The 112,145-nt window shown below is 45.8% G+C and overlaps 1 protein-coding gene, 1 long non-coding RNA gene and 1 pseudogene across 8 annotated transcripts; all 3 read right to left on the bottom strand.

The window, feature by feature from the left end:
- Positions 1–16,737: 16,737 nt before the first annotated feature.
- Positions 16,738–88,758, bottom strand: Slc38a1 (solute carrier family 38, member 1). Of its 7 annotated transcripts, none has more exons than XM_030248259.1 (17): positions 88,664–88,758; positions 87,811–87,954; positions 69,276–69,489; positions 61,462–61,537; positions 55,176–55,291; positions 37,827–37,900; positions 35,740–35,832; positions 35,380–35,461; positions 34,248–34,330; positions 32,412–32,470; positions 32,182–32,292; positions 30,870–30,949; positions 29,664–29,764; positions 24,635–24,753; positions 24,041–24,182; positions 23,850–23,947; positions 16,738–22,132 (listed from the first exon to the last, which is right to left on the bottom strand). In XM_030248259.1, exons 3-17 carry the CDS (start codon positions 69,395–69,397, stop codon positions 22,031–22,033), a joined length of 1,458 nt encoding a protein of 485 aa, XP_030104119.1. In that variant the 5' UTR covers positions 69,398–69,489; positions 87,811–87,954; positions 88,664–88,758; the 3' UTR covers positions 16,738–22,030. The 7 variants fall into 7 exon arrangements, with proteins under 7 accessions (XP_030104119.1, XP_030104117.1, XP_030104118.1 ...); XM_030248257.1 differs by lacking the exon at positions 88,664–88,758 and adding an exon at positions 88,509–88,609; XM_030248258.1 differs by lacking the exon at positions 88,664–88,758 and adding an exon at positions 88,283–88,375.
- Gm32457 lies at positions 25,289–27,084 on the bottom strand. Its single transcript, XR_384396.2, has 2 exons — positions 26,973–27,084; positions 25,289–25,856 (listed from the first exon to the last, which is right to left on the bottom strand). It is a non-coding gene; the product is annotated as a predicted gene, 32457 (long non-coding RNA).
- Positions 88,759–94,154: 5,396 nt separating the features above from the next.
- On the bottom strand, positions 94,155–94,595 carry Gm46503 (annotated as a pseudogene).
- Between the last annotated feature and the right edge of the window lie 17,550 nt (positions 94,596–112,145).

Consider the following 112,145-nt stretch of genomic DNA (forward strand, 5'->3'; position numbering starts at 1 on the left):
GGAAGTGGTCCAATGTAGTCAACCTGCCACCAGGTTGCTGGCTGGTCACCTCGAGGAATGGTGCCATATCTGGGGCTCAGTGTTGGTTTCTGCTGTTGGCAGATCTGGCAATCAGCAGCAGCTGTAGCCAGGTCAGCTTTGGTGAGTGGAAGCCCATGTTGCTGAGCCCAAGCATAACCTCCATCTCGACCACCATGGCCACTTTGTTCATGTGCCCATTGAGCAATGACAGGGATGGCTGGGGAGAGAGGCTGATTGTCCACAGAACGGGTCATCTTATCCACTTGATTATTGAACTCCTCCTCAGCTGAAGTCACCTTTTGGTGAGCATTTACATGGGACACAAATATCTTCACATCCTTTGCCCATTTGGAGAGATCTATCCACATACTTCTTCCCCAGATGTCTTTCTCACCAATTTTCCAATTGTGATCTTTCCAAGTCCCTGACCATCCAGCCAATCCATTGGCTACAGCCCATGAGTCAGTGTATAATCGTACATCTGGCCATTTCTTCTTGCAAACAAACTGTAATACCATGTGTACTGCCCGAAGTTCTGCCCACTGTGAAGATTTCCCTTCACCTGTGTCTTTCAAGGTTGTCCCAGAAAGGGGTTGTAATGCTGCAGCTGTCCACTTCTGGGTGGTGCCTGCATAACGTGCAGAGCCATCAGTAAACCAGGCTCTAGTCTTCTCCTCTTCGGTCAGTTGATCATAGGGAACACCCCATGAGGCTATAGGTGCATGCTTGGCAGCAGATGGCATTGTAACAGGAATAGAAACCATAGGCATTTGAGCAACTTCTTCATGTAACTTGCTTGTGCCTTCAGGACCTGCTCTGGCCCGATCACGTATATACCACTTCCATTTGATAATAGACTGCTGCTGTGCACGTCCCACTTTATGACTTGCAGGGTCTGATAGTACCCAGCTCATGATGGGTAGTTCAGGTCGCATAGTGACTTGGTGTCCTATTGTCAGACGTTCAGTTTCCACTAAGGCCCAATAGCAGGCCAAGAGCTGTTTTTCAAAGGGAGAATAGTTGTCTGCAGATGATGGTAGAGCTTTGCTCCAAAATCCCAAAGGCCTTTTCTGTGATTCACCTATAGGGGCCTGCCAGAGGCTCCAAACAGCATCTCTATCAGCCACAGACACCTCAAGTACCATCGGATCTGCTGGGTCATATGGTCCAAGTGGTAGAGCAGCCTGCACAGCAGCCTGGACCTGTTGAAGGGCCTTCTCCTGTTCCAGGCCCCACACAAAGCTAGCAGCTTTCCGAGTCACTTGGTAAATAGGCCTAAGTAACACACCCAAGTGAGGGATGTGTTGTCTCCAGAATCCAAATAGACCCACTAAACGTTGTGCTTCTTTCTTGGTTGTAGGAGGGGCCAGGTGCAATAACTTATCTTTCACCTTAGAAGGAATATCTCTGCATGCCCCACACCACTGGACTCCTAAGAATTTCACTGAGGTAGATGGTCCTTGAATTTTGGTTGGATTTATTTCCCATCCTCTGATACGCATATGTGTTACCAATGAGTCCAAAGTGGTTGCTACTTCCTGCTCACTTGGTCCAATCAGCATAATGTCATCAATATAGTGCACCAATGTGATATTTTGTGGAAGATCCAAACGATCAAGATCCCTTCTAACTAAATTATGACACAGGGCAGGAGAGTTAATATATCCTTGAGGCAAAACTGTGAAGGTATACTGTTGGCCTTGCCAACTGAAAGCAAATTGCTTCTGGTGGTCCTTATGGACAGGTACTGAGAAGAAGGCATTTGCCAGATCAATAGCCGCATACCAGGTGCCAGGAGATGTGTTAATTTGCTCAAGTAACGAAACTACATCTGGTACAGCAGCTGCAATTGGAGTTACTACTTGATTTAGTTTTCGATAATCAACTGTCATTCTCCATGATCCATCTGTTTTCTGCACTGGCCAGATAGGAGAGTTAAACGGAGATGTGGTGGGAACCACCACCCCTGCGTCTTTCAAGTCCTTGATAGTGGCAGTAATTTCTGCAATGCCTCCAGGAATACGATACTGTTTTTGATTCACTATTTTCTTTGGCAAAGGCAACTCTAAAGGCTTCCATTTGGCCTTTCCAACCATAATAGCCCTCACTCTACAGTTCAGGGAACCAATATGAGAATTCTGCCAATTTCTGAGTATATCTATCCCAATTATACATTCTGGAACTGGGGAAATCACCACAGGATGTGTCCGGGGACCTACTGGACCTACTGTGAGTCGGACATCAGTCAAAACTCCATTAATCACCTGCCCTCCATAAGCCCCTACTTTAACTGGAGGGCCACAATGTTTCTTGGGATCCCCTGGGATCAGTGTCAACTCAGAACCAGTATCCAGCAGACCCCGAAAAGTCTGATTATTTCCTTTTCCCCAGTGTACAGTTACCCTTGTAAAAGGCCGTAGGTCCCTCTGGGGAAGAACTGGAGAAAGGGTAACAGCAAAACCTTTGAGTGTCTTATCAAGATCCTTCCTCAGCGGAACCTGGCCACCCCTTCATTCAAGGGGTTCTGGATCTGCAAACTGTCTCAAGTCTGGAAATTGATTCACTGGCCGAGATTGCTGTTTACCACGATCTAATGTAGCCTTTCTTTCATTTGGCTGTTTACCACGATCTAATGTAGCCTTTCTTTCATTTGTTTGAGAATTTTTCTGCTTATACAGATCAAACAAATATGCAGTAGGCTTCCTATGTATTTCATTCCTGGAAACACCATGATTGGTTAGCCAGTACCAAAGGTCCAACCGAGTCATGCCATTATAAATTTCACCTCTCCTGTGCTGACCATTACTGGGTATGTTATTATAAACATTCTTTTGTCTACGCTGTCCATTATAATAACTAGAATCACCTTGTCTCGGGCGATTCAATGCTGCCACCTGGCCCTTGTTACCTCGGAATCCAACTAAACCCAGTGAATTTAATTCATCTAATTGAGCAGAAGCATCTCCAATGCTAAGATCTGGCACAAGGAAAAGGGAAAGAACAAAACCCTTCAAATGTGCTGGTGCCCCTCTCACCAATTTGCGTCTTATAGAGCTGGTGAAAGGCATATCTTCTGGACCTTCCCATTGTGGACAATTATGCTTTACACAATATATCCACTCTAGCATTGCAATTTCCCTAAGTCTTAAAATCCCTTCATCAACACTAAGCCACGGAATATCAGGCATCTCCAAGTCATTTCCAGTAGGCCATCTTTTGATAAACACCTCAGCCAACCATTCAAACAAACTTTTGACACCTTTTTTAACTATGCGAGCTTCCGTATTAAACCTAGAATCTCTGCTCAGAGGACCCATGTCAATAAACTCAGCCTGCTCTAGTTTTATGTTCCTTCCACCCTTATCCCACACCCTTAAAATCCATTCCCACACATATTCACCAGGTTTCTGCTTGAATGAATTAGCAAACTCATTAAGCTCCTTAGTAGTGTAGCGAATTTCCTCATGGACTATACTTTCTACCTCCCCTCTAGGAGCCTGTTTTGCTTTGAGTCTGGTTACAGGTCTAGAAGAAACTATTGGTGGGCCGTGAGCAGACTCTGCAAAATTAATTTCCTCATGTGGGGAAGGCATTATTTCAAGAGGTGGGGCTGAGGGTACTACTTCCTCAGGTGGGGCAAACCCTTGAGAATCTGAGGATTCAAAATTCTCAGCTTCAACATGGTCTTCCCACACATCCCCGTCCCATGTTGTAGGATCCCATTCTTTGCCAATTAGAGCCCTTACTTTAACTGTCGACACACTCTGAGGCTGAGACTTGAATTTTCTCTGTAGTTCAGCCAACCTTACAATGAGAGTTTCTGTTTGATTTTCTGCAACTTGAGCTCTATTGCTACAAGAGAGAAGATTCTCCTCAAGGACACACTTAGCAACTTTTAGATCGTTTACTTGTGTCTGGAGCCTTTCGATTTTATCACACAACTCCTTCCTTTCATTCATCATTTTTTCCACAGATACTAAGAGCAGCCAGCCAGTAAAATCATTTTTCGATTTTTTCCCCATCTTGTAGAAAGCTTTGTGCACTGAATCACCTAATTCATTAAGAAAATCAAGGGCATTAGCTTCTTTAAGTTCGGAATATAGTTTCAACCATGGGTCTTCAAAATTCTCTGAGCTCCCAGGAGGGAGAGAATCTGGAGAGGTTTCAATAGTTGAAAGTGCTGGTGGATCAACAAGCCAATTCCAGAATTTTAAAAGATTCATCCTTGTACTTCTGTTACTCTAGAACCACTCCTGGTACCAACTTCTGTATTAGTCAGGGTTCTCTAGAGTCACAGAACTTATGGATAATTTCTAAATAGTAAAGGAATTTATTGATGACTTACAGTCGGCAGCCCAATTCCCAACAATGGTTCAGTCGCAGCTGTGAATGGAAGTCCAAGGATCTAGCAGTTACTCAGTCTCACGCAGCAAGCAGGCGAAGGAGCAGGAGCAAGAGCTAGACTCCCTTCTTCCAATGTCCTTATATTGTCTCCAGCAGAAGGTGTAGCCCAGATTAAAGGTGTGTTCCACCACACCTTTAATCCCAGATGAAAGGCGTAGCCCAGATTAAAGGTGTGTTCCTTAAACTCGGAGATTCAATCTTCTGGAATCCATAGCCAATATGGCTCAAGATCTTCAAACCAAGATCCAGATAAGGATCTCCAAGCCTCCAGATAAGGGTCACTGGTGAGCCTTCCAATTCCGGATTGTAGTTCATTCCAAATATTGTCAAGTTGACAACCAGGAATAGCCACTACAGTCATGATCTCGGAAGTGATGGGAATGCCTGGAACAGGTTGCTTCTATCCGGTATAATGAAATAATCTGAAACCCGTTAGTCGTCAAAGTATTGTTTGTAATTATGACAAAAACCACACAATTTCTAGGGATATACGGTAAAAGGAAGGTATGGGGCCCAGATGGTGTATCTTTATGAAGGCTATAAAATAAAAGACATATAGAGAGTCTTGTACATTTAGTATATGCATATATATTAGAAATATATATACACACACACACATAGAAAGAGAGTCTTGCCATGGCTTGGGTGGGAAGATGATAATCTAATCAATGTATTGATTCCTTGAAAATAACTTAGGTTACTGTACTTCTATTCACACTTGTGACTTATTAATTTACAAAGACCTATGCTCAGGGGTATTCTTGAAGTGATGTATATATCTGTAAATTCTATACAAATATCTCTGTCTATAGGTAAAGGGAAATTAAAATCATATCCCTGGCTTATTCAACGCTAGGTTCAGAGGGTCGTTAGAGTTAAGTCTGAAAAACTGCTTCAGTGGGATTGCTAAATGGGGAATAAAACAAATAGCCAAATTCTTACACCTCGGTGTGAATTAGTCTACGTCATTAGTATGTTTATTATTTCAATCAGCCTCAGGCCAGTTCCAAGGGAAGTGGCTAAGACTGTTCACAGTTTACAAAGCAAAACCGGGCATCATAATCCTAAGGGACCGACCTCAGGCTGTCAGGCCCAAAAGGTCTGAATCTAAATGGACTTCAAAGTTGGTGTGTGAACCCAAACTCTCAGTTCAGCATCATAGACCAGGTTGGCCCTGGATGTAGCTCTACAAAGCAGCTGGCAAATGATATTAATTTTAGGAAATGGCATTACAAAACAGAAGGTTTATCAACCATTTCCTTTTTTTAAAATTGCATTTTAGATGTGTGTGTGTTTTGTGTGTTGTGTGTGTGTTGTGTGTGCGTGTGCGTGTGTTGTGTGTGTTATGTGTGCGTGTGCGTCTGTGTGTGTGTAGTCAGAGGACACCTTGAAGAGATCAGTGTCACTCTGTGGGTCCAGCAAGCGCCGTTCTTTACCACCTGGGTCACCTTGCTTGCCCCATCACCCATTTTTTAGCACGCCTCTGTGATGTTCAACTTGTTTCGAGGAGAAGCCTATAATTTTTTAAATGCTTGTAAAGGAAAAAAAAAACCAACTATTTTAAAGTTGAGTCAGCAAGTTGCCAAGGTGGGAAGAAGGCACTGTGGGATGGCGGCGTTGCTATTGCGTTCTAGGTCAGCTTGCTTCACCCTGGGGGAGCTACGAGGACTTACCGGGACTGACGACCACCCATTCATTCAACAGAGCTTCATCAGTTGGTACTTCATCTCTGGTACTGCAGTGTACAAGGGCTCATAGTAGATGCAACCCCAGGCTTCCAATGGGCTGTGTTCCAAATAGAGGCGGAAAGACCATAGGCAAATCAGAAGCAGATGAAGGGACCTACAGGGGAGATGGGCGGGGAAAGGGCAAGGAAAACAAAGCCATATAAAGGACACAAGGACCAATGGAGGGTGGGCTTAGTGATAAGGTGACATCTGAGAATATACTTGAAGGCAGTGAGGGCAACTGTCACGAATAAGCAAGCCCTGCTAGTGACTACAGGAAGACTTTGACCCCAGAGGCCACAGCAAGTCAAAGACCTGAGGTCAGGGCGTGCTTGCTACAGCTAAGGAACCAGACACACAGTTTCCAGTAAGGGTGGAGAACTGTTACAAAGTCTCTGGGCCTTTTTTCTGAATGGCGTTGGAAGCAGCAACCGAGCCAAGTATGGTGGGTGGCCTGGTATGGCTTGCTAACTTACTTGGAGTCAGTTACTGGCCCATAATATCAGATATCTAATATCAGGCAGATAGTGTGTTCGCACGCATGCTACACTGTGCTTCTGTGGCTGCCTTCACCACTGGCACTGTTTGCAGAAGAGCGTGTGGTCAGGGACTTTTCCGAGATATCTGACGGGACTCACATGAGGTTCCTAAGAACAGCCTGGGAGCTTCATCCCAGGCCTCAGGTGAACAGACATAGTGGTTAAGTCTTGCGCGCGCTCGACTCGACCAGCAAGAACGACAAGAACGACGCTGCAACAGGATCCTTCTGCACACGTTTATTGGGAGAGCTTGATTGCAGAGGCGAAAAGACTTCGAGCCCAGAACTGGTGCTGCTTTTATAGGCCTAGGAGAGGCGTGTCTCATACCCGGATTGGTTATGCACTAAGCCTCATTTGCATGTTCCTCATCTGATTGGCTACTCTCTCTCAGTACCTCACAGAGCCTCATTATCATATCTCATTTGCATGTCTCACATCCGATTGGCTACTCTCTTAGTACCTTACAGAACCTCATTATCATATCTCATTTGCATGTCTCACATCCGATTGGTTACTCTCTTAGTGCCTTACAGAACCTCATTATCATGCCTGGGCCAGGCAGTGTTTTTGCAAAAAACTTTCCTGCATATGTACACATTGGTTGTTTGTCCAATCTTATACGTGGTGGCCAGCAGTAGTCAGTGCCACTCAGCAACGGCACATGTGGCTTCCCACAGTTAAGATGTGTTGTGCACTCCCCGTGGTTGGTCATGACACTTCCATTTAGAGAAAGGACTTTGGAAAAACAGGAGGAACCATCTTTCCTACAGAACAGTGCTCTTTTAAAAGTTACTATTCCTTGGAATTTAAACACAAGGAGGAAGATCCATCAGACTTTATTAAGGACTGCATACACACACACACCACACACACACACACACACACACACACACAAGTAAAACGCAAAAAAACAGTCAGGGAAGCAAACAAAAACCAAACAGGGATTTAGTAGTCAGGATTACCTGTAACGTCATCAGGACATTCTTGCTCTACCACTTAAGCATCTCCCAGGACACAAGCAAGCCATGGGATACTAGGGATACTAGCCATCAGGCAGATGTGGAGCCCATAAACAAATTCCTGAGGAGAAGATCCAGGCATAAGGGCATTACCAGAGCATCAACGTCATCTTTGAAAGCTGTGAATGGAGAGCGGATATTTCCTTCACGCCTTTCCAACCTATCAGAATTCCACAAGAAAAGGAAGTCAGGGTGGGAACTCAGGGCGGGAACCTGGGGGCAGGAACTGGAATGGAGCAGGGGCAATGGAGGGAACTGCTGATTGCCTTTCTCCCTGTGGCTTGCTCAGTTTGCTTTCTTATACATCAGAGGACCATTGCTTAGAGGCCGCAAGACCCACAGTGGGCAGGGACTTCCCGTATCAATCATTAACCAAGAGCCCTATGGACTTCTCTTCTGAGGTTCCTCTTTCCAGATAATTCTAGCTTGGGTCAAGTTAACAAAACAAAGCCAGCTAGGACTCCCTGCAATACCTTCTGAAAAGAAGAGGAGGCCATTTTGTGTAGGGCTCAGGAGATGTTGGTTCAAGAGAGAGGACTTCTATGGGACAGGCTCTTGGGGCTGGTTCCTCGGCTATGGTAAAATTTAAGTTAGCATTGCATTTGGCGCTCTATCTGAAAGACCATCAGTAGTCTGATAGTTTTGATACGCTGACGTCTGCCATTTGCTTACAGCCAGAACACTGTTGTTGGAGCAGTTTCCCAATTGACAGAAAGTATCCTTAGCCCAGGGGTTAGGGTCATTCATTCTTCTCCCCAGGTTTTGCTACAGTTTTTCATTTTGAGTTTAGTAGCAGAGAGGCTGAACCTTAACTATAGCCCAGAACAGGATAACCATTTCCAGAAAAGTCCTGTAGAGTAGCAATTGCGCAAAGGCCAGTCTGAGGGGGTAGTATGAAGGTCACAGGGTTCCTGCTCAGCTAGGGCTTAGCTGGTTGTTTCCTGGAGAGCAGCTGGGGGTCCTCCATTGCCTCACAGGCGCATGGACCTGCTTCTGGAGATACGATTGCTGGATTCTTCTCAGGTGGGGACACTGTGTGAGCTGTCAAGTCTCAACCCTGATGTGATGGATCCAGGAGTCTACATGCGTGACCTTAGTGACCACAGGAGTGGATAAAATGACAGGATCCTTATTGGCGCTTAGGGAAGGTGTCTCTTTGATTGTTTTGTTACAAGAACTACATCCCCAGGTGGGGTGGGGTGGCGAGGGAAGTCTCCACAGTCCTCATTTCTAGGTCTCATTTAAGTTCTGAGAGGACATGCTGGAACTTGGCTGATGGGTGATCTATGTTACCAGCTAGTTAGTTTCAAGATCATGTAACAAACCCCTTGAGAGGAAAGTCTCCCAGAGATTGCTTCACAGGGGGAGTTTTGGAGGACGAAGGACTAGACAAGAAGATTCAGTCAGTATAGTTATAGAGTTAGATAAGGGTCCCCCGGCCCCGCCCACCCCGGAGGGAGGGGAGCCAAACCACAGACAGCTGTAAGGTAGCAAGATCTAGGTAACAATTGTGGGCCAGTTTTAGCTGGTCTTGATGGTAAGTGAAAGGACTCTGGCTGACGTGAGAGTGGCCAGCATGACAGGAGTGGAGGGTGTGTTTAGCACAGCTCTGGTGGGCCTTGCCCTTCCCCCATCCCCTCTGTCTTGCTAACAAACCATTAGATTACATCCTTAAAGCTACCCACAAGGTCTATTCCCTTTTTTTAGCCACTTCCTCCTCCTGAAGCTGACTACCAAGGTCCAGCTATCAAAGTGTTGAAGTCCAGCAATCAAAAGCTCTCTTTAAGGGCTGGAGAGATGGCTCAGTGGTCAAGAGCTCTGACTGCTCTCTTCCAGAGGTCCAGAGTTCAAATCCCAGCAACCATATGGTGGCTCACAACCATCTGCAAAGGGGTCTGATGCCCTCTTCTGGTGTGTGTCTGAAGAGAGCAATCATATACGTAAAATAAATAAATACATAAATCTTTTTTTTTTTTTTTTTTGAGACATGGTTTCTCTGTATAGCCCTGGCTGTCCTGGAACTCACTTTGTAGACCAGGCTGGCCTCGAACTCAGAAATCTGCCTACCTCTGCCTCCAGAGTGCTGGGATTAAAAACATGTGCCACCATGCTGGCTCATAAATCATTTTTAAAAAGCTCCTTTGGCTCACTTAATTCATATGTCCAATTAAAATTAAACACCTCATCCTAACACTGTCTTTCCCCTTTGCCTTTATAAACCGCCATTTTCCTATGGTCCACATCTGTCTCCTCTCTATCCAGAGGCTGTCCTTTGTCTCGCTCCAGGACAAACAGTTCTGTCCCCTCTCCCTCTTTCCCTTCCCCTTCTTCCTCATCCTCTATCTCCTGCCTTTGTCCCTTCTCCCCTGTCCTTTGTCCCTCTGAAGTAAATAAGTCTTCGTTGTGTTGAGAACTTGGTCTTGGGCATCCTGAGCTGATACTTTTCCTAACAGTGAGGAAAGTTGACCACAGGGAACCTCAGACCATTTCTCTCTGTTTTGCAGAATCGATCCAGCTGAGGGGCAGTATTACAATTGAGGCTTCTCTGGAGGCAGGCTTTTCCCCCCGTCACCCATGGGGTATTGCGATTATGCCTCCTGACAAAAGAAAATCCGGGGTTTTGTTTGAGTGTCTGTCTTAGTTACGGTTTACTGCTGTGAACAGATGCCATGACCAAGGCAACTCTTATAAGGACGGCATTTAATTGGGGCTGGCTTACAGGTTCAGAGGTTCAGCCCATTATCATCAATGTGGGAACATGGCAGCATCTAGGCAGGCATGGTGCAGGAGGAGCTGAGAGTTCTACATCTTCATCTGAAGGCTGCTAGGGAAATACTGGCTTCCAGGCAGCTAGGGTGAGGGTCTTAAAGCTCACATCCACAGTGACACACCTACTCCAACTAGGCCACACCTCCTAATAGTGCCACTCCCTGGGCCAAGCATATACAAACCATCACAGTATCTGAAGGACCAAGTCTTCCCAGTGTTTGAGAAGGCAGGTGATTTGCAACTTCAGCAACCAGAAGAGGGAAGACAGAGAAAGCCTACCCCACCCCTAGTCCACACCTCCCCATGGCTCAGCTCCTGCCATCTCCTGGTTCCTCCTTTAGTCTTTCTTATGGCCATGACACCCTTCTGTGTTCTGTAGCTGTGCTTGCATCAAAGATATTTTTGATGTAGTCATTCTTCAACACACTTGCTTTGCTATGTGAGGTTTATAAAGGCTTATCTGTCACAGAGTGGGTGACTCCTCAATGAGGAGCATCCTAAAGCCATCAATGGCAGAACTGTGATTGGGAGGGGAAAATGGCCACGGTCCCAAGGACCATTAAGATAGAAGAGTCCATGGCTCAAGAAGTAGACATTCCAAGGGCACTATTGGATACCTGCACAGCAATATCCACTGACTTCCAAAGGTCCCTGTCCATAAAGACTAGGCCAGAGGCAGTTAAGGGGATATGCTAACTGGTTTTGTGTGTCAACTTGATACAACCTAGAGTTTGCACAGAGAAAGGATCTTCAGTTGAGGAAATACCTCCATGAGCTCAAGCTGTAAGGCATGTTCTCAATGAATGATCAAGGCAGGCAGGGGAGGGCCCATCCCTGGGCTGGTGGTCCTGGGTTCTAGAAGAATGCAAGCTGAGCAAGCCATGAGGAGCAAGCAAGCCAGTAAGCAGCACCCCTCCATGGCCTCTGCATCAGCTCCTGCCTCCAGGTTTCTGCCCTGCTTGAGTTCCTGTCCTGACTTCCTTTGGTGATGAGCAGCAATGTGGAAGTGTATGCTGAACAAACCCTTTCCTCCTGAACCTGCTTTTTTTGGTGATGTTGTTTTGTCACAGCAACAAAACCCTGAGACTGGGATGATGTTTGAGGTGGGAAAAGAAGCATCAGACAATGACCAGTAAAGATTCCCACTTCCCTTTCTGCACAGCTTTAAAGTAACTATGGGAGAACACTGCGGACTCACTCCCACTGAATGTACTGCCTGTTAAATGAGTTCACTAACCATAAAAGGACTGATGTCTGCCACTTTCTGCTCAGAGACTTCCTTTACTCACTCCCTATCTCCACATAGAGGCCAAACGCAGGCAGGAAAGAGAAGTGTGCCTCGGGACCAAAGAGGACTGCATCACTAGTCCATTTTAAAAGCTGTCGCACGTAAAAACATGGTACAAGTAGCTGGTTTTGCATGGCTTCAGTTGCAAGCCCAACACCATGGAAGTGCAGGAGGCACAGTCAATGGGCGCAGGCATGGGGGAGGTGTGACCTTCCCCGTGGGCCTTTCCCAGGAGCATAGTCCAGCAGGTACAGGGGAAAGAACAGCCAGCAATGGCAAGCAGAGAATCCGCTATTTGCCACCGTTCCTCCTCAAGATGTTTGGTTCGTTGGGTTCTAATCCCAGGGTTAGGTTTGGTTAGGAGTGACAATACCATTCCCCGGTTCTGCATGGAATAAGTTCAAGGAGGAAGCTTCTCCTAGGAGGGCAAGTGCACTGTTCCCTGCTCCTGGAGGGGGCGGGGCTGACTGTTCCCTGCTCCTGGAGGAGGCGGGGCTGACTGAGGCTTCCGGAAGTGCTCCTTGTGGTCGGAGAGGGGACCGGCAGATGGGCATGCTCCCTTCTGAGTGCTGCTTTGAGATGTTCAGTCGGGTATCCCAACCTTGAGTAAGGTTCTTCTCAAAGCCCAGAGGAGCTGTACCTGGGGATGCTGGTGCGCCTGTAGGGGAGCCACGAGCTTGCTGCATGGGACAGACAGAGAAACCAACATCCGGGAAAGACAGACGGTGGCGGTGGTGCAAGATGTCGAGAAAGTAAAAGTAATTTCCTCATTGGCACAGCAAACAGCTCCGAGGGGGATGGGAGTCTCCGGAGGTGTCTGGCCTTTCATGGAGCCTTGGGGTCCTCACCTTTGTTGGGATTCAGACCCGGGACAAACAGCTGAGGTGAATATTTAACATACCAAAGTAGACTTGGCTTCCAGGTTCTCCCAGCATTCCTCAGTCCCTCCCTAGCAGACCCTGAACTTTTCAGCCACAGAACTGTGTGAGGCAGCTCTATTTTGGACCAAGAAAGACTCTCCTTCTCTACAGATGAGTTGGAGATGCACACTTTGTAGAAAAGCCTTGAAGACACTAAAATAGGGGGAAGGCATGGGCACTGGCAGTTTTTCGGTGACCTTCCAGTGGAACACTACACAGCCTTGCAAATTTATTTTAAAAAGACCTATGGCAGGTGGATAAAATAATAGCCATAGCAGGCAGTGGTGGTGCACACCTTTAATCCCAGCACTTGGGAGGCAGAGGCAGGTGGATCTCTGAGTTTGAGGCCAGCCTGGTCTACAGAGTGAGTTCCAGGACAGCCAGGACTACACAGAGAAACCCTGTCTGAAAAAGCAAAAACAAAAAAAGAAAAAAAAAAAAGATAGTCATGAGCTACTAAAGTAGCCACCCAGGTATAGTCTCTTCATCACAGGCCTCTGCTCCCTGAAGCTTGCCCACGGCTGTTACAGACCACAGGCTAATAATGGGCTCCTCACAGCACGGCCTTGCCCAGAATCTCACAGAGAGGGACGGTGTGCCAAGGACCTTAAACTACTGACTACTGACACTCCGAGAGCAGACACTTGGGCACAGGCTTCTGAGCTGACCTCCCCTAGACACATCCCAGGCTGCACCAGTGCAGCAGCAAGCATGCCCGGGACTGTTTTCAATCCAGGAGCAACAGTTTTATGTACACCAAGTGACAACCCAAGGTCCAGCAGAACAGAATCCCAGAGGGCAGGATGACCTGAGAAGAAAAGCTTCCCTGAGCTGACAGGATTTTAATGCCCCATTTCATGGCTATATAAGGAAGCCATGGGTCCTTCTTCTCAAGCTGTCAGTGTACGGCAGTGCAGTAGAGTTTCCTCAACAAAACAGAATTAAACTTCTCTGTCCTCTCTGAACACTGTGACTGAGTCCCTCTACTTTGGCAAGGCAATGTTGCCCTGGCCTGCCTCGAAAGATCATGCTGGAGACTGCTGGCCATTTGACAGTAATGACAGTAATGACAGTAAGGAGCTAACGCCTGCAAAGCTCGCCCAAGAAAACTGGCCTAGAGCCAACCTTACAGGCCTGTAACCTGTGCCCTAGTTCCAAAGGCAGGTCACTAATCTTGTTTAGGCTAACAAAGGCACTTCCTCTTAGACAAGGAACGTCAGCCATAGGGACATTCAAGTAGGAAGGAATTCTCTTAAATACATAGACAGGACAGGCGAATGCAACATTTCTTAGGTTTGCTTCCTAGTCAAAAAAAAAAAAAAAAAAAAAAGAACTTTTAAAGCTACGTTCTATTGCACCAGTAGCTACTTAGCACTGCACAATTCTAGACTGAAAAGGAAGCCTTTAGGGTCACCTAACATCAAACCACACCTACCCAGATACACAGGCCGACCATACGGAGAACCGCCATTTTATTACCTCCAATAATCTACGAGACTTTGATTGTGTCAGGACTTCTGACTTTGAAAGAGGTTTAAAAAAAAGTACTGGGCAAGATTTCAGCGAACAAAGTGTGCATCCCTTCTCGATGATGCTATTCTGTATATCCTACAAGTTGCTTTTGTGCCCTACCTTTATTTATTTATGCAATTTATTTTTGTCTTTGAGCTGTTTTACAATCCTGTAACTTGTAGCAAACTGATGAGAGACAGAAACTGTTATTGCCCAGAGATAAGGAAATGAATTCTGGTTGAGACATTAATAGCCTTGACCTCCTTAAGAAGGACAGTCTTACATCAGTTGCTTCCGTGTCAGCTCTTGAATTCTTCTTTGAGCCTCCCATGGAGGCTCTGTGCTAAAATATTGAACCCAGAGCCTTGTAAATATTTAATGCTTCAAGTTCTTACAACATAGTCCAAGGCTTAGCCTCCAACTCTCCATGTAGTCTAGACAGCTCTCCCCCTGCCTCATTCTCGTGGGTACTGCCATGTCCAACACTGTAAATCATCTTTAAACTTCCTGTTCCTTAGTTATTAAATGAGTTAAAGTTGGGAATGGCGGCTCATGACCCTGATCCCAGCACTCGGGAGGCTGATGTAAGAGGATTGCTATGAGTCTGAGGTCAGCCTGGTCTACGTAGTGAATTACAGGCCAGCCTGGGCTACAGAGACCCTGTCTTAAATAAATAAATGCAAACAGCAAGACATGATTTTACATCCTGTCTCAAGTATACAGCTTGTATTTTATGTGTGTGTGTGTGTGTGTGTGTGTGTGTTGCTCAAAGTCTTTGAGTTCTCTTTAGATGTGTTGTTATAATGATCTAGGATAATGTTTCTCTAAACTATCCCTCCTTTCCCTACCGTGAATTTGAGAAAACTTTATTTTCCTCGTAAGGTTCTAAAGAACACCTTTCTGGTACCATTTGTGCTGTCCATGGTGGCCATTGTTTTTATGCCAATACCAGTTTGGTTTTAGTGCTTGTACCTTTAAGATGAATTGATAATTCGGTCATTTTGATATTATATTAAATCTAGCAAGCAGATTACAATTCAACTTGAATTAGTCTAGAATTTAAAGTAACCCGGGGTTTTGTTTTGTTTTTTTAAAAAGGTCCAGCTATTTGGGCCCCATTCATCCTCTCCAGACAATGCAAGTGGAGCATCTAAACAGGGGGCAGCAGACAGGGCCGAGGTGCAGTTTCCAAAGCCCAGTTTATTCTCCAGGGGTGGGTGGGACAGAGCATCCCTAGCCCAAGGATATGTTACACACACACACACACACACACACACACACACACACACACACACAGAGTGACAGTGGGCAGGAGTCAGAGATACCAGATTGGCTCACAGTCTATCCATGTGTAAATTTTTCCCTGCTTGGCTTGACATTTTTCATTACTCACACCTTTGCCCTTGTGACTTTGACCAATTAAGATGTTTATGGGGCGTGGTAGTGGTGGCGGTTTATGGGGTGTGGTGGCACAGGCCATTAATCCCGGCACTCAGGAGGCAGAGGCAGGTAAATCTTTGTGAGTTCCAGGGCAGCCTGGTCTAAACAGTGAATTCTAGGACAGCCACAGACATTGTCCCAAAGACACAAGCACACAGAGACAACAAAGAAGGGTAATGGTATCAGCTTTATTCCTACGGAAGCTCGGTTCAGGCACACAGCCTGGACACCCATGGTCCTACTTCTATCTAGAGATCTGCATGTACCATTGTGGCTCTGTAGGGTGGACTGTTGTTATCAGCAGGCCTGGGAGACATGGCCAGCCTCACACCTAGTCCAGGCTATCCTTGCAGTAACTATTCACAGAAAGAATTTGTGCATCTGACCCTGGCCTCTTTGCTTGCCCGACAAAACCTTAGGGTGTCAAGAGCGGATTATGGAAAGAAATGGCAAACTCAAAGGCTGGGAGATGTCTCCTCAAAGGTTCTTCAAGAATCACGAGTGTCAGGAGGATTCCCTATTCTCTGGTTGCTAAAATGTGTCCTACTGCAACAGGGCAGAGGGTGGATACACTGTGTACAACCTACTGTGATTCTGAGGAATGGACAAATGTATTCCAGATCAAATGATAACATTAAAGACAAACAAACAAAATAACCTAGGCAGGATATTTCTGTGTAGTCCAGGCTGGTCCACTTTGCATTCTCTTGTTTCAGCCTCCCATGATACTGGATGACAGGCAAGTACCACCAGGCTCAGCTAAAGTCTGGCTTCTTGAAGATAAACGTCCATGAGCTAGAATAGCTGCACGTGGACAAGGTTTCCCCCACCACTCTTTTTTTTTTTTTAAAGATTTATTTGTTTTTACTTATATGAGTACACTGTAGCTGTCTTCAGACACACCAGAAGAGTGCATGGGACCCCATTACAGATGGTTGTAAGCCACCATGTGTTTGCTGGGATTTGAACTCAGGACCTCTGGAAGAGCAGTCAGTGCTCTTAACTGCTGAGCCATCTCTCCAGCCCTCCCCGGCCACTCTTAATTGTCTGAGAAGCCTTTTAGTACTGCTTCCTGGGGAATCATACGAGACTCGGAAGTACTTTAATTCACATTTTAATGTTTGAAAACTATGTTAACACTGCATTTATAGAACATAATTTCTTACATTTTTTTTTATTTATACCACACCCTGAAGGAAAAAAAAATACCCAACTTTATGTGACGGACAGTGAACGGGCAGGTTTTGTTACCTGTGGTTCACTTTGGATGCCCACCCGAAATCACTTACAAGGTTTTTACATTAGTAAAATAGTGGTGTGCTACATGTACTGAGTCAGATGGGGATCTAAGACACACTGGACTCTAGAGACTGCACTGCGTACCGACGAGTATGATTTAAGTGTGTGGGGGAGGGGGGAAACAGACGAGACAGTCTAGGTTGGCATCAACACTAAAAGGCAGACATGCAAGACCTTCAAAGGCTTAAAAATAACACATGTTCTCCTTCAAATACGTGCTCATATTAATGTTCAGCTCTCCCTTCAAGGATCCCAAAGTTTGGGAAACAGCAATTCCATTTTGGAAAAAAAAAACAAAACCAAACCCTCCCTAACTTTGATTTTCACAAACTCTATGCAATAGCATCAACGTTAACAGTGAAAAAACGTAATGCAGAGAAAAATTCTTATTTTGGGCACGTCTGTTTCTATATGACAATGATTTTTTCCCCTAAATCATCTTTATCTGTAGCATTTAGACAACAGATAGTAGTACCAGCATAAGGAATCAGAGTAGTTTTTTCCCCAGACAGTTCTTTTTATTTCCCCCCAAACAATTAAGGTTTTAGACTCCAGATTTACATTGACAGAACTATGGGAAAGAAGGTAAAATTCTTCTACCTCCCAAACAAATCCACTAACATATCTGAGAACATGGATTTCTTATATGCAGAATACTAGTGACCTCTATTTCACCTGCAAAAATATACAGCCTCCTATGTATTTACAACATATTTACATACAAAGGAAGGATTCCTAAAGTGAGCCTCTGCTGCATAGATTCTTCAAGCCTGTGTACAGATAGGCCCGGTGCTTTGTGGTTCTTCCTCGGGAAAGTCCTAAAACACCTGCGTCCCTTGGAAAGCAGCTTTGTTCCCCACGGACCCACCCCTTCAGACTTAGCATTGCTTTCAGTCATTAACCCCAACCCCACCTGAAGCCCTAAGTCTTTTAGTATTACCAGCAATTCACTGCGTTTTAGAGGACAACTTTCTGTTTCAGAAGGAGTCTCAGACCTGCGGTCCTGAGAGAGAAACATTGTAACATTGCAAACTAAGAGTGCCTGGATGCTCCCTTGAATAGGCAGTACCATTCTCAAAGCCTCGCTGGTTCTAATCGGACTAATGGAGGCTCTGCTCTCAAGTATAAACCACACAGACGATCACACCTCCCCACGCTGCCCTAGTCCAACGATGTCGCTTCACACTGTACTCCCAAGACGGACCAGGCTCGGCTCCCCTCGAAGCTCCCTCAGCAGTACAGACCTGGTACTAGAACACTCCGCGTATCAATATTTTCTATTTTGCAGCGCCGGGACTGAATTCTACCCCACCATGGACACGGTCCCCTGAAAACTCAGCAGTGCCTTCAGGACCGCATTTACAAAAGGCATTTTTAAAAATTTACCTACATTTTCTGAAAGCCTCAATTGGAATCTTCGCAGCTGCAAGAAAATAAGACTAGTGCCTCGGGCTGGGTTCCCTAAAGTGTGAGCACCCCCAAGATCCACTCACAACTCTGCAATGCATTGGCAGCAGGAAAGAACACAGGTAGTAGGGGCTGCACACGACGCCCTCCCTTTCCTGAACCTGCACACACTGGCTGGGGTCCTTTCCTACCCTACCTGGCTCTCATTCCTCACCCCGGGAACCAATCGCCTTCCGAGGATGGGCTGACCGGAGAAAGCTTAGAGTGGTACCCAAGCTTGAAATCACAGGTCTCACCTGGAGGCTAGACCTGAGACTTGCTGAGGACAGCTCGATTTATCCACTGAGTCTGGTGAGGCTGACACTTTGCTGGTTAAGTCTGTAGATGAGGTTCATGCTGCTGCCTTGAGGGTGCACAGTTTGAGAAACACCAGCTTGAGGGCTTGAATGCTTGGCATAATTATTGTTATAGTGAGGCATCCCACCACAGACCTTAGTCCTCTGCAAGCCACCCTGACGCCCTTATGTCCCTCAGCAGGGTCCATAAGTACTCAGGAAGGAGCGAGAGCCTTTGTACTTTTCACCTGATCACCAAGCAGTGAAGCCATGGTTACCAGCACGGGAGACAATGAGAGTGCCGTGTGCTGGCCCCAAAGCTGGTACCTGGGAGAGCTATAAAGTTAAAACTGCAGGCAAGGAGGGGAGCCCTAAGAACTCCTCTTCTTTGACCACCACCTACACTCAGGGTTTTGAACTTAGCCTCTCTAGTCTTGGGGGGGGGGGCTTTGCTACAGGCCACTGTGGTGGAGCCCTGACCCCACTACCCAGCAGGTGACCCGTGGCAGAGATGCAGTGGGGGTATTCCTAGTGATTCCAACATACCCCACCTCCAGTCTCTCTGGGAACTTGGCTCTTCCACAGTCCTGTCACTCCATTACAGCTCCACATTCTTTTCCAGCTGCCTGGGGGCCTAACCCCCACATCTAATCCAATGAAGAAAAATCCATTCCGGGTTACAGAGCTTTGGAATATGGTCTCCCTGTGACCAGGCCTAGTCCAGGCCTAAAAGAGTAGGTTTTCTTACCTGCACACACTCTGCAAACTCTACTTCTAACAAGCAACACTAATCTAGGAATCTACAGTATTCTGTGTTACAAGAACCAGAGAACAGTGCTAAACCCAAAGTATGAAACTGGCCCTGGGTCAACAGTGTGGAGAGCCTGTGTGCTGAAGGGAAACTCGGTTTCCCTCGGCGAAGGCCTACTATGCTTGAGTCTACTAATTTAGCAGAAAAGTACCTGTTACATTTGACTGTGCTGTTGAGTGCTACTTAACATCTGTGATACAGGTAATGTTTTGGCTGCCAGTTATTCTGAACGAGAGCGAGAACAGTCCACTCTACAGTGAATTACCACAGAAACTATGGAATTACTCAGTGGTACCTAACAAATGACAGTAAGATCCCTTATATTCAAACAAACTCAGGTACACAAAGAGGGTTTAAAAAAAAAAAGAAACCCACATATCACAGAGATCAACAGCAATGTGCTTCCTGCAAATAAATATGCTGCAAATAATACATTAGTTTTACCAACACAAAATCCAGAGGTCCAAACAAACAAACAAAAATCGCAACACATCCCAGAGTTAGTGCGTTTTTGGATTCACTTTGCAAATGTAAAACTGAACTGTTACAGGATAAGGGGGACACCAGCAAGGGGGGGGGGTGCAGCTTGCAAACTAAACTGATGTATTTTTTAAACAGTACAAACAGAGCTACAAAGGTGGTCATTTCTTGTGACATGGGAGGCGTTAGGGCAAAGGGTAGAGGCGGCTGTGGGTTTTTACCCTTTTTCCTGTCTAGGACCTGTGGTCAGCTGCCTGAACGAGGAGGACAGAACTCTGGAGCAGTATGAGAACAAGCGAAGCAATGCAGAAAACAGATTTTCTTTCTTCCCCAGGAGCATGGTGGCAGGTACTTTGATGCCTAACCCTGTCTGCGGGGACTTCAGTGTGGTAAGGGACATCTCTGCGTGACTCTCGTGAGATTCCTGAAAAACCTCTGGGGGGTGTCAGACGGGAGGTATAGCGTCTATAGCTAAGTGTCTGGGCCTCCTCTGTTAGCTTCTACTCACCCCCAGATGAGAAATCTGTGCTCAGTGAGTATTTGGATCTGAGACTTTCAACCAGGATACAACTGGCTGCAATTCAGGCCTTTTGCAGAGAGCGGTCACCGTGCGCGCGCGCGCCTCACCTACTGTAGCTTAGCTATGGGCATCCACAGATATCCCCATCATTACGGCATGCTGAGCTGCCATCTCTGAAACAGTTTTCAGTCTCCTTGAAGTTTCCCCTCTGCTCCCCTTAGGAGGGACTGGCGAGAGGATGGGCAACTCTGCCCTCTTGCCTGGGTCACATGGGACAGGCATAATGGGACAAAAGGGAAAAAACAATCACAGGCAGGAAGGGTCCTCCTGCCGTCCCCAGCTGAGGCAAGAGGGGACACACAGTGACTTCAGCGGTCCTCTCTCGGGGCAGACTTACTTTCAGGACTGGATGGAGAGTTGATGGAGACTAGAAATGAGGCTTATTTAAGGTACAAAAATCTCCTATTTGTAGTAACCTAGATTTATAGATATAAAACAAGTCTTTCAAAGACTCCATTAAAGTAAAGTACCCAGTATAAAACAGGCTGACCTATCCCAGGCCGTCCTTAGGTACATGTTCATCTCTGTTGCAGAAAGCTGGTGGACATGACTCGATGCTGCCGGGCTTATAAACTAACAAATCATTTCCCCCTTCAACAATACGGGTGTGGGCTGAAGGTGGTCTGGCTAAGGAGTACGTCCTTAGGCATTTGGGCAGTCTCATTTGTCATCATGGGAACCAAGGGACCTCAGGCAGGTGACTCAGCCTAGAGTAACTGTGATGCCAGATGCCAAGAGGGAAACAAACCATTGTTCCTGAGATCTCCGGAGTGTTTGTTTTAATATATAATTAATATATATATACAGAGGCGCCGTGCCCAAGCCTCCCAGGGAATCGCTCCACATGGGAGCAGGATGGAGTACCAGCAGCCCTCGGACAGTCCATGTCGGGTGATCAGAGCTGCCTCAAATATTGGGCATGCTCAGATGCAGCCATGGCACGCAACCTGTCTCTCAAAAGGATTATCCCTGTGTGCTATGTTAACCAAAATAGGCAAATTATTTATGAAACCTTTTTTTTTTTCTGAAACCTTATTTTTTTTCTGTAAAGCAAAATAAATATATACAATTCAAGATTATTTTCTCTTCTTCTAAAAAGATGCAGACAGCGTGAGCGGAGCGTCAGTTAGGAAAACGATTTCAGGAGCTGGGTATCTAACAAGTGAAGACAACTGTTGATCGTGTTTCCATAGTTCTGAGAGGGAGAGAGAGAGAAGCCACAACAATGAGGAGACGGGAGGAGAACTGTGGGAAGGGCTGGACAAGATGGCGGCACGAAATCTGGAGAAGCAGAAATCCACGGTCCCAAAGTGTAGGTCCCGAGAGGACGCGGGTCCTTCTAGAAGCAGTGAGTCTCTGTGTGGCAACCCGAGAGGAACCCTGTGCGTTTCTGTTTCTGTAAACTTGCAAAAGAAGTGGCGGTGGGCTGCTGATGGGGGCTGGATGGGTGTGGGCGGATGCTGGGTGTGGCTGCGGGCTTCAGTGGCCTTCGTCGGTGCCAGAGGAGCAAGCCCAGTCGTAGATGACCAGAGGGATGCTGATCAAGGAGAACAACACCCCCAAGCCCAAGAAAAGGGCCGCCTGCAGCAAGGAGACATGGGTTATTTCCAACATGGCCAACATCACTCCACCCACCCCCAACTCTTACCCCCACACCGCGCGCGCGCGCACACGCACCAGGAAAGAATCGAAACCTCCACCCTCCTCCATAGTGTTATTTGGTATTTGAAGTTCGTTATGATCGTGGCTGAACTTTCAAGACTTTCTTCTAAAACTGGGTGCATGTCATCCCACACAAGGGGCAGACAGCACGCAGATCTGGTGCTGCTCTTGGCTTGTGGGTCATCTCGGGTGTCGGCATGCTACAAATGCCTGGGTCTCCTTAGGAGCTCCTCTCTACAAAGGTCTCAGCCTAATAAGCTGGGTGTGGTGGTGTGCGCCTTTAGTTTTGGCATTTGGCAGGCGAAGGCAGGCAGATCCCTGTGAGTGCCAGATAAGCCTGGTCTATATGGGAGTTCCAAGCCAGCCATGGTTAGAGTTACAGAGTATGTATGACCCTGTCTCAAAAAAATAAAAACAAAAACCAAAAAACCAAAAACCAGCAACTCACAAAAGCTTTGGGAGACCTAACCAGCTAGTTTTGTTAGCCATTACCCATCAATCCACATCATCACAAAGAAACCAACATCTCTGCTTGTAAAAGTGAAGTATACGTTGATCTGAACTCAGGATATTGACAGCAGGGCAAAACTAAGTGATTGGAAAGAAAGGTCGATGAGGGCCAAACGTGGATCAGTCAGTCCAGCGCCCGGGGGACATTTGCGTGCACACCCACTTCAACTTGATTACGCTTCCCACAAACTTTGAGGACTGGGGCTAGGGGAGCTCATGAGAGCCAGGGGCTTAACTGGAAACTGGAAGGGAGCCAGAACTAAGGAAACAGTGATCAATGGTGTGGCTGGTTGGTCTAACACGCCATAGTCCTGGTCAAGAAGAGCTCCTGTCCGGTGCTCTTTGGGAGACCCAGTTTTATTATAGGAGGGGCTGGATAAGCCTACAGAAGTCATGGGCAATAGGCCCTCCACTATTTGTAGCTTCGGTAGTAGTTGGGGAATGTCCTGCCCTGGGACCTGTTTCTCGTGGCTTGAAGGATGATTCTCTCAGGGAACTAAGGTTCTACTAGCATTGGTGATCCCTTCCCAAGTGCACAGTGAACCATCTGTCCTGCTTGCTCCTCTGCTCTGGCTCCAGAGACTAAGGTGACATGTGTGCCATGTGACTGCAGTACCTACATTATCTGGGAGGCAGCTGAGAAGCCTTCTCTTCAGCCAAACAAAATGGTTCTCCAGACCAGACCGAGCCACTTTATCCCCATTCCCTCACTGTCCAAGCATACCTAACCTTCAAGATGCCCGTGAACTGCAGCAGATCCACAAACAATCCCAATATAGAAAGGTGGTTCTGAATCCAGATCTGCTTGTTCCAAATCATAAAAAACCGCACTGCCTGTGACCTGGGTCGTGTTAGGGAGCCAGATGGTGAGAAATCACTTCCTATCTTGCTAAAGACAAGGCGCTGTTCTACAGAGACACAGGAGGGTAAACACTCATTCTCCTAGCCATGCCCTGGGTGAGAACACAGGCAAAGGCCCAGTCAGAGCAACACTGGAAAAGCTCCTGGGAGGATGGGTAGGGTTCTGACCTGAAGCTTTGGGTCTCCCAAGGGGAGGCGGTTTACTTGCAAATTTAGATGGGAAACTAATCAGAAAAAATTAAGAGTGGTCTGGCAAGAGACATACCCAAATTCTTTGAGTGCCTTTATCTCCGTCCTGGTTCGTGATTTTTAAATAAAGAGACGAAGGAAGAATGAAAATGAGCATATTAGCAGACGTGACTCCTGTAAATCAAGAAAACAGTTGTTCAGGGCCTTTATTGGAGAGCGTGAACCAAAGAGCTTCAGGACGCTGTAAAAGGATCGTACAAGCCATACCTACGACTCCAAAGATATCCTTCATGGAGGGGATGAAGATCACCAACAGGTTGATAATGATCAAGAGTATGATGGTCACCAAGACATGGCGGCACAGGTGGAACTTTGTCTTCTTGGCCAGCTCAAATAACGATGATCGAACCTGCAGCAAAAGCAGAGATTCCAGATGGCGGGCTGACCTCCACCCTCAGAAGAAATCCATTTATTGGTGCATGGAATTTCTCAAGTATCTTCTTAATGCTCGGCAACCCCTTACTAGTCTGAAGTTATGGGGCCTTGGCCCCAAGCCTTAAGAAATAGTAAGTTTCCCTTTGGGTTGGGTGATTTCCAGTGGAGTGGTCCCTATGGAAAGGTAGGACTGAGTATTCTTGTAAAAACAGAAGAGTAGAAGCTCAGAATGCAGACCCAGTCTCTAGAAGCCACACTAACGCAAGGATCCCACTTGCTGTCTAAGAGGGTAGAGGCTGGGACTGAGACAAGTGTTGATGGCCAGAAAAGCTACCTGTGGCAGGCTTTCTCTGAAGAGGATCCTGAAGTCAGAGAGAACACCCAAAGCCTAGGGTTTCCCCTACCACTGGAAGGCCCTTTACTTACTGTGAAAAACAGCACAGGCACGGTGAGGATGACGGCCACGATGACGGCCAGCCGCACGGTTAGGATGAGAATGTCGCCTGTGCTCTGGTACTTGTGAAGGAGATCTGACTGCACCTTTTCTGAAACGAGAGCGAGTCAGAGGGGTTTTTAAGGAGACCCTCAAATTGCCATTCACCTAAATAAGCAAGACTCTATAAGAGCCAGGAAGGTATGCTGACTGGTTTTGTGTCGTCTTGACACAAACTAGAGCCATCAGAGAGGAAGGAGCCTCCCTTGAGGAAAGGCCTCCACGAGATCCAGCTCTAAGGCATTTTCTCAATTAGTGTTCAGTGGGGGAGGGCGGGTGGGGCCATCCCTGGGCTGGTGGCCTTGGGTTCTATAAGAAAGCAGGCTGAGCAAGCCATGAGGAGCAAGCCAGTAAGCAGCACCCTCCATGGTCTCTGCATCAGCTCCTGCCTCCAGGTTCCTGCCCTGTTTGAGTTCCTGTCCTGACCTCCTTTGGTGATGAACGGCAATGTGGAAGTGTAAGCTGGATAAACAAACCCTTTCCTTCCCAACTTGCTTTTGGTCATGGTGTTTCGTCACAGCAATAGAAACCCTGACTAAGATAGAAGGCAAGGTTTTGAACAATCTGTAAATTCAAAGAAGTGTCCATAGGAGCCATGTGCTATCAGCTACGTAGGATCTGAAGTTCCCAATAGAAGACGCTGTCTAGAGTGGGAAGCTTTGTTTGTATAAACGAACACGTATGGGGCAGCATGAGGCCCTTCCTAGTGCCTTTTCGCACTGGAAGCTCATACCAAATAATGTCAGACTCCCTGCAGGAACCATGGGCCACAAAACCCTCTTTCCTTCCAACCCGCTCCTTCTTCCACCTCTACTTCTGGAGGTCAAGCAGCAGGCAAGCTAGCTCAGCCGCCATCAGAAGAGAACTCTTTCCGTTTGTGTCCAGTTCTCCCATAGATACATTAGTATCTGAACAGACTTGCTTTTCCTTCACCTCACAACTATACAATGTGTCATTTCAAAGGCGGTGGATACCCAGAGGGAAGCCTGAGAAGGGAGTGAGAGTGCTCACTCCTGTGAGTCACTACCCACCCTTACGACTCTCCTCCAGAGTTTCTCACTGCCACAGTCTCAAGGTTGTGGGCGAGAAAATCAGATTGCGATCACTGCCCCTCCTCCGCCCCCCATCATGGTGCCATTGGCTTCCGAAAAAGGACTGGAGGATATAGTAAAAAAAAAAAAAAAAACTCATTAGATCGAATTTTTCTTTACTCAAAAGGCATTAGCCACCTATAAATAGCTGGGATTCCCCCTCTAACTCTTGCGCACGCTCAACTGGCCAGGAAGAACGATGCTGCTACAGGATCCTTCTGCACACGTTTATTGAGAGAGCATTGATTGCATAGGCGAAAGAAGAATAACCACGAACAAGGAAAATGTTGCTGCTTATATACTCGTCCATGTGACATGTCAGCTCCTGATTAGCTGCTCACTCATTACCCCACTACTACGCCCTGGGATGGGCAGTAACTTGGCACGAATTTACTCTTGCACCTGCGCACATTACTTGTTTACCAGTTAGGCACAGCGGAGGCTCATGATGGCAATTGCTCACGGCTCTCCACATCTCCCCCATTTTATTTTATTAAAACGCAAGCCACTCTTTAATGGATGAAGATAGAGGTCGAATCCCTAGTGTGCAGAAATAGGGGCCATGTACAGGATTAGCTCTTAGGCTCACAGGCTTTTACCCAGAGCAACCCTGACCTGCTCCCGTGCCGTTTTTCCTAGGGGAGGGACACTTGGACACTCAACCCTCATGCAAATCGACTTGTCTTCTAGGAGTGCCCAAACCTCTGAGCGACTCCTATGCGGTGCTTAGCCCAACAATCCATAAGAGTCAACGACCTACTCACTCGTCCCTGTGCAATGAGTCTAGCCTCTAGGGGTGCAAGAGCTGAGTATGGCCTAAGGCGAGCTTTAATTGTTGAGTCTCTCTCATTTTCCACAGAACCGAGGAGCACAAGAGCAGAGAACTCAGATGTCAATTAATTCTTAAGCATGGATAGCCAAATTTCAGGGGAGGCCCCTTGTTCAATGGCTGCAAGTGCTTGAGTGATAACGACCTTGTCACGGTTTTGTTTTGTTTTGGGTTCTGAGCTTGCAGACCAACCAGAGCATGGACACAAGCCCACAGCAGCAAACAAAATTACCCCCACCCATTCCTTAAAGTAAGAAAAAGCAGAGGTAAAATTGCCAACAATGATGGATGCTATTTGAGTTCCATTAAGGCTTAAAATCTGGCGTTAGATGTAAAGAATTGAGGAAACACCCGAATTCGTCAACGGCATAGGTTTCAGGAACACGGAGCTCTTCAGTTTTCACTAGCGGGAGCACCTCCAGCCACAGGAACATCCACGTCCTCACAGCTCCACCTGCCCTGAATTGCTCTGGTCAGCCTCTCCGGGACCTGCAGCTGTTGTCAATGATCCTGAGGAAACACAAACAGACCCTCTCTCCCAAACCAATTGAGAGCGCTCCTCTCTCACCTGATTCAGTGCCTCATTGTCTCTCTGGAGTTCTACAACACTGTCAACACCGGTGGGCAATGATTTCCACACCCTTATGGCAATCTGATTCACCTGCTCAAATACCTGCACTGGATATCCTGTCTGTTGTTGTGCAAATCAACCTTGATCAAGCAGCATATCTCTATCCCATGCAAATTCAGCTTGATCAGTGAAAATAGGACATCCCAGCAAGGAGAATCTAATCTCTCTCCAAATCCCCGAACAGAAGGTCCGTAACCAGTTATATTTTTCAACATAAAACACAAAACAATAATCATACACCAAAAACAGACAATAGCCAGACAGGGAATAAAACTTGGGGTCTCAAAGAGACACAAATATCCAAAGCTAAAAATATCTCCATAGGAGCCAGAGCAGGACGTCTCCCGTTTTTCTTCTGTCCCTAGGAGAGCTCTGAAATACCTTATTTTCATTTTTTTAAATATATAATTCTTACTTATTTTTCTGCACGTGCCTTCTTTTTCCTTTCTCTCTGTTTCTGATATGCTTCCCTGGTGCTCCTGCAAAAGTCATTGCCCTTCCTTAACAGCTAGCTCACATTTCTTGTCCTGGATAAAGCATCCTTGAGGTACTCACTTATCTATGTGAGGTTCTTAGCCCCAAGGTCGATCCACAAGTTTATCTACACTTGCTTTATGATCTTATGTGTCTACCGAGCTACCCCCAGCAGATACACTCGTGTCCAGGGTGATGAAAAATTAAGGCAATAGCATAATATCAAGGCTAAGAAAGAAAGCAAGCAACACCACCCTAACAACAAGTACCGGACCTACTGCGTAAGAAAGCATACCTCTCAGAGACTCACATTAATTTCCTTTTACTTACGGGTACCCCTGTTCCCCAGCTGAAGAGTTCTGAATCCACGAAGTTGAATCCTTCTCAACAGTCTGTGTTGCGGGAACACTTCATTACCACCATTCCCCAGCTGAAGAGTTCTGAATCCACGCTGGATCCTTCTCAACAGTCTGTTTTACGGGAACACTTCATTACCATGACCCGCAGTTCTGGTTCCGGAATGAGGGATCTTCCCTGCGCCAGTGATGGTAACCGTCCTGTCCCGGGTTTTCTCGTCCCAGGTTTTCTCGTCCCAGGTCTTTTCGTCCCGGGTTTCTCGTCCCAGGTCTTCTCGTCCCGGGTTTCGGCACCAACTCTTACAAGCGTTCTACTGGCCAGGAAGAACGATGCTGCTACAGGATCCTTCTGCACACGTTTATTGGGAGAGCATTGATTGCATAGGCGAAAGAAGAATAACCACGAACAAGGAAAATGTTGCTGCTTATATACTCGTCCATGTGACATGTCAGCTCCTGATTAGCTGCTCACTCATTACCCCACTACTACGCCCTGGGATGGGCAGTAACTTGGCACGAATTTACTCTTGCACCTGCGCACATTACTTGTTTACCAGTTAGGCACAGCGGAGGCTCATGATGGCAATTGCTCACGGCTCTCCACATCAAAAGGCATTAGCCACCTATAAATAGCTGGGATTCCCCCTCTAACCATATAAACGGACCAAGGTTCTGCTCCCGTTGAAAAAAAATGTACTCATAACTTGAACAAGGTCACTCAGGCTGCAGATGCTAGCTCTCTCTTCTACCCTCCCCACTCAGCCCTGAGGTACAGGAAACCCCAGAACGGCATTTTTATAAAAACAGGAAAGGCGATGGTTACCAACTCATTTGGCAGTGCTATCCAGACGCTTCTGAAATCAATGACCTTCTCCAGGCTAAAGGAACCTGTAAACCTGTTTAAATTTTAGATTACTCCATGGTGAGGGGAAGCATTCGATAGAAAGGATAATAGAATCTATTTAAATAGCTCTCAAAACCACAAGGCCGTGGGTGAGAAGCCCCTGGCAGGAAAGGCCAGCTGCCATCCTGACAGGGCCTGCGGCACGAACAGGAAGCACTTTCTCTCTCAACTTTTGCTTCTTCCTTATGTCATCGCTTTGCTTCCCTGCGGGGCACCAAGTTCCGGCGAACAATTAGGTGCTTTATTTTTAATTAACGTTGATTGTCATGAGTGTGGGCTCCGCTCTTTCTCACTTTCAGAGTGTCTCACTTTCTCTCTCTCTTTTCTATTAATGGAGTCTGACCCAGTTTGCAGTGTCAAGTAGGAAAAGCCTTCTCTGATGTCATTTTAAATTTCCCTAAGATGGCATGCTTCTAAAATGCAATTTCTCTGAAGAACAAAGCTCCAGAGGGGGGAAAAAAGCATTTCTATTATTTTCAGTAATCATTATGCTATACAGCTTGAACGAACATGGAAGAAACCATTGTCATTTGCTATAAGGAAAAACAAAACACAAAACCAGAACAGAAAACATGGATCTTTTGTTTACTCTTTGGCTTCAATGGAAAGTTACTTCAGTGTTGCGTTTTCCCGTTGTTCTTAAGTACAGATAGGCATGGCCAGCGGAAGTAACTTACCATAAAACGTCAAGTACCCAAAGATGGCCGTCAGGAAGTACATGACAAACATAGCAAAGAAGGAGATGTTGGAAACCATCTGCATTTTCTTCTGTGACCGGCTAAAAACAAAGACAAGAGAATTTTTTAAAATTATATTGCTGACTTAAAGCGTCAGGGTCACCCTGAACCAGAGAGTAGCTTTGCTCAGGCTAATGCATCCCCTGACAGCTGACCCCCTGCAGTGATGTGGCTTAGAGTCATTCTTTAATAACAACCGGGTGCTGTGAGGCAGAGCCGGGGAGTACTCCTGAGTGCCCTTCCAGGTGCTTTTAAAAGCGGATCATATGCTCATCTGAAAGGAGGAGAGTTTTAAGAAGATATTTGTGGTTGCTTTGGTTTCCCATGGTGACCATGTACATGAAAATCCAAGTGTTCTTCTCCTAGCCCGAGAGGTGAGTGACTGGGTTCTGGTTTGGCTTAGCCTCAGGTACACCTGGGCTGTCTCCAAGCATTCAAGAGCTCTCGGCTAAAAGGGAATCGGGCTCCAGCTCCCAGGCCAGGCTTAGCCTGGGGTTGGGATGACCCTTCAAGCTGAGCTACCAAACAAAGAATGTCCAGCCTGTGTCGCTTTATACCATAGCCACAGCATTCCGTTAGGCTGTCAGATAAGAAAGGTGTCATGGGGAAAAACAGGAACACTGGGAAGGACCCGGTAAAAGGGGGTCACAAATAAAATACTGACTACTCACTAAAAAAATTACATACACACACAACGAATAAAAGAATATACTTATTAAAGTGTAGGACCATCCGGGAAGAACAAGGTGTGTGTACATAGATGTAGGCCCTTCAATTTAGCCATGTATCTGTTAACTAGGAGAGTCAAAAACACTCAAGAAGAAACCCTGCCAAGTGCTAAGGGACATCTCACAATGGGAATGGGAGCCATTGGTGCATGCATGCACACACTACACACACACACACACACACACACACACACGACTAGTTAATTAACTAAGGACACATAGCTTATTACTTTCTTAATTTATAGCCAAAGATACTACTCCCCATTCTGGAGCTTCCTTAACACAGGGCTTGCTCGAGACCGGCAGGACAGCAGTGGACATTGAAACTGAATGAGTCTCTGTTCACTGTCACACGAAACTTGCCCATAGGTCGGAGGGGGTGACAATGAACTAGGTATAAAAGTGCAGTGAGTCTTACTCTTTGAGCTCGCTGTAGATTGGCAGGACGGACGGGTGGCAGACAAACGCGAAGGCGATGGTTGGTAAAGCATACACCGTCTAGAGGAAGGAAAAAGAACACACTCAGGAGAGATACCTTTGACCACAAAGATCACGCTGCTGTCTTAGGGCTGACTTATTATCAGCCTGCTCCTCAGAATCCTGGTTTTATATGAGGATTAAGAGGACTATGGTCTTCAGATATGAGCCGCAATTCTCAGAAGGCTTATCCAGCAGAGACACAGGGCTCTTCTGATCAAGGGACGTAGGCCCGGCTCCCACGGTGAGTGTCGCATACCCCAGCACAGGGACACTATGTTGATGCTGTGCTAGTCAGGTACGTGGGTCCCCAATGCAGCTGAGATTAGAGGACAGGGCACTGCTGCTCTGACATCCTTCAAGAATTGACCTGATTTGCTTCATGCACACTTAAAAGACGGCATGCAAACCGGGAGGTGGTGGTGCACACCTTTAATCCCAGCCAGCAAGAGGGAAGCAGAGGCAGGCAGATCTCCGAGTTCAAGCCTAGCCTGGTCTACATAGTGAGACCCTGTTTTGAAACCAACAAAAAATGGTATCTAAAAAAAATAAAATAAAATTAGTAGAGAGTTCCATAACTCTCTACTTTGGCTATTATTTTTAGAGTAAAGAAAGAAAATTTTCTTGGAAGAGATCTTTTTTTTTTAAACACTCAGCTTCTAATACCAAAACCAAACCAAACCAAACCAAAACCTTAAAACTAAACAAACAAACAAAAATAAAATAAAACCTGAGGGACAGTAACTAGTAACATATCTTGTGATATAACTGTCCCAAACACCTTCCAACAGGAACCCGTGAAAGGAAAATGGGACCTTCATTTTCACAGCCATTGGAAGGCCCCCTGAGGGTTCCAACCCAAGTCTGACTGACTACAGAGGTGGCTACAGTCTTCTGCCAACCAAACCACAATAGTATGAAGGTTTCTACGTACCCAATGCAGTGTTCCCTCTACAACCTCCCTACAGCAACAGTGGGTTGAGGATGGGATTAGCCAGAGCACCCCCCCCACGCCAGCCACACAGGAGGGGAGGAAGGGGACAATCACCTGGAGGGATTGTTACGAGAATGCAAGGGTAAAGGGTGTGACTGGGCGCACGTGTGTGCAGCGGAGTAGTGGGTTTCTCAAAGGTGTAGGAATGAACAGCACACAGAGGAAGGACGAGCTGTCTTCTTTCTCAAGGAGCATGCACCTTAAACAGGTGGTCACAAGAAGCACAAGACACATTGCTGCCCTTAACAAAAATGCTTACCTTTGAGTTGAAGGTGACATACTTTGGTGTGCACGCGTCGGTCACATTAGCACTGACTGTCGAGTTCTGCTCCACACTCATGCAGGGAGTCTGAAATTTCTTGTAGATGACCTGGTATTGAGAGACGCGGGAGAGTCAACGGAGACTGTATTAAAGCCAAGACACAAACAACTGCCCCAGGGCCTCCGACAATGTCAGAACCCGCAGCGAGCGCTTCCTCCGGAACTTACCACTATTAGGAAAAACATCATGCAGCTTAGGGAAAACCCACTCGTGTAGCCAAGATACCCTAAAAAATAAAAATAGCGATTAATTTCATGACTTCATTTCTTGTAGGCATTACTTCAAGCAGAGTCTGGGATGACAATGTGCCCACGAGTCCATGTGAAAGCAAGATGCTATCACTTGATAGTGCTAGCTCACTTGGCAAAATCATAACGATCAGGATGGCAGGGCTTAGCATTTTGGTTCCAGGAATACCTGGCCTATTTCCAGGACACAGATCTTAAAATCTAGGGAAAGGGGGCCTCCGGCTTTGACCCTCAGCCTCCATGTTGGTGCACCTTAATACCAAACCCACTTACTCCTTGGTCATCCCCACAGCTCATTCTTGTGCACACACTATGGGAATCCCGAATGGTACTGATAAACTCCTCTCTTAAGGAGAGGCCAACACAAGAGCTTCTGGGGACAACAGAGCAGTGGTTCTCAACCTTCCTAATGCTGCAACCCTTTATCACAGTTCCTCATGTTGTGGTGACCCCCTCCCCCAACCATAACATTATTTCCATTGCTACTTTGTAATTGTAATTTTGCTACGGTTATGTATGAATCACATTGTAAATATATGATCTGCAGGATGTCTGATATGCTACTCTTGTGAAAGGGCCATTTGACCTCCTAAGGGGGTCATGACCCACAGGCTGAGAAGTGCTGAAATAGGGCATTTGAGGGTCTTATGCCTCTTGGAATGCCCGGGAAATGTGGTCACCTCAACCTCCATAGTGGCACACAGCCTCCCAGGACCTGCATTATTCTCAGCCCTGGGGAAGGACTGTTCCCTTACCATAACCAGAGGGGCAGACTCGCCTACAAAAACCCAGAGCAGGGGGATAAGGAGTTAAGAAAAGCCTACTGGTAAATATCATACATACCGTGCAAGCGACTGACATGTCTTAGCTAACCCAGGATAAAAACGAACAAACAAACAAACAACCCCCAAACCTTGTAACTATATTTGGAAGAAATTGAATACACAATTTGCCTGAAATTAGCCCAGATTTTAAAAATGCAACTCGGAGCCTTCAGACAGATGGGATCCTGCCTTCATTATGCACTGTATGAAATTCCCGAAGCCCCAGCATGCTTGTCTCCAAATATAAGCACAAAAACAAATGTCAAAACCAAATGGATGACTTGGAGATTGTCTGTCTTTTTAAAAAAAAAAAAAAACTTTAAAACTTTCCCTTCGACGGGGAAGTCACTGAGCCTGGCTATACTCTAAACAGAAAAGCGACTCCTAATAGTTCTGTTTAGTCTCAATTATCAGATGTGAAATCTCTAAGTATAAATGACCAGAATATTTAAAACCACAAGCCAGCAAAAGCCAGAAGACCTTGAGTTGAAGACATAGGGAGACCCTGTTCTGAATTCACAGTGAGTAGCGATGTAACTCAGTAGTGGACCATTTGGGTAGCACACATCAGGTCTTGAGTTTGATCCCCAATACCACAAGACAAATAACAAAACAGAAGACAACGCAACTTAGTGGGAGATTTTCATTTTCTGGGCTTTTCTTACAGAAGACTGTAAGCTGTGCTACTGAAAATGCTGAGTCTACTCTGGTTCCAGAGCCTCCTCTTCCCCGCTCCAGCTCAGGGAAAAGGCTTCTCAGAGGGCTGCACCACGCTCTTGATCTCATGTTGACACCAGCCCTCGTTAACAGTTCCGGTCTACGGTCTACTTCCTCCTATCCTAACGAACGCAAGCAAAGCTGTCCGTTTTCCGCTCCCGACTCGTCGGGGACTGGACAGCCCGTGACAGAGGCCAGATCTTTCTTTGCTCACCCAGGTTCTTCAAGAGACACAGCGGAAGGATTATGCCAAAGGTCACCATCACCACCAACACTCGGCCATCGACGTACCAGGCTCTGGAAGGCAGGGAAGGGCCAGGTTATGGTCTTCAACTGGAAAATGACATGGTGGATCCCACCGTGACTTTACTATTTGCCTCATTCCCATGTGACTGATGGAAGGGGCTCCCCTTCCCCACTGGCTAAATGTAGCATTCCTATGAATTATTTATGAATCATGGCTTCAAAGCCAACTACGCACGGGGCATTCTGTCAGGTTACAACTTGTCCCATCAATCATTTAAAGAGAAAATTCTTTCTGTTTTGTTTGTATGATATCAGCAAGAAAGGAGTAGCCACAGGTAGGCCACCCTCCCTCCTCGATCCTTTGAATTTGACCTTGAATACAACAGGGGGTGGGGTGGGGTGGGGGTGGAGGGGGTTGGAGAGCTACAGCTTCTACAGTTTCCCTTGAAGGGAAATGGAGACAAGGCTGACAAGGACCCTTAAACAAGAGGGCAAAACATAATGCGGTGCCAAATGCCGCTGGCAGCGCTCCCTAGGGTGAGCTACATTTTTAATGATGTAAGTTCATCATTAAACTCTCCCAAACTGCCAGGACCTTTCTTTAAGAGAGAAGGTAGGTGTTTCTCTTCTCTGCATGCAGTACTGCTGTGTTCAAACATTCCATCTGTGCTCTCTTTCACAGCACACAGATATGGGGGGGGGGGGGGTCAGGCTCTACCATTTTCAAGGTGATAGATGATTCCAGAGATACACACCTTTCTATGTCTTTATTTATATTTCCTCCACACCTCAACCCCCAAAAGAAAAACAACAAACTTAGGGAAATTTTATTTCTAAAACTTTCATAAAAAAAAATTTGGTCATCCTTTATTTAAGCCCTCGGTCCTCAACCTTCCTAATCCTGTGACCCTTTGAAACAGTGCCTCATGTGTTGACCCCCAACCATAAAATTATTTCGTTGCTACTTCATAACTGTATTTTTCTACTGGTATGAATCATAATGTAATTATCTGATAATGCGACCCCTGAGAACCAACGAAGCAATCAGTTAAGTTACGCTACACACCGAAAACGAGAAAAGAAAAAGGTCAGAAGCTTACGAAAATGCATCCTCCTCTCCCATGAGGGATTTTATGGCTGAAGGAAGTTCGTTTTTTACTATGAAGAGGTAGCTCAGCATCGCTGGAGGAGAACGAGAACAAGTTTAGAAAGGCGACACCACAGCTCTTCTTACCAGGCAGCTGCTCCCAGGCCCACCTTCTGCAAGCCCAGGTGACATCAGTTCTCACTGCCGTGTCTCACCCTGCCTCTGCTCTACTGTCCACGTGCCACAGAAGCAACAAGGACACTCGCTGTTCGGATTGCGTTAAATCGCACGTGGACGCCCAGCCACCAGCGCTAGAGAAGTCAATGATAACCGCACAGAACCAAGTCACGCAAGGGAAACCCGCTTTTCTTACCCCCAGTGTTCTGCAGAGAGGTGGCTCCGAAGATCACCAGCTTCCCCGTGGTGCCGAAGACTTGCTCTCCCAGCTTCTCATACACCATGCAGCCTGTTCGCAAATTGAGTTTGAGAGTACACGAGATGACAAGGTGCCGAGAGTCAAGGCAGCTAGGGCTACTCTTGACGTTACTCTGTGCCTGTCTCAAACTCAAACCCCGGCACTGGAGGGGTTAAGCCACTGTCATTTTGAACCTTGACTCTAAATGTCACGTGCTACCTCTGTTTCTCCTTGGTCAAGCAGGTTTCAGGAATATTACAAGTAAAGATTAAGTCATACTGGGAGGCTTGCGGGGAGCTCCCACGGTAGCTAATCTTATTCATGGATCTGGTATATGGTATTAAAGACCTGAATGGATTAGGCTAACAGAATTATCTTCTGCTAGAAGTGGGAAGCCCACCTATACTTTAACCCCAGCTCTCCTTCACCACAGGAGGATAGTAATGCCTTTATCAGGGAAGGTTCTTGCTTTCGCTGGCCATGGTTAACGCAGACAGTAGCAACGGGCTCAAGTGCTGAGAAAACGCCACAGTGGAGAGCTTGCCCTCCAATAGGAAAGCTGCATCATATCACTTCCTCCTGGGCTCAGGAAATGTCAGGAAGAAAGGCTGGGAAGAGTGAAGAGCCAGAGGATGGGAGAGGTGCGGCAAGGTGTTGTCTCCTGTTCACAGCACAAAAGCTGATGAGCTCATGGGCCCATGAACATTTCAGGCTGGACAGTGGAGGACCCACGACGTCCCATGCTTCCCTGAGGGACTACTGGCAATGAATGGGTGTTGGGGGACAGGTCATTTCTTGAGTGGTGTAGCCACTAACAGCCCTTGCTCCAGTAAACAATCTCCCACTATGCATGAAACGAATTAAGTGGGCCACATACACAAAAGGGAGCTGGAGAGATGGCTCAGCGGTTAAGAGCACTGACTGCTCTTCCAGAGGTCCTGAGTTCAAATCCCAGCAACCACATGAAGGCTCACAACCATACGTAATGAGATGTGATGTCCTCTTCTGGTATGTCTGAAGACAGCTACAATGTACTTACATTTAACAATAAATAAATTAAAAAAATAAATAAATAAAAGAGGAGGACCTGGTGAGGAAGGAAGGTTCCAGTGGGAAGGGGAGGGGCAGAGAGGGGGAAAATGGTGCCCCCACAACTACTAAAATTCATTATATCAATGCACGAAATGGTCAAACACTTCTGCAAAATGTAACAGAAATATCTTTGTGATATCCCTTTAATCCCTCCTGCTTTAAAAGTAACAGCAAACTTAGAACACAGTCACTTACTAGTCACCACACAAGAATTTTCATCAAGTGTAAATATAGTTCAAAGACACAAAACTGACCAGAGAAAGGGGCAGATAAATCTGCCTGAAGAGAATTTTGGCTGTTGCAAAATTCTCAAGTGGCCAACCAGCTCATTTAAATAAATAGTAAATTTCTAAACCAATCCACCAAAAATAAGCAAAATAAAACGTTTATATTTCCTGATGGCAGCTCACAATTTCGAAAGGTTCACAAGAAGCGATTTGGGTCAGGCTATAATTAAACCTTGGCTTAGCCTCATGTGAGACTGGTGTTTAAGCTAGATAATGACTAGACCCTGAATTTATTACAGAACATTCCAGTCATCCATATACAGCAGCTGGCCAAGGCGGCTTTAGCCAATGTAAAAGTCAAACTCTTACAAACATAATCCAGTGTCCCAGGAATAGGAAATAAACACTTCAGGTGTTAACACTGCCCAGAGAACTTGACGTCCTTGGTAGCGCGCTCACTCCCACAATGCCTTGGGAGTAACATTTTCTCATTGGAATACGCACAAAGAGAATAAAAGGTCTGTTTACTTAAGACCTTGGAGCCAACACAGAAAAACATTGCATCTTTGTTCAAGGTTTACAGAGGCCTAAAGGAAGCAGCGGAGCCTTTAAAATAAGGTCATCTCAAACGAGAAAAACAGGTACACTGGAGAGCTCACTGCAAATGGCACAACGTACATTGTCCTGAGCATCCCGCCTTCAACATCATCACATGTCTCAGCTTACCGGTTTCCTTGGAACAGATCAGCAGTAGGTTTATTGAATATATAGACAGCAGTGTCACCGAAGTCAGAAGTATCCTATAGCAAAGAAAATAAATGGAATTGTATTATGTAGTGAGAACATTTTGGAAGGGCAAAGGTCTCTTCCTGGTTAGCATCTAAAGGTAGCTGCCTGCTTAATTAAAATCCTCCCTAGAGCTCTCTTGCCTCTCTCTCTTGCTTCCTCTCTCTCCCCATTCTTCCCCCCCTCTCTACATGGTCATGGTCATGGCTGGCCTCTACTTCTCTTCTCCCTCTCTCTCTGCCTTTCTCTGCCTCTACTACCCTCTGAACTCCCCCTCCCCATGTCCTGAATAAACTCTACTCTATACTAAAAATAAAATAAAATAAAGTCCTCGCTAGAATTCTTCCATCGGATGAAATGTTCCCCGGAGTCTAACTGAGTGTACCGGTCGGCACCTGCGATGTAATTAAACACCCAGGCAGCTACATGAGGACATTTAGGTGGTGGGGCTGTAAGATCAGGTCATGAAAGAAAGGCTTTGTAGCCTAGGGCATGAATTCTGCCGGGTATCCGGGTGAGGAGGTGGCTTTGCAGACAGGGTGGCAGAGCAAGACGTCGGTGGCCTCAAGTGAGCGACCCTGTGACTTCCGCAGAACTGCTTGGCTCTGCTCCCTAGCGCACAGCCCAAAGGTACACCAGATGATGTGGCCTATCCCCCGGACGTTACTCCTCAGTCCGAGTATTGTGCAATTGATTTGATTTCTTTTTCTCTGCACCCGATTCCTCTCACGTGTGGGGGTTTCCCACTATCGAGGACAACATGGGAACAGACCTACATCTTTGTTTTAGTACACTGGGCTCATCAGCAGACCTCTCTCAAGAAATGGCAGTTTAAGGGTCGTGGGAGCGTACACAGATTATTTCTACAGTCCTTGGGTAAAACATAATAACTGAAAAACGAGATGCTTGTTAATTAAAAAAAGGAGAACTCTAGCCCACAAACAAAACCTCTGACTTCCTCACACAAGGAACAAAGCCTTGTGTAAATTGGTCCCACTTTAGCTTCAGTGTAATTAAAAGCAGTTATTTTCTGGTGAGTGTTGAGAGGCACTTGGCACCTCGGGTGGTTGGTTCTCTGTGAGCTCAGGCTCCCAGACCTCCCCCACTGCACACCTGTGGGCCTACGGCTCTGGGGCCGGAGGCTGCCTCTTCTGGCCTCTCTTGTCTTCCCCCATACAGGGCAGAATGGCTGCTCTCCCTGATTCTGCAGCCCTGATTCCCCTGCAAACTGCGCTACCTTGGAGAGATGGATAGGGGAGTTCATGGCCGCCAGAACAGATGGATTCCAGAAACGGACCTGGAAACAGGAAGGCCAAGCTCCGTGGAGGCAAATCAAACACCAGGAGAAAGAACAGTAAATAGGAACTCTAGAAGCCAAGCCGTCCTGACCCAGGGAAACTGAGGCCACTCAAGATCACCGAGAAAGCACATTCAGATTTATACTTATTTGGCAGAGGTCCCTGAGTGAGGAGGCCGATGAAAATGGGAAGTCCTTTGTGGTCTATTCTGATTGAGGGGCAGGAAGCTACTCAGAGCAAGTGTTTATTAGCCAATCCAGTAGTTTGTAATGGAACAGGATTTGACTTGTGTTAGAAAAGGAAGAACCAGACAGTCTCGTAGTGTATATATATACATGTATATATACATACATACATGCGTGTGTATATACACACACACATGTTGAAGAACGAAAAAATAAGCTTTGAGTTTCATTGACCATCAAGGCCAACTTCTACAAGCCCGTGGCATGCCCCAAGGCACAGGGTAACCTGGACTCCCTCCCAGACATTCCACCCACAGACCCAAGTGATGAAGGAAAACTGCAGCCTTGTAAGAGGAAGGTGCACCTAGCAAGAAGAGCTGGTCCCCGCCGTCTACAGAATAACTTGATGCACACAAGCTAGGAGCACAGCTGCGGTACTCTCTCATCGACTGAAGAGCTCCCAGGACCACACGGTTCTCACAGGCTCTCACACAGGGTTTCCCTTCCCCTTCTGGGGACCCACCTCTCTGTAGATGATACTCAGTGTTCTCTAAGCCAATGGCAGAGGCAAGAACACTCCTAACATACCTCAAGAAATACTGATCAAGGAAGATTTTAATGAAGTGTTCCCGTCTTTCCCACCCCTGAACACAGCGGGATGAATATGACTCTGTTCTTCCACCTTTGGCAACACAACACAGCGCCCTGCAGTCAACAACATGGAGTGTCCGGTAGTCCTGGCCTCAAACCATCCAATCTCTAAAGATTCTTTTTCATCCTTCTCCAAACACACCCCTTTTTCTTTGGCCTCAAACCCATGAACCCCCCTGTGCCAGTCCCCTGAGTGCTGAGATTTCAAATGTGAGCTGCCACATCCAGCCAGAGCTTCTTGTCTAGAACTGGAAACCAACATAAAACAAAACCTGGGGCCACAGAGATTGAGAGCAATGGCTGCTCTCCAAAGAGGACCAGGATCCACTCCCAAGAGGACACGGCAGCTCATAGCCAGTTGTAGCTCCAGTCTCAGGGGTTCTGAAGCTCTCCTCTGGCTCTCCACAACGCACTGTACACGCATGGTACACAGACATACAGGCAAACAAAGCACCCATACACATAACCTATTTTTTTTAATTATCTTTTTCTATCAGGTCACTAAAAAGGAAACTGTAGATGTGAAAACTCCAAGACTATATGCTACACTAAAATCTAGCACAACATTTAGCAGAATGCCCCTTTCTGTTAAGATTTTAGAATGACTCCATGTTGTCTAGTTGATTCTAACAGACCCAGGGTAGTTTAAGTTTGAGATGCTTTAAGAACCAAAGACCGTGACACCAGGAAGAGGGAGCCAAGAGGAGTAAGGCAGAGAATAAAGAAAGTGTGTGTGACTACTTATCAGAAGACTTGGGTCTCAAGCTAACAACGACCCTCTTTGTCCAAACAGTTGAACGTGTAATCAGGGTTTCCTGCAAAGACACAAACCACCCAGAGATCACTGCAGCTTCCACACTGCTAATCACTAGGGAAAAGCTGGCTGCTGACGGAGGCATTTTAGGTGATAATTGGGTTGTCAAGGTCTTTCAAGCTCGTGCCATCCTCGCCAAGGGATCTACAATGGGTAAGCAGACATGGACAGGTAGAAGGGGTGGCTAGATGATGTACCTAGGACTCTTGAAGAATCCTTGTGTCCATAACACTTCAGAAGATGTGGAGTGGGAAGCAAGCTGTGAAGGCACAAGCCTGGATCCCAGCACTTGAGAGTAGCAGGAGGATCAGGGGTTCAAGGCCACTCTCAGCTATTTAGCATGTTCAGGGCTAGCCTACGCTAACCGAGAACCTACCCCAAAACAAAAATAAAGAACTTCTTCCCTCTAAGATGTGGTACAGGAATATCCTAGGAGATTTTGTTTCTCTGGACAAGAAGTCTGTTTAGGAAACAGAATTCTAGACTCCTGGCTCAGAGCACAATCTCAAAGACTCTGCCGGACATGGACATCCGCATCGGCAATAGCTGACGGAGAACACGCTGGGTGGCTAGCTGCTAGCTCCCTTCCTTCCTTCCTTCCTTCCTTCCTTCCTTCCTTTCGAAGATTTATTTACTTATTTATTTATTATATCTAACTACACTGTAGCTGTCTTCAGACACACCAGAAGAGGGCGTCAGATCTCATTACAGATGGTTGTGAGCCACCATGTGGTTGCTGGGATTTGAACTCAGGACCTTCGGAAGAGCAGTTGGTGCTCTTAACCACTGAGCCATCTCTCCAGCCCCGCTAGCTCCATTTCTATAAGGACTTCTGCATTTGGGTTTTTGATTCACTTCTGGGCCTTCCTCAATTCCTTCCCACTGCCCCATCCTCTGGCTTAACCTCCTCCCACCTTTCCACCTGTTCATCTTGTGAGTATCTGGGTTGTCTGCACAACAAACAGCCCACCTCAAGGGCTGTGTCCTGGGTCCAGCACAAAGAAAGACATGCTGTCACTTTTTGTCTAAAGGGCGCAAAGCATCGACAGGATTCTTAATTTTCTGAGTTGGACACCTTTTTAAAAAATACAACCCATTTTGAGATTAACTTTTCTGGCAGTCGTAACAACTTCTTCATTTTTTTTTTTTTTTTTTTTTTTTTTTTTTTGGTTTTGTTTTGTTGAGATTAGGCTAAGTTTACCCCGCTCTATCTTGTCTATCAAAGTGTAAAACTCCACATGCTTGTGTGTTCCACTTGATCTCTCAAGGCTCGGAAATCCTCCCTACTCTATACTGTTCACCTCCTCTGCTCCCGTCTGCTGTGTGCCTTCTTTTCTCCAGACCACTGGTGGGCACAGAGTCAGATCTCCTGAAATGCCCACCCATTAGCCAACTATGCAAGCCCAAACCTGCAGGTCAGACAGGCCGGTCACCTGTTGTCTTGTGACTCCTGTCTACCCAGCAGGAGGCACCCTTCATTTCTACAGGCAAGCCTGTCCTAAGGCAATAGTCAGCCCATCTCCCTTCTCTTGTGGGGATCCTCTTTCCACCCAGCAGCCAGAAACCTCCTCCTGTCTTAGTGCTTTACTACGAGTCTTCATAGTAGACTACAGGTCAGGCAGCTGATGGTTTCATTCATCTATCCATGCTCAACTCCCACATACAAACTAGCTAAGAATCAAAGAACTCACAATTAGGGTCTTGTCTGCAAGTTGTGTGAGAGACTACACTGCTATCTTGGTAAAATCAAGACACACCTATCTGCCTCAGACAGTCCTGTGACCAGGCTGGTCACACTTACCTCAAGGGTTGACCTCGTCTTGTGACTTCGAAGGACAAAGCTGGAGCTTTGTCCAGCAGCAGCTGTATGTAAATGCGCTGTTTATCCACTTACTCTAGGAGGCTGATCGAGCCCTTCAGAGGCACGAAAATATTCTCACATTCAGTCCTTGGGGGATACACCTGCCCTCCACAATCTTCTGAATGATCGTGACCGCGCGCGATTGTTGTTTAGACTTCTACAGTGTGTAAAGATTGTATAGGCAGGAGTTGGGGAGAGGGCTGGGTGAGTAACCTGTTTATACCTGAGGACTGGGAGTTCAGAATTCCAGAACCCACATGACTGCCAGGTGGGGGTGACAGTCCTTAGTACCTTAGTGCTCCAGGGGCAGAGATGGGATTTGGAAAACAACCTGGCTAGCCAGACTAGCTGAACGGGTGAGCCCTGTGTTCAAATGAGAGACCCTACCTTAAATATAGAACTAAGAGAATGACTGAGGTAGACGACACCCAGTGTCTACACCTGCCATCTACATACATGCACAGACGTGTATGTGCACCCCTGACACACATACAAACACAAACACATTTAAAAAAGAGTGTATAGATAACATATTAAACACGACTGTTCAAGTTGATGTGAATAAAACGGAAAGACACAGCAACAGAAGGAACTAGAATATTTAAGGCAATTAAAGTCTTCTATCTCTATTAAAATATTCTATATCACAATCGTGGTGATGATGTCGCAAGTATAATTGGGTAGACTTGCTCTTTAAATTGGGATTTTATTGTAAGGTACTCCTGAGCCACCATCACCAACAAGTATGTCATGACTCTTTAAGGGAGATGACAGTGGACTGGAAAGGTCTAATTATATGCCCAAGTGCCTGCAACACTCCCACCTCAGCAGCTGAGCCCTTGAAGAGAGGGAGATAAAACAGCAGCCATGGCTGTGAAGACAAAAGTAGCTCAGGTGGGGGTATCTGGGGCTTCCGCACAGCCGTGCAGCCGGAAGCTCGCACCTTTCTCTCTCTGAAGAACAGAGAGCTCGGCCCTGCCCGGCAGACTCTGCCGTGAGATGAGAATTCTATCCGGCTGGTCTGGAGTGGGTCCTGAGGCACTGGTGCTGGTGGTCTGTGGGCCACACCTGGAACAGTGAACTGTGAAACTGAGCTTAGCCTAGAGGCGTATATGTCCCAGCGGTCCCTGATTCTCACACTATCCATCTATACATACCTGACATGTTGTCTGTGTAATTAATAATAATTAATAAAGCACTTTATTGCTTACTAGCAAAAGCAAACTCTGGAGTACTTATCCTGAGCACTGTTCATATTTCACTCAGTGTTAGCATCCCTGTGCCCATTCACACGTCACTGAAGCCTAGAGAGGCTACAGAGCATGCCCAACACGGGAGAGCTAATGGGTCAGAGAACTAGGATCCGGACCAAGGAAAGCCACGGTTTTAAAAAGGCTGCCTTGCAGGCAGGCAAGGGTCAGTTATATATACAGCACCTTTCGTTTGTCTCCTTGTAGACAAGTCTAAATTCTTTCAGGAAAGAATTTATCTTGAACTAGCCCCAAGGTTGGTTGGCTATTTTTGTCTAGAAAGCAAAATGCGTCTCACTGATGTCTGGATCTAATATATTACCCCACAAAGAAAGGGGCGTTTAAAAGAGATGTGCATACAAACATAGAACCTCTGCAGGAGGTCTGAGCGTGGAGGAGGAAGCTGTACCAGTTACAGAGCTGCTCTTTACATCCACTTCCTGTCTCTATTTCCCCTCCCCCAGCCCCGCCCCCAGTAGGTTCGAGGGCTGTGGTTTTGTGAGGGACTTATAATGTGTAAATGTTGACACTGCCCTCCATCCGCCTCCACCCTACAAGGAGGACTGGCTTCTCCCTCTTTAAACCTAGATGTTTACCCATTTAAATCATGTTCCCTCTACCCCCTTCTGGCCTCAGAAGATGTGACTCTTAGTAAAAGGAGAAAGTCTTTGTAACAAGTGAAATGCTCGAGACTTGGGTTTCAATTCAACTGCCCAGAGCCTGCTGGATGTGGATGTGGAGCTCCATCCGCAAGTCCTCCCTTACTCCGTTTCCATGGGAACTCTGCTTGCCCAGAGACGAGAAGAGAAGCAGACATGAAGTGCCCAACTGATATGGCCCCCAACGCCCTCTCCAACCCTCCAAAGCTTAGTGTCACCTTAGAAAGGTTATTTAACCTCTGGGAATCTCAATTTATTCATCTATAAAATGGAGATGACAAACAGGATCCTTGGAATTCCATAAAATCATACGTAGTTTATGGCTTGTCTTATCTCTCTCTCTCTCTCTCTATATATATATATATATATATATATTTTTTTTTTTTTAAAGCAGACGTCAGGGATAGTGACCGTGAAGCTGTTCTCTTGGCTACTGCGCGCTGACCCCTTGATGGATGTTGATCTTTAACGATGTGCATCTAACAGAGCAAAGCAAAACTAATTGGACTACTGGATCAGGCTTCCTTTCTATTAAGTCAGCCAGTGCTCTGGAAGATGAAATTTAAGTTAGCTTATATTTAACCTGGGCTGCCGTGCGGATGCGTTCCGATATCTACTTGAGTCAGACTGAACAGAAAAGCGTCCTATGCACTGTGGAGCTGAATGACGGGGTGAAGACCGAAGGTCACATAGCTGTCTCTTGTAAATTAGGACAAAACAAAGGCCATGGTACTGCCCTCTGCATACAACCTGTACCACCGGCAACCAAGTATAAACAAGGTGAATTCCTGTGCATACACATGGCGCACACAGGCATACACAAACACACATGCTCCCATTCTCTGAGACCAAAGGGACTGAATTCTGGGAACCCTTTATCAGAGGCTTAACCCAAGCTAAGCAAATAAGAATTGAACTTTTGAAAACAGGGTTCGGCAGCCGTCTCCTACGCTGGCCAGCCCTCTCTGTTTACCAAACAGGCCCTCGTTGTGAGCATTTCTCTGTTTCTGAAAAGCTTCTAAATCAAATGAATTTCAATAGAGGGCAACGGCTCTAGCCCTATCCTTTCTACATGAATTCACAAGGTTGGCAAGCTCCAATGTGTCACTTCTCCCTTCAAGTGTCATTATTCCCAAACAAGGGCCTCTGAGGCCAGCGGGTTTTGCTGCCAGAGAAAGCGCATTTTTCTCTTCAGATCATTTCTAAGGAACTGCGACCAGAACTCCAAGAATTCTGAAAAACAAGTAACCGATTGACAAGAAGGGAGGTGGGCATGTGCCTGCCCGTGGACCTCCTAGGACCATCTGGGAGAGCGAAGTCTCCATTTTGATACTACATGTTTGTCTTTCCTTAGGAGTGCCCAGAACAGATGAGTTAGCAAGACACAAGAATCACTTTGATGTGTAGCACATAACACCATCCTCTGTTTAGAGCAAAATTATCACCTTGGCACACAGGGGCGGTGGGAGGTGTCATTCCATCACCCTGACCCCTTGAGAATATACCGGAAGAGATAATGACAGTTCAAGAACAGAAGGGTCAAGAGCTGTTGAAATGGCTCGGCAGTTAAGAGCACCGACTGCTCTTCCAGAGGTCCTGAGTTCAGTTCCTAGCAACCACATGGTGGCTCACAACCATCTGTAATGGGATCTGATGCCCTCTTCTGGTTTGTCTGAAGACAGGTACAATGTACTCATATACATTAAGTAAATAAATAGATCTTAAAAAGAATGGATGGCTCTTTGGAAAAGCGTGCTGCAAACTCCAACTCGGTGGAATTGTGGGAAGAAGTACAGACATTAGGGCGTGGTGTAAAAGCAGGACACAAATGCCCTGGGGATGGGGACATGGTTCAATTGGTAGTGTCCTTGCTGTGCGAGTCTCATCCCTGGCACCTGCATAAGACAGCCATGTGTGGGGTGGCTTGTGAGCCATCGCAGCACAGGGAATGTAGAGGCAAGCAGATGCCGGACGCTCTGACTCACCCCTCAGCGAGTCTGGTGAGTTCCAGGCCACCAAGAGATCCTGTCGCAAAAACCTCGGCAGATGACACCTGGAACGTGACACTCAAGGTTGACCTCTGGCTTCCTAATACACACACGCGCGCACCCATACATACATGTACACTCACAAACATGTCTTGGTAGAGAGGGATAGTTGGGGATAACATGTTCTTAAAATGACAGCATGATGTGGATCAAATTCTTAGAATGTATTAACAGAGGAGTTAGGTGAAGTGTAACTCAGTCTGTCACTCAAATATTCTGACCAATATACACAGATGTGCACAGGTTGTGCCCACGGCCCTTCCAGCCAATATTCACTGTTTCCCAACAACAGTGTCACATACCAATGTCACGTACATATGAACTACCCACAAAAAAGTTCTCTGTACAGTTCCTTAAGTCCATGTGACTTTTCTAAGCGATAGAATAATATTCGTGGACCGGCCACGGCTTTGCAGCCCATTTTCTGGTTGTAGACTGGGCATTGTCTGGCTGGGCTATCGCTTGGTGTTTAGTTCGATACCAGATGATTAAACGTTGTAACTACATCTTTGAAAGGGCTCTTTGTTAGTTCTTAAACTGAATTTGAGGGGACGCCAGGCAAACCAGGGAAAGCGACAGTGGTAGCTTTGAATGAGAAATGCCTCCTATGGCTTTGGGCATTTGAATACTGTCCCCAGCCTGGTGGTGCTATTTGGGGAGGTTTAGGTGGGACAGAGGAATGTCTCTGAGCGGGAGCTTTGAGAGGAAAAGCCTCTACCTCTTTCATGCTGTTGTGAACGGTGCGAGCTTTCCTCACGCCGGCTGCATGCTGCCACACTTCGACATCACCAGGACCTCTCAACACTCCAACCTCAAGACCAAATAAGACCTTTCAGTCTTGATGGCTTTTCTTTACACAGCAACAGAGAAGCAAGTCACACTGCTGTATGCCGCTCAGAGGGTTTATTGTTCTGCCACACACTTCAGGCAGGGAGTTCAGCCGCTGCTGCTCCACACGTTAACTCTCAGCTCTGCAATCTGCACAGTCTGACCCCGCAAAGCTTGTTCCCCTGTTCTGGGTGGAGGAGCGTATTCTTAAAGGAACCTCGGAACGATCACTCAGGAGTGCTGATGATCGCGTTCATCGCCCGAAAGCTGAACTACACCAGGAAGTGAACAGTAACCGACCGACATCCATTGTCAAGGCTGTGTTTTCTCTAATACATTAACAACAGGTCTGGTCCCCGAGGGTGACAACAGTGAAGTCCCGTGTTTTCGGATTACACAAGTCAGGATGGAATCCTGGTCCCCTAGATTCTAGCTCACAGTTACTAAGCCTCAGTTAAGTTTTCCAGGATAGTTCTTGGGGGTTACGTGGGACTAATACTTAGCCTGCAGTGTTGGTGGTGGGGACTTCAACGGGATAATGTGGTTTGTATATTTATCTATGTTACTGTGCAGTAAATGGTAATAAGTATTTAGTGACTATTAACCTAGTCCTCTATCTACACAGTGCTGACTACAGAGTTCTTTCTCTGCCAGGTGCTACTGACAGTGACTGCACCGTTCCTCACCCACGCAGACAGATACACACACGTGCACACGCATCGCACACTCAATCACCTCTCATAGCAGCCCTGGAGTCCTAGGGGCCGGTACCAATTACCACACCTCCTCCTACGTAGCACTTCAAACCATGTGCTTTTAGACACTTTCCCTGCCACTTTGAACAATGTGCTATTAGACACCTTCCCTATTTTGTTTCTACAGTCACTACCCAAGCAAGACAGGAACTCTTCATCTGATGCAGATAGACATCTGACACTATAATCAACTAAGTTAAACCTGAACTACTACTTTTGCAGACTGTAATGCTGTTTCAAAATTAACGGCAGCAAAGGATGGCTTACAAACTCACTGTCCATGATGAGCTACTACTATCTTGGAGGTTATCAGGGGCCTGCGCTCTTCTTTCAAGGTCTTCGGTCTAAAGGCTGGGCTAGGGAGATGTGTTGCAGAAGACAGAAATGCTGTGCAAAGCTGACAACTTAAGTTCAGTCCAAGAAGCCTGAGCAAAAAGCCGGATGAAAAGGCACACATCCGAAATCCTAGCATTCTACAGTGAAAGCCTGGGTTTCTCTGCGCAGCCCTGGTTGTCCTGGAACTCTCTGTGTAGACCAGGCTGGTTTGGAACTCCTGCCTCTGCCTCTTGAGCGCCGGGATTAAAGGCATGCGCCACCACACTCAGCTCAGTAAATTTTTTTTAAAAATTCAAAATGATTATAACTTTAAAAGTGATGCTGTTAAAATGATAGTAAAAATGTGTTAAAACGTCACGGAAAAGGATAGTTTACTGTCTAACCGGACTCCACAAGTATTTCATTTATTTAGTACTGTGAAAATTATATATTCTAAAGAGACCCAATTCCTATAAAATTTTAACAAAAATATTTAGAAAATGTAAAAAATAAAAATGGACATCATTGTTCCATATCAGTACTGATTTGCATTGTACATAAGGGCTGTTTGTGGAGATGTGGTCTTGCTATATATATAAAACCCAAGCTGGCCTTCAATTTGTAATCCTCCTGCCTCGGCATCCTTGAGTGATGGGATTACGGGCACGTGCCACCGATACTGATGCTCTGCTCAATACTAACTTTTTTAAAAATTGCATTTATTGACTTATTTCGTGTTGGGGTAGGTGCACACCCCACAGTGCACATGTACAAGGAGGTCAGAGGACAACCGGCAGAGGGTGGTCCTCTCTAACCCTGGTGAGTCCTGGGGGTCAAGCTCAGGTCAGCAGGCTTGTGGGCAAGGGCTTTCTTAACCTGCTGGGCTGCCTTGCCTGCCCTTCTCTCAGTTTTGCTACGATGAAGATCGGGGAATGCTTATTAAAAAAAGGACCCCAAATTCAGTAAAATACAAAAGGTAATGGTTTTCTTCTGAGAGAGCAGAACTCCTTTGAGTTTTATTGAATTAGGTACGGCACATGGTAAAGGCAGCCATTATGCTAGTCCAAAAACTGAACCCAAAACGTATCCAAGAAAAAGAAAGCACACCAAGAAGTTTCCAGACCCAGTGAAGAGCTCCACGCCCAGCCCCACGGCGACAGGAAGGAGCCTTCCCAGCTGAGGCTCTATGGAAGCCCGGCAGCCTGGGAGGCCCCTTCCCTGCTGGCCAGTGAGCTGGATCAGGGCCCCGGAGCAGCTGATACCTGAGGCTGCCAACTGCTGGCTGGCTCGGAGCAGCTGCAGGGGCAGCTGGCCTTTAAACAAGTCAGTGCTTCCTTGTTCTGAAGCTACAAAGTTTCATGCTCTGTGAGGAACTTCTGAGTCTTTATACTCCAGTCCTCCTGAGCCTCCGCCTCGGGAGTTAGATGTGCCTCTTTAGCTCTTCGAGTGTATGTATCATATCGAATAAAATGATTTCTCATGGCTTCATCCGGGGAACCCGATCCCTTCAACACTAAGCACCGTTTATCCAATCCTTAGCTTTGTTCAGAAATTCAAAGGCAACCGGCTACATCAAGTATCCCTAGACCAGCATAATTAAATCATTGATCTTTCTAGAATGATAGATTGGATACAAGGATTTACTCCAGCTCCCCAGTGGAGTCACCAACAGGACTTTGTTCTACTGTATTAATTTACTTACTAATAAATTGTGCTAACATACACACACACACACACACACACACACAAAACAGGTCCATTCTGGAGGGAGAAGAGACATAGATAGCTGGAGGAACCTGAAGAGAAAGACAAGATCAATCTAGTTCACACCAGAATCCCCCAGAGGCGCTGCCAATATTCCAAGAAGCCAGAGGAAATGGGAGGGTGGGCTGAAAATATGCTGAGTGTGTTTAATTTCCTTGAAGAAGCTGCTAGAGCCCCACACACACCCACACACCCACACCACCATATACACCATAAATACAAGCAGCTGTTCCTCTCCTGTTTTGGCGAAAATCTGAAGACATGGGTCAACATACAGTATAGGTCAAGCCAGGCATGGCAGCACATATCTGTAACCTTAGCACTTAGGAAACTGAGGCAGGATGACTGTAAGTTGGAGGCCAGCCTGGGATATCTATATCATCCATATCTATATCTATATCTATATCTATATCTATATCTATATCTATATCTATATCTATATCTATCTATCTATCTATCTATCTATCTATCTATCTATCTACACACACACATAGTGAGAGCCTTTCTTTCAGACACAGTCTCAAGGTAGGAAATACAGGCATGGCTTGTAATGAAAACGGAACATTCAGGAACACATGCCCCCCGGGGACACTCTCCCCTATCCATCCCTTTCACTTCACTTGGTCTTACAAAGAAGGCAGCCATGGCCTGCAGGAAGGAGAACCTTTACAGCCAAAGAGGCACATCCTACAGAACTCACATTGGTGGCTCCTGGCGCGAAGGGCTTCTGCAAGTATCTTAGGGGACACACTATCTACAGGCCCGATGCAGACTGTTGGGCCCCACTTGGCTTCATTTTCCCCTTCTAAACCAGAGCTGAAATGGAGACACTACCTCACACTGTTTAAGTGCGAAATGAAAGGGCACACCCAGAACAGAGGTCAACTGGGAGCACAGGGGTCAGACAGCAAACAGACGGCAGCGAAATCCATGAGACAGATGGCCCAGTTCGTCCAGCAAATGAATCCCATGGGGAAACTGGAGAGAAGTGGGGAACCTATACAGATTAAAAGAGATATAAGGTGTAGTGGCCATTTGCATCCGGTAGACCATATGGGAATAACCCAGCTGCTTCTATCTGTTCATGGTGGTGTATGCCTGCAATCCCAGCATCAGAGGGGCAGAGGCAGGGTGAGGGCTTCTTAGTAAGACACCGCCTCAAAACTATAAAAACGCAATTCAGAGCCATTTGAATGTCAGTTGGGTATTTGACAGTAAGGAACCTTAACTGTAGGTTTTAGCTATGACATTAAGAGTGCTTGCATTTTAGAGTCATTCAGAAATGTCTGTGAATAAAGCGGTGCGATGGCTTGGTTTTCGAGACAATCCGGGAGTGGAGTTGGTCAAGCAAGTCTAATTGTGGAAGGAAGGGAACATGAAATGTTTATTCCCCTCGATGTCTGAAATTTTCCATAATTGATCAAAACTAGTGTTAGACACCGCAAGGAACACCCTAAGACGGTGACCCAGAGCTAAGTGATAATGCAAGCTTAGAGAGCTCCTGGAGGTCAGATAACCAGCACAGAGCTGAGAGAGGACAGACAGCCAACACTCACACACTCATGCACACAGTCACTCACACACCACTCATACACACACTCTCACTCACACTTACTCTCACACACTCACACACCACACTCATACACACACATACACACACACTCAGGCACTCACATACATACACACACTCACTCACACACATACACACACACACATATTCACACACACACACCACTCACACACACAAAGACACTAACTCACATATGCACACAATCACACAGATATACTCACATATACACAACACACTCACACACACTCACTCACACAATACTCACATACACACACACACACACACACACACACACCGAGATACACTAATACGTAATAACATAAGAAAATGTTCCCAAATGGAAGGCCATGGATTTCAAAATGATAAAGATGACCAGGTATGGTGGCGAATATATTCAATCCTAGCATTCAAGAGGCAGCAGCAATCAGATCTCTGTGAGTTCAAGGCCAGCCTGGTCTCTATATTGAGTCAGGACAGCCCAGGCTCTGTAGTCCCTGTTCCAAAACAAAACCGATTAAAAAAATGAAAAGGATACCTCAAGGGACTGAACGCACTTCAAGGCACTACTGTGAACCTGCAGGACGGTGGGAACGAAGACACGGTACGTTCCCAGGAAAACTCAAACCCGAACCAAACCACGAAGAAAAGATCTAGGGTGAGAAGAACCCAGGTCCTCACTACAGGAAGACCACAGCAAGCCCTTCAAGACTCTGAGGGCAAACTGTTGCTGATACAGATTGCCATGCTACACAAACTGCCAATCAAACCCACAGGAAGGGCAGAAGCATCCTCAGACAGGACCGTCTCAGGAAAAACAGCAAGGAAAGGCCAGGAAACAGAATACAGAGCACCAGAGACTGAGCAGGGAAGAGAATCCCCAGAAATAATGAAGACCCTCCCAAGCCAGGAGTCTCTCCATGGATCGGCTCCTCTAACTCTCAATCAGGAAACTGGCAACAGAACCTTCCCCTATGGCTGTGGGAGTGTAGAGACTCCATACACAGAGCAAGAGGTACAGAAGCTGTGTGGTCAGGGAACTGATGCATAACATGCTGTCCACACATAACCTGATACATTAAGATCGGCTTAAAACAAAACAAAACAAAACAAAACCACAGAGGCAGTGAGATGGTTCACTGAGTAAAGGCGTTTGCTTCACAAAACCCGATGACCCGAGTCAGATCCTCAGACCATGTGAAGGCAGAGAAACAGCTTCACAAGTGACCTGTGCCCTCCACAATCACACACACACTAATAATTATTCTTTTGATAAAATATATTTACATTATTTATATATTTAATGTATAATACAAGTTATATTTATATTGTTGTATTTTAATTTAGAAAATGAAAAAGAAAGCCGGGTGGTGGGTGGCACACCCCTTTAATCCCAGCACTTGGGAAGCAGAGGCAGGTGATCTCTGTAAGTTCAAGGCCAGCCTGGTACAGAAGGAGTTCCAGGACAACCAGGACTACATTAAAAAAAAAAAAATCCTGTATCTCAAAAAATCAAAAGAAAGGCAGGCAGGGGGAGAAAGAAAGGTAGATTGATGAGGTACACATTTCTGAATAAAGAGACGGCTAGCATTGTAATAGTACTGGAAAAAGCCACAGGGCTTTAGGGATTAGCAGGGATCTGAGACATTCCTAAAGAAGTTTCCTTGTCCAGAAAAGAAAACCAAATCTCAAAGCGGCCACGTAGGCTACCCAAGGTAGCACCGATGTTTCAAAGAGGAGCTGGGAGCTAACACACGGATGCCTCCTTTGACATACAATGAAAAATCAAAAGTGTAACTACCTCTGCATGTCTGCAGTATCTTCAGAGGGTCAGAGTTTCGTGCAGATGAAAAACAAAAACAAAAACACACCAGAAAAATATATTGTCCAATTTTATTCTTAAACCTGGCACCTAGTTCATACTCTGTATTACATATATATAGTATTTGTGAGTGCGTGCGTGCGTGCGTGCGTGCGTGCGTGTGTGTGTGTGTGTGTGTATTGATTAGCCAGTTTTGTCACTACCTCAAATAAAACAAAGCTCCCACTGAGAGAACCAGAGGAACATGGAGCAGGCCAATGAGGTGGCCAGAGGTGGGCGGGACCTCCCAGACACCGGAGAGTGAGTGTGAAAGTCAGGGCTTGTGAAGATTTTCCATAAAGTCCATTTTAACCAAGTACCAACTGAAAATATTTGTCATGCTCCGCCTAACTGTCTGAGATGAACTTATGCAAACAGAAAGCCGGTGGTTTCTACTGACTCTGAGGAAGGGTGTAGCTAACTGCCTGTCTCCAAAACAAACAGTTCCTTGGTACATCTTGGATAGTTACAACCCAGTGGCAATGACTTTTGCACACAGTACGTGCTCCTATGCAGCTCAAATACCAGAGCGATAAGAAGCTGGGTTAAATGTGTTTCATAGTTTTGACCCCGTGGTTGAGGCTCGGAGTCTGGAAATGACAATTACAAAAAAGCTAAAGCTAATTACAAATGTTTCATTCCTTACAAACGCACGCACGCACGTTTCAGCACTTTGATGGATAAGCAAGAATTTCTTTCCTGTGGGCACTAAGTCTGTTACTGAGAGCCACTCAAGCAAAGTATGTATTGGTTATTTAACCAAATTAATAAATTAGCAAATAAATAAAAACTGTTTAGAAACATCATTTTCCCCTGTGTGATGAAGTGAATGAAAGGAGGCTGTGACCGATCATAGGTGTGGCTGGAGAGGAGGTTTTTATTGTAGATATAAGAGAGGGTTCCGACTGAGAGAGGGGCGGAGGAGAGAGAGAGAGAGAGAGGAGGAGATGAGAGAGTAAGAGATGAGGGGGGAGGGAGAGGGAGAAGGAGGGAAAGATGAGGGGAGAGGGAGGAAGAGAGATGAGAGAGGGAGGGAGGGAGAAGGGAGAGGGGGAGAAAGAGAGAGGGCAAGAGAAAGAGGGAGGGAGAGATGGGAGAGTGAGATGAGGGGAGGAGAGGGAGAGGGAGAGGGAGAGGGAGAGGGAGAGGGAGAGGGAGAGGGAGAACTTAGAGAAAGCAAGCACCAAGAGAGGTGAAAGCACGATATGGCAGGTAGGTTGGTGTAGGAGTGAGAAGCTGAGGGAAGGCAATTCCTGGGCTGGAGGTTTAGGTAAGGGCACAGAGAGGAGCGCTGGGAGAAGCCACAGGTAAGCCAAGCAAATAACCTAATAGACACCAGTTAGCCATCTGTCCCCCAGGTTTCTGTGGGAACTCAGAGGAAGCACACCAAAACCCAGATGTAAAACAGAACCCAAGGTCCTGTCCATACTCACAGAAAGAGGAGGATCCCGGTGTTGGCCAAGGCGAAGGCAAGGCCCAAGATTCCACTGCCCATGATGGCGTTGCTCAGGTTAAAGACAGACATTCCCAGGGAGGTTGTTCCTGGAATCTGGACAGAGACAGTCACCGTCACTAAGCACATGGTCTCAAGGCATTTCTTCAAGCCACAGCCTTTCCAACGCTACCAGAACCCACCGAGAAACGAAACTGGAGAACTTTTCCTGCAGTTTATTTTTTTTAATGGGTTGTATGAGGAAAATGTCGCCAGCGACACAGTAACATTTTCAGAGCTGAATGAAAGCCCTGCCATGTATATCTGAGGTGTACACTAGCTAACACATACACTGTTTCTCTGTCTCTCTCTCTCTCTTTGTCTCTCTCTCTACACACACACACACACACACTAGTTTCAATTTATTTTACATCCCAACAGCAGTTTCCCCTCCTTCTTTTCCTCCCACCTCCCTCCAGCCCTACCCACCCATCCTCCATTTCTCTTCAGAAAAGGGCCTGTCTCCATGGCTATCAACCAGCCACGGCATATGAAGTTGGGTTAAGACTAGGCACCTGAGTGTGGACAGACAAGGGAGAGACACCTTTCTCTACCCCCGCGTCCCTTGCTACCTATGGCAGCTGGGAGCTGGCCCTGACCCTCACTGAATACAACACTGAGGGAAGCAGTCTCTACACCTCACCTGGGCAGCAGGGCAGAGCTGGCCCTGGCTACGGGGGTTGCTGGTGAGCCAGTCCTGAGTGTGTGAGAATGCAGGAGCTGGCTCTGCCCCTTGCCAGCATTAGGTGGGCCAGTCAGGATGGGGCAGGAGAGTTTACCCCAGTGGTGTGGGTGCAGGAGAGCTGGCTGGCTGAGCAGCTCCCATACATCTCAGGCTCAGATCCAGGGCTCACCCCAGCATCTACCCCATCAATGAACTGCTAGAGTGTGTGAAGAGGCCAGTCCTGCAGATCCAAAACTACAGGATCTCCATAAACAGGGCAACAACAGACTATCCAAGAGGAGTCCCAGTGAGGATCCAGTATTGATAGAGTAGCAGAAGCCAGAGGCTTCGAACCAGACCAACAAGTCACTGCTTCAAACATTTGCAAGCAAAGAAGTGTGGACAAAAGGGAATACTGTGAATACAGTGTGACATACTGCAGCTTCCACAACAAGTTGTTTATTTCTCTCTTCGGGGGGAGGTCCAAGGGCAGGTCCAAGGAGATGGGGGGATTAGTGGAACTGGGGTGCATGGTGTAAAATTCACAAAGAACCAATAAAAAGTTAAAAGAAGAAAAAAGACTAGGCACCCTCTCTTCTAGAAAGACGAAACAAGGCAGCCCAGTAAAAGGACAGGACCCCAAAGGCAGGCCACATAGTCAGAGGCAGCCCCTGCTCCTACTGATAGGAGTCCCACAGGAAGACCAAGCTACACAACTGTAACACGTGTGAAGGGCCTAGGGTCAGTCCCGTGCAGGCTCCCTGGTTGGCGGTTCAGTCTCTGTGAGGCCGTACAGGCCCAGGTGAGTTGATGCTGGGGGTTTCTTGTGGTGCTCTTGCCCCTCTGGTTCCTACAGTCCTTCCTCTCTTTCCTCCCTAGGCTCTGCCTAATTTGGCTGTTGGTCTCTCAATCTGTTCTCATCAGTTGCCGGATGAAGCCTCTCTGATGACAACTGAACTAGATGCCCATCTATGAATATAGCAGAATATCCTTAGGAGTCATTTCACTGACTTCTTAAAATTTTTTTTTAATCTACTTATTTATTTTTTGCTATCCATGGTTGGGTCTATCCTGGGTCTCTGAACTATCCAGTATTTGACTGCTAGGGCTCCGTCTCATGGCATGATCTCAAGCCATACCAGTCATTGTCTGGCTATTCCTACAATTTCTTCACCCCTCCACATCAAGCTGGTAAGGTTTTGTGGCTGGGTTGGTGTCCCAACGCCTTCACTGGATGTCTTGCCTGGTTAAGGAGATGGCGGCTTCATGGTCAGAATTCCCCTGAGTCTTAGAATCACCCTCTTAGATTCCTGGGCACTTACATTTTAATAGGAATGCCCCCCACAATTCTCAGTGCTCCCTCCCTCCATCCTCCCCACACCTGCTCCCTCCTGCTCCCATCCTTACCCCACCACCCCCACTAAGTCCCCTCCCCCAACCACACCACTACATCTATTCTGTTTCCCCATTCACAGTGAGATTCACCTATCCTTGAGCCCCCCCCCCACCCCCTTGTTACTTAGCTTCTTTGTGTCTGTGGAATGTAGCATGGTTATCCTGCACGTTATGGCTGATATCCATTTATAAGTGAGTACATACCAGGTCTGTCTTTCTGGTCACCTCAGTCAGGGTGGTCTTTTCTAGTTCCATCCATTTGCTGGCAAACTTCATGAAGTCACTGTTTTTAATAGCCGAGCAGTAACCCATTGTGTAAATGAACATATTTCTTTATCCAATCTTCAGGCGAGGGACATCTAGGTGGTTTCCAGTTTCTGGCTATTATGAATAAAGCTGTATGAACACAGACGAGCAACTGTCCTTATGGTAGAATGGAGCATCTTCTGGGTTTATGTCCATGAGTGTTACAGCTGGGTCTTGAGGTAGATAGATTCACAATTTTCTGAGAAATTGTCATATTGATTTCCAGAGTGGATATACAAGTTTGTAACTCCCACCAGCAATGGAAGAGTGTTCCCCTTGCTCCACATCCTCGCCAGCATGAGCTGTCCCTTGAGTTTTTGATCTTAGCCATTCTAACCGATGTAAGATAGATTCTCAGAGTCATTTTGACTCGCGTTGCCCTTGCGGCTAAGGATGATGAACACTTCTTTAAGTGCCTCTCAGCCATTCACCATTCCCCTGTTGGGAATTCTCTATTTAGATCTGTACTTCCATTTTTTTAAATGGATTATTTGGTTTGTTGGTGTCTAGGTTCTTGAGTTCTTCATAAATGTTGGGTATCAGGCCTCTGTCAGATGTGGCGTTGGTAAAGAGCTTTTTCCATTCCATGGGCTGCTGTTTTGTCCCTGGTGATGGTGTCCTTTGCTTTACAGAAGCTTTTCAGTTTCACGAGGTCACATTTATTACTTGTTGATCTTAGTGACTGCTCGATTGGTGTTCTGTCCAGAGAACTGCCTTCCAAGCCAATGCATGCTAAACTATTCACCACGTTCTTTCCTATCAGGATCAGACTATCTGGCTTTATGTTAAGGTCTTTGATCCACTTGGACTTAAGTTTTTTGTTTTGTTTTGTTTTGTTTTACACGGTGATAGATATGGATCTATTGGCCTCTCCTACATGCAGACATCCAGTTAGACCAGCACTATTTTTGAAGCTTCCTTCCTTGTTCCACTGTATATTTCTGGCTTCTTTATCAACAATCTGTAGGAGAGTGAGTTTATTTCTGGGTCTTCAATTCCATTGATCAACTTTTCTGATTTTATGTAGTACCACGTGGATTTTATTATTATCGCTCTGTAGTACATGAAGCCTGAAATCAGGAATGGTGATACCTCTAGAAGTTCTTTATTGTACAGGATTGTTTTAGCGAACCTGGCTCTTCGCTTTTCCAGATGAAGATGAGTGCTGTTCTTTCAAAGTCTGTAGAGAATTATGCTGGAATTTTGATGGGGATTGCTTTGGTGAAGATGGCCATTTTTACTATGTTAATCCTACTAATCCATGAGTATGGGAGATCTTTCTTCAGAGACTTGAAGTTCTTGTGATACTGACCTTTCACTTGCTTGGTTAGAGTTACACCAAGGTATTTTATTCATGGTTGTTGTGTAGGGTGTTGTTTCCCTGATTTCTTTTGTATATAGGAGGGCTGCAGTTTGTTTTTATTTTTTGTTTTAAACTTAATCTTGTATCCAACCGCTTCACTGAAGATGTTTATCAGCTGTAGGAGTTCCCTGTTGAATTTTGAGGGTCACGTATGTATATTATCATATCATTTGCAAATAACAATACTTTGACATCTCCCTTTCCAATCTGTATCCCCTTGGTCTCCTTCAGTCGTCTTACGGCTCTAGCTACAACTTCAAGTACTATACCGAATAGATATGGAGTGGACAGTCTTGTCTTGGTCCTGATTTTAGTGGACCTGTTTAATCTTCTCCCGTTTAATCTGATCTGGGATACTGGCTTGCTGTATATTGTCTTTATTTTGTTTAGGTGTGTCCTTTGTATCCCTGGTCTTGCCAAGACTTTAATCATGAAGGTGTGCTGGGTTTTGTCAAAGGCTTTCTCAGCATCTAATGAGATGATCATGTGGGCTTTTACTTCAAGTTTGTTTATATGGTAGATTATATTGATGGATTTTTCATATGTTGAACTATCCCTGCTGCATCTCCAAGACGAAACCTAGTTGATCATGGTAGATGATCTTTTTGATGTGTTCTTGGATTTGGCTTGTGAGTATTTTATTGAGTATTGCATCAATGTTTGCAAGAGAAATTTGTCTGTAATTCTTTCTCTTGTGTGATTTAGGAACCAGGGTGACTGTGGTCTCATAAAATGAACTTGGCAGTGTTCTTTCTACTCCTAGTTTATGGAATAATTTGAAGAGTATTGGTGTTAACTCTCCTTCAAAAGTCGGGTAGAACTCTGTTCTAAAACCATCTGGCCTTGGGCTCTTTTGTTGTTGTTGTTGTTGTTGTTGTTGTTAGTTAGTTAGTTAAAGACTTTTAAGGACTATTTCTATTTCCTTATGGATTATAGATCTATTTAAATTTTTTATCTGGTCTTGATTTAACTTGGGTAAGTGGTATCAATTGAGAAAATTGTCAAGTCTTTTACATTTTCCAATTTTGTGGAGTATATGTTTTTTGAAGACCTAATGACTCTTTAGATTTCCTTGGTGTCTGTTATGTTCCCCATTTCTGAGTTTTTAAAATCTGGATACTGTCTCTCTGCTTTTTGCCTGTTGGCTAAGGGTTTGTCTATCTTGTTGATTTTCTCAAAGAACCAACTTTTTGTTTCATTGATTCCTTTTACTGTTTTCTTTCTATTTTAGTGATTTCAGCCCCGAGTTTGACTACTTCCTCTTGGGTCTGTTTGCTTCTTTTTGGTTTTGAGCATTCAGGTGAACTGTTAAGTCACTAGTAGGAGATCTCATTTCTTTATGGAGGCCCTTAGTGCTTTGAACTGTCCTCTTAGCACTGCTTTCATTATGTCCCATAGGTTTAGGTATGTTGTGCCTTCATTTTTATTGAATTCGAGGAAATCTTTAATCTCTTTATTTCTTTCTTGACCCAGTGGTTATTCCATAGAGTTGTTTAGTTTCCTTAAGTCTGTAGGCTTTGTGTTGTTTCTGTTGTTGTTGAATCCAGCTTTAATCCATGGTAGTCTAATAAAATACATGTTGTATCTGTTGAGGCTTGCTTCCTGACCAAGTGTGGCCAATCTTGGAGAAGGTTCAGTGAAGTGCTGAGAAGAAGGTATATTCTTCTGTGATTGGGTGAAACGTTCTGTAGGTATCTGTCAGATCCATTTGAGTCATAATGTCTGTAATTCCATTATTCCTCTGTTTAACTTCTGTCTGGGTAAGAGTAGGGCATTGAAGCCTCCTACTCTTAACATGTGGAGTTCAATGTGTGATTTAAGCTTTAGTAATGTTTCTTTAATAAATGTGGATGCTCTTGCATTTAGGGCAGAAATGTTCAGAACTGAGACATCCTCTTGGTGGATTTTTCCTTTGAAGAGTATGAAGTGCCCTTCCCCATCTCTTTTGATTAATTTTGGTTGAAAGTCTATTGTGTTAGATATCAGAAGGGCTACACCAGCTTGCTTTTTGGAAAATCTTTCCCTGCCCTTTACTCTGAGACAATGTCTATCTCTGATGTTGAGGTGTGTTTCTTCTGTGCAGCAGAACGATGGATCTCGTTTTCACATTCATTTGATTAGCATGTGTGTTTTTTATTGTGCAACAGAGTTCACTGGTGTTGAGAGACATTAATGACAAATGATGTAGCAAGGGGTCTCTCCTGTTGATTTGATGTGGTCTCTGCCTAAGCAGAGGTGAGGTGGGGCCGGAAGAGGCCACTACAATGGGTCTTGGTGAACTGTGTCCAGGGAGTAGGGCAGTTTAGCTGTCAGAGGCTCCCTCACCTGTCCTGACTACACTACTTACACAGAAATGTTGTCCCCAGTTCCGTGGTTCTCAGAGTCTGCTCCCACACATCGTTCCCAGTCACGTGGCTCTCAGAGCCCACATGCTCACGCTGCCCCCAGCCATGTTGTTCTCAGAGTCAGTTCGCACACTTACATACATATGATACTTACATACTCGTCGCATTTCCTTTTCTCCAGATGGCTGTTTGTGAGACTCCTCCTACTCTCCCGATCTGAGATGAACTTGCTGAAAAGACACACAGAACATAGTTAACCTTACATTAATGACTGTGAGTTTAGAGGCAGCATTTCCAAAACACACTGTAGACAGCAAACTGACAAGTTGTCAGTTGGTTGCCAAAAACTGTCTTATCAACCGTCTCCCCACCGCGCGTGTGTGTGTGTGTGTGTGTGTGTGTGTGTGTGTGTGTACATGCGCGCGCCTATGCATAGTACACGTGCATACACATTCTGTGCATTTCTGTTATCAGATAAGCTCCAAGCATTCCCAGGCAGGCTCTCATTCATTTTTCTATCCGTCACTCTACCATTCACAAAGTGATTGTTGCTTATCTTGAAGGAGATGCTATAAGGTATAAAAGAGCTATAAATTTTGATTCATTTTCAAAGTAAACTAAACCATCACACACAGTATAAGTTAGCTTTTATGCAGATTTTCCACTAAGTAAAAATTACATAAAACCAAGACTACTATGCTCCTGGTGCTGTTAAGAATCCTGGAGACGAGGTTTCTCCTGAGCTCACGTCCTACCACACGGGGTCACTAAGCACAATCCCTGTCCCCGCTCCCTTGCAGAAAGTCAGCAGCTGTTCCACCAGCAAACATCCAGTTAGCACCGGCTCTGAACAGACACAGGGGTTAGGAACGCTCTCTAGGCTATCAGGGTCCAGATTGGGAAGTTAGTGGTCCATAGTTAGAGTCAAAGCCAGGAACTTAAACTTGATTTGAATTCAGGCTCTGACTAGGTCCAATGGTTTGGGTATACGACTTTAGTGTTCTCATCTGTAAAATGGGAGGAACACCTATCACGCTGCCTCACAACTGTAGGAGGAGAATGAGCAAGTCCAAACTCAACTCAGGGCATGGGCAACCAAGGTCAGTCCTCGCCCAGGGGAGGAGCTTAAGTTAGGACTGGGTGAGAGCCAGACAGAAGATGCTCCAGCACGCCACATGGACAGAGCTACACAGAAAATATTCTCAAGGCTAACACAACACAGGCAGACTTAATTTAGAACTGAACGATATAAACTTGGAATCTGTAAAAATTCCCCATTCAAAGAAAGCTTCTGGGTCGGGAGGTGGCGCACACCTTTAATCCCAGCACTCGGGAGGCAGAGGCAGGTGGATTTCTGAGTTTGAGGACAGCCTGGTCTGCAGAGTGAGTCCCAGGACAGCCAGGGCTACACGAAGACATACACACACACACACACACACACACACACACACACACACACACATCTGAAACAAACAAACAACCCCCTAATAAAACAAAACAAATCTGTTAAAGAACAGTCTATTCCCAGAGAAACTGCTGCTCTCCTTCCGTCTTTACCCGCGTTCCAGGGATTGAACTCAGGTCACCAGATGTGCAGAGCAAGTGCCTTTCCCCACAGAGCCATCTCGCTGGCCCGTCCTGTGTATATTCTTAAAACATCTCGAGAATGATGTTTGGCCCTTGTGCTGGCCTGTTTGATGTCAACTTGACACAAGGTGAAGTCATCTGAGAGGAGGGAACCTCAATGAAGACAATGTCTCCAGGGAGGCCCTTGGTCCTGTGACGGCTCTATGCGTCAGTGTAGAGGAATGCCAGGGCCAGGAATCAGGAGCGGGTGGGTTGGTGAGCAAGGGGAAGGGGGAAGGGATAGGGGAAGGGGGCTTTCGGAGGGGAAACCAGGAATGGGGATAACATTTGAAATGTAAATAAAGAAAATATCCAATAAAAATAAAAATAAAAAATAAAAAAAGAAAGAAAAGAAATAGACTTCAACAAGCGGGGAAAATAGCATTTTCTTAATTAGTGACTGATTCGGGAGGACCCAGCCCATTGTGGGCGGTGCCATCCCTGGGTTGGTGATCCAGGGTTGTATAAAAAAGCAGGCTGAGCAAGCTACGGGGAGCAAGCTGGTTTAAGTCACACTTCTCCATGGCCTCTGCATCAGCTCCTGTCTCCAGGTTCCTGCCTGCTTGCTGACTTCCTGCCCTGACTTCCTTGATGAGCAGTGCTGTGGAAGTGGGAGCCGAATGAGCCCTTCCTTTCCTTCCCATCCTGCTTCTGGTCATGGTGTTTCATTGCAGCCATAGAGACCACGGCTAACACAGCCCTTCTTGAAGAACTCAATTGTCTGGTTATCATCAGAATAAACCAGAGTAAATTTTTCCTCAGTCATTTCAAAGCCACTTGAATCTAATTTAAAGAAACATCTTTAAACTCTGTTTAGGACTTTATACACCTTTTTTTCTGAATGATGCTACAAAGTTGCAATAAAGTTTCTCTTAAACAAACTGTATCAGTAGTGCCTACTTATCTGCCCCCTTTCAGTGTTAATTCAAGGGATCTGCCATTACCACTCGAAATTCATAACAACTGCAAACTACAGCTATGAAGTGGCCATGAAAATAACTTTATGGCTTGGGGTCCCCTCAGCATGAGTAACTGTACTCAAAGGTCGCAGCGTTCGGAAGGTTGAGAACCGCTGCTCTTGGACCAAGCTTTTAAAGGAAAACCCCTTTATTCTCCCAACTGCATTTTCTTCTCTCTAACTTTCAAGTCTTTACTGTGTATTCTTGTAGACTTAAAAGAGAGAGAACCAACTTGTCTTTTTCTAATGGAAAATTCCATAGGAAGCAACCAGATCAGGCAGCTTCCACTGCACAGTCTCTATCTCACCATTTTCTTTTTTAAAGGCAACTGGCCGTTTAAAATCACCGACCTCTGGCATTGAAACTGACATGAAACTTATTTTTATTGACTTAAAAAGTGCTGTGGGAGGTGGCATCTGTGACAGGAGAGCATAAGACGACAAACTTATCATTAAAAAGAGTTTGCACTGGGTCAGTCTGTACCCATAAAGTGGAATGCGCTAGACCATCAAGCAGTCGGCTACGCCGTGAATAAAATAACACGGAACAAAAGCTTACAACAGATGACTTCGTGACAAAACCTTAAAGAGGGCTTAGGCATCGCATTCAGATGTGAGCAGCCAGCAGTATAGTGCTGTTCCGTGAAGAGACCAGTTAGTGATGAACTGTGTGACACAAAGAATGTCTTTGGACAGGACTCTCTCCCAGTTGGCTTCTTCCTAGACTGTCGTACTTGGTTTGAGGAATTACAGCACAAGAGATGAGCACAAACAGAGCTGGTTAACTTAAATGCTGGCCCCTCGTCCTCTCTCTGATGGACAGACAGACATCCCACAGAGAAAGACAAGGGCAGAAGGAAGTGACATATAAAAAGGGATCAGGGCCAGTGTGGTGAACATGTTTGTAACATTTGCACTCTGGTGGGAGAACTGAGTCCCAGGTCAGCCTGGGCTACACAGGAGCTCCAGCTAGCCTAGGCTACAAAGCAAGTCTCTGTCTCCAAAAAAAAAAAAAAAGAAAAAAGAAAGAAAGAAAGAAAAGAAACAAAAACAAAAACAAAACCCAAAACTAAACAAACATACAAAAAACCTCAAAACCATAAACAATATAAATTATATATGCATATATAAAACATATATATAATATGTGTATAAAACATAATACAAGATTATGAAGTAAGGGGGGGTGGATATCAGCAAGCACACAACGAGAAACAAACCAGGTCTGAAGGTGACGCCTGAGGGTGGACGAAACCCTTATTTGGCTCCAAACTCCATTGACCATAGGACCAAGGAGACCTGACTTGTAACGGACTGACAGAAGCCAAAGACAACTTTTCTGGCACATTTCCTCCCAAATATAGCGAAATTGGGTGGAGGGCAAGGGGGGGGGGAGAAAACTTTTTAGAGGATCATCAAGTTGACTCTGCAAGTAACAACCACCACACATTCTTTTAAAAATAAATCTTAATCAAACTGTATTCCTGGTTCATAATAACTAATTACACAAGAGTAAAGAAAAAAACCACATGCATTGGGAGACAGGCTCAGAGCTTTCTGGATATACAAATATCTCACCAAGCTTAGGACAGCAATCACAGCGGTCATTAAAACCAAAAGCCAATCACTGCTCGGCAGGATGGAGAAGAACAGGCTTGCCAAAGACACAGTGTTACAGTATTAGTGATGCAAAGACACTTCTCCAGCTAAGAGGCTTGGAACTGCCAGGCCAGACACCCAGCCAAGGGCCTTCCATGGATGCACCTCATGTCGTTCCGTAACAATGAGCTGGCCTCCGTGTTATTTTAGAGAAATAACCCGACTGAAGTTACACTGCTGATTCCTGAACTGCTGAGCTAGGAGTTGAACATGAATAGGAGACTGCACACACAGCCTGTGCTCTCTAGCTACCAAATGGACAGCGTTGCCTATTCCCCAACAGCCCTAGAACCAGCCCCAGGAGGCTAGGTGAGGTTTGGGGGGGGGTTGGGGGGATGGAGGGGGAATTACAGAAAATCTATGATATGCCAGTGTTCAATGCAGGTCTAAACCCTAAGCTATTTGGCCTCTCTCCATCCCTCCTTCATCATCCTCTCTTTCCATCAACCATTTGCCAGGTCTGCCCGGACTCAGGTACTAGGTAAGAAAAGTAATACCAAGATGACGGACAGGCCTCCTTTCCAGCAATCTCATCCCCAGGGATCACTAAGAGTTGGCTCCTCATTCCGGACAGTAGCCAGAGCATTACTCCTTGACCAAGCTAGAAAGGAAGTCTCAGGACCCACTCCAGACTTCCTGAATTAGAACCTGCCTTGGACGAAGCTCTCCCGTGTTTTGCACATACATTAAAATGTCTGACGAAGGTCTAACAGGCTGGGTTGTCCCTAGCTTAAATTTCTCACTATCTGGCAAAACTTGGTGTATAAAAAACAAACAAAGGCTTGGAATAACAGCAAGCATTCGGATGCCCACAGGGTTCTACTCTATGGTTAGTTAAACCTAACTAATTTACTGAATGATTCTTACTGAATCCGGGTGAGCTTCCAGGCAAAGCTATGAACTACATGAGAGGTCAACCAAGATCAGTATCATCTTCAATGTCTTCTCTAGTTCTCCACAAAGAGGTTCGAAAGGGAGAGGCTCAGTGCTTGGGAAACTTACTTCTCTTAGATTATATAACGAACGCCGCCTTCCCACAAATGTGAGCTAGCTACAGGAAGGGCCGAGGGTGGGGAGGGGGAGCTTGAACAGGGAACACAGGACAGGCACATGGAAAAAGGCAAGCCACTCAGTGGGGCCTTCAGTAAAACTGACTGGTTTCTCATTTTTAATGTTTGTTTCCTTTTATCTGTTTTGTGCTGTCACATTTTGTGTTTGGTTGTCAGAGTCAGAAACGAAGTAAGGGCTGGGGCAGAGCAGTCAAGCTCCTGCCTGGCATACACAAAGCCCTGAGTTCAATTCTTCGTACTGCCAAAACAAACGGACCAACCGAGAAATGAAGCAAGAGCTGTGAGTTTTGTCAGTCAAGGACAAGAAATAAAATGAGGTTTAGAAACAAAGGGGGGGAGGGAAGGAAAGGAAGGAAGGAAAGAAGGAAAGGAAGAAATGGAAGGGAGGAAAGCAAGGAGGGGAGGGAAGGAAGGAAAGAAGGGAACAAAAGAAAGGAAAAGGAAGAACATGCAGACAGACAGACAGACAGACAGACAAGGTGCTGACTTTCAGAGGGTGGGAAAGTTTTATGAAATACCAGAGAAAGCTCTCCTGCACCAGCTGTCGACTCATCACTGTGTGTGGGGAAGTGAGCTCACTCTGCTGGAGGCCAAAGTCTGGGCAAACAGGGTGTTCCTTCCAGCAACTGCCAAGTGACAGTCACCTAAAAACCCGACAGTTTGTAAGTAGAACTTATAAAACTCGAGGGTAGACTCCCAGTTGAGCGTTATAAATGACTCGCTTTAAGGTAACGCTGCTTTGTTAAAAAAAAATCAGAATGTCCTACTTACTACAGTGAGGTGGAGCTTGGCAGGATCTACAGTGCACAAACAGCTTTGGAACTACGGGAACCATTACAACCCAGACGGTTAACCAAGGGCTCAACCTTGTATCACACATAGGACAGAGAGACAGATCTAGACTGGCCGGGGTGGCTTCTTGCTTAGGACATTCTCTCTCATTTGCAGGATGCTTGTTTTGCATCATGGTCTAAGGAGCCATGGCAGTGTAAGCAAAACACTTGGAAATCAAGAAACAGATTCAAGATCTGTGAGTTCGAGGCCAGGCTAGTTTATATAGTGAGTTCCAGGTCAGTTAAGACTACATAGGTCCTGTCTCAAAAAACAAAAAACAAAACAAAACAAAACAAAACAAAAAAAACAAACAAACAATGATGGCAGTGATGGGGCCAGAGATATACTTGCTGCTCTTCGAAAGTACCCACGTTCAATTCCCAGCTCCCATGTTAGGAGGCTCACAACATGTTAGGAGGAACACCTGCTCCTAGAAACCTGATGCCCTCTTCTGGTCTCCACGGGCAACTGCACCCACATGCATACACTCCCACACGGATACTCTTGCATACATAATTAAAAAGAAAGAAATGGAAGCTACTATTAATTATCACTCAACAAGGTGGAGGGAGTGTTTAAAAGATTCCAATAAAAAGCAGTATCGCCCAACACCGTGAACACACTGGGACACGAGGCAGGGTCTACATTAGGGGCTTAGCAGTCACTACAGGAAGGGGAAAGGAGCTGAGAATGACCACACCGAGGTGCATACTCCAGACTGTCAGGAATGGTTTCTACAAAGATGTCCGCTTGTGGCTGTGCCTTTATCCTCTGCATCCCTGTCTCCTTGGGGCCTTAACAAAGCGTAGCACGATGGCATGTTAATAAGCAGTCCCACAGGGGTGATGAGATGACTCAGCCGGAAAAGGCGCTTGTCACCAAACCTGACCACTGAGTGGGATCCCTGGAATCCACCTACTGGAAAGAAGGAACCAACTGCCGAAGGTTCTGACCTTTACACTCTTAACATGACCCCTCCCTCTACCCCCACATATAAGCATGCATGCATCACACACACACACACACACACACACACACACACACACGCAAATAAAATTTCTTAAAGGAGTCCTGCAGGCACCACTCTCTCCCTGACTCCTGTTAAGGATCCATAAAAACAAACAAACAAACAAACAAAAACAGATGAAAAAGTCACTATGTCTCAGGATGGCCTCAATTCATTTAAAATCAATAAATTTGGTTCTACCCTGGTAAAAGCAATCTCAGACTCAAGAATGAAAAGGACTTGTACCAGATTGGCCCTCTCTCCTCCCACCGCACCTCCCCATTTTTCTCTTTCATTGACTATTTCTCTCCCACAGTCCTTCACAGAGCCATTTGGACTTAGTGGTTGCTATTATTATTATTATTTAAAATCCAAACTTCCCATGATGTTCAGAATGATGGTGCCATTGTTTTTTCTACTCATTCGTAGAAATAACAAGCAACGCAACTTGGTTGGTTTCTTAATTAAAATGTGGGGCAATGGTTACAACACTCGTTTAGGTATGAGATGTGGTAAATTTCCAGTCAGTCTAATTCACAGGCATAAGGCTTTGAGACGTGTTGGCTGGTTGGGGTCCAATGTATTTATACATTTTTTTATTAGACTCGACTGAGAGATTTGAGATGAATAAATTACTCTTATATTCCCCTCATCTGCCATTCCAGACGACGTGCAACAGATGCTGCAGAAGAAATTCATATCGCATCTTCAAACAGAGCATAATTTTAGTGAACGAAGAGTTCACCCAAATTCCTGAAAGAACGGCTTTCTACAGCCATTCCTTCCCCGGGTGGCACTTAGGGGAAGACGCTCACCTATTTATCTGGCCGTTTTCTACTTCTGTGAAGTCATTAGAGTCGTTGCTGACGTTGTCATCTTCGGGCACCGTCATGTTCTGCAGCTCCGTTAGCTCGAGGCCACTTTTGAAATGCATCATATTCGGTGTCCGCAGTCAAAAGTCAACCCAAATTTCTTCCGTTCTGAGGCTCTTTAGTAGCAGACAGCAGCAAATACAGATGCCTGAGACCCCTGAAACAGCAGAATAAAGAGTTATTAAACGAATGGGAGGTAGTGTCACTGATACACGAAGCGCCGTGAAAAGCGAACAAATAATGAAGAAATGACACTTTCAGACGTTGCTACTGGACACATAAAAACATGAACCTTATCTCTAAATTTTATGGCTTTTACACATTTCCCTCGATTTATCTACTACAGAGTAAGTCACATCCCATAACCTTTAGCTCACAATTATAGAAACCTCAAGTTATGGGGCTGGAGAGATGGGTTCAGTGGTTAGAGCATTGACTGCTCTTCCAGAGGTCCTAAGTTCAATCCCCAGCAACCACATGGTGGCTCACAACCATCTGTAATGGGATCCGGTGCCCTCTTCTGGTGTGTCTGGAGAGTGACAGCGTACTAAGACACAATCAACAATCAATCAGTCAACCAATAAATAGAACTAAAACTAAACCCTTTTAAAAATGAAAAATGAAACCCCAAGTTAGCAGCAAACAACATACACAATGTTTTTATGAACCCATGTTTAAAATGATATGCTAAGGGCCAGAAAGATGGCTCAGCAAGTTAAGACACTTGCTCCTAAGTATCTGAGTTCAAGCCCCAGGGCACACACAATGAAGAAGAATCAGTTCCTGCCGCAGCCTCTGACATCCGCACGTGTGCTGTGGCATACGGCTCCACCAACCGTAAGCAAACAAGAGATTTCTTATTTCTTTCTTTCTTTCTTTCTTTCTTTCTTTCTTTCTTTCTTTATTTAATATACCCGAGTACATTGTAGCTGTCCACCAACCGTAAGCAAACAAGAGATTTCAAAAGTATTTATTTATTTATTTATTTATTTAATATACCCGAGTACATTGTAGCTGTCTTCAGACACACCAGAAGAGGGCATCAGATCCCATTACAAATGGTTGTGAGCCACCATGTGGTTGCTGGGAATTGAACTCAGGACCTCTGGAAGAGCAGTCAGTGCTCTTAACTGCTGAGCCATCTCTCTCCAGCCGGAGATTTAAATTTTAATAAGTAACTAATTAAATGGGAGCGGCTCGGTGCTTTTGATGTGTTTGCCTATCACTGTAGGCTGAAGAGTACAAATCTCCAATAAACGGCATCACCTGGGATCGACCTACAACCTGGACTCATTTTATTTTGGAATTTAGCGAACAGTTTATACATCAGCTGCGAGGGATTAAATCAATCTTCAGTGGAGTCAGCCCACGTCAGGGAATCAGGGAATTAAAATCTCTCACTCAGAGGATTTTGTTTAATCCACCTGCTACTTTATTTCCTCATCGGGGACGAAGGATGATCAGAGGCCTTGCTTTCTCCCTCACGTGGACAGCTGTAGCATCAGTCCCTGAAGTGCCACCAACAGAACACACGGGAAGAAATCTGGGGAGGCAGCATCAAAAACCGGAAGGATGGCCACAAAGACAAATGAAACTTCAAGTGCAAACCAGGGGTGGTGTTACAGGCCTGTAGACAGGAGTGGCTGGAGGGACAGCCCCTTACACAGGAAGGGACTCAGAGTAAGACCCTTCATCAAAAGGGAAGAAAGAAGGAAAACCCATATAAGCATGGCTGGCCCACCAAGGTGACTCAAGTGTCACTTCAAGGGCATCCTGGAATGCACAGAACGTTAGAAAGACTGAACTCTAGACTCTAGAGTCTAGATCTGTGGCTCTCAACCTTCCTAATGCTGTGACAGTTTAATACAGTGCCTCATGTTGTGGCAAACTCCCAGCCATAAAATTATTTTCCCTGTAACTTCCTAACTGTAATTTTGAGACTGTTTTGAATTGTGATGTAAATATCTGATACGCAAGATGTCTGATATGTAGGATATCTGATATACAAGATCTCTGATATGCAGGATATCTGATAAGCAAATCCCTCAAAAGGTCGTTCATCCCCCAAAGGGGTCGAGACCCACAGATTGAGAACCTCTGGCATTGATGAAGACCTACCAGCAACTAACGGCTGCTGATTGGGAGAAAGTCGAGTTTCTTCCAGGGACGAGTATCCCTCTCTCGAAAGGTTATCCAATCCCAGTATCAGCCACACATACATACATACATACATACATACATACATACATACGAGCAACAATAAATGGACACAGCAGGATGTACTCACACATTTGGATATATGTGTGTAAAAACAATAATTAATGAAGTCACAAATTTGAAGAGTAAGGAACACGAAAGGTGTTGTGGGGAAAGGGGGTGGAGTGGAAATTATGTAAATGACAATACTCATGTAGGAAACTCTCAATTAGATAAAGGTAAAAAAGTAAAGTTGAAGTTTAGAGAAGTTAATACAAATAAATAAATCTTCTACGGAGCACCTGCTTGAGACAGCCGATATATTATGTGATTCTGGGTGCTCTAGGACCACAGCACCCTAGGCTGAGGGAAATCTGACCTAGAAGCCTTTTACTCAGTGCTATCCAAAGGGCCCACAGAAGCGCCCAGTTTGGAGTATAATCTCTTTGTACGTGGAAACTATACAATAATCCTTTTCCTCCCAGGTCTCCCATCTAGAAGGAAAATTTTCTGGTGTCAGATGATTAAACTACCACAAAAGCACATTCTAATATCTCGGATCCCAGGAGCCTCTCTCTCCTGCTGTACCCAGCGCCTCTGGGAAGGCAGGAAGCCATGAGGGGACAGCTGAGTCCAGCTAGCGCTGACTGCTTGGGGGGAGGGGGCTTCAAACAGCGGCAATGGGTGTCCCATCTTCTCCATGCAAAGCTGGGTGCACTCAAGTGGTTGGACCCCACTCTCACCTCTGGGATCCCTTTAATGAAAACTGGCCTACAAAGCACAAAGCAGGCTGGGTAATTTCTAGACTGGTGACTCTCTCACTCTGGCTTCTAACACTGCCTGACAGGCTGTAGAAGCGAGCCTATCAGCCTGAAAGGGGGGAGGGGATGACATTTCTAATCTGTGTTAAGGAGTTTTTCTCTCTCCAAACTGGTAATAGGGTACCAGGCAGGGATTTTTCTAAGAACAGAATTTGATTAGTAAGCGATTTGGAGTCTGCTGGTTGAAGCTAACCGCTCATGTTATCTGTGTGTGTTTGTATGCACGTGTGTGTGAGTGCCTGTGTGCACGTTGTGCGTGTGTGCTCGTGTGCATGTGTGTGTGTAATACAAATGGCTGACCTGTCATGTATGGAAGTGAACATTACCAAAACCCCCACCCACTACACCCACGCAAACACCAGGCAGTACAAGTCCATCAAACAGGGCGAGTTTTCACGGGTATTAAGTAAGTCTCCTTGAAGACGAAAACCGGAAATATCATTCCAGTTCATCTTGCCTCTCACTTCCCCTGGGCTGTGCTGGGGAAATACTTGCTCAGATTCTCACTGACTTATCTGAGGACCAAGTGAAGATGGAGTCTTAAAAATGTTGGAAATATCCACCCATGGGACTGAGCACAGGGTCCCCAATGAAGGAGCTAGAGAAAGGACCCAAGGAGCTGAAGGGGTTTGCAGCCCCCTAGGAGGAACAACAATATGAACTAACCAGTACCCCAAGAGCTCCCTGGGACTAAACCACCAAACAAAGAGTACACATGGTGGGACTCATGGTTCCAGCTGCATATGTAGCAGAGGATGGCCTAGTCAGTCCTCAATGGGAGGAGAGGCCCTTGGTCCTGTGAAGGTTCTATGACCCAGTGTAGGGGAATGCCACGGCCAGGAAGAGGGAGTAGGTAGGTTGGTGAGCAGGGGGAGGAGGGAGGTGATAGGGGATTATCAGAAGGGACACTAGGAAAGGGGATAAAATCTGAAATGTAAATAAAGAAAATATCTAATAATAATAATAAAAAATGTTGAAAATACCAAACCTTCAGGGACCTGAGACGGGGTTATAGAAAAGTTATTTGGGGGCTGGTGAGATGGCTCAGCAGGTAAGAACATTGACTGTTCTTCCAAAGGTCCTAAGTTCAAATCCCAGCAACCACATGGTGGCTCACAACCACCCATAACGAGATCTGACGCCCTCTTCTGGTGTGTCTGAAGACAGCTACACAATGTACTTACATATGATAATAAATAAATTTTAAAAAGAAGAAAGAAAGGAAGGAAGAAAGAAAGGTAAGTAGGTAGGTAGAAATGTTGGTTATTTGGACGAGAGCACAAATTTTCTTTCTTCTCCAAGAGTAACACACACTTCATGGAGACTCTAGAACAAACATGAAAGAAACTCCACCACCTAAAAATAGGCCGGAGACTCACTCCCTCCTCCTTGTTTCTTTCATGCCTCCTTTTCCATCTCTGCCCTCGCAACGTCCCTTCTGGTTTAATGCTGATGGTTTTAGATTGTTTTTAACCTACTTTTTTTTTTTCATGGAGTACCAGATTATAAGGGCTGTGAAGGACAGAAATGTCTTTCTAAGCTGTTAGTTCTGGGGACGTGGCTACAGAGCCAAATCGTGAGTTCGAACCCTCAGTCCTCATAGAAAAGCTGTATGTATCTATAATCCCAGAGCTGGGGTTGGGGTCGGGATAGGTGGATCCCCAGAACTCCTAGCCAGCCAATCTAGTAGAACAGGTGAGTTCCGGGTTCAGTGAGAGAACCTGTCTCAAAAACTAAAGGGGGAAAGAGACTGAGGAAAACAGCCAAGGCTGACCTTTGGTCTCCACACACATGAAAGCGAGCATGAGCCCACATGAATGTGTGCACACACGTACACACCTGTGCACACACATACGCCACACACCTACGCAAAAACGAGCATCAGCTCCCCGGTAATAAAAAAATACAGGCTTCGTGTGAAGTCAGACTTTGCAAATGGCTGAAAACGTTCTCAGCACGCATTGATCACCAGAGTTTAGGAATTGGCGTAAATTTTCCAAATTTTCCAGAGTTCTTCTGTGGAGACAAGCTGCCTCCCATGGGCACCCCCACCAGTACATCTCTGTCCAACAAAAGGTGACCAGAAATGAAAACGTACACACTCAAGAAAGGGAGATTCATACAGGCCATTAAGAGAATTTTCTTTCACGTGTATTTTTAGGTTTGTCTTCTGTCTTGCTTTGCTTTGAGCCACTCACATAGGCCACCTCAGGATGACCTTCTGAGTCCTTCTGCCCCTACCTTCCAAGTGACGGCGTTACACACGTGCACCGCCGTGCTGGGCTCGGATCCCAGCACTCAGGAGGCAGAGGCAGGCGGATCGCTGAGTTTGAGGCCAGCCTGGTCTATAAAGTGAGTTCCAGGACTGCCAGGGCTACACAGAGAATCCCTGTCTCAAAAACACACAGCAAACAAACTATAGATAGATAGATAGATAGATAGATAGATAGATAGATAGATAGATAGATAGATAGATAGATAGATAGATATAATTTTCTACCCTGAGTTCTGAAATCAAACCCAAGTCTACAAGATCCCTGCTAATGCCTGGTTAACTGCTTGACACCCGTGAAAAGGTACCAGAACTGCAGAAGTTCAGACGCTCGATGGAGAGACTGACAGGTAGAGATGGGGCCTGAGCTGAGACTTCTCAGTAGAAGTAATTCACGGTTGGTCAACAGAGGTAGGAAGTTAAGATTGGACTTAACAAACACACAAACAAACAAACAAACCACAATTTCCCTGAAAGATAAGCAATGCTCAGCGTTAAGGTACTGACCCAGCCATGTAATTTGAAACCTGGGAGACACTGAGACAGAAGGATATAGAATGTGAGGCTAGGCTGGGCTGCTTCGGAGAGACTTTGATTCGAGGGAAATAGGAAATGATAATCTTCAGGGTGTGAGAGACCCTAAGCTCGGTCACTAAAGAGCTCCCTGCACAAGCAGGAAGACGCACGTTCAGGTCCCCAGTGCCCAGGTCTGGCAGCTTCTCTGTGATACCAGCATTGGGTCCAGTCCAGGAGTCGGGGGAGAGGGGGGAAGTGAGTGTATCCCTGGGGCTCACTGGCCAGGTAGTCTAATGCAAATAGTAAATTCTAGCTTCAGTGAGAGACCCTGTCTCAAAAACCAGATGGCACAAAGAGATAAGGTGGGTCACGCAGCTGGGTAAAGGCACTTTCCACCAAAGCCTGATGACCAAGTTCAATGCCTGGGACCCACGTGGTCGAAGGAGACAACCAAATCCCACAAGCTCTCTCTGACATCCACATGTCGCACACGCACACACACACACACACCACACACACACTCATACACGCTAAATACCTTTTAAAAAGCATAAAATGGAAAAATGACCGAGGAATACACTTGATGTGTTCTTTTGGCTTCTACATCCATGTACATATATGCATGCATCCGCACACATGCGCGCATGCAACTGTCAGACTATACAGTTAAATAAGGCATCATACGATGTTAACCTAACTATTACTACTACACCTCAGTATTTAAAGTAGTTAGAAATCACATCCTACCCAGCACAGAACACTCCTGATCCTTGCCACGGTCTCACACTGTTCTCGAGGCATGGATTACTATCCTGGTACATTTTAGCACAGCACCAAAGGAAACTACCTCATAAGATGACTCTGTATTGTGTTGTGTACCAGGACAAGGATATGCAAATAGCCTTGTGTGGCTTTAAGTCACCTGCGACCTGTTTAAGCAAGCAAGATGTTAGCATACCATAAAACATTTTGCACAACAGAGAACAAACTAACATCCAGGAAGATTTCAGAAATATACATATTCCTGCATTATACTCGTTGTATGGAAAGGGGAAAGTGAAGAAAAGAAAAAGGAAGAGAGATGATAGGACCTGGAGAGATCAGGACTTCAACTGTGTGTCTTAGACTGGGAGGGTGTTATTTACACTGGACACAGCACTAACACGATTACTTAATCAGTACTAGGTGAGGGGCTGGCTAGCTCAGTTACAGGTAGTTGTGAGCTGCCTGGCAATGGAACTTTGGTCCTCTGGACGAGCAGCCAGTGCTCTTAACTGCTGAGCCATCCCTCCAGCTCCTGTTTTATTTTTATTATGAAGTAATAATAATAGTAATAATAATGATGATGATAATGGTATCCTAGCTCAACACCTGGAGTTCACCCCAACAGTTAACTAAGTTTGAGGAAGTGTTAACAAGCCTAACAAAGAGGACATGCCAATAGCTGACAGAGTCACGGGAAGTGCTCAGCACTGGTGATGCAAATCAGAACAGCAAGAAGCTACGACCTCACACGCCCTTAGGACCACCCCCATCACAATCGCAAGAGATGGCAAGGGATGCTGAGGGTGTGGAGAAAGCGCGTCCTTGCACACTGTAGGTGGAAATTTACATTGAGATTCCTAAAAAAATTAAAAATAGAATCACCATATGACCCAACAATCCCTCTTCTGGGCACACACCCAAAGGAATGAAATTCACCACTTCTTGAGGGCATCTGCACTCACGTGTTCAGCGCGGCCTCATCCTGACAGCCGAGAGAGACACTAGCTGAGACACCAAAACACGGGAACTGCCCACAGACAGCTGGATGTGGAAACAGTAACACACACTCAAGCACACACACACACACGCACAGACACACAGACACACACATGCACGCACACACACATACACAGACACTGAGAGAGATAATACACAGGTACAGGTACACGTACACACACACACACACACACACACACACGCACACAAACAGAAAGACAGACAGACAAATGATATTATTCTTCTCGTTGTCTCTTCGCACAACTGAGCCTGTTTACACACTTGAGAGTTCCAGATCTCTGCACTTACGCTATAATGATCTGTATCCGTACGCAAACACGAGTCTATATTTCAAAGAGCCTCCGACAGACTAAACAAGTTAACTATAACTTACTTATACAATTTTATAACTTGTTACTGTTACTTATTATGCTATTGCTTATAATATCTTACTTTTAGTTGGGTTATCTTCTCTAAATGCAATAAGGCATCAATATCATATCACATCGGTCGTCACGTGTCACTGGATAAATAAAACGAGAAAAAATATAGGAGACAGCCAAGCTCCAGATCCATTACACACGGGAACCGACCATTATGAACCCAGACGAATGGCACATTTTGTAATCTCAGCACAGGAAGGCCAAGGCAGAGGACTGCTACAGAATCAGCTTGTCTACACGGTGAGTTCTGGCCCAGCCAGGTCTACACAGGGAGACCAAAAAAAAAAAAAAACCCACAAAGATCAAGCAGAGGGTCTGCGTTCAGTTCCAAGCACCCACATGAGGACACAGAACCAAGAGATGCGACACCTTCTGGATTCCCAGGGTACTGCAGTCACACGTGCACATAACCACAAAAAAAATTATGTAAATAAATAAATAAATAAATATCAAAGACCTAGTGCAGGCTCAGAAAATTAATGAACTGGCCACAAGCCTAATGGCCTGAGTTTGATCCCCTACATGGCGGAAGGAGAGGACTTACACTCAAAATGTGTCCTCTGACCCTCACATGGATACTGTGGTGCCACACCTGGCATTGCCTGTGCACACACACACACACACACACACACACACACACTCTACATGTAAACAAAACAAAGACCCAAATAATTAACCTGCATATAGTACTTCCACTAAAAACTTAGAGTTGACAACGGAAACCTTTGAAACTTGGGATACTTGGGATACAGGGGAGAAGAAAAATGTTCAGAGAGAGAGAGAGAGAGAGAATGAACACAGAGCACAGAGCAGGCTGTTTCCTCTTATCAAACCAGACAATGCCAATGGCTGTAGCTGCACTGCAAGCATGCATCCTTCATCCTCTCGGGCCTTCTGGCTTCTGCCCGGCATTCTCCGAATGCCTTACTTGCCGTGTAACCCATCCCGAGTCTCTTTCCTTCCTGAGACCCTTGCCCTGGTCTTCACAATTCCCTGATGCCATCCTTGACCATCCATGGCTCTACCATGAAAGAGCCATAGGAGGCCAGGTTAAATTCTCTTGCCTCGGCTTCCCCATCTAGGAAATGGACCTTGCTCAGACAGTCAGTGTCTTAGTTGGGGATATTGTTGTGATAAAACACCAGGACCAGAAGCAACTCTGGGGATTGTTTTTTTTTTGTTTTGTTTTTTTTGTTTTTTGTTTTTTTTTTTTTTTTAACAAAATCTCAATTTTTCTATTTGACCAATGAAGATTCCGGAGCCACATGCTGGGGTGAAAGCCTGCTAGCTCAGAGGGGCACAGAAAGCACTCAGCTAACCTTCCTCCACAGCTGATGTCCTGGAAACAATTCCACACTTACCATGCTGTCTCAAAAAACTTCCTTCGAACTGAACGTCTCGCTCTTTTCCTTCCCGTGGGTCTCTCATCCATCCTCCTGACTCCCCCTTACTCTCTATGGTTTTCCTATGTTTACTTCCTGGCTACTGGTTGCTTGCTCGGTCTCTTGACCTATGGTTGCCTTCATTTAATCCCGTTTACAATATTTAAGCAGAAAGCTCTTGGATTAAAGGTGTGTGCTAAGGCTGAGCCACACTACAACGGAAAATGGTTTTTGTCCAGCAAATAACACAACCTCATGATTCACAGGGTGATCAAATAGCCTGCGACATCTGGGAGGAAAGGGTTTGCTTCAGCATACAATCCCACACTCCGTCAAGAAGGGAAGTCAGGACACGAACTGGAAGGAGGAAGTGAGGAAGCCGTGGGAATATGCTGCTTCCTGGCTCACTCCCCATTGCTTCCTAGACCTGCTTTCTTATGTAACCCTGGACCACCTGACCAGTGGTGGCACCAGAGACAGTGGACAGGCCCTCCCAAATCAATCACTAATCAAGGGAACACTTGAGTCAGGTGGCGGTTTGAATATGCTTGGCCCAAGGAATGGCACTATCAGGAGGTATGGCCTTGTTGGAGAAAGTGTCAGTACAGTGGGAGGGTTTGAGGCTCCTAGTCTCAGACTCTGCCCATTGTGGGATGGGAGCTTCCACCTGACTGCCTGTGGAGGGGAGTCTCCTGCTGCCTTTGGATGAAGATGTAGAACTCTCAGCTCCTCCTGCCCCGTGCCTACCTGGATGCTGTCATGCTCCCGCCATGATGATAATGGACTGAACCTCTGAACCTGTAAGCCAGCCCCAATTAAATGTTTCCTTTATAAAAGTTGCCTTGGTCATGGTGTCTGATCACAGCAATGGAAATCCTAAGACAAGCTGGTGGCATGTGTCTTTAATCCTAGAACTCAATAAATATATGTAGGTGGATCTCTGTGAGTTCAAAGCCAGCCTGGTCTACAGAGATAGTTTCAGGACAGGCAAGGCTACATATACAATGAAACCCTGTCTGGAAAAACTGGGGGGAAAAAAGAAAAGAAAAAGAAACTAAGAAAAGAACAAATAGAAAATGCTTAAAAGACTTGTCTATAGGCCAGTGTTATGGCAGCCTTTTTTTTTTTTTTTTTTTTTTTTTTTTTTTGTCCTTTGAGACTGGGTTTTTCTGTGTAGTTCTGGCTGTCCTGGAACTCACTCTGTAGACCAGGCTGGCCTCAAACTCAGAAATCCGCCTGCCACTGGCTCCCAAGTGCTGGGATTAAGGGCATGTGCCACCACCGCCTGACAAACTGTTGGGCACAGTCCTAAATCCCATGGCCAGGCCTCGTGGTTACAGGGTCTGCACGGTTGTGACAAGCTACAACAACTCTTTTCTTCACCAAGGCAAAGGGCGTCTGTCAGCCTTCATCTCTTTGCCTCGAGACCTCTCAGCTTGCCCCTCACTGTGGCCCCTCCCCCATCTGCCTTAAGGGCAGGACTAATTCTGTGACTCCGCCCTTCCAGCACATTCCAAACTCTCCCATCTGGGTGTAAGGTTTCATCCCGCAAGCATCTTTCAGATCTCCTTTCCTTCATTTTAGACTATAATTTCTTTGCTAAACTGGGATTTACGGGCAAATATGTGGGATCTCCCTTTCGAACTCTACTTGATCATGATCGTGTCCCTCGGCACAAAACAAGGTTTTGTATGGGTTTGTTTTATCTATAGAAAGAGTCGGGAGGGAGGAGAGGAGATCTAGCCGCTCCTTCCGGTTTAGAAATTTCCATAAATTCTTTAGGTCTCTGGCGGCTTGCTAGACCCGTTTATTTGGCTATTTGCTTGGCTATTTGCCACGGTCATCACTGCAGACTGGAAGCTGAACTTCCAATCTGGGTATCACTTTAAAGCAACCCCCTGGATCCGCCACCATGGCCTGCCTGTTTCCCTTCCTAAAGGCTGATCCTTTCGATCCTTTCCCTCCCTCCTTTACAGCTCACAGCCCTAACTCTGCCAGGCCACCTTCTCCCAACTGCAGAAAAGGATCCTTCTGGAAAACGTTTGCCTTGCGTCTATCTCTTCCAAATATGTACAGAGTGATTCCTTGATCCTAAGTGTGAATCGCTTACAGCCGCATCCCTCCCCACCTCCCCACCTGCGGAACTCTGCACACTCCTGCTGCATGGTCTGCTTGCTCCCAGGTTGCCCCTGTTAGGTCCTGTCCATACCCTCCCGACTTCCTATCCCCCCTGTGCAAACTGGAATAGGTCCTTGCTTTCTTTTCTTTTTTAAAGACTTATTTATTTATTCTATGTATATGAGTATGCTGTAACTGTCTTCAGACACACCTTAAGAAGGCGTCAGATGCCATTAGAGGGTTGTGAGCCACCATGTGGTGGCTGGGAATTGAACTCAGGACCCTGGAAGGACTCAGACATACCTGCTATGCAGATTACTCACTGGCTTGGATCAAGGATTCAGATATTCTAATGATGATGGTTTTTGTTTGTTTTTGAGGTTTTTTTTTTTTAATTGTTTTGCTGTCTGTTTTCGCAATTTCAGTTTTCTGGGGGAGCGGTATCAAGGTAACACAGACCTCATAGGCACACAGCCTAGTAGACACGCCTTAACACTGGAGATGGTGGAAGTCTTTTTAAAGCGAAGTCTGCGGACACACAGTGATCCGCACCCATACAATTTCTTCAGAAGAGAGACATAAAAATGGAGACTGTGAGTAGCAGACAGCCCTGTCCACCTTCATGAACCTGCACATAATTTCCTTTGGGATGAATCTGGATGAGGCGAGTTTGAAAAATCCATCTGAAAGCACAGCTTCGGGGAAGGTATTTTCATCATATCCTGCCACCGCGCCCAGAATGCCCCCGGAATGCTTAAGATTCTCCGTGTGGCTTCTAAAATCCAGAGAAGGCAGGGACCAAAGCTGTCTGTCTCATCAGGGAGGAGTTTTGCCCATCAGGAGATATTTGGCAAAGTCTGGAGACATTCCTGGCTACACATATGAGGGGTCACTCTAGGCCTCCAGCAGGCCTGGCTGGAATGGCGTTAAACCGGCATGGCAAAGGCAGATGAGATCTGGCTCAAAATGTCAGCATTGCTGATGGGGTGGAAACCCAGTGGCAAAGAAAGCTCATTAAGAACACACACTGGCCAGCTGGGCGTGGTGGCACATGCCTTTAATCCCAGCACTTGGGAGGCAGAGGCAGGCAGATTTCTGAGTTCGAGACCAGCCTGGTCTACAGGACTTCCAGGACAGCCAGGGCTATACAGAGAAAAACACTGTCTCGAAAAACCAAAAAAGAAAAGAAAGAGGAACACACACACCAGCAGTCACTGGGGGCATGTCGACTAGTCACTGAATTATAGAGCAGATTACATTACACTGCACCTTATCCTGCCTGTTGCATACTACGACTGTTCAAGTCTCTACATATCAACCAAGGTTCTGCTTTCAATATGTCCAGGTATATGAATATCTGTATTTACATGTTCCAACATGACATCGACTTCTTTGAGATAGAAAGTCAAAAGTCAAGTCAACATATAATCTATGTAAGAGAACAGATTCTATACTACTGTAAAATAATAATAAAGATCAACATTTGGAGTTTACTGAGCATCCATTGATATGACTCCTAATACAAATAAAACTCTCAGTAACTGAGAGTGGATTTCTAGAATCACAACAAATATAAGCAGTCAAAAGCAACTATGGACGCTCTAACGAAAAGCACAATTCTCTGCATATGCGCATCTAGTTACATTGATATTCGTGATCAAAGACCAATCTTCTACTAAAAGCAGTGGGCAGTAGTTACACTGTAGTTAACCCCGGGTTGAGCTGACAGCCAAGTCCCAAGGAAATGCCATAGGAAAATCACTAACGTAGGGGCTAACAGCCCCCTAAAGTGGCATATAAAAATGAGGTCTTTTTAACAAGAAGACCTTCAAGTACCTCAATCTGAAGAGAGAAATAAGTCCCAAAGACACATTATCATTCAAAGGTCACTTGATGACGCAGAAATGGAACAATTCCCTATCTGGGTCTCTGGGGGTTGAATGGGCAGATGTTCTCTCAAGCTCTCTCCCAGGTCTCACCCCCTCTGGCTGGTCTGTCTGCTTACAGGTCAACTTTTACCAAGCAGAGGAGCCCATGGATACATCTCAACAGCCGACTCAAGGCCAGTTCCTGCCAATCTAGCTGGACATGGGAACAGACCAGGAAACTTAAAGAAGAAAATCGGACATAAAGAGTGACCTCTGACACCATGGGTCTAGGACATAACCCAACTGTGCATACCTTAAATGCTCTCCGGAGGAGCCTAATGGAGAGCCAGCCTTAAGGTCCTACAGATTGAGAGTAAAGGCAAGATCAAGGACAGCTCGTGTGTCCGGGCAGGCTAGACAGATTAGCAACACAGCGCAGGCTCACAGAACTGGAGAAGACAGGATTTAGTCAGGTCCCTCCAACCAGCAAAAGGAACAAGCCAATCTTTAGGGTTTTGTTTCGTTTGAAATAGGGTCTTACAGCGTAGCCTTGGCTTGTTCCCTATAGACCCACTCTATAGGCCAGGCTTGACAGAGATCCTCCTGTTTCTTCCTCTAGAGTCCTGGGACTAAAGGCATGCGCTACCACACCCACCGACATTTTGTAAGGAGCGCTGGAAATCCGTATGTGAAGTGACATCCTAATTTTTATCCAGAAATTAACTCCAAATAATCTTAAAAGGAAAAATGTAACTCACACAAAATATCCCCATAAGCTTACTCAGGCCTTGCTCACCAGTCTGCACTCACAACAGGAACTATGACAACTTAAGGCTCCTTTTCCTCAGCTCCGCCCCCTCCCATCAGCCCCTTTCTTCCTCCCTCCTCAGGCCACAGCCTATCCGGTCCCTTTTCCTTTACAGCCTCCTTCGTCATTGCCAGAGATGGAAACTGAGATCCTCACGTTATTTCTTCTCGTGATCTGGCTGTCTCACTGGAAGGGCCTCCCAGCCTGGGAAAATACAGGCCACACGTTGTAACCTGAGGCTAGGGCCCCATGATGTCACCAGCTGGATGGTTAGTAAAATCGAAGGGAAAAGTCAGTGAAGCTCACAGCCTCACGTGGCTAAGATGTCACCAGGCAACCCGTAGACATCCTCATTTAAGCTGATGCTCGGTTTGTGGGCTTTGCTTTTAAGTCTAAACTACTACAGAATCACCCGGTACGGTTTTGTTTGCTTGGTTTTTTTTTTTGTTTTGTTTTTTTTTTTTTTTTTTTTTTTGCTTTCTTTTCATTCTCTTGTCTGCTCTGCCTGAATCTTTGGAGATGGAATCTGTAAATTAGTAGATTTCCAAAGGCACAGGTTGAGTCTGCTGTGGAGCCAGGCTGAGAAACACTTCAAACAAACAAACAAACAAACAAACAACCCTTTTCCAAGCCTGTCCTTGGCAGTGATCTTGGATGGCAATGTCCCAAATAGCCCTGACTTGTTCAAAGAGTCTCCCAGATGGTTCTCATTGCACAACTGTGGATGGAGACAGTGAGGCCTCAACCTGTCCCCTGAGTTGCCCACGGTTTTAGGCAACCTCTCTGGAAGTGAGTCTCTCCAACCCCACTCCCCATTGCCACACGGGCTTCTATGAATCTAAACTCCTCTGCCATTTAGGAGTAGCTGGAAACCCATGATTGGCAGAAAACCAGTAACCAAGCCATCAAATTGTACAGATGAGAGTGAATACCTTACATCAACCGCCATCTTAATGAAATCTCTGGAATAACTTAATAACCACCATGGGTGTTGTTCTCATTTGATAAATGAAATTCTGAAGCTCAGAGACATTCAACAATTTGCTGCAAGTTCCCAAGGCCATTAAGTCGCAGCCTGGTATGCAGATCTGAGCTAACGGCGAGGCCTTACCATCTCTGCTCCACCACCTGGTGTGGCACCCAGAGTGGGGGAAAAAAACTGTATAAAAAGGAAGGTGGTCACTAAGCACTTGTAAGAACCAGAAAAATAGCACCCTGACCAGGTTGTCACAAAATACAAGATTTCAGTAGGCATTCTACTCTGGAAGCCACATAGCCACTGGGGCAGAAAAATACCTGGGACCAAGGGGAATTTGCAGTGTGTCCTGGGAGAAAGACAATGTCACTTGGGAGAGAGAGAAAGAGGTGAGGATTCGCCATAAATGAGAAAAGAATCCGGGCTATTTCTAAGCAAGTGGGAACTCAGTGCGGAGTGAGGACCTTACAAAACATGGACTGTTTTAAAATCAGGATACAATGTTAAACTTGTGGAAGTGCCCAGGCTGAGCTACAGGAGCCGCGTTTAGCCTAGAAGAGAAAGACTGAGCGGCTATGACACCACCTAAGCTGACTCCCTGGCACGCTTGCATCTGCCTCCCACATCCGTAGACACTTCAAGGGACTTCCCAGCCCATAGCTCCTGATTCTCAACAATCCACCTGATGGGTTTGCACATTTGGGGACGCAGACAAAAGGACAAACAAGGGACATTTTCAATGCCCTACCATTGCTCAAAAGGAGAGGCCATGGTAAGCGAGAAAAGCAGAGCAGACAGACTGCAGTGTTTCAACCGTGAGGGAAGAGGACCAATCATGGAACAGAGAAAAGAGTTGCCCCTCAGAAAGGGGTTGGGCGAGCTACCTTGCCAAGGTCACAATCCAGCAAGAATTTATTAAGCAATTCCCATATCCCTGGCATTAGAGGACCAAAAAAAAAAAAAAAAAAAAATAGTGGACATGGTAGCAGATGCCAGGCCTCTTAAGTCCGCTGCTTTCTCAGTGTAACCCTCAGTCCATGAAACAAGGTAAAAAATGTTCAGAAGCAGCAAAAAACTTTAAAGACTGGAAAGTACCTTTCAATCTACTTAACGTATCTGCTGGATTACAGGCAGCCCAGGGTGCAGTAAGCACTATTTCTTCTGAAAATCTCCCCCTAATTACTCCCATAGACAATTATTTCTCCTCATTAAGAAAGGAAGACACGCCACCCCTCACACAACCTCTCCTAATGGGTCGCCTATCACAAGGATCCTCCAGGTTCACATGACTCTGTCTCATGTCTTCCCAACCTGAACACCTGGCATTTCTGTTTGCGTTCATCCATAGTCTGTTTCCTGTTGAAATGGACATTACACAGGAGCCGGAACTTGATCTGATTAGTTGCTGCCTGCTACACAGCATCCCTAATTATTCAACACCTGTTCTTTAAAAAAAAAAAAAAAATCCCTATTAAGATCAAAACCGCAATCAAACTAGGCCGCATTTCCGTTGCTTTCAGCCACTCACTGAGAACTAAGTAACCCAACAGCAGAGTCATTTAAGTCATTTTAAGACAGAGGTTAGGCGGCCATACCAGACCCGTGCAGTGGCGGGACTTGCCAGTTTCCTATAGGGTGAGTTATTTGACAATGAGGCCAGCCAGCTCAGGTTTTATTTCCGTTGTCCTTCTGACGTCAGAAAAAGCACGAGTTGCAGCACTGTTTCTTGTATCAAGGTGACAAATTACAGCCTTGCTAGACCCGCGTTTTGCAAACCATACAATTACCGCCCCCCCCCCACACACACACACTCCATTGTATTCTTTTTAAGTTACAAAAAACAAAAAACCGCGGAGGTGTTAAATCTTGCAAACGCGTACCGTTTTCTAGCAGTGGGTCCTTTCCTCTCTTCCACGTACGACACCGTCTAAACGTCTGAGACAAGTACGCGATCCCCAAGCCAGTGTGCTTCCCACCGATGGAACAGGCTGGTGAGAACCCGGGTCCACGCCGCAGAGCGAGACACAAAGGGCTGGAGTAAGCGCCACCTTCCTCGGCCCGAGGCAGCTTGTGAAAGGCAGTTCGCGGCGTGACGCGCTTACCGCGAAATTCCTTTTGCCGCCATATGCACTCGAGTCTAGTGCGAGCACAGTTGGGCCGAAACCCAGCGGCGGGCGATGCACCGGGATCCGCGCGCTGTTCGCGAGGGTGCGGAGCAGTCCCGCACCCGGAGCCGGGCTGTCGCGGGGGTTGGGAGAGATGAAGACGGGCTACAAGAGATCTCCGCGCGTTTTCCTCCTCGCGTGGAGCGGACCAGTTTATAAGCGTTTTGCCGCAACGTTTGGGGCCAGGTGCGGGGGAGGGGAGACCAGGGCGCAAGGGTCCTGCGCAAGCAGTGGCCTTTTGTTCTCCCGCCCCACCGGACCAGGCTCTAGAGGAAGTAGCCTATCACTGGCTCTTCATTCGGGAGAGAGCCTCCAGAGAGGGAGAGGAAAGTGAGTCACTGCCAGCATCATCCCACTAACCGGAACGGAGACAGGGGCCGAGCCCGTGGAGGTGCAGCCAACGTGCACCTGTTTACCGCGCTGGGGAGCCGGTCTCCGAGGCTCCGCTGCCGGCCAGTCCCAAGATGCAGACTGATTCACTCCTCGGTGTACCTTATGCCCCTTACATCGCATGCTTGGTTCCTAATTCGCGAAAGTGACACCAGATCTGGTGGCACACTCCATCACCATAAAACCAGGTCTACAAAGTAAGGTACTGTACGCCACGGCGGTATCTGGAGTCCCTGCGTTCAGGGAAGGGCACCGGACTCCTGCCTTCTAGAAAGGCGCCGCGACGCTCTGCCCGTGTCCACGAGACATGGAGGCTGTCTGAGTTACCTCCTTCCCTTCCTGTTCAAACTCCCCTTCCCTCCAAGTCGCCGCTCCCTCTGCCCTCCAAAAGCACCTTACCTCGAGAAATAAAGGGAAAGGCGCCACCAAAGTGTCCGCCCTTCCAGGCCGTCCCCGGCAGTTAGATGTCCTTTTTTGTGTCAAGGACTAGCTAGGGAAAGGTGGCCCCAGGTCTGTAAGACTGGGCGGGGAGGATCCGCGTGGCGGGTTTCGGAGGAAGGTAAAAGGCCGGGTTACCGGCGACCTTCAGGAAGAGTGGCGTGGCCACAGCTCTCCTCCTCCTCCTCCTTTTCCACCACCACCTCCTCCTCCTCCTCCTCCTCCTCCTCCTCCTCCTCCTCCTCCTCCTCCTCCTCCTCCTCCTCCTCCCAGGGCTGGTTGCATCAGTTTCCCCCCACCCACACTCTGCCCGCCAGCACTTACATTCACACGCCCGGCGCGGAGGGGCTCCAACCTGACTCATTGGCTCCTGCGAGGCGCGTCGCCCTTTCTCTTCGGCAGTTTGGGGACGGGAGCGCGGCCTTTCAGACCATCATCCCTCCATGCCCGCGCGCCGGCGGAGTTGAGCTGTGTGCGGTAGAGCAGTGCGGGTCACATGCCGCTGGTCGCCGCGCCTTCTTGCTCCTCTTCCCCCCTGGGCTACCAGACCGCAAGGCGACCGCGGCTGGCGGACACCGAGCATCCAGGAAGGGCAGTGCGAGCGGATGCGCGAACAACGCGCTGGTGGTACCCGAGCATACGGAGGCTGCGGGCCTCCCGGCACCTGCCTGCGCCCTCCCGGGGCCTCAGCTGGGGCCACAGCTGCCGCACCCGCACCCTCGGGGTTGGAGGTGGAGCGGCTCACTCGCCCAGGCGGTGGCAGGGGGCCGTCTCTTGGGGTACGCCAGGGCCTCACCGAACGGAGTTGCATTGTGGGAAGGGAGCAGCGTGAGGGTAGCCCCGCGACCCAGGGGCGGTGGTGGACTACGGGACGCGCGGGGACACCTTTGGAAACCTGGACACCTACAGTCCCGCCCCCCCCCCCCCCAGAGCAGCTCTGGGGACCCCTTGGGACTCAGAGTGTGACAATAACCCAAGGGGTCTGCACCAATAGCCCTGCTGCCCCGGCCACGTGACTCTACCCTTGCTGGGCCTGGAAAAAGGAACAGGCTGAAAGCCATATCCGCCTCGGGTTACTTCTCCTGCCCCACTCTTTGTCTGAAGTGCAGCCCCTTAACTGACTGGCTGGCACAGTCGCTTCTCCTTAAAATGGCGACAGGAAATCCCACCTACACACCAGCCAATGAGACCACCACCACCACGGAGTCTGCCGCGTGGAAGCCTGAGTCCCTCTCATCCGGATGGCTCCTGTTTTGGGTCCGGCCGGAGATTCATCAGCCTGACCACTAATAAATTTTAACCAAGAGGATTTTATTCAGACACTGACGCCGAGATGGAATTCCGAATGTAGCACCCAGACACCTCAGCCAAGGGTTTACAAAGGCAAAGAATACAAAGCTTCAATCTGTTCTCTTGCAAGCTTGTTTACAGAAGCAGAACCAGCAGTTAAAAAAAAAACCATAATAATAATAATAATAAAGATTAACCCCTAGTAGCGCTTAACATTTGGAGGTCGAAATTTGCTTTAAGCACAGAGATTTTTAAACATAAAGTTAGCCATCAACATGTTAGCCATCACTGTTCCATCAAAACAAGAAATGGCGGTTGAATCATGATTCAAAAATGACTCTACCTGGAGCCTTTCAAGAGGCTGAGTAATGAATGCTGTTTTGCGGTGCTTACAGATTTTCAGTCTCCTCTGGGAAAGTGGGGGGCCAACCAAGATTTAAGCTTTTTAGTGGCTGGTATTCTTGCTCCCTTCCAATGGCCGTAAATGGTCGTGGTGAGTTAAACACTGGCTTCCAAAGAAACAAGTGGGAGGTGTGTTCTTGAACATGCCTGGAAACCGGAAGGTCACTGCAATCAGAAGGGCAGTTTCTTCCTCAAACACAGCATCTCCCCCCACCCCCCACCCCATTTTTTTTTTGTCCTGTTGCTCCTTCTTTGTGTGAAAAACTTATGTATTATAGTAACACTCTAAGTTTACACCGAAAGTCCATTCTTTTTACCTTTCTTCCTAGAGGAAGTCAAAATTTACGATTTTGTTACGATTATGACTGAATAAGTTACCCTGAATAGGTATATGGGCCAGTAGCAGACTCAATTAACCTGGACTAACCCCCCCCCGCCCCCGCCCCCGCCCCCGCCCATACACCTGCTGATATGAGGTCCCCAACACATATATATATAGCAGAGGACTGCCCGGTCTGGGTTCAGCCAGAGAAGATGCACCTAACCCTCAAGGGACTGGAGGGCCCAGGAGTTTAGAGGTCTGGTTGGGTGGGGGTTGGGTTCTAGGGACATCCTCGTGGAGGGGGGGTAAGGGGGGCGGTATGGGATGTGAAACTGTTGGAGGGAGAGTGGACTGAGAGGGGAATGGGGTCTGGAGTGTAAGTAAATAAATAAATAAATAAATGAAGTATTTTTAAAACTATGTTTAAAAAAAAAAGCCTGTTGAAGGTTGTGCGTCTTTTAAAAAAAGATGTACACTCATGGGTGTTGCAGAGAACATGATCCCAAGCCTTTTAGCTCAGGATGTTACTTAACTTGCCAGCTCCTGTACACAGAACGACTAGTTACTCAGGGCTGTTCGAGCTGAATGAAATAGGAACCCAGCTCGTCCTACTCACTAGCTTCTCGGCTACACGCTTTCTATGCTTCTCGGCTACGCACTCTCGCTGTTTTCACATTTAATCCTCTTCACTTTAGTTGGGTATTAACTGTCCTTTCTGAAACGAGAAAGCAGATCCACAGAGGAGGGAACATTGACCGTATCGGCAGAGGAGGGGACGGATTCCCACTCGAGTCTGATTTAAAAGTCCATGGGCAGTCTTTAGAAGCACAGACCACCCCAGACATGGGTTCTCCACCCCTTCCCAGGGATTTTTAGTTGACATTTGCCACCGAGGGGACAAATGCATCCGTGGCCCTCCGCTTCATAGAAAGACTGTTAGAGAGACATCCTGAGAGTATGGCAGAGGCAGGGTTTAAGAAGTGCCTGGTAGCTCCCTTCTGAAGTCCTTCCAGTAGGTCAGCCGTAAACCCAACCTCGGTAGTCTTCTTGGGATCTTTAGATGATGCCATGAAGATGTTTCCTCACTCACCGAGCGCTCACTAAGAGACCAGCGGAGGGCTAAGCATTTACTCTCCAGAACATTCTAAACAGGGCATGCCACCCTCATCCCTGATTGAAGGGTTAAAGGCTTTACCCCCAAACCGGACAGCTGTAATCTTAAATCTGAAACCCAGAGACAGTTCTCCATGTCTAAAGCTGAGAACTTCCTGGATTCTGTGAGACCCTTGTTTAGCTGGGAAATAGGAAGGGTCCAGGCCATTACATTTGAGATAGGAGCCTCTGTTTCCAGTCTTTCTCAGTTTGCCCTGTGTTAGACTTATGGGCACCACAGGCATTGCTGTCGGGTTGTGACTTATTTACCCACCACTTGCAAGTGAGCATACTGACCAGAATGGTACTAAAGTAGTCAGGATAAAATGGCAGACTTTACCAAGCTGTCCTAAGGGACAGAAAATAGAATTTGAAAAGACAAATTCAACTTCATAGGGAAACAAAAAGAACAACAAAACCAGGATAACCAAAACTATCCCGAATAATACAAGAACTGCTGGTGGTATCACCATCCCTGATTTTAAGTTGTATTATGGCGCTGTAGTAATAAAAACAGCATGGTTTTGGCGTAAAAACAGACACGTCAATAAACTGAATGGAAGGCCTAGACATATTTCCACACACCTATAGACACCTGATTTTTAACAAAGAAGCCAAAAATACACACTGGAAACACACACAGCATCTACAACAAATGGTAGGGGTCAAACTGGAGGATGGCAAATAGAACATATATAGAAGAATGTAAATAGATCCACACTTACCACCTCACGCAACAGCCATTGCCAAATAGGTCAAGAACTTTCCCCTAAGGCCACATACACAGGGTCTGACAGGAGAGAACATGGAGAATAGTGTTGAACTCACTGGCCCACGGAAAGACGTTCTGATCAAGACGCTGGTAGCTCGGGCCCTAAGGACAATTAATACACGGGACCTTATGAAAACCAAAAGCTCTGTAAGGCAAAGGATGCTGTCATTTGGATAAAGAGGTTATAAAATGGGAAATGATCAGCCAGACGTGGTGGCGCATGCCTTTAATCCCAGCAGAGGCAGGTGGATTTCTGAGTTTGAGGCCATCCTGGTCTACAAAGTGAGTTCCAGGACAGCCAGGGCTATACAGAGAAACCCTGTCTCGAAAAACAAACAAAATAAAAATAAAATAAAATAAAGAAAAACAAACAAACAAAAAAAGAAAAAAAAACAAAAAAAGGGAAATGATCTTTATCAAGTACACATGCAAGAGAGAGTTAATATGTAACTTATATAGAGAACTAAAAACAAAACAAAACAGGAAAAAAAAAACAACCTAGGCATCAAGAAGACAAATAACCCAATTAAATATGGAGTACAAAAGTAAACAGAGAAGTTTTCAAAACAAAACCCAAAACACAGATGGCCGAGTACCACTCAAAGAAATGTTCACCATTCTTAGCTATCAAGGAAATGCAAATTGATGCGACTTCTGATCTGCTCATGATAGCCCAGGTGTCCACAACAGGTGAATGAAGAATAATAAGACAGGTACATTTACACAGTGAAAAATTTAAAAATAAATAAATAAAATCAGGAATTCTCCGGTAAATGGATGGAGCTAGACAATTCAGATAGATGTGTTCTCGTACGCTCGGAGGTTAGTTTTCAAGCCTCTGAGAGGCTTGCTACCATCTGTGCGCAGCCACAGAGGTTAGGTGTGTTAAGTAAACGCCTAGGCGAGAAAGAAAGGTCTCCCAAGGAAGAGGAAATAGAATGTTTAGTTATGGAGACATTGGGACGGGAGGATTCAGTGAGGATCGGGAGGGAAGAGAGGGCTAAGGGATGGGATACAGGGAAGGCCAACTAGCACGAAGGGTCATGTGAAGACCTAGTCCTTGACATAGGAGAATCATATTTTCTTGTCTAATTAATTCTTCTTACTTTCCGGTATCTTCTCTATACATGACAGGGTTTTGTTTTTTTGTTTGTTTTGTTTTGTTTTGTTCTGTTCTGTTCTGTTTTTTTGTTTTTTTGTTTTGTTTTTTGTTTTTTGTTTTTTTTACAGTAGGAATTAGTGGAGCAGCCATAGCAAAGGGTAAAATTCTAGGGAAAGGGACTCCCCAATTGTCATGGCCACTTTTCTGCAGAGCCCTGTGCAACCTAGTTCTCCTGACCCCGCCCCCCCCCCCCCCCGCCCTTGGGGCGATAGCGATAGCGGAAAGCCTTGTGTGGGGGCGTGGTGACCCATGCGTTCTCACCCCAGATTTGTAAGTGGCTCTCAGGCAGTCGTCAGCACCCCACCCCCACCCCCCTGGCCCTGGACAGAATGTAAATTACAGTTCCATCGCAAGCCGCTGACGTCTCTGGATTGGTCCTGGACCCACTTTGCAAAAGAAGTCATCTGTTAACTGTTAGCGATCACCTCCATCTCATAGCTGTGTAGTAAGCAATACGGTCTCTCAATTGTTCAAATCGACAAATGATGTGTCCTGGAAGTTTAACGTCTAGTTATGCCCCGCTCGGCTGGTCGAGTGTGAACCCAACTCCCAAGCACCTTGCAAAATGGGGTAGTGGGAGCCATCAGGAGATCACATGACTCGGTGTCTACAGAGGCCTTAAGCGTCCTGGTTAGTGTAATAAGCGTGCAATCAATGGCATCGGCTGTAATTTTGTACACTTTGCAGAAATAAGCGGAGTCAGTGAATTTCCAACACCCAAACGTGTCAGCACAAGGCATTCTATAATGATTGCTGCATACAGAAAAGGCTGTTAAATTGCCATTTTCATTCAAATTCATCCCACTGTGACAATGAGAGAGGGGTTATTAAAGAATATCTAGGCCTCTCCTTCAGCATGAAAGCAGGTTTGGGATGTACGGATGGGCAGTGGCAACGGTTACTAATTGAACGTGCCCTGCTTACACCCTTACAAAGGCTGCCATTGTAAATGTATACAACCGTTTTTGTGGGAAATCAAATGTAAATACGGACTCTGGGCCATCATTTCCCCAAGTTGGCTTTGTTGTTGTTATCTTGTTTGTTTGTTTGTTTGTTGAGATAAGGTTTCTCTGTGTAGTCCTGTCCTGGAACTTGCTCTGTAGACCAAGCTGGCCTCAAACTCAGAAATCTGCCTGCCTCTGCCTCCCGAGTGCTGGGATTAAAGGCATGTGCCACCACTGCCCTGTCCCCCAAGTTGTTGCTTGGCCCCACAGTGAACTTCTGAAAATTACTTAATCTCTCTGGGTCTTGGTGTTCTCATATATAAAAAGGAAATAATATTAGCTACTCTGTTAGATAGCTTCCTTTGCTGTAATAGACTACCTGAGCAAGACAACTTAAAGGAAGAAAGATTGGCTTTGGCTCATGGTTTCAGAAGGGTTAGTATGGATCTACAAGGATATATATACATATATATATATATATATATATATATATATATATATATACACACACACACACACACACACACATATATATATATCAGTAGCTCAGAGCCTATGCTAAGTACTCAATAAATAATACTTTTTTTCTCAAAGTGATTTTACTGCTTGTGTATACAACAGCATTTATGCCTCTAGAGCAGAGGCTGTGGACGACTCATAATTCCAACTGGGTGGGAGCACCCGTTTAGTCTTATATTATCGAGTCAACCCGTGAACTCTGCTCTCTATCAGAATCAGGCAGAATTTAGCATCCTTATCCTTTCTGTTCCTCTCAAGGTGCTTTCTTAATCAAATGGTAGAGACTTCTGGAAGATCAGGGCAAGGCCTTTGGAATTAAGGATTCTCAAGATTTTATTTCTAGTCACAAAACGGACCTGGGCCACACCGTGTGAGTCCCTCAGGATCACACCTATCTGGGAGTCAGGCCGTTTTTGGCCAGTTTGTAAATCTGCTCCTTCATGTCCATCAGCTTCAGCCACGTGGGGATGCTACGCTACGGCGGCGGCATTGGCGGTGGCAGAACCGACTGGGATGGGCCTTCCCGGGAGCATGCATGTGACCCATCATGACGGAGGTCTAATTAATAATTCTTGTTGGGAAACAGTTTGACCAAACATAGGAGAAGCTTTGGACGTATGCGCGTCTCTTCTGCGTTTCTGGATCCTGGAAAAGGTGGACAGACACATTCTCAACTGCACAGACAGACAGACACATTCTCAACTGCACAGACAGACACATTCTCAACTGCACAGACAGACACATTCTCAACTGCACAGACAGACACATTCTCAACTGCACAGACAGACACATTCTCAACTGCACAGACAGACACATTCTTAACTGCACAGACAGACAGACACATTCTCAACTGCACAGACAGACACATTCTCAACTGCACAGACAGACAGACACATTCTCAACTGCACAGAGGTTAAGAAGAAAGGCTTTGGGATGAACCAAAAGAAAGTAAAAATATCCTTCCAGTGCCAGAATAAGAAATTTATAAATGACGTTCAAATGAAGTACTCAGGTGGTTGGCCGAGAGAGCTCCACATCTTCTGGAAGCCCCTAGAAACGTTTTGAGAGGCAGGATGCCAGCTTGTTCTTAGTTCTAACCCAGTATGGCCTGTCACTCCTACCCACCGGGTTGAGATTCCAAAGGTCATGTGGAACAGAGCAAGGATCTTCAGGAACAGAGCAAGGATCTTCAGCGAAGACCAGCAAAGTGAAAGTGACCTCAGAGAAGGTGGGGACAGACATTCAGAAAGGTGGCTACGCAATTTAAAAACAAACAAACGAACAAACAAAACAAAACAAAAACCTTGAAATCAAACAAGAAGAAACACCAGGAGTATCTGGAACCAGTCACAAACAACATCCAGCCTGGGTTTTCAGGGCAGGAAGCTCTGGGACATCTCAGAAAACTGGAGATATGCTATGAGCATCTGCTCTGTGTGATGCTAAGGTCTCACTGGGCAGAAAAAAAAGGTTTTGAATTTTCTATTGGAAGAGCAGCTTTGGGAGTGGCTCCTTTTGTCTTTTTGTCTTCCTGGTTGTCTTTCTAGTGCTGACTGTATTTAAGGGGAAGAATCCTATTTATAACTTGTACGGAGTAACTAAATGACTGTCCATAAAATAAGAACCAAATTTGTAATTTTCGTTGTGCGCGATTTTTATATTTGAGGCATAAAGGGCTATTTCAAAATCACAAAGGGGGTAATTTTAATAAGAAAGATTTGAAATTGACAGCCTTTCAGGCTCCTATACTCTGGCAGTTATTTATACACATACACTCATTTCGAAAATAAATGGTTCCAAGTTTTCATTCAAATATAACATGTTAAAATTGAATTCATCCTTCCATCCCTTCATCCACATTCCCTCATCTTGGGAAATGACACCACATGGTACCCAGAAGAGGGATCTTGGCTTACCTCCTTCCTTCTTCTTATCTAATTAGTTCTCTCTTGTAACTAACATTTACCAAATGCGAGGTATTCTGTGTCGCTTTCATAGAGCTTGGAAATTAATCAAAGAAATGAACATTACTCAGACAATCCCACCCATGAACACACAAATGACAGGGGAAAGAGAAGCTCTAGGGAACAGAGAGACAAACGCTGACCCAGGGGCCAGGGAAGGCTGGGGGAGGGGGGCGGGGAACATCACCCTTGTTTTGACTTCACTCTCCCTGTGCTGAGGACCAGGTGCTAGATATGATCAAGTGTGCGCAAGATCTTAAAGAGATACTGCCAATGCTGTCATTCCTCTGCCTAGATATTTCTGACTTGTGTTCTCTCATGACAGCCTTAATGACATCTTGACATCCTCTTGACAACTCTGAGCAGGCATCTCCATTAAACCAGTCTTGGGAGAATTCCCCTTAAGTAGTACACAGAACACACATCATCACTGAAAAGCATCTTGGTTATATCTATTCATGTTAATGTATACATGTGTATATTGACAATAACTCCTAGTTATCATATACAGTCAACATTTGTAAAAGGTAAAAATTCCAATACTATGATTTTACACTTCAGATTTATTTGTTAGTAATATTTGACACTAACGGTATAATATGTTCCCAGTTGTTACTCTGAGTTTAACATTTTGGTGGGAGAAATTTGATACAATGTGCTTCATTTAGCAGTGTCACAGAACTGTTACACAAGTCTAGTTCTAGATTTTGCTCATTTAGGTTCTAGGGCTTTAATACTGCGGCTGGAAAGAGACCTCCCAGGCAGGGACACTTGGGCCCCAGAAAGGCTGTGTCTCATGGGCTTCAAGCTTTGACATCCCAAATGTAGATTCTATTTGTATATCGTCTACTAGTTTACAATATGTTTGTATTGTTAGTCTACAAGTATACACTTAGATGAGGGGGGCTTTAAGGAGAACGCTATTTCCTGATTCTGAATATGTGCTAACCGATTTCTTGTCACATATGACTGAAGTGCAAGCTGACGCTGCTGTTCTTTGTTTCCCGAAGCTCATCCCATCTGTCAAAGGGAGATTTACACAGAGCAATGGTAAAGATCTGGTCATCTACCTCGAGAAGAGGCGATACTACGGGAATCAATCTAATTTATAAAACCACTCACCTATGTACACAGACGCTGGCTGAATCAGCACATCTGAACGAGGTGATTACACTGACAAAATGTCCTTTCATCCCTTGCTCCTTCCTCATGGATATCTTGAGTATCGTAAGTGTTGAGAGCCATCTGAGGCATGGGCCAGGGTGGGACCACCACCAAGCTAGTAATGCAGGGCGGTCATACATTTTCCTAGGAGTACACTTTTCGGCTCTTTCTTAGTATCTCATGAAGGCCTTTGAACTGGGCTCTGCCTACTCAGTTGACCCCTACAGCAGCTTAGAACCTGGTACACCTCAACTAGGTTTCACCTCTAGAGTAGCTTACTAACTGATAGTGAATGGATGAGTGATCCAATATCTTCACAGTTACATACCTCTAATTCTTTTATATTTTTTCAGGACAATGTATAAAAACACACCAACTATCAAATTTACATTGATCTAAATTCTGAAAATTTAGTAACACACACAGGCAAATCAAATAAATAAGCTATTTTGGGAGATATTATTATTATTATGGAACTCTTAAGGGACTAAATAGCACTTTTAAAAATCCAAAGTACTCATTTGCATGTTATATTATTTTTAACAAGAAAGCTTAGCTTGTGTTTAAAAAGTAATATATGTAGTTTACCAGTTTTCTATTCTATGAAAATTTCCTGTAAATTCGGGGCTCTAAGCCAGGACGTGGTAGTACATGCCTTTAATCCCAGCACTTGGGGTGGGGGAGGGAATGGCAAAGGCAGGCAGATCTCTGTAAGCTTGAGGACAGCCTGGTCTCAAAACAAAAACAAAAACAAAAAACAAAAAACAAGATAAAACAACAAAATCATTCGGGCTCTACCATCTAACAGTCACGTCTAATGAAAAATGTGGCCACTTTCCTGCCAGCATCATCTGGATTGGTGCCAGCCTTCTCCAAGCCACATTCTCAGTATGAGATGAGCGTTTGTAAATGAACTCTAATTAAATGTTGCGCTTTAGAAGAAGCGCTGCGTGCTAACGTTCTGCTGTTTCGGTTCCGTCATTATCAGTGCTCCTGCTTAGGCAAAATCCTGTGGCTCAGGTACGAGCCACTTAGCAATATGAGTTTAATAATGAGCCCAACAACCTGTACCTGTGTTCAGTGTTCTTATTTTAAGAAACACGGAAATGCATTGTTTTTTTTTTTCTTTCTCTGTGTTACAAAGGGACAGAATGCCAGAGACTTGCCCTCTGACCGCTAGACACGCACGTCCTTCAATCGTGATTTTCTTCCAGTGCTGTCCTTTCGCGCAGCATTCTTCGTTTGATCCTTATTGCGACCGGACATTTCCATTTGCATTTGTTTTATTTTTTTATTCATTTGTACCTGTTCTCGCGCTTGCGCATGTATGTTCACGCATGTATGTGTGCCAAAGAAGGCCGCAAGGGGGCATCAGATTCCTGGAGCTGTAGCTCCCACTTGGTTGTGAACTGCTCAATGTGGGCGCTGGGAAACGCAGACCCTCTTAATTGGGAGCAGCAACCACTGCTAACCACTGAGCCATCTCTCCAGCTCCTGTGGGGTTCCCCCCCCCCCTTTTACTTCCATATCTGCATCCTCTTCTCCTCTGGTTGTGAAGTACTCGAGTCTTTTATCATTAAAGACAGGAAGGATGGAGGGAGGGAGAAAAGAAAAGGAGGAAGGAGAAGGAAATTGCCTTGATTTCTTTACATCCCTCCAGCTCTCCTTCCTTCTGCTGAAGAACCAAGTCTCAAAGAATAATGAGCGATTCAGGAATCGCTTCTAATCCCTTTTTTCCCATTTTATTGTTTAAGCGTGCATGCAGTTACAAAACTTCCTCACTGTAGAAAATGTGGAAGTGCATTAAAATGCATGAAGAAAACCGAACTCTTCAACCCTTACAATCCATACATACCGACTGTTAATATATACTCACTGGGTACAGGGCTTACAATTACTCTTTGACTTTAAGAATAGCATCCAGCTTTGTGTTTGAGAGTAATATCAAATGATGCTCATTTGCCTATACATACAATTGAAAATTCCTTGCCCAGCACTTGTGAGGTAGCTGGAAGAACAAGAATTTGAGGCCGGCCTGGGCTACGTAATCAGACTCCAGCTAAGAATTCCTCAACATTCCTACACAAGGAATTCACATCATTTTATAATAACTCTCGCTAGCACATGACTTTCACATTTCTGTGAATGTGTTTGACTCTTTATCCTAATCTCTAAACGCTGAATTTCAGGATTAAAACACGGGGTCATTTTAAAAAATGTTTGGTCTGATATCCAGGAAAGAGTCTCACTAAAATCTTCAGTAGCAGTACAGGAAGATACTGCAGAAGCGAACTGTGAATATTCTGCCTTTGCTCGTTTTGGGTAACTTAGTACTGGATAACTTAGTACTGGATAACTCAGTACTGGATAACTCAGTACTGGATAACTTAGTACTGGATAACTTAGTACTGGATAACTCAGTACTGGATAACTTAGTACTGGATAACTCAGTACTGGATAACTTAGTACTGGATAACTCAGTACTGGATAACTTAGTACTGGATAACTCAGTACTGGATAACTCAGTACTGGATAACTCAGCGTCTTTACGTTTAATTCTCATTTGCTTTGCTGTTGGTTTCCTAGAACTTTACCTTTTGAGCTTTTGGGTCTTATATTATTGTATAAATAATATTATTATATTATTTGGGTCTTATTATATCTTTAGGTACTTTGCTCATCTTCCTTTGCCGAAAAATCCAATTGTAGGCATTTCTTATGTATAAGAGCTATATTTGTATTTACACAAATGTTTTATTTCCCTTTTTATATCCAAGTTATTAAAAGGTACATAAGGGCCTTTGTTTGTTTGTTTTGCTCTTGTTTATGTGGGGTTTTTGAGACAAGGTCTGGCTGTTTCGGCCAGGCTGCCTTTGAACTCATCCTTCTCCTACCTCAGTCTCCTGCATGCTGAAATTAAACGTTTAAATGTATCATGTGGTGGGCTTTGAATGTGGTGTGTCCTGAGTTGGCTCGCGGGTTTGGCTGCCTGGCCCACAGCTGGTGTCTCTGTTTGGCAAGGTTGTGAGAGCTTTATGAGGTTGAACCTTGCTGGAGGAAGTGAGCAACTAGGGTCAGGCCTTGAGGCCACTCACTTCCTGTTCACTGCTATCTGACAGCAGATGTGACACGGCTACCAGGCTTCTGTTCCTGTCGCTGTACCTACCCTGCCAGCTGCTGCGTCTTTCCTATGACAACTGTTTCTCTCCGCAACTGTGAACCAAAAAAATCAAGCTTTTCTCCCTAAAAAGCAAGTTTTATAGGTTTTATGTCAATGGACTGTTGAACTTTTTCTCAGACTTCTAGGATAGTTTTTTTTCCCTTTGTACCGGCATAACAACCATCAGACGTTGGTTTTACTTGTTTCTTTAATTTTTATTTTACTTTTTGTGTACGAGAGTTTTGCCTGCATCTATATCTACACGCAATGTACATACATGGCACCCTGGAAAGCTAGAAGAGGATGTCAGAGCTGCCCCCAGAACTGGAACTACAGACAGTAGGGAGTCAACCCAGGTCCTCTGGAGAAGCAGCCAGTGCCCTTAACTGCTGAGCCACCCTCCAGTCCCCTGCTTTAGTTCTTATGAACTTATGAATTTTTTAAAAAACATTTTCAATTTTATTTGGTTGTTTTTTCTTTTGGGGCAGTGCTCCTGCCGTAGTACGGTGGCCTGACTGAAGCTCTCCTCCTTAGGCTTGGGTATTTGAACACTTGGGTCCCAGTTGGTGACACTGCTCGGGGACGTTTATGATGCATGGTGTGGCCTTGCTGGAGGAAGCCTGTCACTGGCAGTGGGCGTCAAGAATTTATAGCCTCACCCTCCTTCCAGTTCCTGTTTGCAATACACATGCGATCTCGCAGCTTTCTGCTACTGCTCCAGTCCTTCCCGACTACAATGTCCATGCCTGACCGCCATCCCCATCACTGACTGCTATGACCTTCACTAACTGCCGTGCTTCCTGACCGCCATGCCCACGGCTGCCTGCCATACCTTCCTGCTGCCACGCCCACCACCAGCTGCCACGCTCTTCTGCTACCAGAATGGGCTCATACTTCATGTAAGCCCCAACAAACTCTTCCTTCCATAAGTTGCTTTTGAGAACAATATTTTATCACAGCAACAGAACAGTAACCACTGCAGTCAGCCTCTTGGCACTGGGACTGCAGGAGTGGACCACCGCCATGCTTCCCTTGGCTACTAGGACAATAGGAGTGGACCATCCGCCATGCTTCCCTTGGCTACTAGGACTATAGGAGTGGACCATCCGCCATGCTTCCCTTGGCTACTAGGACTATAGGAGTGGACCATCCGCCATGCTTCCCTTGGCTACTAGGACAATAGGAGTGGACCATCCGCCATGCTTCCCTTGGCTACTAGGACAATAGGAGTGGACCATCCGCCATGCTTCCCTTGGCTACTAGGACTATAGGAGTGGACCACCGCCATGCTTCCCTTGGCTACTAGGACAATAGGAGTGGACCATCCGCCATGCTTCCCTTGGCTACTAGGACTATAGGAGTGGACCATCCGCCATGCTTGGCTTAGGTATTAGGGCTACAGGAGTGGACAAGCATGCTTGGCTTCCTTTAATTCTTGAATTGACCTAGTAAGAGTTAAGACTCTATGTCAATTTCTTCCAAATCATTCTCCGAGTACCAAGGGTGGAAATGTCCTTGTTCCTCAGTGGTGCCTTCTTTACAACGTTATTACTTTTAAACGGCACTACTTGTGGTCCAACTTTCAGCCCACTGGCATCCACTCTTCCATTAGCTCCACCAGTTTATTTATTATGCCTTTGTTATGTGCTTTGATACCAACTAGGGCATGTTTGTCCCAGCTATTCTTGTCTGTTTATTATTCCAGACAAATTAGGAATCATTTCTAAGCCGGTAAGGGAAAAGCTGGAATTGAACTTGTGTTATGCCTATAAATAAATTTAAATGCACGTGTAAAACAACGTTTACCAAAACAAAAACCCATATAAAACAGGCTAAAAATCCATTTAGAAGCATAGCTGCCAACTACCTGTTTTTTCTAAAAGTACAAACTTGGCTGATGGATTCATAGAGCAAAATGTAACTCACTTCTAAACACTCTCAGACATCAGTTCTCCCTAGATCCATAGAAAAGTTACTATGCACACAATGCTATTTGTTCCGAATGGAAGATCAACTACCTACACATGCACAGTCGTCATTCTCATTTTCAGTAGGCTGCATTTCTGTACAAGGTAAGCATCCCTCTGAGTCCTTGCTAAGCTAATTTTACATTTACAGTTGTGAACATTGCAGCTGTCGAGGAAACACAAAAGACATAACTCCTGTTTATAAGTGACCCAGGGAAAGTCTTGGTCTAACCTGCTCCAAAAGTCAACCAGTTAAATGTCTGTCACTCTTGAGTTCCCCAGGAATCAGACTCCAAAGCCACCACTGCCCGGCTCATACTATTTCTTGAAGTTGAATAATTAAAAAAACACAAGGGGCTGGGGTGGGTGTAGCACTTGTTTGGCCTGGATGTGAGAAAGAGAGAGAGAAGGAGAGGAGGAGAGAGGAGTAGGGGAGGGGCGAGGAAAAAAAGAGGAGAATAAGGAAGAGGGCTTAAGGTACCCCGTGCACTGAACATGGAACAACAGTTGATGGTAAGTTTTCCATAATAGAAAGAAAATAGCTTCATCCCCCCCCCTTTCTTTATCAAACTGAGTTGGAGCACAGGGCAGAAGCAAGCAGAGGTTGAGGGGAGAAAGAAACAAGGGCCGTGCGCCTACAGACAGAAGTGCTGGCCATCTGGGCTGGCTGCTTGCTTTGTCTTCTCAAGAGTCTTTGAGACCAACACTATAATCATCAGTGTGCAGGAGAGGGATTAGAGGGTCAGAGTGGGTCAGAGACAGCCTAGTACCTGGCTGTTTGTCACGTCCTGTAAATATGGGAGAGAGAGCAAATCAAAGCTCCCATAAATCATCTCCCTGGAGTCTTATCATTCATTGCTTTAATGCCCATTCACCGAGCTCCAATCAGACACTTTACAAGAGAGGAGCAAAGTGCAGCTTCACTTGCAAATTGAATAAAGCTGTAATATACCGAGAACAAACTCATGGTCCTCTTAATTGCCCGGGCATTAGCTGTGCGGTCTCACTGCCACTCACCAATCAAAGTGACCGAAACGACCCTGCCTGCCCACACCTGTTGTCTACGTGCATGCCGATCCAGCATTCAAAGGATGTGTAAAGCAGAGGCCGGGTCTTAGGTGGAGTTCTGGATCCAGCATTCAAAGGATGTGTAAAGCAGAGGCCGGGTCTTAGGTGGAGTTCTGGAGATAAGAGCAGAGTGCGTCCACGTGAACAGGAGAGGCGGATTTTACAAAGCAGGCTACGCATGCTTGTGGAATGTGAGGGGGTAAAGGGATCAACATTCTAGGCTAAGCCGGGCTGTCCTGAATTGTTTCCTGACATCAAAGAAGAACCAGAAAGTGCGTGTGAGACATTCGTCTGTTTGCTGGGACACCGGACACAAACGAGAGCTCTGCTCCTGTGCCTGAGTCTCGTTCTCACCATGAGCCAGCGACGGACGGTGTGGGCAAGTTAATGAGCTTTCCTAACCTCGAGTCTCTTCTCTGGAAATGGGTGTAAGCAGGATTCCACGAGACACAAGTTTCCATCATGTATCGGATACATAAGCTCAGCGGTCAGCCGGTGGGGCTAATACTCAGTTGCTATTGCTAGCAATATTCTTTTTGAGCACTTATTTAACTCACGTCTACATGGAAGACGGTGCTCTTGGTGGTTAAGGGAAGTAGATGTTGGCACCAGGCAGCCAGGTGTCAAACCCAGGCTCAGCAAGTGCTAACTATGTAACTGTGGCCAAGCTATTTAATTAACCAAGGGGCCTTTGATTCCCTGGTCTGCAGCGTGAAGATTACAACACTTCCTACTTACAGTGTTGCTGTGGAAAACTAGTTAACATATGTTAAGCCTCTGGAGAAGTTCCGTACAGGAAGCTCCGTGCTATCCTAAACACCGCCACCATCAATCAGAGACATGAGCCCCTTCAGCTCGGCCCTCAGACAGGCTCTAACATGCTGAGACATGTTTATACATACAAGCCTCCCCCCACTTCCTAAATAGTCCAAGCACCCAGTTCCTTCTCTGGGGAGATGTGTCATGGACTACTCCGCGGGCTTGAATCCCTCCTTCCTTTTCGATCGATCATCTCCCTAAGAGACAGAGCCAGCAAAAGCTACAGGCAACATGAGAAAGGGAAGGACTGCCTCAGCCACCTCACAGAAAGGATTCTGTGGTCTCCTTGTCTTCCTTCCATCTCCCCTCATCTCCACAGTCACCCAAGGCCTCTCCCAGTGCAGGTGTTGGTCGCCAATGAAGAGCAGCAACGAATCCTTGCTCAACCAATTAAAGTACTTGCTGGGCTCTTTGGGACTGAAGCTCACAGGAAACCTTCCTCTTTTTCTTTTGAGTGGGGAGCAAAGCCCGATGTATTGCATCCCTACCCCTCCAGATCTCCCTTCTCGGTGTCCGTCCCATGGCAGCAAGAGCTTCAATAACCTGAGCAGAGGGGCCTCTCTTCTCTCTGCCTCCTCTCCATCAGGACATGAGTGGACTCCCTTAACAAATTTTGGCAAACAGGATCTCTTTTCTTTCCTTTCCTTTTCTTTCTTTTGGCTTAGATTTTTTTCCTACCCTTGGTGCTAGGGATGGAACTGAACTGTCACACCCAATAAGCAATTGCTCTATCACAGAGCTACACCCCCAGCCCAATAGAAAGTGCTCTCATGGGACATCTAGCTGGTCTCTGCCACTTCTGTTCCAACAGAACCTTTCTGTTTTAGCTGGAAAAAAGCCCGGCTGGAAAGCACATGAAAAAGAGGCTAAAAACCAGGTTTAAGTGAGGAAGGCTCTGCGCCTCTGGGAGGCTGGGTAAGGTCTTTGTGTGACAGGAAAGGACACTGGTGAGGTTCCTTCATCTTGTATTCTGGTTGACGCCATTTTAGGTTTAACTAGAGTTTGAGCTCCTTTGTGGAGAATCCCATGGAAAATTACCCAACTCTATTCTAGGAACCCAAGGTCTAGATGTCCCAATTAACTTAGCTTTGGTTAAACCAACTGCTTGTGCAGATTGCCCCCCACCGCAGCTGCTGATCAAGACACCAAGATATAATTTTTGCCCTTGATCAAAATCAGTGGTTCTCAACCTGTGGGTTAAGACCCTTTTGGTATTAAACAACCCTTTCACAGAGACTGCATATCAGATATGCTATATATCAGATATGTTATGAAGTAGCAATGAAAATCATTTTATGATTGGGGATCACCACAACATGAGGAACTATACTAAAGGGTCGTGGCATTAGGAAAATTGAGAACCCACTGATCTAAATGTTTGGGGCTACACCTAGGTACCAGATACCTGAGCATAGTTCCAAACAACTGGAAGAAAGACTTGCAATTGGTCATAAACTGTATCTGATTTGTCATCTCCAGTACGTTTTCTGTAACAGTTGCAATTGATTATATGAAAATGTGTCAAGAATACAGAGTAACTTTCTTACATCTCCATTTTACACCTGTAAATTGGAGGATAATGTCTTTTGGCAAACTGTTGTAAAGAATGAAGAGAAAACGTGGGTGTGGAGCTGCACTCCGGTAACCCCAGCACAGGGTGGTCATGAGTTCGAGGTTAGCCTAGGCAACAGAGTGAGACTTTGTCTCACCAAAAAAACCCCAGAAGGGAATCAAATGAGCTTAGACTGTAGGTGGCCCATGGGAAACACTCACCAGGCTACAGAGTGGCTGTAATTGTTATTGGAGGGACCGTGAGGACAGAGGGGGAGGGGCGAGCCAGGAGGCTTCTCCCTGTGGTCCGAGCAGCAGCACAGGTCAGGTGATCACTGTGTGCTGAGCACACTCTCACGTGCTTTACAGAGAGCAGCACCCGAGTCCTCACGGCCACCACAGGAGGTCGGACACTGTCATCCCCACTGGTCAGCCTGGGGCTGAGGACTAGACTCAGGGAAGACTTGCTCAAGATTCCACAGACAACCCAATGCCCAGTGTGACTTCAGCTCTCCTGTATGTCCAGCCATGAGTCACGAGGTGTGCCAAGGAATGCAGATTGACGCATTTGGAAAGAAACAGATAGGACTGGGCAGATAGGAAACTGAGGTTATCTGGGAAGGAGAATTGCAAGTAGATAGCTCCGGAGGAACAGAAAATGCCCAGAAGGGTTGCAAAACGTAGCACGTGTTCAGCTGAGCAGCTTCGGAATGGTCAAGGTCTGATCAAAATCTCTCAAGCCATTTTGGAGCCATTCTTTTAGAAAAGTGGGATTGCTTATGTTCTTTGGACATAGAGACGGCTAAGAAGCAGCCACTCTGCTGGCGCTGTGTGCCCAGTGATTAGTTGTGTCTGTAGATGAGCTATTCAGTTGAGTAGCACACGTTTGAAGAGTGTAAGTGCCTTTCCTCACACCCCATTTAATCTACGCTGGTTTTTACCTTCCTGCACAGATGGCCCGCTTTCCCCTTCCTGAGCTGAATTCTCACAGAAGCCAGTGAGTGCTAAGTGGCCAGAGGAAGCCTCTGGAGCCCAGGATACAGGTCAGGGAGTCAGGTGGTGCCTGCCCTTAGTGTCAGATACCTGCAAGGGAGTGCTTCTGAGGCTATGAGGTCACGCAGAAGAATTATTAAGACACTTTGTGGGCAGTATAACTGAGAAAATACATGATAGGCTTCAAGGGATGGCAATTGAAAACAAAGTAGGAAGCTTGTATGTCAGTCTGATTTTCAAATGCCAGAGTTCAAGATATGCATAAATATAAAAACATCATTTAAAGACCAGGAGAGAGAGAGAAAGGAGAAGAGAGAGGAGAGGAGAGGAGAGGAGAGGAGAGGAGAGGAGAGGAGAGGAGAGGAGAGGAGAGGAGAGGAGAGGAGAGGAAGAGGAGAGGAGAGAGGACATGGTAGGGGGGAGTGGAAGGGAGAGGGATGGGAAGAAGAGGGAAAGGGGAATGGGGAGAGGAAGGGGAGGAAGGTGACAGGCAGGGGAGGGAGAGGGGAGGGGAAGGGGGAGAGGAGGGGAAGGGGAGGGGAGATAATGTGGAGGGAAAGGGGGAGGGGAAGTGATGGGGAGGGGAGGAGGGAGGGGAGAAGAGAGGGAAAAGGGGAAGGAGAGGAAGGGGAGAAGAGGAGAGGGGAGGGGAGGGGAGAGGAGAAGAGGGGAGGGGAGAGGAGAGGGAGATTATAATTAGTGGCTATTTCTAGGTGAAAGGGTTTAAGGTTTGCACTTTTTTCCTCTCTACTAAGTTTTGTAATCAGAGAAATGCCAGACTTTGTCTTTAAAAAGACAAGTGACATTCAGGGTTTCTATTTCTCCTGTTAGGTGTTTGAATCTGAATTAAAGGCCCCGGTCCCAGCTGAGTTTCTTTAGAGGTGGTTGGTATTCATGCCTGGATTTTTCTGCAGCGTCCTTTTTACCAGGTGTGGCGGGAGGGAAGATGTGTTACCTGTGTGTAGCAACAGTCAGTAGAGCACTGTATGGTGGGAGGGAAGACCTGCAGGGAAGACGTGTTACAATGTAGACCCGCTCAGACTGAGCGGACAGGAGGCATATTCCCCGAAGCTTTGCTCTTTGGCCTTTCTCAGGGATGCCTATTTTAAGACCCAGCCAGCTTCACCTGCTGCTCTTTCCAGATGTGTCAGAATGCTTGCTCTATGGTTCTTCTGTAGGGTGTGTAAACCAGCAAATATAGTAATGATAAAACAAAGCAAAATAAACAGAAACAACAACAACAACAAAACAGTTAGAGGTGTGGCTATCCTGACCTTTCAGGAAACAACTTTCAAGATGTTCAAGGTTGATCTTTCACTCACTGGAAAGATCGAGGGATCCAATGCCCAGGCAACAGACACCCTGAAAGCTGTACCCACCAGTGAGGGTTACCACTCTTACGCTTCTTAAACCCTAGAGGCTTTGAAGCTTCACCACTGTTTCTCTCAGAAATGTACTGATTTGTTTACACTGCTTTAAAACTCAGGAAGCAGGACTAGAGAGATGGCTCAGTAGTTGAGAGTATTTGCTTCTCCTTCAGAGGACCTGGGTTCAATTCCCAGCACTCACATGGTGGCTCACAACCATCTGTAACTCCAGTTTCAGGCGATCTAACACCCTCTTCTGCCCTCCCTGGGTTTGCACAAACATGGTGCACAAATATGAATGCAGGCAAAATACCCATACACCTAACGTAAAATTGAAAAAATGAAGAAACAGTGTTACAATAACCACAAAGAATGTTTTATTATAAGAAAGTAATCCATCATCTTAAAACCCATCTAATTTCAGTTTAAGGGCTTAAAGCACTTAGGATTACATTTTTATTTATTTTTTTATTAGGTATTTTCCTCATTTACATTTTCAATGCTATCCCAAAGGTCCCCCATACCCACCCCCCCCAATCCCCTACCCACCCACTCCCCCTTTTTGGCCCTGGCGTTCCCCTGTACTGGGGCATATACAGTTTGCAAGTCCAATGGGCCTCTCTTTCCAGTGATGGCCGACTAGGCCATCTTTTGATACATATGCAGCTAAAGACAAGAGCTCCCGGGTACTGGTTAGTTCATATTGTTGTTCCACCTATAGGGTTGCAGTTCCCTATAGCTCCTTGGGTAATTTCTCTAGCTCCTCCATTAGGGGCCATGTGACCCATCCAATAGCTGACTGTGATCATCCACTTCTGTGTTTGCTAGGCCCCGGCAGGATTACATTTTAAGAACAAATTTTATAATGAAAATTTGGTGGGAAACCCTTCTAAAATTCTACTTTTCTCAGGCAGCTGTTATCTGTTTGATTTGTTTAGTTCCAAGGTTCTTTTTCATTGGAAGAAACATCTTCAAGGTGTACATTTTAGTAGATGTAGTCATTTCTTGACCTGGGCCCACTTTGATTTCCCATTTAATATCATGTAAATCAGAGACAGTTTAGAGTAATGGTTAAAAGTCCAGGATATGAAGCAGGCTGGGAGCTTCATTACTGAGTTCCTATACAGTAAGAACGGAAAGTCAGCCTGGAGAAGCGGGAGACATCATGGCCTCATTGCCGTCTGAAGCTTCGATATGCTCCAAAGTCATATGCCGAAGGCTGGTTGGCCAGCCTGTGGCCTGATGTGATATGGTGGAACCTTAAGAAAATGGCATCCATAGGAAGGAGGTCAGCTCACTGGAGGAGTGTCCTGGAAGGAGACTTCAGACACTTTCCATCCCTTTTCTTCCTTTTCCCTCATTCCTCCCCTTTCTCTCATTCCTGGCTGTCACAGATACTTGACCCATGGTGTACTTCCTATAATGACATTGTGACTTGGTCCAAAGCAACAGAGCCAAGCAACCATGGACTGCGTGAACCCCAAATCACGAGCCGCCAAGACAAACCTTTCTTCCTTATAAGTAAGTTGTCCATATCAGGTATTTTGTCACAGTGACAAAAGTTTGGATAATATAAGCATAAAGGGAGAGTGCTTTAAGAGAGATAGGGGTGGTCTCTCCTTCATGGGGATATTGTGAGAGACAGCCTATAGAATGGAGAAAAAAATTGTGAACTCTATGTCAGATAGGAGATTAGTATTTAGATAGATAAAGAACTTAAAACACACACATACACAAACATCTAATGAACAAATGGGCTATGCATTGAATGTGAAGTTAGCAAAAGACCTATGAATGGGCCAGAATTTATTGAAAAAAGTGTTGAACACTGGCCATTAAGAAAATTAGTATTGGACTGGAGAGATGGATCAGCGGTTAAGAGCACTGACTGCTCTTCCAGAGGTCCTGAGTTCAATTCCCAGCAACCACATGGTGGCTCACAACACTGTAAAGGGATTTGATGGCTTCTTCTGGTGTGTCTGAGGACAGCTATACTGCACTCATATAACTAAAATAAATAAATAAATCTTTTTTTTAAAAGGAAAAAATCTTTTAAAAAAATTTAAGGGAAAAAAATCTAAAGCTACAACTACCATATGATGTATCTAGACCACTCCAGAGCGTCTACCTCAGGAACTCTAAATTAAGATACTGCAGAGATACTTGTGCATTCATATTTACTAGAGCACCGTTCATAACAGCCAGGAAATAGAGCCATCAGTAGATGGATAAAGAAGATGTGACTCAAACAGTGGGTAGAGCTTGGGGACTCTTATGGAAAAACAGGCAAGAGGATTGCAGTCCTTAAGGGGTCATGAGTTTCACAGGGTCAAGAACTCCACAGGTAGATAAGGTGGTAGACTGAACCACCAACCAAAGAACATACACAGGCTGGTCCTAGGCCTCCCTGCTCATATGTAGCTTGGCCTTCATGCTGGTTCTGAAAAACTGGAGTGAGGGCTATCCCAAAAGCTGTTGCCTGTACGTGGGATATGTTCTACTAGCTGGGCTGCCTTGTCTGGCCTCAGCAGGAGAAGATGCGCCTATTCTCATAAGAGACTTGTTGTGCCAGGGTGAGAGATACCCAGGGGGGCCTCCATCTGCTCAGAGGAGAAGGCAGGAGGGAGGAAGGATTGTGGGAGGAGGTGACCAGGAGGGGGCAGGGAGTGGGATGTAAAGTGAATAAACAACAACAACAACAATAATTCAAATATATATGTATATCTAATAATAATTTAAATAATTAAAATATATGTAAATATATATGTAAATGTATATATATGTATTTCATATATATATGAAAATGGACACAGTTTCTTTTTCATCTATACAAAGGAATGTTATACAACTGTGAAGAAAACTAAAGTCATGAAATTTGCAAGACATCAGATGCAACTGTAAAACATTACATTCCAGGAAACAAGCAGACTCAGACAAATACAACATAATGTCTCTTGTATGTAGGACCTGAATTTTTTATAATATATATGCACATGTATGTATATAAGTGAGTGTATTCATTTATGTGTGTGCATTATTAAACTAAATGGGATCATGGGAAGAAAGGAAGGAGAAACATGACAGTAATAAAATACAAATGATAGGAAAGAATAGGAAAGTATTGGGGGGGGAGGAAGGGAACTAAGGACACAATGGATAATGTGTTACAAAGTCACTATGAAGCTCGTTACTTTGTATGTTAACTTAAAACAGTAACTCTACACACCATTTAGGGGAAGCCTGTCTTTGCTACTTACAGAGCAAAGCCCCAAGGGTTGTTACGTGGGGTTAGGAAGCACTGCCCCCTAGAGGTCATCTACATGATCTAAGCAGACTGGTTTCTTATACAATAGAAAGTGGAGAGTTCTTGGAAGATGCCGAATGTATTTTCTGACTTGTGGAGATCCAAGAATTCAGTTGGAATGCACTCAATAATTAGTCATGTAAAAGGGTCTTACATTTGAGATGAATCCAACCTGAAAACTTCCTTCCTGAGTTCTAGTTTTCCTTGGTACCAGAAAACACTGTGCAAATTGCTAAGGGTGGAAAGAAATGAATAGTCCTACCAGCTGCAACCTCTATGAACCACACAATGAACGGCAGAATGAGACACCTGTAAAGGCACCATCGTGGCGCTTAAATGTCGGTGGTAACCAAGAGCTGTCTAACTGAACTTAATGCCTTCTTAACGGGAAGCAAATCATGTGATACTGAAAACCTAGCCAGTTTCCCAGAGCTAGTAAGGTCATGGACATTAGGGGAAAAAACCCCTACTATTGCCATTTTGCTAGACAGAGGTACATAATTCCTTAAAACATCGTAAATCCTATCATTATACCACAGATACAATGTAACCATCAGCCCTCATCAGTAAAGCCTCTCCTCACAGCAAATGGAGAGTATCCCAGAAAACTGCAACTGGATACAAAGTAGCCCCAACAGAAAATCTACATTGCAGCTCCTGCATCTATGGCAAAGGAAACATCGAAGAAGAATGTATGAGCCAGAACTCCATAGTCGGCTGTGAAACAGTCTCACCTAGA

The sequence above is a fragment of the Mus musculus genome, chromosome 15 (genome assembly GCF_000001635.26).
Source record: "Mus musculus strain C57BL/6J chromosome 15, GRCm38.p6 C57BL/6J".
Lineage (NCBI taxonomy): Eukaryota > Metazoa > Chordata > Mammalia > Rodentia > Muridae > Mus > Mus musculus.

Coding starts and splice junctions, on each gene's coding strand:
- Slc38a1 (XM_030248259.1), bottom strand. CDS start 69,397: ATGATGCATTTCAAAAGTGGCCTCGAGCTAACGGAGCTGCAGAACATG. Junction 29,765..30,869: donor ATCTACAGCGAGCTCAAAGA/GTAAGACTCACT, acceptor CTTTGTTTTTAG/CCGGTCACAGAAGAAAATGC. Junction 24,754..29,663: donor TGGGTACTTGACGTTTTATG/GTAAGTTACTTC, acceptor CTCTCGTTTCAG/AAAAGGTGCAGTCAGATCTC.